At 50.0% G+C, this 142,331-nt stretch overlaps 1 protein-coding gene and 2 long non-coding RNA genes across 5 annotated transcripts in view; 1 reads left to right on the top strand and 2 right to left on the bottom strand.

Moving 5' to 3' along the window:
• Positions 1-46,501, top strand: part of LOC118155357 (uncharacterized) — a 55,613-nt gene extending 9,112 nt beyond the window's left edge. The window contains exons 3-5 of the long non-coding RNA XR_004745779.3: positions 6,664-6,797; positions 7,336-7,432; positions 45,762-46,501. This is a non-coding gene — a long non-coding RNA (uncharacterized LOC118155357). The remainder of the gene's footprint in view (positions 1-6,663; positions 6,798-7,335; positions 7,433-45,761) is intronic.
• Positions 14,771-16,911, bottom strand: LOC108592731 (uncharacterized). The gene is made up of 2 exons (XR_001912986.4): positions 16,001-16,911; positions 14,771-14,990 (listed from the first exon to the last, which is right to left on the bottom strand). It is a non-coding gene; the product is annotated as an uncharacterized LOC108592731 (long non-coding RNA).
• Positions 46,502-60,011: 13,510 nt separating the features above from the next.
• VWA5B1 (von Willebrand factor A domain containing 5B1) lies at positions 60,012-127,063 on the bottom strand. 3 transcript variants are annotated; one of them, XM_035307999.3, is made up of 22 exons: positions 126,849-127,063; positions 107,759-107,923; positions 105,270-105,422; positions 103,669-103,939; positions 100,854-100,999; positions 99,837-99,968; positions 99,058-99,182; positions 94,615-94,791; positions 90,216-90,326; positions 87,851-88,053; positions 87,253-87,367; positions 85,358-85,543; positions 81,828-82,011; positions 80,474-80,664; positions 75,338-75,539; positions 74,547-74,861; positions 72,449-72,595; positions 69,616-69,744; positions 67,207-67,278; positions 66,495-66,564; positions 65,586-65,703; positions 60,012-64,003 (listed from the first exon to the last, which is right to left on the bottom strand). In XM_035307999.3, exons 2-22 carry the CDS (start codon positions 107,895-107,897, stop codon positions 63,497-63,499), a joined length of 3,693 nt encoding a protein of 1,230 aa, XP_035163890.2. In that variant the 5' UTR covers positions 107,898-107,923; positions 126,849-127,063; the 3' UTR covers positions 60,012-63,496. The 3 variants fall into 3 exon arrangements, with proteins under 3 accessions (XP_035163890.2, XP_078186747.1, XP_035163888.2); XM_078330621.1 differs by having other exon boundaries at positions 126,854-127,063; XM_035307997.3 differs by lacking the exon at positions 126,849-127,063 and adding an exon at positions 115,443-115,572.
• Positions 127,064-142,331: the final 15,268 nt, after the last annotated feature.

Raw genomic sequence — 142,331 nt, 5'->3', positions numbered from 1 at the left:
CTTTCTTCTGATGTCTAGCAAACCTCAGTTATCCTGCATGTATTTTAAAATAGGAGAGTCTGGGCTGATCAGAAGCTCTGAGTACGTGAGTGCATCTTGTGGGCTGTGGGCTTCCTTGTAGGATGATGTGACTTGGCTGTTTAATTGGAAAACCTTCAGTGTTGACATCTCTAGCGTTTCTCATGGTCCCCAGAGAAGACTCTTCCAATGGTCTATGTGGAGGATATCAGTCTGGCTGCCAATGTTCCAAGAGCAGAGTGGTTTGTCATGGTTGGGGTCTTGGCATCCAGACTGCATGGAAACTGTGGCGTGAATAGAGTGCCACTGCATGCACTGGGCCTGGTATCCCCCAGTCTAGAGGAGCCTAGTCTGGGGCAATGACAGCTTCTTAAACAGCATTTCAAAGACTCCTCTTCATTTTAACTTCTCCTTCACCTCAGCTTCCAGAGGTAATTGGTGTTGCCAAGCCCTGAGCCTTTGGGGACTTTTCTTTCTGATGCATTTTGCTCAATCATTCGTTTTCAAGCTCCTGAAATTTTGATGTTATTGTCCCCTCTCCTCTTCTCCCATCCTGTGGGCTCGTTCCTTCAGATATTTAAAGAAATCTCATTACCGCTATTTGAGCACCCAAGGGATGATGTCAGCATGGCCGTGGCTGTGCATGCTCAAGCTGCCATCTTTATGTGGACACCCTCTCTTCTCACTGACTTCCCCATCCCGGCCCAGCAGCTCCATGCTTCCAGTTGCTCGGGTCAAAACTCTGGTGCCATCCTTGACTCATCTCTTTCTTTTATACCTCACATTCAATCCCTCAGCAAATGTAGTGAACTCTACGTTCGAAATATATTCAGAATTCGTCACCTCCACCCAGGACCAAGCCTCCATTGTCTCTCACCTGGATGTCACAATAGCCTCCTCACCGGCCTCCCTCTTTCTGTCTTTGTATTTAGCGCGGTAGCGTGTTCTGTCATACTGTCACTCCTCTTCCTAAAGCTCCCCTGTGGCTCCTGTTTTACTCTGAATGAGAGCCCAAATCCCAGTGAAGGCCAAGGCCCTGTGTGATCCTGCTTTACACACCTTCCCAGGCACCCTGGCTTCCTGGCCACCTCGCTGCACATAGGCAAGGTCCCCCACTCTTCCCTTTACCTGGAACACTCTTCCTCCAGATATCTGTGGGGCTCACTTCCTCATCTCCTTCAGGACACTTGTGATGCATCCTTGACCCTTCCATCTAAAGGTAAAACCCCCCTCACTCTGGGCCTCCCTGCCTTCCTTATCCTACTTCATCTTTCTCTACAGCAACTCTGGGCATTAGACATATTTATGCTTCCTTTTAAAGTTATTTATAGTTGATCTCCCCTCTTGAGGGCATGGATTTTAGCTTATTTTGTTCTCTGTGGTGTCCCCAGCACCTAGAACATTGCTTGGCATGCCCATAGTAGGTGTTCAACAAATGTGTGTTGCCTGCTGGCATGAATGAATGAGTGCTTGGCCTTCGTCCAGGTTCTGGAACTGACGTGGTTCCAGCCAGGAGCTCTGGGTCTGCAGCCCTCCCCTTAATTAACTAATTAATCCATGTTTCCATCCATGCATTATTACTATTGTTTTGAGGATTAAAATCACACAGCTAGAAAGTGGAAGATGAGGGATTTGGCTAAAGCCCAGGCCGCTGCCCAGGGTGTTGAAAGCAGGCCCTTTGCAAGGCCCAAGGAATAAGACTCAGTTCTCTGACTTGGGGTCAGAAATTAGAACAGAACCAGGCAGCCCTTGCTCCTAAGCTTCCCCTTGCTGGAAGGGCAGTCCCTTGAGAAAACCCTGCAAGGTCCCGCTCCAGGATACTACCTCAGGGAAGTCCCCCAGGACCAGGGCACAGTCAGCTGTTGCTTGCATGCTGTGTCAGAGCCATGAGTGTCCTTCCAGCAGGGACAATCAATCAGGTTTCTTGCAAATGGCCTCTGCTCTCTGTCCACCCTTAACTGTGAACTACTCCAGGACAGGGATGGTGTCTTGTTCAGCTCAATGTCCCAAGAGCCCATGCACAGCTTACAGCCCAGGAGGCTCTAGAGGAGCAGATGATACAGACCAGGGGAGTGGCTTATGTATGGGCTTGAATGGGGAATCAAGCTCTGCCACCCGCCAGCTGTGGGACCTGTGGAAGCTCCTCCATGCTGCAGGTCTCAATTTGCTTATCTAAATAATGGAGGAAAAAGACAGTCCCTTTTTCCATGAGGATCCAAAGAGATACTGAGTGTGATCATTTGCACAGTGCCCGGTGCAGAGTAGGCATGCAACAAAAATGGCTGTGACTCCGAGCCAGCCCTCCCGGCCCTGGCTCATTCCTTTGGGCTCCCCAGCAGTGGGTGCTTCCGCCTGACTTCCTCCTGGTGCCCTGGGCAGCTGGCTGAGCTCCTGGTCCAGCAGCTTGGTCCTCTGCCACTTAGGGATTGGTCTAGCTGCGCTCAGCGTTAGTCTCTAAACAGCCTGGCTCTGACACATCGTGTCCTTGCCTGCTGGCCAAGCTGGGGACAGTCATCACTGGGGGAACTGAGGCCTCCTTGGTGCAGCCATGGGGCAGTGGGCATCAGGTGAAGAACAGCACTTGGGGTACCTGCAAGAAAGAGATATGGCAGGAGGTAAAGGCTGGCGGGGTGACAGGGCAAGGCTGTCAAGGGGAAGATGAGGGCTAATTGGGGGCCTGCCCTGAGGATTTGGGGGAAGTCTGTCTTTTTGTTGCATCTTTACAAAGTCAGAAAGAGTTTTTTTGTAATCAAGGCACACTGATTTCCAACGCTAGGTCCTCTTTGGCAGATTGCCAGCTCCAGCTAAAGTCAGGGTGGGAGGAGCCCCTCCAGTTCTTTCCTTGAAGTCTTGAGATTTGGGGCTGGAGGCCTGGCGTGGTGTTCTGGCCTGATAGACACCCCAATAGTACTTATCTCCTGCATTGTCGTTAATTGCTCAACCCCTGACTTCCCTCCAAGAGGCCGCCGGAGTTGGATTTGTTCAGCTTTGCGCCCTGCTTGCATCCAGCACAGTGCCTGCTGCATGAGTATAATGATAATACTCATAGTCATCTTTTAATGAGCACTTACACCAACCCTGAGGTAGGTGCTATCATTAGTCCAGTTTTTGAATGAAGAAACAGGCTGAGAGAGGTAAAGGGCTGTGGTCATGGTCACACCATTAGAGGTGGCACAGCTGAGATGTGACCTCTCCAAGCTTGCTTGTGTTCTGAACTCTGTGACCTTCTGCCATACTGAGCGAGAGTTTGCTGAATGACTGACAGTGATGACCTGTGGTGATGTGTGGTTGGGTCAACAGTAAAATATTTGAGCAGCTCACTTCTGCCAGCCACAGCTTTTGTCAGAGACAGGAAGGGAGAGTGTGACCTGGGCCAACCCATGGTGGTTGGGCTCAGACTTGGAGACCTTTCAAAGACTCAATGAGAAGGTGGGGACTAGAATGCCCAGGGTCTTCTGCAGCCTCCTTTTTTGAATGCTAGAGTGTGGTCTTCAAGGCAAAGTGTTCTGACATCTGTTTGAGCTCTTCCCATAGTGGAGAAGCCATCCTTTTCAGGGATAGATAACATTATTAGAAAACTCCTCCTCGGCGGGCGTGGTGGCGCATGCCTGTAATACCAGCATTTTGGCAGGTCGAGGCCGGAGGATCACCTGAGGTTGGGAATTTGAGACCAGTCTGGCCAACATGGTGAAACCCTGTCTCTACTGAAAATACAAAATTAGCTGGGTATGGTGGTGGACACCTGTAGTCCCAGCTACTCGGGAGACTGAGGCAGGAGAATGGATTGAACCCCGGGGGGTGGAGGTTGCAGTGAGCCGAGATCACACCACTGCGTTCTAGCCCAGGTGACAGAGCAAGACTCCATCTCAGAAAAAAAAGAAAAAAAGAAAACTCATCCTCCTTTCCAGTCCTTATGTTCTTGCTTGGTTCTTGTTTCTCCCTTGGGGTCCTGTAGATTGAGTGGGGTTTACATATTTGTTGAATGAATAATATAAAGATACCATTTTGAACCTTGGGGGCGTTTAATACAAATGAATATCCTATCCTCGCCCCCTGCCACCGAGTTTTCCCTATTGTTAACCTCGTACATGACCACAGTACATTTGTTCAGACTCAGAAACCAGCGTTGGCACCTCACCGTTAACTAAATTCCATTATTTGGATATTTCCAGTCTTTCCACGAATGTTTTCTGCTCCAAGATTCAATCCAAGGTCCCACCTCACATTTAGTCTTCATGTCTCCTTAGCATCCCCTGGTCTGTGACAGTTTTTCAGTCTTTCCTTGGTTTTCCTGAACTTGACAGTTTTGAGGAGGATGGGCCAGGTGTGTTGTAGAGTGTCCCTCAGTTAGGGTTTGTCTGATGTTTTCTCCTGACTAGACTGGGCTTATGGGCTGTTGGAAAGTGCATCACAGGGGTGGAGCACAGTCTCCTATTGTACTGGAGGTGCGTGGTATCACACGACATCACCAGTGATGTCAACCTTGACTGCTTGATTAATGAAGGTGGTGTTGGCCAATTCTCTCCACTGTCAAGTTAAAGTTCTAACATTGAAGTATATAACATGTACCAAATCCTATTATCGGCCTTAGCTCATATAACCCTGACAACCACCTCGGGAAGAAGACACTCTTACCATGTCCATTTCATGGTTGCGGAAACTGAGGAATGAAAAGTCAAAGTCACTTGTCCAAGTTGATATAGCTGGTCAATCTTCATCCCAGCAACCTGGCTGTAGGGCCCGTGTTTAGCCACTGTTCTGTATGTCTGCCCTGGTGAAAGCACGCTCATTGGCCACCTGGATTCCTGCAAGAGTCCCCTCTTTGTCTCCCCTGTGTCCTCATTTCCTGCCCATCTCCCCTTGATCACTCTGCCCCAGGCACACCGGCTGATCACAGCAAACTATTTGTGCCTAATTACACCAAATTGCATTATATTTTTACTGCTTTCCCCAAGGGCATCTGATTTCTCTCTGTTTATTTCTTTTGGGTCAATCAGGCCACTAAGATACTTGAATGTAAAAAGATGCTGTTTACATACATGCCTCCAGGCCAGGTGCACTGCCGCCCAGGGCCTTTGCACATGCTTCCACTTTGTTCAGAATGCTCTATATCATCTAGGTGGTTTGCTTGGTTCGTTTCTCCTCCCTTGGGCCTTTGCTGAAATGTTATCTTCTCAGCAAAGCCTTCCTTGATCATTTTCTTTAAAATCTCCACCCCTGTCTCCCAGTACTCTCCAGCCCCCCACCCCTTATTTTTTTCATAGCACTTACCAACCCCTGAACATTTTCTCTCTTTAACTTATTTCTTGACTGTCTGTCTTCCTTAACTAGAATGTAAACCCCATGAGGACAGAGATTTTGGTCTTCTTCACAGCTGTGTCCCCAGTGCCTGGAATAGTGTCTGGCACAGAGTAGGTGTCCTGTAACATTTTGGGTTAATGCCCTGAACTTGCTTGTCTCCAGGATTCCTCAACTGTTGTGCACTTGATGAGAAATCCCGAAGACAGAATCCCATGGCATGCCATGAGAGACCTCCTCAGGCTGGCCCGGGCTCATTTATCAGCACCCTTTGAACTGGGTCATTTGACAGATTACAGGTCTTCTTCATTATCTAGTCCCACAGTCCTGACACGTAAGCTCCAGCAGGAAAGGAAGTGGGGCTGCTTTGTTCACTTTTGTGAACAAAATACATTTAATCAATACATTGCCTTGTACACATGAAGTGCTCAAAAGATGTTTGTTGGAAAAACCATTGAAAAGGGCCAGCAGTGAATGACATGATCTTCTCTAAAGAAATCTACAAACCATCTCATTTCCTTAGGGTTTTTACCAATTGCCATAGATCCTTTCTCGAGGGCAGCACAGATAGGAACGTAACCTTGGCTTTGGGAACATAACAAAATTTCTCTGTGCATGCACACACACACATGCACACATACATACATACACACACACAAGCGCACACACACTCAAGCACACACAAGTACACACATACATGCACGCACAAAAGCACACACACAAGCACACACAAGCATACACACACAAGCACACAAATGCACACACACACGCACAAAGGAATGAACAGAGAGAAATCAGCTGATGCTCCTGGGGAATGCAGTGAAAATATTATGCAATTTAATGTAATTAGACACAAATCGTTTGCTCTGATCAGAGACTCTAGGGAAACGGTGGTGAGTCTGGTGGAGTGTCGGCGGGAGTTAAGAACCACAGATCCTCCTCCCACCCCAGTGGAGGTCACGTGGAAAACTGGGGCTCCAGATGCCTCTGAAACCAATACTTGTCGGTGCCCTCTACATGCCAGGAGCTTTACACCAAAACACCTCATTTCATCCTCACCATGGGCATTTCTTTTGCAGCAGAGGAAACTGAGGCTCATGAAGGTACAATGAGTTGCCAATATTGTAGAGCTGGCCCATGGGAGAGCTGGACCGTGGACATGGCCTGTCTGACTTCTCCCTGTCCACCCCTCTAGCTCCTTCTCTGGCCTTAGCCTGAGCTTCCCTCTCCTGGGCTGGGGCCTGTGCTCATATGTGGAAGAAGTTAGCAAGTTCAGATCATGCCTGGGGACAGGGGGATGGACTCCATGACCTCTCAGGCACTTCTCATGTTTTCCTCTTTCCCCAGAATCCCTTCTGGGTCTTTTATTCCTCCGTCAGATGCCTCAAGATGGCCACATGGGAGGCCCTGTGCCATGGTGTGAGCTGTGACCACAGCCAGAGTGGCTGCATCAGATAGAGGCCAGGGAAGCAGGAGGACAGGTGGGTGAGAAGCCATGGAGAAACACATTCTGGATTTGTGCATGTCAGCCTTGGTTCTGGGAATGAAATGCCTTTTAATTTCATCATCTGCTTTTCTTTTTTCCCTCTGTGATGCTGTCTGGTGCCAGGAGGCCCTTGGCCACAGGATGCGTGTTTAACTAATCCAATAAAGCCTTTTATTTGTCTCTTGCTTGCTCCCTGGAGCTCCGCTGGCCTGGGAGACATTATCTCATTCACACTTCTCGCTTATGTGCAGGGTAGGGTGTGGTTGTCCCAGTGGCTGGGAAAGGCAAAGGCCAGGGAGGCCTGCCCTGGGTGACCTGCTCAAAGGAGTGACAGATGGTGCCTGGGGCAGCATCCTGAGACCTAGGCACTGGTCCCAGCTCTGCCACCAGCTTTTAGTTGGACCTTGGGCAATCCTTGGACGTGTTGGATCTTCTGTGTTCACAGTTTTTCTTCTGTAAAGTGGCATGATTAGACTAGGTCAATGGGTTATATCTATACATCTATCTATTTTTTTTTTTTTTTTTTTTTTCAGAAAAATCCAATTTCTTTAAGTGGATATTGGCTACAGAAGTCTCATCTTGGACAGCTCTGCCACTGCTTTCTGCCCTCTGTGATTTTAAAGATGACAGGTTTGTTTCTGCCTCGGGGCCTCTGCACTGGTCTTTTCTTTTTCATGATTATTCTTTCCCTAGAATTCTCTGTGCATCACTGGCTCTCATCTTGCCATTCAGGGGTCAGCTCAGATGGTGCTTTTTCAGGGAGGCTTCCCCAGCCAGACCATCTAATGGTAACTGAGCACTCCACCGAATTCTGTTTCTTATCCCATCCAATTGTGTCCTCAGCACTCAACACTTTTTGAGATTTTCTTGCGTCATTATTTATTAATATGTTTCTTGTCTGTTTTCCCCAATAGCTTGCAAGTTTCATGAGCCTAGAGGTTTAGCTTCTTTGTTCACTCTCTTATTGATAGAAGCTGATACAGTAAAGGTGCTCAGTAAACAGCTAATGAATAGATGCGTGCATGAATGAATGAATGACCATCTAAGACAGATCAAGGTGAGCCTGCTTTGAGTTGGAGCAGGTATAGAGGGCTGTGACCCTGCTGGCTGGACCACCTCTCAGGATCACCCTCCTCCTACAGTCTTTAAGGCCCCCCTCCCACCAGGGTGTCACAAAGCCAAGTTTGAAAACCACTGCATTGAAAAACTACCTTTTGGGTACCATGCTCACTACCTGGGTGATGGGATCAATCATACCCAAACCTCAGCATCACACAACATACTCATAACAAACCCACACAGGTACAACTTGAATCTAAAATAAAAATTGAAATTTAAAAAAAACCCCACAAAACCACTATTGGGAGGCCGGGCATTAGGATCACCTGAGGTTGGGAGTTCAAGACCAGCTTGGCCAACTTGGAGAAACCCTGTCTCTACTAAAAATACAAAATTAGCTGGGTGTGGTGGCACATGCCTGTAATCCCAGCTACTCGGGATTACAGAATCGCTTGAACCTGGGAGGCAGAGGTTGTCGTGAGCTGAGATCACACCACTGCACTCCATCCTAGGCTGGGCAACAAGAGCAAAACTCGTCTCATACAAAATAAAACAAAACAAAAACCACTGGACTTCATTACTTTAGACTCCTCGCAGCTCTGACAACCCATAGCTAATTCTAAAAACAGTGGTACAGCCAGGAAGCTCCAGGGTTTCAGAGAAGGGCAAGTTCAATAATGATTCCAGTAGTCTCCGAGGAGGTAGGTGGCCTTTAAACTGGTTTGGAGATTTAGAGATGGTGCAAAGAGCCCTCGAGGAGGAAGAGAGGAGAAGCAAAGTTTTGGGAGGGCAGGAATTTGGGGCTATTTCAGACAACCATTAGGAGTCAGGGGAAATTGAGTGTTGGAAAAGGCCAGATATCTGGGGGCCTTGGATGCCCAGGTGAGACCACGTGCCTGATGGGCAGCACATGGGAGCAGGCATTGATGCTTTGGGCAGAGCGGTGAAGTCACCAGGGTCTTGCATTTGGGCAATGAGGTGGAGAGGGCAGGAGTGGAGGCTGAGTGATAACGAGGGCTGAATCAAGGCAGTGGGGATGGCATCAAGGATGGGATCCAGGCGAGAAAGAAACGAAGAATGGAGCTGATTGAGCAGCGAATTAATGTGGAGGGGAAGGAAGAGAAAGAGTCTGAGGTAGCACTGAGGTTTCCTACCCAGCTTGGGGGACGGTGTCCTTGTTCAGGAGTTTTGAGTGACTGTCATCAGGGATGGTCGGGGAGGGGTGGGCTTGCAGACAGGAAGCTCCCCCAGCCCCAGGCAGGGAGGGTGAGTCTTCCCAACTCAGCCACGTCCCACTTCAGGCTGCCTGGGTAAAGAGGAGCTTTCACAGGCCAGGTGTGGTGGCTCATACCTGTAATCCCAGCACTTTGGGAGGCCGAGGTGGGTGGATCACCTGAGTTCGAGACCAGCCTGACTGACATGGAGAAACCCTGTCTCTACTGAAAGTGCAAAAATTAGCCAGACATGATGGTGCATGTCTGTAATCCCAGCTATTTGGGAGGCTGAGGCAGGAGAACTGCTTGAACCCGGGAGGTGGAGGTTGCAGTAAGCCAAGGTCATGCCATTGCACTCCATTTTGGGCAACAAGAGCAAAACTCTGTTTCAAAAGAGAGAGAGAGGAGCTTTCGCTAAGGGCCAGGAGGTCCTCCAATTTCACCCCCTCCTAAGGGCCCCTAGATTTATGTGCTAATGGTCACACAGGAGCCTTGGCAGAGAGCAGGGATGTGTCAGGGACGAATCATCCTCACTGCAGAGAACAAGGCACAGTGTCATGAACTGCACCAGGGATGCCTGGGCCAGTGGAGCTACCCCTGACTCTGAGGCCTGGCATGTGCTGGGGCACATCTGTGATGTTCTGTGTTTCCAAGGAATCAGGATGAGGCTTTCATCTGCTCACTCCGCAGGTTACCCCCACTGGCCGTGTTCCAACACAGGCCCCGAGTGCTCCTTCATACTTGCAGTTCAGATAGAAAACCAGTTCCCAGGAAGAATCAATACAAGAGGGAGAGAAGAATTTAAGGGCCTGCTCTAGCTCTCCAGGGGCATGTTTCAGGATTTGGAGGTTCACGCTTGGAGAGACTGACAGAAATGGAGGGTAGCCTTTGGATATCTGGGGTGTGTTCTGGACCTTGGGGAAAGATTCTGGAATCTGGTGACAGATTTTGGAATTCCAGGCTTCTTCCAGTGCTCTGGGTTCTGTTTCAGAATTCTCAAGGATACAACACCAGAGTGTATTCTAGCTTTCTGAGACATATTTTAGAACTCTTGGGGGCCTGCTGGAGTCCTGGGCTGGCTCCCCATTATTCACCTCCTTGGGCTTGTCTTGTCAGCTGTGATCTGCTGGTACACACAGTTACAGGGAGGCAGTTGCTATGGCAACAGTAACCATGAGGTGTATCAACTCCCAGAATTTACCCTGAGCCTGTGACATTTTAGCTGGTGAAGAATCGCAATTAGCTCCCTAGAGTCTGATGAACAGGGATTCCTGCCAACCCTTACCCCCAACCTTAAATAACCTCCTTTAGACCCACAGATTCTGGCTGTCCAATTCTCCCTTGGGCAAATGAATATTCAAAAGCAGCCAAAAAGCATATTCAAATCTTATAAACTTCCACCTGCCTCACTCCATTTAAATGCAACTGCGTCTTCGGTTTTGCCCCATTTATCTGCCAGGAAAGTGAAGGGTAATTCCAGGAGTTGAGAATAAATGCTTTTCCCAAGTTGCTTTAACATCCTAAGTGGGGTAAGGGAGGGGTGAGGCTGGGCTCCTCTCTCCTATAAATCAGGCCCCTCAGACAAGTCTCATAGAACCCTGAAATGCTGGAGTGAATCTGCTGGAACTGTGGACCAGGGAGGGGAAGTGACAACAGGTACGTTCAGAGTCAGGTCTGGGCTCTCCTCCTCTTCTCCCCAGTGGTGGTTTTCTTAGCAGGAGGGCAGGGTCCCTGCTGCCAGCTTCCCCTGGGGCTGCTTATTAGAGTAGACTTTTTTGCCTGAGCCCCTGCTTCTTCTACAAAGAAGTGTGATAAACTCTCAAGAATCACCAGGGCTTTACAGATGAGGAAACTGAGGCCCAGAGGTGTCCCTCTGGTGGTTGGTTAGTGGCAGGGTAGGGACCTGAGCTTTAGACTCCAAGTTCCCAGCCTACAGCCCCTGTTACCACACTCACTTTTCCCACCACGTACTATTTATGTATTCATATATGAATAGATCTGTCCTTCCATCCATCCATCCGTCCATCCATCCTTCTATCCATCCATCCCTCCTTCCTTCCATCCATCCTTCATTCCTTCTATCCATGCATCCTTCATTCCTTCCATCCATCTATCCATCCTTCATTCCTTCCATCCAGCCATCCGTCCATCCGTCCATCCATCCATCCATCCATCCTTCTATCTATCCATCCCTCCTTCCTTCCATCCATCCTTCATTCCTTCTATCCATCCATCCTTCATTCCTTCCATCCAGCCATCCATCCATCCGTCCATCCATCCATCCATCCATCCATCCTTCTATCTATCCATCCCTCCTTCCTTCCATCCATCCTTCATTCCTTCTATCCATCCATCCTTCATTCCTTCCATACATCCATCCTTCATTCCTTCCATCCATCCATCCTTCCTTCCTTCCATCCATCCTTCCTTCCATCCATCCATCCCTCCATCCATCTACCCATCCAACCATCCATCCATCCATCCCTCCATCCATTCATCCATCCAGAAAGATGTTAACTACTTACTGAATGGCCTGCATTACCTTTGGCCTGGGTGTGGTAAGAAGCTCACAGTTGTCTCTCCTGGGCCTCCTATTTATGACCCATGCCATCTGGTCCACCCAACCTCATCATTTCCCTTTCTGCTAAACAGACAGTCTCCCATCCAGGCCACTCATGTCCATCTCCCTACCCCACTCCCACCACGTCAAGTTCCTTCTGGTCTTTGCCCTTTTCCTCATAATGTCTCCCTGCATAGAATGCCCCTGGGCACCACAACTTCTCCAAACCCTGCTTATCCTCCAAGGCTCCCAGAAAAAGCTCCCCATCCTCTGGGAGCACTCCTGCGCACCCAGGCCCTGGGAGCACTCCTTTTCGGTGACTCTTTGTCTAGGAACTGCACAAAGCAGCCCCTGTTTCTGACTGACTGGTTTTGTGCCAATACACTCCCTGAGAGCAGGCCTCATGCTATTTTATTATGAGCATCGCTGTTGGTATATTTTGTAGGAGATTTTCTTCAACCCTCATAGGTTCTTGGAAAGCACTGCTGTTACAAAAGACAGATTAACAAGAGAAAACAAACCAAAGTTTATTAACATGGATATTTCATATCCATATGGGAGACAGCCAGGGAATGAGTAGTTCTCAAAGAGCTGCTTTGAATTCCAGCTCATAGAACGTCTTCGATAAAGAACAGTCAATTTCTAGAGCAGTGACAAGACACAGGAAAATAACGTTGAGTTTCCCGGGTGGCAACTTGGGGGAAGGTAATAACTGGCAGCTCAAGGTTAGTAAAGCTGGTGAGTGTCCATCTCTCTGCTGTCTCCTCTAGATGGTGGGCATCTACAGTTGTCTCCAACAGTTAACCTTTGTTCTTCCTGGTAGAAGAGGGTCACGATGCCTTTTGTCTTTGTAAATCTATGTTCTGCTTTTAGGCCAATGGAGGGAGGGTTGAGAGTTTTCCTGTATCTGATTATTTTTTAATTTTTTATTTTTAGGCAGGGTCTCACTCACTCTGTTGCTCAGGCTAGAGTGAAGTGGCACCATCACAGCTCACTGCAGCCTCCACCTTCTGGGCTTAAGCAAACCTCCCATCTCAGCCTCTCAAATCATAGGTACCCACCATCATGCCTGGCTTATTTATTTCTTTCTCCTTTAACTTTTTAATTTTTGAGATGGAGTCTCACTCTGTCGCCCAGGCTGGAGTGCAGTGGTGCGATCTCAGCTCACCACAACCTCTGCCACCTGGGTTCAAGAGATTCTCCTGTCTCAGCCTTCCAAGTAGCTGGGACTATAGGCATGTGCCACCATGTCTGGCTAATTTTTTTATTTTTAGTAGAAATGAGGTTTCACTATGTTGGTCAGGCTTATCTTGAACTCCTGACCTTGTGATCCACCTGCTTTGGCCTCCCAAAGTGCTGGATTACAGGTGTGAGCCACCATGCTCGGCCTTTTCCTTTAACTTTTAAGTTCAGGGGTACAGGAGCAGGATGTGCAGGTTTGTTACACAGGTAAATGTGTGCCATGATGGTTTGCTGCACAGATCATCCCGTTACCTAGGTTTTAAGCCCAGCATCCATGAGCTATTCTTCCTGATGCTCTCCCTCTCCCCAAACCCCACTCTCCGACAGGCCCCAGTGTGTGGTGTTCCCCTCCTTGTGTCCATATTGTTCAGCTCCCACATATAAGTGAGAACATGTGGTGTTTGGTTTTCTGTCCCTGCATTAGTTTGCTGAGGATAATGGCTTCCAACCAACTCCATCCATGTCCCTGCAAAGGAAATGATCTCACTCCTTTTTATGGCTGCATAGTATTCCATGGTGTATATGTACCACATTTTCTTTACCCAGTCTATCACTGATGGACGTTTAGGTTGATTCCATGTCTTTGCTATTGTGAATAGTGCTGCAGTGAACATACAAGTGCATGTATCTTTATAATAGAATGATTTATGTTCTTTTGGGTTTATACCCAGTAATAGGATTACTGAGTCAAATGGTATTTCTGCCTCCAGGTCTATCAGGAATTGCCATGCTGTCTTCCACAACTGTTGAACTAATTTATACTCCCACCGACAGTGTAAAAATATTCCTTTTTCTCTGCAACTCTCCAGCATCTGTTGTTTTTTGACTTTTGAATAATAGCCATTCTGACTGGCAGGAGATAGTTTCTCATTGCGGTTTTTATTTGCATTCTCTAATGATCAGTGATGTTGAGCTTTTTTTAGGTTTGTTGGCTGCATGATTGCCTTCTTTTAAGAAGTGTCTGTTCGTGACCTTTGCCCACTTTTTAATGAGGTTGCTTTTTTCTTGTAAATTTGTTTAAGTTCTTTGTAGACTCTGGATATTACACCTCTGTCAGAAGGATAGATTGCACAAATTTTCTCCCATTCTATGGGGTGTATGTTCACTCTGATGATACTTTCTTTTACTGTGCAGAAGCTGTTTAGTTTAATTAGATCTCATCAGTCAGTTTTTGTTTTTGTTGCAATTGCTGTTGGTGTTTTTGTCATGAAATCTTTGCCTGTGCCTATGTCCTGAATGGTATTGCCTAGACTTACTTCTAGGGTTTTTATAGTTTTGGGTTTTACCTGTTAGCCTTTAATCCATCTTGAGTTAATGTTTGTATATGGTGTAACAAAGGGGTCCAGTTTCAGTTTTTGTATAGGGCTAGTTAGTTCTGCCAGCATCATTTATTAAATACGGAATATTTTCCCCATTGCTTGTTTTTGTCAGATTTGTTAAAGATCAGATGGTTGTAGGTGTGTGGTTGTATTTCTGAGTTCTCAATTCTGTTCCACTGGTCTATGTGTCTGTTCTTATACTGGTACCATGCTGTTTTGGTTACCATAGCTTTGTAGTATAGTTTGAAGTCAGGTAATGAGATGCCTCCAGCTTTGTTCTTTTTGCTTAGGATTGTCTTGCATGCCCGGCTAATTAATTTTTTTTTTTTGGTAGAGATAGGGTTTCCCTATGTTGCTCAGACTGGTCTCAAACTCCTGGACTCAGTTGATCCCCTGCCTCAGCCTCCGAAAGTGCTGGGATTATAGGTTTGAGCCTTTGTGCCTGGCCTCCTGCTTCTTATTGCCTTCAGCTCAACAATCCTTCATATTTTGGGGTGGCATGTACGGGTCCCCACAATGACATTTGGTCAGTGCTGTGATGTAAAGAAAATTAAACCAGAAGTGGAGTCAGACAAGGGATTGAGTGTTAGCTTTATTGATAAAAAATTGTGTGATCTCAAGCAAGGAACTGAGTCTCGCTGCGCGCGCCGCAGATTTGCCAGGTGATGTCTTCGAAAACTCTCAAGCGGTAAATGAGCAGGAGGGGGCTTCTCATTCCAAGGTCTATTTTCCTCCTTGCTACTTGGACTTGCGGTCTTGTATAACTGCTGATAGCTCCAGGCACTGATGCCCTCCTGGGGAGGAGGAGGGGAGGTCTTATTTCAGGGCAATCTCCCAAGCAGTCTTTCCTTTCTAGTCCCCCCTCCCCGCCGGAGTAAGATCCAAGGTAATGGTGGGGAAAGCAGAGTTTGTTTTTCCCCTAAGAAGACTCATCTTCTCAATTGGCTGGGGAAGGCTGGGGCCCAGACAGGCTTTTGAGTGTTTTCCAAGGGGTCATGGCTTCCTCCGGGAAGCCTCCTTTCTGGGAAAACACGAAGGGCCTTGACTGGCTTGACCCCCCGCTCTGTGGACTCCTGACTTCAATCTTAATCATGTTTCTCTTTCCTGAACTGTGGCTTTAACACTCCCTGGGGGCCTGTGGTAGGAGGTTTAAGCCTTAAGCACTTTTTTTTTCCCCTGCTGATTGATCTTTGTTTTGCAGAGCTGAGATTTCTTTACATCACAGCGGTTCAAGGAGAAAAACACACCCAGATCCTTCCTCATCGCAACATAAATTAAAGCACATGTCTGTGGTGCTTCAACCTCAAACCACATATCCTCACCCCCCCACCGCCCAACCCCCACCAATATCCAGGCCCAGGTGCACACACAGGAAGGCACATACTCGCTGGGGATGGGCGTGCCCACACCCTCCCTCCCTGCAGACACCTGTGGGTGCTTGTGTTTAGTGGCACCTCCACGCTAACTCCCCCACAGCTAGTGTCCATTCAAGCCCACTTGAGGAAGTAGCTTTACACATATACTGGCGAGACACGAAGGTGCTATTATGGGTGTGCACTCACAGTGTGCATAGGCTTGTACACCCGCACGCACGTAACTGTAAAAATGCAGATCCGTGTGCATCCACGTGCCACAGAGATAATTACAGGCTCACAGTTATGCACCCTCTGTGCCAAGCACTGTGAACTCTGCAGGTGTCGGCTCATCTAGCCCTTTTGACAATATGATCTACACAGGACTGATTATTCTCTGCATTCTCAGAGGCATCAGCGTCACAATCCACATGCATAACTGTTACACTCACCTGGGAACAAAAGTCTTTTTGTGCAGGTACTGCAAGGACTAAGCCCGGCCGTGTTCTGAGTCTCTCCTCCTCACAGGTGTGTAGGAACAGGGTGCTGTTGCCCAAGGGTGTGAAGATGAGCAGGCGGCGGAGTGTGTGTGCACCTGTCCCAAACTGCTCCCTTGGAAGCCACTAGAGGCGTTTCAGTCTTTTCAGGGGGCCCGTGCCTTGTAGCTGCTCTGCTCCTCTTCAGCACTGACCACCTGGATTGCATCTTCTTTTCCCAGGTCATGTGTCCCAAGACCTAACTGAGTCTCACCAAGCAAGGAGGGGAGGACCAGGCCACTCACCCCAATACTGAGTGGTCAGCATCTCAGAACCCCACTCTACCATGCTCCTGTCTCTACCCTCATCTCCTCCTTCAGAGGACAGATACCTTCCCTGGGAAACCCTCCTGTACCACCCTGATGGAGTCAGGGCCCTTCACTGAACACTCAGAATCTCCCTGGCTCCAGGTTCTGGCTTTGCTGCTTCTCAGCTGTGTGACCTAGGGCAAGCTTCTCAACCTCTCTGAGCCCTTAGTTTCCTCATCTGTCCTATGGGGATACTATTGATACCTACCCCAAAAGTTAATGGGAGGAGCAGATGAGTGAATCCATGGGAAGGGCTCAGAACTGCCCCCAGCTCTGAGTTGCTGGCGTCATTGCTGTGGTCCTCGGCCTCACAGGCAGGCTCATACCTGGTTTTCTGGTGGGTTCCCTGTGAGTCAGCGTGCTTTGCAAGGGCAGGGATTGTGACTTATGTTTCCTCTTGTCCCCGGACATTGTTGGTGCTGCTAAACATTGATTGAATATCTGAATGAGGGAGGCCAGTTCTTTTTCCAGTGGGACCAGTTCTTGCAGCGAGTTGGATAAATCCCATCTCTCTGTCTCAGGGGTGTGGGGTGAAGCTGCCCGCCCTATGCCAGGGACGCAAAGTAGGGCAGGCCTCCCTAGGGGGGTTGCCGTGGCAACAGGAAAGTTCTAATCAGCAGCCGACACACAGGGTTGGTTGGGAAGCATCAGCGGTGTCGCCTGCCCATGTGTGTGAGGACACAGGCTGTGGAAATGGCATTCGGAGCCTCAGTGACTCATCTGTAAAATGGGGGCTAAGCTCCCAGCTCGTGATTCACAGCAGATTTAGAGAGATCGCCCCTGGGGAGAGCTGTTGGGAGCTGTGGAAGGCTGTGCTACTCCTGGCTGTTTACTGACTATTTTCCACACCATTACAGAAACAGCAGAAAAGCAAAGGCATTGTATTCACCACTGCACCCGGCACCTACAACAGTGCCTGGCACATAGTGGGGGCTGATAAACATCTGCTAAATGAAGAGCGGTGGTCTGCAACAGAGACCCCTCTATGCCATCTCTGACCGACCCCAGAGCCCCACAGGCCCCTGAGTCCCCTCCCATTCTAGCTGTGAACTCTGCAAAGGCAGGCAGGGGACTGGGTTCCATCTGGCTGTCAGCTTTCCTGTGAGTCAGCGTGCTTCTCGAGGGCAGGGACCACGACTTATGTTTCCTCTTATCCCAGGGCCTGGCTCCATCTCTGGGACATTGCTGGTGCTGCTAAACATTGATTGGATATCTGAATGAGGGAGGCCAATTCTTTTTCCAGTGGGACCTGTTCTTGCAGTGAGGGGGGTAAATCTCATCTGTCTCAGGGGTGTGGGGTGAAGCTGCCTGCCCTATGCCAGGGACGCAAAGTAGGGAAAATTGTCCTAGATTGGGAATCTTGACTTGGCTGATCACAGAAGCTTGGGGTAGGGGGCTGCGAACTGCTGTCATGATGGATAAACAGAATGCAGGTTTTGAGGCCCCTCCTGGTTCTACCAAATCAGAATTCTGGGGGTGCAGCCCAGGATTGGGGTTTTAAGCATGTTCCCAGGGAATTCTGGTGATTAGCCTGGCTTGGGGATTTCTGCTCAGGCCACAACCTCCTGGAATTGGAGGGGCTTTAAGGGGTCTGCTTGACCAAGCCAGGGTCCAGCACTTCTTATATACCTGGAGACTGAGGTCCAGAGAGGGAACATAGCTTTGCCCAGTTCTCATGCTGACACTCTTTGCCCTAGGACTTGGGCAAACTCCTAGGTCTCGCTGGCTTTAGTTTCTCCATCAACAATGATGGTGTCCACCAGCCTGGCTTTTCTGCAGTGGGGAGGGGGTACTTGATGTCACGGGTCTCATCTGTGCATCCAGGTCAAGACATCTAGCTGCAGGAGAGGAACACGAGCATTGTACCAGGCAGCTGCTCTGAGTGGGCAGCCTGGCCCTTCCTCTTCCTGGCTTTTTGGGCAAAGTGACTTCAGCTTCCTGAGTATCAGTCTCTTATTCTGCAAAATGGGCACAAGGCCCATTTCCTGAGAAGTGGGTTAGTGAGGCCATTAAGGGCATGGAGTTCTAGTTTGAATTCTGGCTCCACTGGGTTGAGAGCTGTGTGACTCCAGGCCAGTGACTTCACCTCTCTGAGCTGTAGCTTCTAATGTGTGAAATGGGGGAGATGAAGCCCAGCTTCATGCAGGTGATCATGAGGATTAGGTGTGAGGGTGCCCATGAAGCACACAGCAGGGGCCCAGCTAAAATAAGTGCCCTGTTGAGGGAAGGCAGGGAGGCTGTGACTCAAGTGTCCAGCCTGGTTTTCCCAGCGCCAGAGGGAAGGCTGGGAGCTTTGCCTCTGTATCCAAAAGGCAGCGCACGGCAGGGGCAGTGAGGGGAGAGGTGTTTGTTTGAATAGCCAGAGGTGCTGAGAGGCCTCTGGTGTCCATTAGCGGGTTCCTGCTGAGTCGGAGGGAGTTGGAGGCCAGGGAAGTGATGAGCCATTGTAGCTGTGTGATACTTTCTCAGCTGAAAAGCAGTTTACAGCTCGTTATCTTAATGTGTCCTTACAATAACGCTGGTAAATTGTTAGCCTAGGGATCAGCCTCCTTGTTTCAGATGGGGTGATGAGAGCCCAGAGAGGTTAACTGGCGCAGCCCAGGTCACACAGCACAGCAGCAGCCAGAGAGACGGCAGGTGGAGGGTGACTGGGATTCTGAAGAATGGTGGCAAGCCGCGGGGGCATGCTTCCTTACATCTAGCTTAACTCCTGCTTACTGCCATCTCAATCTGTTGGTCCTGGTTATTTTGTAAGGGTGGCAAAGAGCTTAGACTCTGAAGCCAGATGCCTGGGTTCAAATCCTGGCTCTGCCCCTTCCCAAGTGTGTGCCTTAAGGAAGTCACTTAGACCCTTTAAGATGAGTTCTTCATGGGTCAGATAAGGATAATTATAGTACCTCCCCATAGGGCTGTTCTGGGGAGTAGCTCAGTCCACATGTGTGTAGCATGTGCCCAGCGCATGGTGAGTTTTCTGTCTTCTGCATAGCTTTGCTGCTGTTACATGATGCATACCCCTAAAGTCACATCACCTGTATGAGCCTCAGTATTTTCATCTGCTAAATGGGGGTGGTGACTACTGAGCCCTTATTTTAGGCCAGGTACCTGCCAGTCAGAATTTCATTTAATATTCCCAGCAACCAATGAGGTTGGTCCTCATTTAGTCCCATTCCCCAGATAAGGAAATGAAGATGCAAAGTGAACTGACGTGTCTATAGTTACTTGGGCAGAGATCAGGATGCTCCAACTCCCATTCAACCCTGAGAGTCCATGGCCTCCCCACCCTGTCTGCCTGCAGGCCTCTCTCCAGGGAGCTCTCTTAGGGCTGATACGCTTGCCTGGATCTTTGGAGTCTGGGGGCTGCTCCCTGCCTTGGACGCCACAGCAGTAGAGAATCCATCCCCATCCCAAGATGGGGATCTCTGTGCCCTGCCCTGGCGTGGGGTGCCAGTCCTACCTGAGCCTCTCCTCTTTCCCCGGGTTTGGAGGGGGGCTGGCGGGCCCCAGGCCATGAGGGAAGGCCATTCGCTGGCACTGGAGCCTGAGTGCTGGTAATGACCCTATTTTCATAGGGAGGCAGCTCATGTCTCCCTGCGCTCCAATCTGCTCCTGGAGCTCCCACTCCAGAAGGAAGCAGCAGTGGGTTATGAAAGCAGGAGCGGGTTATGTAAGGAGGCAGCAGGCTCCAGTGGGATTGGGGGAGCAGAGCAGCCCCCAGGCCCAGCAGAACAGGGCTAGGCTCCTGCTCCTGCCTTGCCCAGCTGCCTGCCCTGGGACTGAGCTCTACAGCGAGGGCCGGGGCAGGAATGAGCAGGGGGAGGTGGTGGTACGGAATGAGAGAGCCCTGGTCAGGGAGCCGGGAATTCTGGCTTGGCTCCTCACTCTCTCATGACTTGGACAAATCCTTTTCCCTCTCTGGGCCTCAGTTTCCCTTTCTGGAAAAGGAGGGGTGTCCTGGGAAATCTTTAGGGGCCCTCCCAGTTCCAGGGGTGCTATGTTTTTCTCACCTTGGAGAGGGAGGTAGCAATGTCTAGCTTCCGACTCTTACCTGTGGCCAGCTTGCTTGCACAGGTCACAGTCCCTCTCTGGGCCCCAATTTGCCATTTGTCTAACCAAGAGAAGGAACCCCATTGTCGGCTTCATGGGTGCCAGATGTGTCTGGACTTTAGGGGTCTGGAGGTGACAAGAGAGTGGAACAAGGACATCCCATTTCCGACTCTCTCCTTTACTCCTTGGTCGAGATCTAACGAAGACCTTGAGCAATGCCACACCATATCATGAAAACCGAAACAGCGAAGACAACTACCCCTGATCGAGTCCTTACTACGGGTCAGGCCCCATGCTAAGTCCCTTCGCAGGCACTGTCTCATCAAATTATCCTAAGAGCCCTATGAAGTAGGTACTTTTATTATCTCTATTTTACAGATAGAGGCTGAGGCTCAGAGAGGGCAAGTGACCTGCCCAAACTCACACAGCCGGTAAGTGGCCAACTCAGGACTTGATTCCAGCCTCGTTAGACTCTACTTCCTATGACACTGTGAGTCTGAACAGAATTGGCTTGGTTATTTCCAGAGACCAAAGAAGTGGGTATGACCAGATGGTGTAAACAGCCCTGTTCTGTGGTCTAGGCTCTGAGGAATGTCCGTCCCCCTCACTAGCCACCCCCGGGCCTCTCTGGACTCACCACCCCCCCACCACATTCCCTTTGTGCCACCCACAGTGGCCACGACGACATCTGGGAGTGGGCAGCACAGCCTGCAGGCTGTGTGGGCAGTTGGCACTCAGGGTACTTGGGCGCTCATATTTTTAAACCCAGCTCTGGCTACCTCTGCAGTTGGCTCAGACAGAGCTGAGGGGTTTTCCTTTGGGTCCCGCTGACTCTGAGTGGGAGGGCCGGGCATCACTGTGTCAGAACGCACTGTGCCCATGGCAGCCAGGGGGATGCTCACAGCTGGGGTGGGATCTGTGTCCCTGGAACCCCGGGAGCCCCAGGCAGCTTGAGCAAAGCTTCTGGGAGCCATGAGTAGGGCTGAGGCTGTGGCTTGGAAGGAGACACCCGGGGAGGGCCCAGAAAGGGCTTGGGAGAAGAGAGGAGGGAGGAATCCAACAGAGGCAGAAGAAGCTGCAGGACATACGTGGGCGGCCCCTAGAGAGTGTCGGATCCATCCCACTCCATTTGAGATGGGGAAGCTGAGGTCCTGAGAAGGAAAATATCCAGATCCCATTGCGAGCTAATGGCAGAGCTGGGACTTGAACCCAGAGCTCCTGATACACAAGCAAGAGCGATTTGGGGGCTCACTGTTCATCCTGGTCCCCAGGAAGTCCTGTTTGTGGGGACTCTGCTCCTGGGTAGGGGAGTTTTATCTGCCCTGTAGGAAGGCAGAGGAGGACAAGCCGTTTGTGCCCGTGAATGGCTCCGTGGTAAAGGAGCTAGAGGAGAGTTCCGTAGCCAGGGGAGGTTGGGTGATGGCAGAGGAGACATAGGAGTTTGAAGGTGTGTCTGGGGGGTGAAGGAGAATTCACTAAGCTCCTGCGGCTGCCATTGCTTCTCCCTTCTGACACTCCACATATCTGTCAACTTCCCTGCCCTGGAACCTGGCTCCAGGAAGGTCCTAATGCATTGTGCAGAGCAGGAAAGTGAGGGACTAGGAGGCCATTTACAGAAGAAACATGATGAAGGTGAAGGGCAGAGAGTGGGAGGAGCTGCCCTCCATAGCTTTGTCACAGCCTCTGTCTGGGGCCTTCGTTTCTCCATGTATCAAATGGGGATAATCATTACCATTTGCCAAGTACTGATTTGATGCCAGCCCTGGACTAATCCCTTTTATTTGTGATTGTATGCAATTTTACGATGACTCATAGCTCAGGTGAGGAAACAGGCTCAGAGAGGCTCTGTGGCATGTCCAAGGTCACTCCGCTGGTAAGTGGCAGAATCTGGGTCTGTCTTCAGGGCCCAGGTGCTTAGCTAGTGTCTGCGTCCTCCACCCCAGGGTGTCAGGTTGCTCAAAGGGCTGACCAGGGTTTGAATTGGCTTCCACTGCTTACCAGCTGTGGTATGATCTTAGCAAGTTACTTCACTGCTCAGGGACTCTATTCATCAATCTGTAAAATGGGGATCATTGCAGCAATCCATATGGTGAATGAGAGGATTTTCTTTAGGAAGAAAGTGTGTGTTTTTATTTTGAAGCAAGAACGAAATGGCACAATGAAAGGAGAAAACACAGCCCAGTTTCTGGCACATGGCTGTTACCTCAGACATACAGAATCTTCAGCAGAAGGGCGTGTATCTGGGAAAGAAAAAGAGATTTTATCATTTTGAAAATATTATATAAGTGAAATAATACAGTGTGTGGCCTTTTGATATGTTTTCCCCCCACTTGGCATGATGTCCTTGAGGTTCACCCAAGTTGTTATATATGCCAGTAGCCACTTTTTATTGCTGTGTGGTATTTGGTGGTATGGATGTACCACAGTGTGTTTAACCATTTGCCTGTTGAAAGACATTGTGATTGTTTCCAGTTTTTGGTAATTACAAATAAAGCTGCTATGCTTTTTCTGATATTATTGTGACCATTCCTGCTTTCTTTTGATCATTGTTTGCATGATATAACATTTTCTAATCTTTTCTTTCATCTTATCTGTATCATTATACTTGAAGTAAGTTTTTTATAGATAGTTTATAGTTAGATCACGTTTTTTAAAATCCACTCTGCCGGTCTCTTTTAATTGATAAAATTAGATCATTTACATTTAATGCAACTAATATGTTCGAGCTTAAGTCTGCCATTGTACTTTTTGCTGTTTGTTACTTTTGTGTTTATTTCTGTTTTATTTTTATTGCCTTCCTATGGTTTATCTGAGCATTGTTTAAAGAATTCTATTTTGATTCATCTAGAGTATATTTGAGTGTATCTCTTTGTATGTAGATCTTTTAAAGTGGTTTTAGTAGATATTGCATTCTACTTACATAATTTCTCCCAGTCTACTGATGTTAATAGTTTGCCAGTTTCAGTGAAATATAGAAACCTCACCCCCTTTAAATTTCCCTTTCCTCCTAATTTAAGCTATCACTGTCTTAATTATTTTCTTTACATATTTTGAGAACCACTTCAGACAATTTATTATGTTTGCTTTAATGATCAAATACAACTTAGAGCAGGCTGGGCAGCATGGTGAAACCCCACCTCTACAAAACAAAAACAAAAGATACAAAAATTAGCAGAGTGTGGTGGCATGCACCTGCAGTCCCATCTATGTGGGAGGCTGAGGCAGGAGAATTGATTGAGCCTGCAAGGTTGCAGCTGCATAAATACATTATATATATATATATATGTATATAACTTAGAAAACTCTATAAGAGAAGGTAAATCTATTATATATACACACATATGTAATATGAATATATTATACATATGAACCTATGTAGAGAACATATTATATATATGAACATATATAAACATATACATATGAACATATTACATATGTGTGTGTATATATATTTCTGTATTTCTGCTCTTTCTGTTATTTCTTCTTTTCTGATGTTCCAAGATTACTTTCCTTACTATTAATATTTCAAGGACTTCCTTTAGCTATTATTTTAGGGTATGTCTGCTGGTGACAAAGTCTCTCTCTCTTTTTTTTTTTTTTGTCTCATATTGTCTTGACTTTACCTTGATTCTTGAAGGATAGTCTCACCAGATACAGAATTCTGGGTTGACAGTTGTTTTTTTTTTTAATACTTGAAAAGTTTTGTGTTGCTTTCTTCTGGCCTCCATGATTTCTGAAAAACCATTGTTGCCTAAGCTATTTCTTAGGCACCCCCCACAGATAACGTGTCCTTTGTGTCACTGCTCTCAATATTTTTTCATTTTTAGCTTACTGAAGTTTGGTTGTGATGTGTCTTAATGGGGTTTCTTTAGGTTTATCCTATTTGAGTTTCACTTGGCTTCTTTAATCTATGTTTATGACTTCGGCCAAAATTGGGAATTTTTCAGTCATTATTTCTTTGAATACTTCTTCAGCTCCATTCTCTTTCTGCTTTTGTAGGATTCTGATTACTTGAATGTTTGGATCTTATGGTATAGTCCCATAGGTCCATGAGGCTCATTTGTTTTCAGTCTATCTTCTCTCTTGTTCAGATTGGGCAATTTCTACTGTTCCACCTTCAAATTCATTGCTGATTTCTTCTTTATTCTCCATATTGCTGCTGAGCCCATTGGTTGTATTTTAAAAAAAAAATTGTTTATTATATTTTTCAATTCTAAAATTTTCCATTTGACTCTTCTTTATATCTTTTGTTTCTTGAGACTTTCCATTTTTTCATTTGTCTCAAATGTTTTTGAAATTGCTTGTTCAATGATTTTTTTAAAAAATGATGGCTGCTTTAAAATGTGTCAGATAATTTCAACATCTGTGTCTTCTCAGTGTTGGCATCTGTTGATTGTTTTTTTTTTTTTTTTCATTCAAATTGAGATCTTCCTGGCTTTTTTGTATGATGAATGATTTTCAGTTACATCTTCAACATTTTGGGTGTTATGAGATTCTAAATCCTGTTTAAATCTGACACTGTGCCCATGGGGGAAGGGGAATGACTTCCCATTAGTGCCAGGAGAAGGAGAGCTCAGGTTCCCCACTCATCCTCATTTGACACCCCAGGAAGAGACATGGCTACTGTTGGGAAAAGATGGGATTTCAGCCTCTTCACTAGATCTCCACTGACACAACCCTGCTTAGGAGGAGATGGGTACTTCATGATGGCTCCCCACATAGTCTCCACTGATACTGGAGCTGGAGAAGGCTTCGTGACTGTGGGATGGTAGGGAAGGTTATGGTTTCCACTCAGTCTCCTCTAACACCACACCAGTAGGGTGGGTAGGGGGGTGCCTCATTACCAACGGGCAAGGATGGAAGTCCACAATCCTAATGTGGTCCCCACTGACACCATGATTCTGATGAGAGAGGGGGTTCTACTGCCTGGCAGGCAGGAAAGTGCTGGCTCTCCACTGAGTCTTCAGTGATACCACTTTGTTGAAGATGGAGGTGGGGGAGAGACCTAGGCTCTCTACTTGGCCTCTGCTGAAGGGGTTTTAGATTGGGCCACATTTCTTCCTTTGGATGTTTGCCTAGAGTGGAGTGGAAATCATCTAGAATTTCTCTATGTATTACATTCTTGTTCTTTCTGGTCCTTTGACTAGAGAGAAAAAAATTTCCTTGGGGCTTTAAATCTGCTCCCAGTGGCATTTTTGGGTTACTGTCTTCTCCGGCATTCAGTCTGAGATCTATGAAACAATCAGAAAACTCAAGGAACTCACCACTGTGTCATCCCTTAGCTTCAGAGTTTCCCAGACAGCCTTCCTTCTTTTCTCCACCTTTCAGAGTCTACTTATGCCTGTTTTAGATATAATGTTTAAGATGTTTAGCTGTACTTAGCATGAGGAATAGGGAGACGTGCATCTACTCCATCTTGGTTCAGAACCAGATGGTTCTGGAACGTCTCTTGGTTCAGAACCAAGAGAACCTTGTTCTCTAAAGTGTTTATCGAAGTAAGTAGAGCTAAGCCAAGAGAAACGAGCCTTGGTTAGAAAGTAAAAAGAGATAGATCAGTTGAATATAGTTTGGCATCTGTAGGATGAAACGGAAAGGAAGTGTTTGATTGTTTGCAAGGTTTTGATCAGAGAAGCATACTATGGTTGGCACGCCCTTGGTATTAGGGTTGTTACCATAAGAGCAAAGCAGCTCAGTACAGCACATCCACCACTGCACATGTGATAATGATGTAGTAACAGGAGGCAGTAAGTGGCAAGCTTAATTTCGGCCTAGAAGAAGACTGTCCTGTGGTACCACCTAGAGAGAGTATAGACAACCCCAAGGAAGATACCATCCCTGGGGCTGGGTTGTGGGAAGGTCTAAGAGGGATGGGAAAAGGGGAAGGGGGGTTAGGCATTTGGACAAATGTAGAAATCCAAACCTGTATATATGAGAATGTGGAGAAATGCAAGTCTTCTTTTGTTTTTTTTCTACTGATCTTGTTCAGGTTCCTGAAGCCACTAAGTGGTTGGTTATTCACTGGTTATGAACAGAGTGCCTGGTTCATAGTAAGTGCTCAATAAATATTTGTTGAAAGAAAGAATAAATGAGTGAATTGGTGTTTTTCTGTGTTACATCACTTATTTCACTAGATGTTATGGACTGGAGGTTCCCCATGAATGGGAAAATGTTGGAGGCTTACCCTTCTGGGGCTCTGGATAAGTAACCTGTAGAGAGCCCTCAAGGCAGTGGTGCCTAGGTTTTCATGCTCAAAGGGGTAGGAGAAGGAGGAAGAGATCTGGTAGTCAACAGTTCATCCATTGACCCATCAACACATCTATCCACCCACTCACCACCCCCATCCACCTACCCAGCCATCCATCTACCCATCTGCCCATCCATACAGGGATGGGGCCAGATTGTGCAGGTTTTCATGCCCAGAGGGGCTGGCCCACTGAGAGGGGAGAGGCAGAGATACAGTCAACAGTTCATTTGTCCATCCATTCATCTAACTATCCACTCATCCATCCATCCATCCATCCACCCATCCATCCATCCGTCCGTCCATCGATCCGTCCATCCATCCATCCATCCATCCATCCATCCATCCGTCCGTCCGTCCATCCATCCATCCATCCATCCATCCATCCATCCGTCCATCTATCCATCCATCCGTCCGTCCGTCCGTCCGTCCGTCCGTCCGTCCGTCCGTCCATCCATCCATCCATCCACCCATCCATCCATGTGGGGTTGGAGCCAGATTGTACATGGTTATTGCATGGCAGCCTCAGGATGTTGGACTGAAAACTATCTTTCGTGACAGCTGCCAAGGAGAGGAAGTTAACTTGTATGAACAGCCCAAGTACCTGCTGGAAGCTCACTACAACTTAAGCAGGTCAAGTAAGTGGGGCCTGGGCACTTCAAGAAGTCAACTCTCAGTGCCATCATGCCAGTTTTGGAGAGAGCTGAGGACCAGATGGGACGCAGCTACGCTCATGAGCAAAACACCTAGGTTGGGTACTTATTAACCCAGTTTATGCTAACTCTAGGGTGCAGAGAGCAGATGGAATGATCTGAATGAGCTGTTCCCAAAAGCCAGAAGTTCTCAAAGAAGAGGGTACCCAGTTAGGCTCTCTGGCATTCTTGTTGGTTTAGGGCTGGGCGACAAAAACTTTTTGAATGACTACATAATGTGGGAGGCAGTGACTTTCAAATGTTCCTTCTTTTGAGTAGAGATTCCAAAGAGCTGTTTGGGGTTAAAGCCAAGCCTGGGTCAGTGAGGGGCCAGGCCTCCTGGAGAAGTCACCACCTTTCATCTTGGCCTTGCCTCTGGCACCTCCCTCCCACGGCCATGCTTGATTTCTCTCTGTGTTCACAGTGCCTGGATCATAGGAAATGCTCAATAACATTTACAGAATGAATGAGTGGGTAAATATCTCTCTTAGTTGACAAATATTTATTGAGTGCCTACTATGTGCCAGGCATTGTTCTAGAAGCTAAGGTACAATGGTAGATGAGACAAATGCTCTGTCACCGTGGATCTCAGTTTAGTGCTCAGTGTGTTTTAAAAACACAAATGTGAGTCATACCTCTCATAGTTTATACACTGCTGCTGTTGTTTCCTGAGGTCTGTGCCAAGTGAAGCTTGCAGGTGCCAATGCGTGATGGTGCCTTGGGGCCAAGACGTGGTGATTGTTTCTGGGAAGAAGGGGTGAAGAGAGGGCAGTTCCCACTGAGGAGCCAAGATTGGTGGGGATCCTAGCTACTGTTTCCTGAGCCCTTGTATACGCCCGTGCAGATACAGTGTGTGTTCATCTCTGTGTTCTCCAAGTCACCCTATGAGGCAGGTTCTTGTATTTGCTCTGCTTCCCCAAGGATGCACTGAGGACCCAGGAACTGATGTGACTCACCCAAGGCCATGTGGGGAGGAGGTCGTGGAGCCAGGATTTGAATTCTGGTTTGGTTCCAAAGCCTGGGTTCTTAACCACTTGGCTCAAGTGCCAGGGAGGGTGAACAGGGGTGACAGGAGGGGTCTGCAGGAGCTGGAGCCTGGCTTTAGGAGGGCTTTGGAGAGCTGTCCAGCATGCCACATGGGCCCTAACACCTACTTGTCCTTGACTGTGGAGCTGTCATTGATGACTTCAGGCAAACCTACCAAGCCAGGCTCTGTTTCCTGCCCATAAAAAAGGCCGTCTGGCAATGCAAATCATGTCTGCCCACACCCACTATGGATCCTATACGTTTACACAAATCACTGAATAAAAATTACATATGGCTGTAATTTACAAACACCACCCCACCATTCACAGCTGCAGAGGGAAAACAGTGAGTGCTTGTGGAAAGCTGTCAACAGCCATCAGGCCTGCTGTGCATGCTGCAGCTCTGGTACAGTGGCCGTCACTCAGTGCTGCTGTGGCTTCCATCACTTTGGTGGTAGGTGGGGACCTGGGTCTGTGGTAGCTTTGAGGGTCGACCTAGTCCTGTCCATTTTCCAAACGTGCATTGATTCCTGCCCGCATCTGGAGGCCACTCCAGAAACCAGAAATGATTGCCATAATGAAACAATAGTCACAGCTAACTCTTGCTGAACACTTTCTACAGCCCCACTGCACAAAGGAATTTATGAATTCTCACAACCACAAGGAGTGGGTACTTCGTTATCCTCATTTTCTGAAGGTGGAAGCAGGCTCAGAGAGGTTAAGCAACTCACTGAAACAACCAGCTTGTAATTGCTAGAAACAATCCTAAACCCAACTCTGTCTGATTTAAACATCTGACTCTTAGGGAGGACGCTGCCCTGCTCCAGCCCTGCCTCCCCCTCCTGACATTCATCAAAGAGACCTTATTCGGGGGAGCAGACAGTGGCAGTGGACTCAGAGGATATGGGAGAACAAACTCAGGCCAGCTTGCCGAGTGTTCCAAGGCTTTTGAGCGTGTAACGCTTCGTGTGTTCACAGGTGGGTCCTTATTTGTGTTTGAGATGTTGCACATGCCCACATGCCTTGACTTGTGTTGTGTGTGTCCTGCTGTGTGTTTGCATTCTCATATGTGTGTTTGCAAGTGAGTGGCTGGGTGCCTCTGTGTTCTTGTGTGTACATTAAGTGTGTAAACAATTTTTATTGGGTACTTACTATGTTCTGGGGACAACTGTAAGTGCTTCACAAGTATCAGCTAATTTCATCCTTGCAATAATCCTATGAGGAAGTACTATTAATATCCTCATATCATAGATAATCACAGCACAGCGAGGGGACCACGTTGCTTGAGCATCGCTTCTTCTGATTACAGAATGTGGTTTCTTCCTTTACATCCATCCTCCCTCATTTTTGGACCATATAGCTTAGGTATTGATTCCCTACTTCCCCCACACCTGAGTTGGCCATGGGACCCAGGTGTGGCAAATCAGAGTCACTGTGATCGGCTCAAGCAGCTGAACCAACTTCATGAGAAACACCTGAGGATAGTTCCGTGTTACTAAAAGCATGGTCTGCCGATAGCATCGAGTTCCGAGCTCCCACCCCAGAGCTCCAGAATCAGAAGCTATGGAGCTGGGACCCAGGAGTCTGCACTTTCACAAGCCCTCCAGGTGACCCTTATGTACTTGAGAGCCTGGATCCTGAAGCCACACCGTCTGGGTTGAGTTGGAATTCTAGCTCCACCACTCTTTAGCTATGGACAAGTTATATAAGCTTTCTGTGCTTCGTCTCTTCATCCATGAAATGGAAATAACAGTAGTCCTGACCTTTTTGAGGATTAAGTGGGTTAAGACATACAAGTGCCTAGAGCAGTCCCTGGCATGTGACTTGTTGCAGGAGGGCTCACTGTCACTGTCACTCTGCAGGGGTGAGTGTGAGACCCATAGCTGCCCAATGAGCATGAGTCCTGAGCCTTTTGCTGCACCATGACACCCTACCGCAGTAGAAAGTGGCTCCTTCTACCGGGGTAGGGTATAAGCCTGGAGCTGCTGGTAACCGCATGCCTCCTCAGGGGGAGCGCTCACCTGAGAATAAAATGACCAAGAAGGAAGTAGAGGGGCAAAGGGTCCCTGAGGACATTTTTGGAGCTCCTGGATCCATGCCTGGAATCACTGGACTTATCAATTTCATGAGCAAATTCTTTTCTCTTTGGCTTCAGCCACTCTGAGTCAGGCTCCTGGCAGGTGCCTCATCTGACTTAACAAAGGAGTGGCTGCAAGTGAGTCCAAGGCCATCAGTGAGTTGAAGCAGTCCTAGAATTCCTAATCCCCAATCTGTCCCCTCTTATTGGCCGTCTTTCCCCAAGAAAGCAACCCCAAACCGCATCTCCCAGCCCTCAACAGTCAGTTATCTGGGCGGGCACCTGTAGGCTGACCCTGCACATGGGAGGTGCCACTGCGTTTCTTTGTCAGCATCACCATTTGCCTGGGAGGGGCCGCAGAGCTTCCTCCTGGAGTCCAGGCTCTGCATTGTTCAGTCTCATGATTGGAGGCACCTTAGCCAGGTAGGGGCTTTTGGATGAGGCTCCTTGGCTTTTAGAATTTCAGACAGATAGTCCTCTGCCAGGCTGTATCAGGGTGATGCTAAGGACCAACCCTGGAGATGGGCTGAGATTGGAGGCTTCGTGGGCAGTGATTCTGTCCACCTCCATTCCTGATTCATGTGTCGTGTGCGGCAGGGTCAGAGGCCATTTTCTGCCTTAGTTTTCCCAGCTTGCAGGCCTCTGGCTTCCTGCACCCATCTCAGCCTGACCAGGCTCTCTCCACCTTCTGCCCTCATCCTCCTTGGTCTTGGTCTGCCCTGCCTCTTGCCCAGTTTCCCGTGGCTCTCTAGACCCCTCCCTCCACTCCCATCCTCCCCATATTGCCACATGTCAAGTTCCCACCTTCTCCCTCTCTCCCAGGCTCCCAGGCTTCTCCATCTGACCTCTCTCCATCTCTCCCAGGCCTGGAGTTCCCCCACTCTTGTCAGTGTCCCCATAACTCCTGTTCTATCCCCAGGGTTCTCCGAGTTTCTGTGTCCTCTCTGTCTCTCCCTTCCTCCTCTCCCTCAGCCCTGCCTCAGGCAGCCACCCCATACCTGTCTGCCCCTCCTCCGCCCCTCTCCTCCAGGTGGCCCGCTGCCAGTCGGGTACCAGCCGGGTTGCCATGGGAACCATTGAGCAGCTTAGGAAGCTGCCACAGATCTAATCACGGGCTGTGAGGTTTCAAGGAACAGCTCTTTTCGGTGGTGCTGACAGCCGATTAGGCTGATGCTGGGAGGTGGGGAGCAAGGGGAACAGGAGCCAGGGAAGATGTCCGCCAAGGTAGGGCTGGCCCTTGAGGTACCTGGGAGCAGGAGCCCAGATCTGCCCAGCCCATGCTGTCTGTGCCTCACTGGCACTCTCAGACCCTCTGGGATTTTCCTGAAGAGATCACTGATGCTACATGTATTCGCTCCTTGCTTTCCTTTCACTCACATTCATTCATTGGTTTGTTGATTCATTCATTCACTCATATGGGTCATGTGCCTCCGAGGTCTTCCTAGTGCAGTGGGAGAAACAAACCCTTACACAAACTCCTGCCCACAGTGGGCCCAGGGTTCTGATTGGGGGCATCAAGGTCTCTGGGAGCCCCAAGGAGGGCAGAAGGCCCAGGCTACTTGGAGAGAGTGAGGGGGCCTGGGGATGCGCTTCGCAGGGCATTTAGATCTGCATCTAAAGGAAGGAGGAACAGGAATTTGTCAGCCAAGAAGGGGAAGGCTTTCCTGGACCTGCAAGTTCCATCTCCAAAGTGACCATGGAATATGTTTTTGAGTGTGCATCCCAGGCGATTCAGACACAGACCAAAGAGTGAGTCACGCGAAGTCACTACGGATGGAGACATTTCTGTGGGGGCTGCAGGGTGGCTCCCTGAGCAGACCCTTTTACAGCTGCGCTGAGGATGGCCTGAGGAGTAACCCCACTTCAGGAAAAATAGCGCAAGGTTCACAGCAGCCAAGTCCCCTGGGGTTGATGGCCCGTGTTTCCAGAGGGCAGAAGGGCAGGGATTCTCTGGGGGTGTTCCCGCCTGCTCACACCTCCACATTTTAGCTGTGTAGCCAGCAGGACTGCGTCAGAGCTTTGTGGGCCAGAAGGGCCTGCCAGCTTGGTCTAGTCTTAGATGGCTCCCCTGGTACCAGGTTTTTGGTTTTTCTCATCTAAGCCAGAGACTGTGTTTGCACATAATTTGCATATATTTGCATATGGTGTCGGTGGGGCCCAGCATAACATGCAGAAAACACATTTTTCTCGCCAGGGTGCTTTGCAGCCTGGATTAGAGAGCAGGTGTGCAGAAATCAGGAGCTATAGAAGTCTTTGCTCCTTTGGCCCTTGTCCCTCCAATGCACTCTCCGTCCTGCACTCCTCCCCACTGTGGAGCTTAGACCCCAAGTCAGCAGATCTGGGGAAGCCATTCCAGTAAGGAAGCCTGGATTGTTCTGGGTCTGGTTCAATTATACTTGCTGTGTGACTTGGGCAGGTTGCTTTTAGTGTCTCTGCCTGCCTTTGTGTGAGTCTAAGTTTTAAAGATTGGGAAAGGAGGGTGCAGAAGCTCACTTCATTCATTCCTTCCCTTCTTTCTTCATTAATCTGATTCTATTCATTGTGTGCTTACAACATACCAGGCCCTTGATTTTAGAAGGAGCAAAACTAGGCATGTTCCCTGCCCTCTGGGGGTTTCAGGGAGACTGGCTTTAATCAAATGGCCACACCAATCAATGTACAATTGCAGTTTTAATCAGTGCTACACAGACACGTATGTGGTGCTACATGGAAGCTCAGAATTGTTCTGGTAGGTCATGGAAGACTTCCTAGAGAAAGCATCCTTACACTGAGATGTTATATAGATAAATAAGGCCAAAAGAGCTTTCCACTTAGAAGGAACAGCATGTGCAAAGGCCCTGGGATGGGAAGGAACAGGATGAGTGGGCAGAGGGAGAGGAAGGCATTGTGACTGAGTAAAGAGGGGTGTGATGTGAGAATATGCAGGAAGGTGGAGCTGACTTCTCAGGGCTTTTCTGGCCCATTACAGAAGGTTGTCTTTAAGAAAGTGGTGCCTTTATTCTGAGAGCAGTGGGAGCCACAAGGCGAGGAAGTAACATTAACAGTGTGTTGAGAAGGGGTGGAGCGGAAATGAGACACCAATTGGGAGGCTGTGGGGGTTGTCTAGGTGTCTCAAGGCAAGGGCTTGAGTTAGGGTCATGAAGATGGAGATGCAGAGGAGGGGAAAAAGTCCGGAGATCATCAGACAGTAACATAAACAAGGCTTGGTGGGAGGTGGAGGACAGGGGTGTGAGGAGGTATTGACAATGACCTCTAGACTTCTGAACAGACTTCTGGATGGGAAGATGAGCCATTGACTGAAGTGAATGTGGGGCTGGGGGAACCCAGGTTTGGGGGTGAAGAAAGGAATTGAACATGGTTGTGTTAAGTTTGCATTCCCTTTCAAGCATCCTAGTGGTAGTTGGGTAGAAGGGAAGAGGCAGATAGGGGTGCTATGTCCTTCCACCCCAAGTCCCCCAGCCACGGGAAGGGGGGTTCCCTGCATCCTACAACTTCCAGAAGAACCTGGCCTCATCTGTCTATAGATTAGTGTTTTAGACCTATTTCTAATCTAAGAGCAAACAGAACATCGGGAAATGCAATGAGCACCTTCCTTTACTATGTGTATTCAACTTGCGTCCTCCCTACGTGGGAATTGTATTTTCTGAATTCCAAGAGAGCACCCACAGAGGATTCTCAGGCTTGTTCCGGGAGTGATGTGCATTATGTCTGTGTGCTGTATAGCAACTGGGAAAACCGGAAGAGAAGGGAAAGGAAAAGGGACCCATTTTTAATGAACTGGGTGCCAGACCTTAGGCGAGCATTTTCTCTTTTACTAGCATTACACTGTTTGATTCTCACAAAAGTAAAGTAGGTATTATTGAGCCCATTTTACAGATGAGAACTCTGAGCCTCAGAGAGGTCAGATAAACTGTCCCAGTTGCACAGGTAATATGGGTTGGGGGTGGAATTTTAACCCAGGCCTGCCTATGTCTAAAGCTCAGGCTTTTTTTTACCACACCAGTCCTATCTGAAAGTGGAGTTCTAATCTGGGCCCCGGAAGGATTTGGCTTTCTTCAGGGCTGGGAGCTGGAGGGCAGAGTTTACTTGGTTTATGCACTGCCCATCTGGCGGGAGCCCAGAGCTGAGCTCTCTCAGTCTCATCGTCTGCATCTGGCTCCCGCCCCAAATTTAGCAGCTCCAACTCCCGCTTCACCTTTCCACTGCAGACACTCTGCTCTTCTCACTGTCCCGTGGGAGTGCCAAGGGCTTTCTCACCTCTGCACCATTGCTCCTGCTGCAGCTCCTCTTAGAATGCCTTGTTCTTCCCACGCCCTGCCCAGCCTCCACATCCCAGCTCCCAGCATACCCTTTCTTGCCCTCTGTGATCAGCTCAGGGGTCTTCTCTGAGAACCCTCTCCCGATTCTCTGGGCAGAGTCGAGCCTTCCCTCTCCTGGACCAGCAAGGTGCCTAAGAGTCTCCCAAGGCCAGGTTCAAATCCTGACTCCTCCACTTAGGAGCTCAGTGATCTGCAGCAAATTACTTAACCTCTCTGGGTCTCAGTTTGCTGCTCTGTAAAGTGGGGATCGTAATGGCACTGACTTTACAGGCTCATGGAGAGACTAACGTAATGAATGAGCGAGATGATGCCTGGCATACTGTGAGCCCTGGATGGGTGATGGATCCAGGTGGCATGCTGCCCACTGTTAGGCGTGTATTTATTTACCCATCCATCTTCCCCTCCAGGCTGGGAACTCCTTGAGGACAGAGGCTCTCTTTTATTTCAGTATTCCCGGTACCTACCACAGGCCCAATACAGACTTGCATTTATTGAATGAGTGGACAGATGCCAGAGTTTTTATTCTATGTGTTTTCCTTCACTTCCCTGTGTTTCGCTTTTCAGAGGTTACAGATGGATTTCATGCTCAGCTACGCCCTTCACAGAACCGAGCCTGAACACATAGTTTCCCAATAAAGGTTTGTGGTTTATTTCTGCAGGCAGTCCCTTCCCAAACAAACAGCATCCAGCCTGTGATCCGCAGGAGCAGCCGCCACCCTCCCGGGTGTAATGGATACATATTTATTATTGCCCACGTGTCTTTCCTCCCCTGCAGAGCACTGTATTAAATGGCTGTTCCACAACTCAAGTGCACAAATATTCCTTTCAAAATTATTACATTCACCTTTTGTTGGCAGAACATGCCATATGAAACATCCCAACCTCTTATTGAGTGTGGGTGTCTGCTTTCTGCTTCCACCTCAATAGCAGTACTGAGGCCAGAAGGCCTTGTCAGGTTCCAAGTGCCTGCTTGGCCAAATATTGGCTGGACCCAGGGGGCCAATGTGGGAACTGATTCTGGGTTAACCCGAGCTGACCTAGTCAAGGCTATCATCATCACATCATTGTCTTCGTCACTGATACATTACCAGCATTACCGCCTTCACATGGCCATGGCCGCCATCACCACTACCACTATCATCACCACCATCACTGCCATCATGACTGTAACCACCGCCATCACCACCATCCTCACCACTAAAGCCACCACCACCACAATCATTACCACTAGTACCACCATCACTACACCACCACCACCACCACAATCATTCCCATCATCACTAACTCCACCACCACTACCACAACTGTCACCACTATCATTACCACTATTACCACCATCACTACGTCCACCACCACCACCACCACCATCACCACTATCATCTCCACAACCACCATCGCCACAATCGTTACCACCATCACTATCCCCCACCACCACCATCACCAACACTATTACCACCATCATCACCACCATCACCACCATTACCACCATCACTATCTCTACCACCACCATCACCATCAGTCACCACCATCATCACCACCACCACCACCACCATCACCATCACCAGTACTGTCATCACCACAATCGTTACCACCATCACTGCCTCCACCATCACCACCATCACTACCTCCCACCACCACCATCACCATCATTGTCACCACCATCACCACCACCACCATAACCACCATTACCACCATCACTACCTCCATCACCACCATCACCATCATTGTCACCACCACCATCACCACCATCACCACTACCATTACCACCATTACCAACATCACTACCTCCACCACCACCATTACCATCATTGTCACCACCACCATCACCACCACTACCATCACCACCAGCACTACCAACTTTGCTGCCATGGTTACCACTACCATCTGCACAGCCACCATCGTTACTTCCATTATCAACATTGCCACATCATCATAACTGTCACTTTCACCATCACCACATTCATTACTACCACAATTAATACTATTAATTACTAACATTTATTGAGAGCTTTATCTATGATAGGTGTAGAACCTAGCCCCTGATGTATGTGACTTTACCTAATCCTCCAAATGAACTTAGAGGCAGGTACATCTTAAATTATGGTTTTACAGATGACAAAACTGAAGCTCAGAGAGGTTAAGAAACTTTCTCAACATCACACAGTCAGCAAGTGGTGAAGTTTTTTTTTAAAACTCAAGCCAGCAGACAATTAATGAGTATTCATTAGCATGTAGGATACAGTACCTCCCATTATCCGGGACACAAAAATGAGTGTATTTCCTAATGACAGGGATCTTTATAGCTTTCTCAAGGAGATTAGACATATAATTAATACAACACAGCCTACAGGTGTGTCTTTGAGAGAGAAGGTAAACTACTATGAGGGCCATGAGAGGGAAGATCATTTCTGGTTAAGAACTATATACCTGGGGGCATCCTCATAATACAAACATTTTGATAAAATCTGTCCTACGCTTTTTGGTCATGTAAGAGGCCCGATGGCTCACCCCTATAATGTCAGCACTTTGGGAGGCCGAAGTGGGCGGATTGCCTGAGGTCAGGAGTTTGAGACCAGCCTGGCCAACATAGTGAAACTCTGTCTCTACTAAAAATACAAAAATTAGCCAGTCATGGTGATGAGCACCTGTAATTTCAGGTACTTGGGAGGCTGAGGCAGGAGAGTTGCTTGAACCCGGAAGGCGGAGGTTGCAGTGAGCCGAAGTCACGCCACTGCACTCCAGCCTGGGTGACAGTGAAACTCTGTCTCAAAAAAAGAAAAAAAAAGAGAGAGAGAGAAAAGAAAAAAGCCATTTTGTCTCTCTGACCGACTCAAGGGAGGACTTGGCTGTCTCTCCATTCTCCTGCCTACGCCCTAGGCCAATTTTTCTTGCAGTGCCAGGTTTGCCGAGACTGCCATCTTGGTTTCCAGCTGGAAGGGAGTTTAGCAGCCCTTTTACAGATGGAGAAAGCTGAGGCCCAGAGAAGGAAAGAAACTGATTGAAGGCAGAGTAAACGCTTCTTTTTCAGTTCCCTGACAGTGCAGTCATTCCCTGAGGGCTGTTTGGACTCTGAGATTATCAAGACTGGAAGGGGAAGGACCTATATTGGGACCTTCTGTCCTCATCGGCTGGTTTATGTGACATAGGGTGGTGGGGGGCCTAGAGGTCTCTGACCCCCTGTTGCTGCTCCTCCCTTGGTATCTCTTCCAAGGGGACCTCAGGGCAGCTGGGTGGGCCTGGGGGAGGGGGCTGAGAGATCTTTGTCCATCTTCAGAAGTTCATATTCCCCATGGCTGGCCAGGGAATCCTTCCCTCACTGAGGGAATGTTGTGGATCACGACAGGGAGCGGTGGATCACGCCTGTAATCCCAGCACTTTGGGAGGCCAAGGCAGGTAAATCACAAGGTCAAGAGATCGAGACCATCCTGATCAACATAGTGAAACCCCAACTCTACTAAAAATACAAAAAATTAGCTGGGCATGGTGGCACGTGCCTGTAATCCCAGCTGCTCAGGAAGCTGAGGCAGGAGAATGGCCTGAACCTAGGAGGCGGAGGTTGCAGTGAGCCAAGATCGCACCATTGCACTCCAGCATGGGTTACAAGAGCGAAACTCCGTCTCAAAAAAAAACAAAAACAAAAACAAAAAACCACCTCATCGGAACACCACATGGGCAGCACTTGAGTCTGCGTGTTCTCTTGGAGTAGCAGACTGGCCCTTTTCCAGAGAGGCTGGAGCAGGCAAGAGCGAGAGTGGAAGGATTTTGAGATGTTTCCTCTGAGCAATGAATGCAACCCCACCTTTTGGCATTCTCTCAAGAGACTGCAGAAAAGCCTTCAGCTGGTCTTTTGATGATCTCTGGGTATGAGACGAAAGTTTCTGTGAATGTGACTCATGCTGAGGTTAACTTCAAGGAGGAGGCAAAATGGCCTGGCTCTAAGAGGGCTACATTGGATTCCTTCATTTATTTGCTCTTTCAACAAATAGTTTTTGGCCTCCCACGAAGTGTCAGGCATTGTGCTGGGAAGAGGGGGAGCCAGTGGTGAGGACAGAGTAGCTGTGGTTTCTGCCCTTATGGGGAAGAAGGGAAGACAGACGTGACTCCAATAGTTACCCGAATGGAAACAATTACACACAGTTTTAAGCTCTATCTCCAAAGAAGCAAGGGCTGCAGAGAGATTGTGAACAGGGACTGGCCAGTGGTTTAGGGCGTCACGATGATAACACTTACGCGATGCTGAAAGGTGCTGGGTGGGCAGGACTGCCGCACTGGCTATTAACTTGGTTAGCTGGCTGTCTCCGTGTTGCATCAGCTCTTCAATAGTCTCTCATCCGCAGGGCCACGTGCTGTTCCTAGTGCTTCACTCGTACATATTTACTCATTTAATCCTTACCCCTGTGAGAGATAAGAACTCTTGTTATTTTACTAATTGGGAAACTGAGGCACCAAAAGATTTAGTACATTTTCCAATAATATACTGCTAAAGTAGCAGGATGAGGGTTTGTGCTCAGGCCCTCTGGTTTCAGAATCCAGCCTTTCTCCATTCGACTCCTAATGCTTCTGGTGGGTGAGTTTAACAGGGTAAAGATGGGGCAGGTGTGGTGTTGGGGTGGGTTTCAAGCACATGGAACAGAGCTGCATGGAAAATGCCTGGTAGTAGGAAGGGTACAGGGCACTCAAGGAAGTAGATGAGGCTGGCGCAGCTGGCAATAGAGGCCAAGGGGATGGGGGGTGGGGAAAGAGGGCAGGTGGTGGGGAGGGAAAGCAGACAGAGCAGGATTACATGGAGCCTAGGATTGTTATGGTTCCAGCCAGGATTCCAGCAGAATGAGCTCCACAGGAGTGGGCACACTGCCTGTTTTCTTCATTCATGTATACCCAGCTCTGATCACACTGCCTGGCACATAGGAGATGCCCAATAGTGATCTGGTGAATGACAAAGGGGGGAGCCAACCCCTTCTCACCAGCCCTCACCCAGCTTCGGCTTCCCCAGTTCCCGCTGTCTATCAAAATTCCTGGGGAGACTATCAGGGGGGTGACCACCTCTCTTAGCACCTGCAAATTACAATTGCTGGGGCTCCAGCCCTGGAAAATGCAGTTTAGTAATTCTTGGTAGGCCTGGGGAACCTGTATTTTCAATAAGCTCTGAAGATGATTCTGACTTTGCCTGGTTGCCCCTGGACACTCCTGGAAGCTGGTGGTTCTGCTTGTAAGGGACAGCATGGGTGTGGGGTACTGCCCTGCAGACATGTGCTGGGGGACACACCTTGGGCTCGCTGCCCCCCATCTCAGTGTTTATCCACAGCACTGTGGAAAGAAACACTGTTGGTGGGCTTTCCAATGATGGTTTCCTGGCAGCCCTCTCCTCTTCTGGGGTTGTGGAACCCTGGCCACCAAAGAACCTGGACTGGATCGTAGTTAATATGGTTGATATGGCTGTGTCCCCACTCAAATCTCATCTTGAATTGTAGCTTCCATAATTCTCACATATTGTGGGAGGGACCTGGTGAGAGCTAACTGAATCATGGGGGCGGTTTCCGCTATACTGTTCTCATGGTAGAGAATAAGTCTTAAGGGATCTGAGGGTCTTATAAGGGGAAACCCCATTTTCTTGTCTCTCATTTCTCTCCTGCCTGCCGCCATGTAAGACGTGTCTTTTGCCCTCCGCAGTGATTGTGCGGTTTCCCCAGCCATGTGGAACTGTGAATCCATTAAACTTCTTTTTCTTTATAAATTACCCAGTCTCGAATAGTCTTATCAGCAGTGTGAAAATGGACTAGTACAATAGTTGACCTTGAGTTTTAGGCATTCTGTAAAAGACCTAGAAATCTTTCGGGAACTGAGAGAGAGAACATTCAGTCAATCATCCAATAAACAAATTAGTCAATCTAGAGAGGAGAGGGGGAAGAGAAGAGGGATGGAGACAAGGGGAGAAGGTGAAATAGAAGAGATGGAGGAGACATTGAGGATGGAGATGAGGCATGAGAGGAGGAAGAGGGCAAGAACAGACAGTGAGAGATGCTGAAAGTGGGATGCAGTGGTTCTAGGGGGATGGCCCTGAGCGACAGCATTGTAGGAATCTGACAGAAAGGCTCTAGTTGCCCCCTATTCTTGGAGAACACCTGAGGGGTCGCACAGGAGCGCAGCTCACAGGTGGTGCAGGTGCTAAGACAGGTGGTCACCCCCCTGTTAGCCTCATCTTATAGTTTGTTGTTGTTGTTTAACATGGGGTCTCAATATGTCACCCAGGCTGGAGTGCAGTGATGCCATCATAGCTCACTGCAGCCTTGAACACCCAGGATCGAGTGATCCTCCCACGTCAGCCTCCCAAGTAGCTGGGACTACAGATGAGCACCAACCACACTTGGCTAATTTTTGTATTTTTTGTTAAGATGGGGTTTTGCTGTATTGCCCAGGCTGGTCTCAAACTCCTGGCCTCAAGCGATCCTCTTGCCTCAACCTCCTAAAATGTTGAGATGACAGGTGTGAGGCGCCACACCCAGCCATCTTACAGTTTTGAAGTGAGTGAAGCCTGCAGGACTGGAAGTGGCTGGGAAAGGCAGGCAGCTGTGTCGGGCCTAGTGGAGGCTGGGGCTCCACTTATCTCGTTCAGAACTGAAGACCTGAGCTGTGATGGTGCAGGGGCCCTCTGCATCTGGGCCATTAGCAGAGGGACTGGAAGTTGCACGGGTCAGAAAGGAGCCCGTCTGTAAGAAAAAGGTAAGTCTGGTTGGCCAGCCTCACTTTCCCCAGCTAGAAAATGAGGGCATGGGACCAGAAGATCACACTCATAGCTACTAACATTAAGCTCCTGCTATATGTCACACTCCTTTCTTGGGCCTTCTGGGGACCTGTCCTGAGCTGGCTGGACTCACCATTCCAACCTCAGCCCTTGCCACTCTCCCCACACCCTCCCGCCATCTTTCAACCTCACCATGGCCATGTATGCTAAGACTGTTCCTGCCTCAGGGCCTTTGTACATGCTGTTCCCTCTGCAGAAGGTCTTCCCGTGGTCTTTGCCTGACTGGCTCCTTGCCATCCACCTCTTCAGAGAAGCCCTCCATCATTACCCTGTCTCAAGTAGCTTCCCAGTCACTTGCCTTTGCATTACTGAGTTTTATTCTTTTCCACACCACTCCTGTTTCAGCATGCATGCTCCATGAAAGCAGGAACTTGTTCCTTCTGGTCTCTGGGGTGTCCCACCCCCACCCCCATGTCAGTGCCACATATAGACACTTGATACCTGCTTGCTGAATAAGTGAATGAATAAATGCAACTTGATAAGTTGGTGCTTAATTTGTGTTATTTCAAGTAGGTGTCATAAATATTTACTTTCATTAGCTATTGAGGGAGATGTTATCCTCAGGGTCCTACACACAAGGAAACTGAGGTCCCCTGAGGTGAGGTCACACAGCTGGGACCTGGACTCAAGACTCTGCCTCCAAAGTCCTCTCCCCCAAAGTGCCCCACCTTTTGTCGAGCAAAGAGGAGACACCAGCCATGAGAAGCTGGGGGTATTCTTTGTGCTTTAGAGATGCAGAGGTGATGGCTGCCGGTGAAGTCACTCAGCACTGCCACCCTCAGGCCTGTGGTGGTAATGCCCATTCCCAGTGCATACTGTCTGCAACTCGGATTCTCAGAGGTCCAGGGCAGGGCTGGGAGCAAGTGGCTGCTGTGTGGTCCACCCACCACCTCCAGCAGCTGGCTCCTGGAGGTGCCCAGTCAGAACAATACACAGGGATTTCCGGAGAGAGTGCTGTCCTTCAAACCACTCAGGCTCATTTCCCAGACAGACCCAGTACAATGCCACAGAGATTTCCCCAGTGGCATAGGGTGCTGCAAAGCCTCCTACTCACAGGACAGGGGCCCCTTGCCTCTGTGGGCAGCAGAGAAGTGCTTTGTGTGTCCAAAGGCTGCGGGAGTCTGCTTCATTGGTCCCTGTCTGTCGGCAGTGTCTACACCTCTTCAAACCCCTGAGCTAAGGTTTATCGTGGTCAAGGGGCAAGATCATGGCTATTAGAGGCACCTTGGCCTGGATTCAAGTCCCAGATATGTGACTTACTGGCTAGATGATGTTAGGCGAGTGACATAACTCTCCAAGCCTCAGTTTTCCCACCTGTAAAAGGGAGATGCTTACGAAAGTGCCTGGTCCCGAGTAAGTCAGCAGGCGGCCTATCAGCCCCTTGCCACCTGGCCACACTTTCACCTCCGACTGCTCCTGCCCAGTTCCTCTGCCATGCTTTGCACACATTTTTCTCTGCCTGGACACTTACCCTGCCTTGCATGCTGGGCCAAGGTCTCTTCCTTCTCCATGACAGGCACCTCCTCCAGGAAGCCTTCCCAGAAACCCTCAGAGCATTGGTCTATCCTGGGTTCTCTGACCCTCCATAGTGCTAGAGTGATGAGGTCTGTAATGGTCAGTAGGTGTAGACCAGGGCTGTGCTGTTTTCGTCCCAATGCACAGGACTAGACCAGGGCTGTGCTGTTTTCGTCCCAATGCACAGGACTCAGCACAAAAGCAGGAGGAATATCAGTTGAATACATAGATGAAAGAAGGAATTAAAAATAGGAATGAATTAATGAGTAGAGAAAGGAATGAGGAAAGCATGGAGGAAGGAAAAAGACAAAATGAAGGGAAGAAGAAAGTAAGGGAGGGGGAGAAAACAGAAGGTGAAAAGAAAAACGAGAAAGAAAAGACAGAGAAGGAAGTGAGTCCTCCTAGGGCTCCTTCCTGCTATGCTGATGTCTCGGGTCCCAGCTATGCACCTTCCTTACCCCCCTGTCCTGCCTGCTCCTGTCTTCCTGTCATTCCGCAGAGGTCCTCAGTTGCCTCAGTTGCCTCCGGCTCCCACAAAATATTCATTGTTCTCTTGCCTGCTCTGCTCCTCCTCTCTCTGCTTGTTAGGTGCCAAAATGGTGGAATGATCAGAGGTAAAGCACGTCTGTCACCAGCCATGGAGGGGCTGATTCATCGAAAGACGCTCTTCTCCCCTGGCTCCACTGCAGAGGCTGACTCAGCCCTGGCTGCTTCTCTCCTGAGGTCGCAGCTGTGTCTCCCCCAGAGGCTCCAGGAAATGTAGCATAGGCTTCGAAAAGGGCACAGTCCCTGGAGCTAGAGAATTTCTTTTGGAGCAATTGGGATCAGAGACCCCTTGGCTTGAATGCGGTGGGGCAGACCTTAAGGATGCTGAAAGGGGCTGGGAGGTGCGTCAGCCTGTGCCAGAGCTAGGGGAGCCCCAGTTCCACTTGGCATTCTGGAAAACCTCGTGGGCAATTCCTTGAGCACAATCCAGGGGGCTGTTGTCTGGGGATGGGCTTGGGCTGATAGGGGAGCGGGCAGGCTTTCCAGATGAGACTGGGGACAGGGCTGAGAGAAAACAAGGGAGTGAACACTCCGTGGGCTGAGAGGCAGAGGCTCAGAAAGGCTGCCAAAGCCCAGCCAGCTCCAGTCTGAGATGACAGCCATGGAGAACTCAGCTAACAGCTGCTTTTTCTGTGCACCTACTATGTGCCAGGTCTCTACCATGTGTTTGGGGCTCCAGGGCCCTTGTTTCATTCCATCCTTACACCAGCCTTCTGGCATAGTCATCTCCATGTGAGGAATGTCATTGTCATCTCCATGTGAGGAAACCAAAGCTTGGAGAGGTCAGAAATCCTCCAACCCATGGCCAGAGAGTGTCAGAGTCCCGATCTGAACCAAGAACAGACAAGCCCTGTTGCCTTCCTGTCAAAGCTTACCTTTTAGAAACGGTATTACTTTGTCTAGAATGTAATAAACATGCTAGCTGTAGAAATGCAGGAAAGTAGAGTTCAAAAAAGAAAAGAGAATTTACCCTGAACCAAGCATTTTCCCCGCTATGCTCTTAAAAAACCACAGCACGAACCACATGGCTTCTTGTTATTCCTCCTTAACGTTAGAGAAGAAGCATTTTCCTAGGAGAATGCAATGTTTGGCAAGTATAATTTTTACTGGCCGTGATAGTATTCTGGTTGGGTTGCACTCTAATTTCCTTAGCCGTTCCCCTATACTTGGACATTTGGATGGACTCCAAGCTTTCACTGCTATAGACAAGAGTGCTCTGTGTTCATGCTCAAGCTTTTTCTATGTCTCAGGAGATTTCCTGAGCATTCAGGAGATTCCTGGAAGGGGATGATTGGGTCAAAGGCAGGGATGTTTGGGGAGTGGGGGGACTGGAAGAGGACCAAGGAATCCTGGCAGTCACCCCCAAGGAGGGTGCTTTTTTATTCTAAGAGGGACCAGCTCTTTGAGAGCCTGCCTTCCTTTGGACTAACTGGTCTAAGTTAGACTGACATCAGAACTTTTGGTGATACCTTTTTGACCTTGAGAATGTTTCTTCGCTCTCTCATGAATGCTGTGGGTGTGCATTGAGGGGCTCTTCCTACATTCACCTTACTGCTGGGTTCCTGGAGACATTCGTGGATTCAGAAAGCTTGGGGATCATCTTCCTCAACCCTCCCCCTCTGCACACAGGGGTGCCATTTGACAAGTGCAGCGACTGGGCCCCAGCAGGGGTAGATAACTTGTTCAATCTGCCTGAGAGTAACTTTGCTGAGCCCAGATGGAGGCTCCCTGATTCCACGGCTCCCTCCACCACGTTAGCTGCCTTGCATTTTTTGATTCCAGGTCATATAATTCTATCCCCGAGCATAATGAAGAACGATCCTGGTATCATGGTTGCCATGGCAACACTGTCTCCAAATTTCCTGCTAGAGGTGCTGGGAGTGAGGGCTTGGGCTATGAGGGGCCTGAGGCTGGGGTGGGAGTGCTGACCAGAATGGGACTGGAGTCCACTAAGCTCATGCCAGGGCGATGATATCACTCTGATGCCCTCAAAGAAGCCCCAGGGCTGGGCCCAGAGCATGGACTGTCACCAACAATGCTCCTATTTGGTGCTGATGTTCCCCATGCAAAGAGAAGCAGGATCCACGTTTCACTTCTTTTTTTTAAAGACTGGAAGATGAGAGGCGCAGCTGAGTCCTGGAGCAGACTGAGCCACCTAAGAGGGGAAGAACCGCTGCAGAGAAACCGTGTCAGGCTTTTTTGAAGTTCCATGGGGAGAACAAGAGAGCAGAGGCTCCTGTTGGCTGGTGACAGGTGCTGATTTGTTCCGGGGAAACAGCACAGAAAAGTGCCTGGAGAGGAGGCTGGGCCAGAATGGGATGCAGGCAATGGGAGGGACTCTCAAGACACAGTCCTGGGCTCGCAGGCAGGACCAGCCCCCAAAACTGTCCCCCCAGGAGCCTGGAGAACCACTGCCCTGACAGGGGACACCTTGCTTCCTCTCCTCGAGCTGCTCTTGGCTGGGAGAGCAGAGAACAGGGGACAGGAGAGAAGACCCCAGAGTGCCCATGCTGAGGCTGAGCGGTCTTCACTTCCCTCTTTCCTTGGTCCTTTCCCTGTTCTCTTGTCTTTCCTCTCTTTCTCTACTTCTCTTCTCCCTAGCCGAGTCTCTCACCTCTCTTGGTCCTCTGGGCCTTTTCTTCTTCTTCTCTTGCCCTCATTCTTCCTCCTCTGTCCCTCCGGTCTTCTCTTTCACCTCCTCTCTTCTTCCCTCCTTCCTGCAGCTATGCCCTCTTCCCTCCCTTTCTTCTGTTCCCCACCAGGGGATTAGAAATGCATCCTGGTTACCCTGATCTGATCACTGCACATTGTATGCATGCATCAAAATATCACATGTACCCCAGACATATGTGAATAAAACATTAACAAAGAAGAAATGTAGCGGTTCTCTGCCTCATGTACAGAAAAGCCAATCCCAAGTATAAATAAATAAACAAGCAAATAAATAAAACACACATCAAACTGGGTCCCCGCTGCCTCCCAGCTATCATCTGGGCCTGCCACTATTTGCTCAGGGAATCTAAACAGCCAAGATCAAAGAGAAGGTTTAAAAGAGCTGTTGTTAAAAATTCCCAAAGATAAATAGACATGCATGTACAACAGCATTTCCCAAACTGTGACCTATGAACTCCAGGCCTTCAAGTTGGGAGAGGTAGTTCACTGATACCATTAAAGCACAGGCTCAAGCCCATTTGCCTGGGTTTAAATCCTTGCTCTGCAGCACGTTAGTTATGTGACCTTGGGTGAGGCCTTAAGTCCCTCTGTGCCTCAGCTTCCCTCTCTGTAAATAGTAATAATAACAATACCTGCTTCATAGGTTGTTGTGAAGATTAGATGCCTTAAAATGGAAAGATTTTAGGACAGTGCCTGACGCTTAATACGTGTTCCGTAAGTGTTACCAATTCCTAGAACTGTTGCCTAAAAGGACGTTTGAGACACACTGAATACTTCTGGGCTGCCATCTTGGAAGTAACACAATAGCACATTAGAGGGTCCAGAAGTCCCACAGCAGAAAGACCTGCTTGACTCTGTTTACCTTAGTCATTCTCAAACTCATTTTACCATAGTACAACTCATCTCTCCTTTGTATGCACAAAACACATGTCTCTGAGGACACTCTCACTTTTTGAGTGGGTCACAGTTTGAGAAATGCTGATTTGGGATTATTCACTGCTTGGAGACCATGTTGAGTGAGAAAGAATGAGAAAGCATTAGCTGAGTCATCAGAAAGACATAGGGCCAAATGCCAGCTTTACCCTCCTCAGCCACAGGGTCTAGGAAGCATTGCAGGCAAGCCCCGAGAGGAGAAAAGGCTTGCCCCAGGCCACACAGCCAGTTAGGGTGAGACTCAAGATTATTACACAGGATTTCCAAGCCTAGATCTTTCCATCTCCCTCCTCTTCCTGATTGTCAAATAAAGGCAGGAGGTCTTTGTGTTGTTGCTGCTGGGTGATGGTCCCTCCTCTTCTGCTCCCTCCTTGGTTGGCTTTTCATCCCCTTCAGGACCTGAGCTGCGGCGCTCACTCCAGAGCACATGCTTTTCTCCCAATCAGGGAGAGGAGGAGGGGGGATGGCCTCAGTTTTTCCCACCCACACACACAAAGTAAAAGAGCTGAGGCATTTTTTTTAAAGAAAAGCTCCCCACATATAGCGACCAAGTGTAATACCTTTGAGAGATGACATGTGTCCCCTGTCCCTGGTGCTGAAACATGGCAAGGCACCTGGGCGGTGGTCTCCAACCCCACTCTGGCTGGAAGGGCTGCTGCAGAATCTCCTGGGGGTGTGGACGGGAGGGTTCCACTGAATTTTCTGATTCCAAGGTCTTGCATCTCACCTGTTGGATCAGAATCCCCTGGGGTGGGCACCTGCCTTCCATATGTTTGAAAACCTCCAGGGGCATGCTTTGGGACTCCGCTAACTTCAGGGAGTATTTCTGCAGCCCAACCCTGGCCCACCTCTCTCCTGAATCATTGTTTGGCAGTAATATTATTTTCTGATTTTCTGAAAAAATTTGTAATTTTGATAATCTTGCAGGAAAAAAAAAAACCTCCATGATATATTTTTCCTATTAATGGAGCAGATTTTATGGCCCGTTGGCAGTTCTATTATTTTTATGGCAGTAGCAATTTTTTTCTACTCTGGGGGTTTTAGGATGCATATTCCTAGTGAATCCATATCTGTGGTCCTCTGGAGTCCACAGGAGCTGAGTGACGCTATTCCCACTCCATTCCTTCTTTTGGCCTGCAGGCCTTGTGGTTTCAGAGCTGGAATGGTGTTAATTATGTTCTCCTGTTCTCTGTTCCCATGTTGCACTGCTCCAGGCAGAGATGAGAAGCTTCTGCGGTTATATTTGTTCTTTTAGGCACTTGTCTTTCCCCCTGGGATCCTCAGGAAAATCCTCCTTGGTGGAGAAACAGTTGCATTGGGCGTCCTGCCAAGAAAGATGCCTGTGATATGGGGCCAGAGAGATTCATTAGCCTGTGACGAGGCCCCTGGGCTCTAAAGCCAGAGAGGAGGGTGGATTCTACCATTGCATCCTGTCTCATTCTCATAGCTGATGTCCCAGATGCTAGCGCAGGTAAGTTATAAGGCCATAAAGAAGTATAGAGTCATGGTTACAAGCACAGAATTTGGAACCAGACCTGGGTTTAAATTCTGGCTCTGCTTTTTGCTAGCCATGTGACTCTGGACAAGTTGGTTTTTTCCCCCCAGTTACTGGACCACAGTTGCGTAATGTGTAAAATACAGACAGCACTACACGTGCCTCAACAGGGTTGAGTATAGATCAAGTAAGGAAGAGATCAAGTAAGAAAAGTGATATAAAGTATCATCCTATACACCACCGTAGCTTATTATAATAATACAAATGGATCTCTACCCAAGTGACAATGGCAAACTTAAGAAAGCGTTTACATTCTGTTATGATACTCTTGGAGTCCTGTGAACTTCCAGTCCTCAGATGGAGTGGAAATTGAGTTCTAAGAATGAAGTTGAAGGCAGACGTTTGAGGTCATGGAATGGCAGGGTTGTAAGTCCAGATAGGAGTGTTGATCACTGCTCTTTCTCAGGCATCTTCCCGAAGTAACTCTAAAGGGCAGCCCAGTGAGGAAGAACGGAAACGGTTCCAGGGTTGGAGAAGGTCACTGAGTTTCCCCCAGCCCGTAGCATGGGAGCCCTGGGCCAGTGTACCCGGGGCTGCTTGGGTCTTAGGGTTGGCCTGTGGAACAAGGCTGCGGTGCTCCTGCCCGCTTTGCACAGACAGGAAAATGGAGGCCCAAAGCGGTCAAGTGACTTTGCCCAAGGCTGCAGGATTGGTTGGCAGCAGGACAGGGGCATCCTTTTCACTGCACCACAAGGCCTCCTTGGCAGGGTGCAAGATGTCGAGCCACTGGCTTCTGTCTAAAGAAAGAAAGGTTCGAGGAGACATGGATTCGTTTCTGGAAAAGTGGGTTGGACTGGTTCTGTGGGGCCCCCAAGGACTAGCAGGACAGCTAAAGAGTTAGGCACGTGGACTTCAGCATCAGGCAGACTGCAATGTGAGTTTCAACTCTGCTGTCCTCCACACTTGTGAGCTTGGGCCCCAAGAGCCTCAGTTTCTTCACTGTGCAGTGGGACTCATGAGAAACACTACCTCAGTGTTGTGGTGAGTCAAGACACAATCGATGGTGATACCTGCGATGATGCACTTTGCTTCTTTTATGAATAATACTGCAGGTCTGTGTTTATTCACACACTAAGATGTTGAGTAAGAAAGTGAAGAGGTTGCACTATGGTCAGGAATAGCAATAGCCTAAATCGTATGCAAAATTGTATACGCAGACTTCCAACGATGCCTGCGCTACAGTGAGCTCCTCATCACTGGAGGTGAGCAAGCCCCTGGTGGGGGTGCAGCAGGGAGGATTCAGGCATCTGCCAGAGAAATGGGCCAGCACCTCGATGGCCATAATGCCCACTCTTCCCCTTCTCAATTATCTGGCTCCTGCTCACTGGGGGCCCCTGTTTTCCAAAGCAGCAGGCAGCCTGCGTGGTAATTACTTTTGGACTTATTAAGCATAATTATCCCCTAATCGCATACAACCAGTAATTACTGTGGCTGTTACCAGGGGCCTACCCATGCAGTGCCACCCTCAGCACTTGCATCCAACACGCAGCTGGGGCCTGAGGTGGAGCTGGTGCTCCCTGCCACGGGGTTGGGGGTGGGGGTGTCAGCTGGGGTGGGGCTGCTGCATCTGAGATCTCCAACTTGGTGCCCCTTCAGCCTGAGCACCAGGCTGGTGAAGGAGTTGCTCACAAATGCCAGCCCTGGGGCCACCCCATGCTCCAAGCAGGCAGAGTCCTTCCAAGTACTCCCTTCCCGGTGATGTTTGCCCAGGCTGCCCTGCCTTTGCTCAAGCTTCCTCCTCCCAGGCCTCTCTTTCTCTCCTTCTTTCCCTCTTCCTTCCAGCCTCCTATCCACCCTCTCTCCTTCCTTCAAATATTTACTGAGCCTCTTTTATGCTCCTGGCACTATTTCTAGGTACTTGGGATACAATGGAGGGGGAAAAAGGCTAATATTTGTGCTTTCATGGAGCTTACTGTCTATTTGGGAAAGAGAGAGAAAGAACAAAATCAGTAAGTGATGTAGGGTATTAGAAAGGGTTAAGTTCTATGAAGGACTAGAAAGCAGAATATCAACGAGGAGGTTTTCTTGGGCTGGAGGAGAAATTCACAGTTTTAATAGGATGGCCAAGTGGAGAATGGATCATTGGAACAAAGACTTGGAAGGAGATGGGCTAAACTAGGATGACATCTGGGGAATGTTCCAGGAAGATGGGCCAGCCTGTGCCAAAACCCGAAGGTGGGAGCAGGTCTGGCGCATTTGAGGAGCAGGGAGGGTGTCCTGGGGGCTGGAGCAGAGAAGCAAGGGGAGAGGGATGGGTGAGGAAGTCTGAGCTGCCAGGAGGGGGTGGAGCGCATATGGTAGAGCCTGGAGGGGCATATTAAGGAGTTTGGCTTTTTCTCTGAAGCACACTTTTGAGCAGAGAGGTGAGCACTTTCCCTCCCCTCTCCCCCCTCCCCCTTCCCCTTCCTCCCTCTCCTCTCCTACCTCCCCCCCTCCTCCCCTCTCCCCTTCCTCCTTCCCTCCCTTCCTTGCTTCCTTCCTTCCTTCTCGGCTCACTGCAACCTTCGCCTCCCAGGTTCCAGCGATTCTCCTCGGTTGGGTGAGGTGGCTCACGCCTGTAATCCCAGCACTTTGGGAGGCCGAGGTGGGCAGATCACGAGGTCAGGAGATCGAGACCATCTTGGCTAACGTGGTGAAACCCCGTCTTTACTAAAAAATACAAAAAATTATCCAGGCGTGGTGGTGTCCTCTGTAGTCCCAGTTATTCGGGAAATTCGTACTATAGCCTCCACTCTGTCCACAGCGATGGTGGGGTCTAAGGAGGGGCAGGAACCCAGGGAGGAGGAGCTGTAGCCGCAATCCCGGTGAGGGAGGGTGGGGGCTTGGGCTAAGGGGCAGCGCAGAGCAGGTGGCAGTGGGAGGAATCTGGAAACATGCTCAAGGTGGACATGGCAGTACTCTCTGAGGGGCTACATATGAGGCGTCAGAGAGAGGTGTCAAGAATGACACCGAGGTTCTCGGCATCCACAGGTGGAAAGCTAGAGTTGTTTCCTGAGCTGGGACACAGCATTGGTGAAACAGGTTCTAGAGGGGAGGGCAGGCGTTTAGCGTCCGGCCAGTTGAGGTCCCACGTCCAAGGGAGCTGTCAGCCTGTGGGTCAGAGGAGACGGCTCTGGCCGGAGGTTTGCAGGTGGGAGCCCCTGACTGGCGGATGACTGAGGAGCATCTAGGCGGGCTGTGCTCCTCGAGTGAACGTATGAGGGTAGGAGCCACTAGATTCAAGGTCTGAGCCCGGCGCCCCCAGCGGTGAGAATGGGGAGATAGATGGGGGGCCAGCGAAGGAGAGTGGGAAGGGGCAGTTAGAAAGGCAGAGGAGAAGCAGAGCACGGCCGAGGAAAGCCTGGCCAGGAGGAGGGAGGAATCTCCCAGAGCCTTAGGGGACCAAATTCTGCCTCTTCCACTTCCGGCTGCGTCCTCGAAACCTCCATCTCTTTCTCTCTTTCTCCCCCAACCCCCTCCCTCTCGCTTTCTCTGCCCCCTCCCCTTTCCCTATTTCTTTCTGGTGGCTTTCTCTGTCTCTCTGGGGATCCTTCCCCGGGCCTCTCCCTCCACCCCTGCCTGCGGGGCTCCTGGCAGCTGGTCGCAGGCCTCCGGGGCGCGGGGATCTCGGCCCCCCAGCACGTGCCAATCCCCAGCAGCGGCGGCGTCTAGCCACCAACTCGCTGCCCCGTGCCGCGCTTCCTGCCGGCGTAATGCGCTCTAATATTTATTTACATGCCTTTCAGACTATTATTTATTAAGGTATCGCCGCCAAGTGTGCGCGGGCTGATTGCTGTTAATGTGCCCCCTCCCGGTTCCCACGGCGACACCTTCGTGGAGGCAGAGCCAGCGACGCCCGGAGCGGGGAAACCGAGGACCTAGCGCAAGGAGGCTGCCGGGAGGGCGGGGGAGCCAGCGGGGTCGCGGCGCGGCGGCTACGGGGCGTGAGCGCTCGGGGCACAGAGCTGGTAGGGGGTCGCGGAGCCGCAGGGCGAGAGGCAGAGCCTGGGCGCATTTGCAGACTTGGCGCGGGGCGGAAGACCCCGAGCGCGGGGGCGGAGCTGGGAGCCCAGGCGGGGTCTTGGCGCAGGTTGGGGACCTCAGGACCAAAGGAAGATGCGGGGAGCCTAGGCCGCATCTTCGCCCAAGTTGGGGACCTCAAGACCTAGGGCTGGTGCAGGAAGCCTGGGCCAGGTCTTGGCAGAAGGTGAGGGACCTGGAATGCGAGGCCGAGCGGGAGTGAGGACGGACCGGCGGCGCTAGGGTCTGTCTAGTGTGGGCTCTTGTAGCCGCGGGCTGACCGACCGACGGCCGCGGGGCCTGGGGAGGGGGCCGTTGCCTCCCTCAACCCCACCCGCGTAGGCGGCAGCCTCGCCTGATATCCCGACGTCAGCAGCCGCAGCCAGAGCCGGAGGGAGCGGTTTAATTGGCAGGATTTTGGGTTAAGGACAGCTGTGGCTTTACGGGGTTTGGAGGAGGAGTGTGCCCGCAAGGGTTAGGGAGGATGCTGTTGGAGGAAGGAGGGGGCAGGGGAGGGGGAACACAGACTGAGAGACCCTGGAGGAGCCTGGAGAGACAGGACCAAGCCAGAGGTGGGAGACCTACTGGGACAGAGAAGCAGATGAAGAAGGACAGAAAATATAGCTCAGCAAAACCAGAAGGGAGCTAGAGGCTGGAGAAACCCAGAAGGGAGAAGGATCCTGCCCTTGCCTGGTGGAGGCCCTCACCCCTCACCTCTCACCCCTCACCCCTCACCCCTCACTCCTCACCCCTGTGGCCTGGGAACATTTGTGCTCCCTGCATTAGCACTGCCCCATTCTAGGCAGCAGTTGTGGTTAGAAGGGGTTAACTTGAGAACACTGATTCATTGAATTTTATTACTGGTACTGTGGGTAGTGTCTGCCAACCCCTAGGCCTTGCTGGTGTCACCCTGAAAGTTGTCTCTGGGCTGGAAATCACAGCTTAATAAAATCCAGAGGGTCGGGTTTACGCCTGTAATCCCAGCACTTTGGGAGGCTGAGGTGGGTAGATCACCTGAGGTCAGGAGTTTGAGACCAGCCTGCCCAACATGGAGAAACCCCATCTCTACTAAAAATACAAAATTAGCTGGGCATGGTGGCGCATGCCTGTAATCCCAGCTACTTGGGAGGCTGAGGCAGGAGAATCGCTTGAACCCAGGAGGTGGAGGTTGCAGTGAGCCAACATGGTGCCATTGCACTCCAGTACCGGCAACAAGAGCAAAACTCTGTCTAAAAAAAAAAAAAAAAAAATCCAGGGAATTGTGCCCTGCCCCTCCCACCCCACTCAATGAAGATGGATTCAAAGCCAGCTGTGCAGGGGCCTCCTGGGTCCCTCTGCTGAGCCACACTGGGGCCAAGCACATTTCTTCACATGAACATGAGTAGGGTAGGTATGGTGATTTTCTGGATGGGCAAACCAAGGCACAGAGTGGTAGAGTCACTTGTCCAGCTAGTGAGAAGCAGATGCTGGCTGGCCAGAGAGGTCGGTCCAGAAGCGCATGCAGTTTTCGCTCCCCAAGGCCAAACCTCTGATTGATGGTGGTTGTAATTTCTTCCACGTCCCTAAGCCTGGAGAGGTGTGGTTCTGGTGGCTGTGGAACCTTCTGGCACTGAGGCCAGGTGCTCTGTGCTCTGAATCCGGGGCGGTGGTTATTGGAGGTTCAAGGTGGCTGTGTGCTCTACACATTCCCTGGGTTCCTGGAGCTTGTTTCTCCATCCCTGGACCAGGTGCACCCATGCTGGACTCTGCCACCTGAAAGCTGGGCTTTTTGGCCTGAGGAAGAGTCTGTGTCACCAGGAAAGCAGACACAACCTCACAGTGACCAAGGGTGGCATGGAGGCGGTTGCCTTCACCCTCTCATCCTTGAATGTTCTCAGTTCTGGAAGCAAGATATTTAACTTACAGCCTCAGAGCTGGAGGGAGCCTTGGGAGTTATCCAGTTCACCTTCCTCTTTTAACAGACAGGGAAACAGGCCTAGAGAGGTGTAGGGGCGCATAGTCTGTGCACCTACAGTGACCTGTGCCTTCAATGAATGATTATTGGGAGCTGTGGACAGCCCCTCCCCCCATCTTATTGCAGCATCCGGGGATCTGGGTTTTACCACCAAATAGGGAGGGCAGCAGGATTTGTCTTCCGTGGGCCCCACCTGTTCTTCCAGCCCGTTTCCAGATCTGGCCCCCCTTCCATCTAGGGTTCCCTGCTGCTCGAGGGCCCCGCCTCCACCATCCAAAGTATCTAGCTTGAGCTCATGGCCCCTCTGCCGCCACTTACCTCCAGCCTTCCCCTCCATGTGCAACACATGCATTTTCATGGTGGCTCTTTTGAAGACATTATCTGTATTAGTCAATTTTCTGTTGCTTTTAACAGAGTATCTGAAGCTAGGTAATTTATAAAGAAAAAGAATTTTTTTCAGTTATGGAGGCTGGGAAATCCAAGGTCAAGGGGGTTCATGTGGGGAGAGCCTTCTTGCTGGTGGGGACTCTGTGGTGTCCCGAGGTAGGGCAGGGCATCACATGGTGAGGGTGCTGAGTGTGCATATGTGCTAGCACAGGTCTCTTCTTCTTCTTCTTCTTTTTTTTTTTTTTTTTTTTGAGATGGAGTTTTGCTCTTGTTGTCCAGGTTGAAGTGTAGTGGCATGATCTCGGCTCACTGCAACCTCTGCTTCCCAGGTTCATGCTATTCCCCTGCCTCAGCCTCCTGAGTAGCTGGGATTACAGGCTTCTGACACCATTCCCAGCTAATTTTTTGTATTTTTAGTAGAGTTGGGGTTTCTCCATATTGGCCAGGCTGGTCTCGAACTCCTGACCTCAGGTAATCCTCCCACCTTGGCCTCCCAAAGTGCTGGGATTACAGGCATGAGCCACCATGCCCAGCCCTCTTCCTCTTCTTATAAAGTCACTAGTTCCTTTCCCATGGTCACCCCTTAATGGATTAATCCATTCATGAAGGCAGACTGCTCATGATCCAATCACGTCTTCAAGGCCTCACCTCTCAATACTACCACATTGGGGGTTAAATTTCAACATGTGTTTCGAAGAGGATGAATATTCAAACCATAGCATTATCCATCTCTCTAATGAGAGCGCTTTAGACCCAGTGAGGACAGGTGTTTGGGGACCTGAGTGATTCTGGCCCAGGGCCTATCCCTCCCAGGGCCTCAGTACTCCATCTGTAAAATGGGGATGGGGCTGAGTGTTTGGAGGTTTTTAAGCTCTGGCATTGTGGGACTGCCCACAGTAGGAGCAGCTGGGACCTGGGTCCCACAAACCAGAGCCCATCTGCTGCTTCTCCTGCTGGCCCAGTGAGCAGTGTGTGATGCGCTGGGGAAAGGCAGGAAGATTGTCACTGATTCTCCTCTTGTGTCTTGAGCCTCCTGATTCCCAGCTGCCTCCTTAGAGAGGGACAAGAAGAGTCAGGCTTCATTTGCCTTCTGGAGATGGTGTGGGGAGAGGGACCTGGTGGGCAAGAGGAGAGGGAACCTACAGTCCCATCAGTGAAGCAGGGAAGAACAGTTCTTCCATTAACTTCGGAGAAAATGAAAAGCTTAGTAAAAAATGTTGCCTGTCTTCCCCCTACTTGGCTATGTTAGCCCAGCCTAGTAGTACCTGGCACTCAGTAGGTGTGGGGTGAATTCACATGGGGAATGAATGAATGCATGCATGCATGAATGCCTTTAAGGAAAGAGACTTGACTCCAGGGTTGAGCAGACCTGGGTTTGAATCCTGCCCCCACTGGTTTCTAGCTGGGTGACCTTGGGAAAATTAGTTGATGCATCTGAATTTCAGTTTCCTCATTCATAACACCAAAATGATGATCTGTAGAGTTGTGAGGAGCAAGTGAGATGAATCAATGGAAAGACCTCGGAATCGTGTTGTCTGACATTCAAGACTCTCCAAATGGAACGTTTGATGCTTCTCCCTAAAGTTGGAATGATAGGGTCAGACTTTAACCTTGCACTTGAGCACACATTTACTGAGCAGCTAGGATATTCCAGACCCTGCAGAGGGCCTAGCGATGACTGAGGCCAGGTCTCTTCTTTCAAGTTGCTCATAGTTTGATGGGAGAGACACGTGGTCACCCAGCTCTGAAATACCATTAAGAAGTGCTCGTAGTAGCCATTACCTAGAGTATGGACAGAGAGTTGTGGGAGCAGAGGTTGGAGAGGTCCAGCCTGCCCTGGGGGTGCCGGTCACGGAAGGCTTCCTGGAAGAGGTGGGCTCTGCATTGAACTTGGAAGGATGACAGGAGTGGAGTGTGCCCTTGGGAAATGTCCCTCATAGGCAGAGTGAACATGCAAGGACTTGACTGGCTTGTCTGAGGGATCCTGAGAATCTGGTCTCTATCCTGTGTTGCTTTGTCTGGAGATCTTTCACCTAATAGCATCCTGCCCTGGAGGAGACTTACAAGCATGATTGGAACTCCCAGTCCGATGGGGGAGACAGGACACACATACCTGTAATAAGAAAGTATCCCAGGTGAGGCTGCTGCTGAGAGGAGCTCTGGGAAGTCTTCCTGGAAGTGGCTTCCCGTGGAGTTTGGAGGAGGAGGGGGTGCCAATAGGCGGAGACGGGGAGGAGTAGGCCAAGCAGGGAAGGACCAAGAGGTCAGCTTCTCCTTTCCAGCCCCAGGTGAGCTAGTCTCACATTTTTAGCAGAGAAGAAAGACTGTTGACAGGGGACGGGAATAGCTTCCGAAGCCTCCCTTCACGCCCTCCGCTCCTCTTTCCACGGATGCCTTTGGTTTGAGCTGGCTCCGGCCTGGAAGGCAGTGAATGCCCACAGCGCCCTCTGCTGAACGATATCAGAACAGCAGGCTCAGAGGGCGAAGGCAATTTCTACAAAGGATCCCCCGTTTCCTATCTAGGGGGAGCCCCATATTCTGAAGCCGGGAATGAAAGGTAGATAGCAACTGGATCAGCACTCAGGAGGGCCCATCTATTCAACTTGGAGGATCTTGGAGCTTGGGAGTAGCGTAGGGCATGGTTAGTTCAGTTAGGGATGGCTGAGGAAGCCGTTTTAAACAATTTTCCCCCAGATTTTACTGAGGGCTCAGGAGCTAGGGATGGCCACATCCTGGGTGTCCAGGGCCCCTTCTTCCCCTAGGCTAGGAGAGGAGCCCTTCTCTGCAGATGCTGTCCCAGATTACCCTGTCTCACTTATCATAGAGGCCAGGTGCCCCCCTCCTCCTCCCAGGACCTGGATCTGGGGTTGCTGGACTTTGTGCATGGGGGGGTCTGGATGCTTCTAGGATGAATTCATAATTGGGAGATTCTAGGTGATGCTCAGATGGAAATGATGGCAACTGCCACTTGATGGCAGAACAAAAGAGCTTGGCAGAGCTAGGCTGGACTCAACTTGGCATTTTCTCTCCTTTTCAGACCAGGATACAGATTAATTGAGCCCAGGGGAGCTCAGCTTTCCCAGGGGGGACAAGCAGTGCCTTGGAGGGAGCTGGCTACTGTAGGATGGAGGATCCAGGAGACCCAGAATCCTGAACTGTCAGGCTGACTTCATTGTCTCCTCCAGAGTTCTTGAACCCAGGCGCCTGAGCACCCATTTTCCTCAATGTGTTCTTCATCTGTGGGGGACTAGGAGGCCCTAATTGCCATCCCAGCAGGACACGCACGCGCGCGTGCACACACACACACACACACACATACAAACTGGCCTTTACGGGATGCACAGTGGAGGAAAAGAACAAAGAAGCACATGTCTTACAAAGGGAGAGGCAGTGCCAGCCTCAGAGAAGTCAGTGAGGTGCAGAGGGGACGTCAGGTCCCCCCAGCTGCCTAGAACCATGCTGAGTGCCAATGAGAGGGCTTTTCTGTCACAGCCACAGTTCATTATCCAGCTGAGCCTCACCCGGGAGGTCCATGCCTGTCAACAGGGTTTCTGTTCACCATGTTAGCTTCAGCCTGTTGGTTCCTCTAGTTTTACCCATTAGGAGCCCTGCGCACCCCACTGCAATGTTTCTGGCCTACTGGGAATTCCTATTTTAGTCCCTCGTCCTCCCTCACATCTGAAAGGAGAGGATTGATTTTGAGGAAACAAGGCAAGTTGCTAAAGGATTTTCAAATGAGCCTTATGTTTGATTTTGGGGTCAGTCTGTGTGGGTTTCAAGACAACATGGTGGCTGGTAATGATTTTCAGATAAATATATTTCACGATCACGAATTGCTTCCGGGAGAAATCTGAAACATGGCAAGCGGCTCGGGAGAGACACCGCAGCAGGTACCGTCAGTGCCTTGCTGCAGCCCCCTGGCGGGATTCAGGTCAGTGCACTTGGCCTGACTCCTATCTGCCAGCACCTGCATCGCTTTCTTTTTTAAAAAAACAACCAGAAAATCAATTTCACGGTTCATCTTCCTAATTTCGAACAAAATGTACTAAAAAAAATATGGGTTACCCTTCGTAATTTAGACTGTCTCTATCCAGTAATGATACGTTCTGGTCATGTATTGTTACAGAGGTCTTGGAATCACAGATAGCATATCTGGAATTTTAAACTCTGCAAAGATATGGTATACATGTGTCAATCATTTGTGCAGGGGAGGCGCCAGGCTGAAGGGAATGCATGGTAGACATTGCATCATGTTCTCCTTTTGTTAGTTCGAGAGCCTACCTTTCCTTGCCTGGTGGCTTTCTCTGGCTGCAGGAGCCTGCTCAGCTGGTGCACCTGTGCTAGACCGGAAGCACCAAGAAATGAATCCTCCAGAGTGGCCCTCAAGGGGTGAGTGGAACCCTGTTCCTTCACTGTGAGCTTTGAGGTGTGCACCTACTCTGACTCCCAGAGTTACCAGTGGGGTGAGGGTCCCCACCTGTAGCAGTAACTGCTTAGTAACCTTCCCTTTGTTGGTGTTCTTTGCATTCCTGTTTCACTTCCACATTTCCTCAAGGGTGTTTCCTGGAATCACCCACATAAACTATTTGCACCAAATCCTTGTCTCAGGCTCTGCTTTGGAGGAACTGCTGTGACCAACTTGTTCCAGGTTGACTGGAACTGAGCCTTTTAAAACTGAAAGTCTTACATCCTGGCAACCCTCCTCAGTCCCCAGCACACTGTGACGATAGGTCACCTTATGGGAACCCACACGAAGACAGATGTGACACATGAAGTGAGGCAAACGGATCACTGAACTGCTAGTTTGACAGCCAAGTATCCTTGGCTTTGAGAACAACAGATAAGACACAAGTGTAATTTTGTCATATTATCAGGTTCAACAATTTTTATCAGCTCAAAGCCTAGAAGAGAACAGTAGCCACCATGTACAAAGAAGCCATTTCTTTGAGAACAGACACACACACACACAACCCCAGGGTAGGATCTGCTGAATATTGGTGGACACTAGACGGCTGACACCCAGGACTTCCATGACATCTATGTAATTGGCTACCAGGCAAGCAGGCGATGTGTATTCCTAGAAGAAAGTGTCACCGGCACTGTGGGGACATTATAGGTGAGCAGGCAAGGGCATGGGTAGCATGTTGTAGGCACTTGAGGCTCTCACGGGGACAAGCACCAGCCATGCCACTTGAGCCAAAGCCACCTAGGCAGATAGTGAAACTATACCACGTGTCACCACAGTCAGCTGCATTGAGATGAGGCGCTTTGCGTTGGGACGCGGCTGTATGCTCAAGACGGCTGGCTCTGAGCCAAGGAGATTTGCAGCATGAACAGGAGAAATCCCACCTCGTTGAGTAACCCTGGGAGGCAGTGCTGTTGAGAGGCTAAAGTCAACAGGCTGGGAGCAGGATTGGACACATGGGGCAGAGAGGTCCACGGTTGGGGGCTGTAGGTGTGGCCAGAAGCTGCTGCCAAGCTCCTGACCTTGGACAGATCTCTGCAGATCAGATTACCCAGCTGCAAAATGCCACACGCACCCTTGCCCCAGTTATTTTTACACTGGCATTACAGAGCATGCTATGTTACAGCTGAAAAATGTGTCCATCTTTTTTCTGTTGACTTCTATATTCTCCGCTAGACTGGTAAGAAAAAAAAATCTTCCAGGTGCCATGGCAATGAGCACGTGCCCCATTCCTGGGGTGGCAGTACCCTTATCCCTCATTTCCCAGGGCACTAAAAGTACAGAATGCATTTGAATCTGGGGCCCACCTGGAGATGTTACAATATTCACATAGAGAGATGTGCATTTGGGCATTTGGACTCCTGAATGACAGGTGCTGGGGTGTCACGGACATTCCAGCCAGGCAGGTCAACGGGGCAGCCAATCTCAGGGTGGTGGGGGCAGGCTGTACCCAGATGGAGGAGACCCCTTTCCTCCTTCCCTCTCATGGGGAGTCCCTGCCAAGGAAGAGAGAAGGGGAACAGTAGCGTGGCCCTCAAATAAGGGTAGGGATTGACAGAGGGCAAGTCAAGATCTAGAGGAAACTTCCAGAAACCTTTTTTGACAGCTGTTCCTGGTGAACCAGGGAGAAGAAGGACCCCTTGCTTTTCATGTCTCTGAAGAGCAGATGAAAGCCCACCAGAATCTAGGCTTGGAAGCAGCTAGTCCCTTCATCAGCTACAGTGAGTGGCAGCCCAGGTCAGTGAAGGCCAGGGGATGCCATTCATTTTGTGCAGAGAGGGGACTGGCTGGGAAACAGGGGTGCCGGCTGGAAACTGAGGCTGCTTATGGACAAGTCCAGTGTAAGTCTGTCAAAGTATAGTGCCAGTTTTCCTGGCACCTGGAAGTAGTCTTGAGCCTGAGGGGCCTCAGAGACAGGGCTGGGTCTGCATGTGGCAGGAGGTTGGGCCCTCAGGGCGCTCTGTTGCAGGGACACCTCTGCTTCACCGGGGCAAGGAGGCCCCCAGCACGAGCATCCTTCTGGCTGTGCGATACCATGCGCTATTGTGGTCATCTGTACCCATATCATAAACGAGTGTCTGAAAGTTCAGGGGGCTCGCCATTAGCACAGAGGGGGCCTAGTTAGTGCTAATCCGAGGCCACACCCACAGATGGCAGGACCAAAGCCTCTCCTCTGGAGGCCTTTGGCCATAACTCCTCATCCCGTGAGTCTTGGCTTAGCCTTGACCTTCTGCAGGAAGTCATGCTTGGTTCTGCTCCTCCCATCTCAAGCGGGGGCTAGATGTCCACCCCCTGTACACCACTTCCCAGCCAGACCAGACCTCTCCCATTCCCACTCCCAGGGGTTAGAATTGCCTGGATCCAATGACTCCAGTGTCTCTTAGACTAAGTCTAAGCCCCCTCCCCAGCTCCAGCCTCTGCTGGAGGTTGCACACTCCTGAGTCTTCCTGAGGCCGGGGCTTGTGCTGGAGCCCACACGACCCCATAGGTTGGTTTGATAAGCTAAGCACTCAAGGTCTTCCCGAAGTCTGTGGAGCTTCACGCCAAGGTTGGAACAGGAATTTGATGAGGGATTAAGGCCTTGAAGGAGGGGCCTTTCAGGGTGGAGAGATTCAGCCTGAGATCCCAAGCTGGTGGGATCCCTTGGTAAGGTCTAGACCCACCTCCAGGGGAGTCTGTGGGGCAGAGGAGACTGGGCAGCTCAATGGCAGCCATTAGGGACTCTGAGGCCACAGCACTCCAGTCCCCACATGGGCACCACACCATGGCCTTGAGGGCGAGAAGCTGCCAAGGGAACCTGTCTGAACTGTCAATTCATTCATTTCATCAAACAAATCTGGCCTCCCGCTGACCAGAGCTGCCATTCCCAAAGGCAATGCAGCCAAGCCTGGTTCTTTGTTGCAAAAAGATGCCTCTCTCCCACAGCTTGGCATGGCCCACAAGGGCCCCCGATCCCATGGCGTGACCTACACGGAGATGCCTCCTTAGTGCCTCAGTACAAGTGATGCAGTTCGCATTACCCAATTCCTAACAGTGTGTAAATTGGGTAAGGTGTTGTCTGGTAGGCATCTTCACTGACTTCTAGGTGACCATGTCTATTCTTTTAGGACTATTTTTGCACAGACTGCCACTTAAATCTAACACTTCGACTCACAAGGTGTCTTCCATGGTCCTGCCACCACCTCTTCTTATTTAGGGAGCCACTAATGATCGGATCGGCAGGCCAGTACTAGTATGTACTAAGGAAGGAAGCTTCCTAGCCAAAACGAAAGTCCCACGAGCAACTCTTCTGTAAAGCATTGAGAAGGATGGTTCTCCAATTGGCTTTTAAGTAGGAAGCAGGGGGTCCTGGGCTGTTACCATGGAGGCAAGAGCCTGTCCTCCAAGCACCAGACTTGCTAGTCTCTATGTGCCTGTGCAAGCCTGCAGGCCTGGTTACTTGTGGTCACGGGGTTCTCTCATCCACCCTTTTATTTGAGTGGGCATTGCTGTGTCCTCTCATGCCCACTCTGGTCTACCTCCAGGGAGAGCTCAGGCCTCCACTGTGCCTTCTCTCCCCAACCCCAGCAGCAGTGGGCCCAGGACTGCCTGAATGGGCAGAAAGGAACCACTGAACCATTTGAGAGCAACTCCACCACCCTCATCTCACCCTCTTATTTCATAGATGAGGAAACTGAGGCCCAGACGGGGGACAGGGACTGGCCTAAAGTTGCATGGCTGGGTGGTGGTAAAGTTGGGATTGAACTCAGGCCTCCTGATTGCCAGGCCAGGGCTTTTTCTAGTAACTGATATATTGGCTACAGCTCCAAAAGCTCCCCAGACCAGGCCGACATGGCTCCGCCCATCCCTTCCCTCCGTCCAGCCTCCCCTCACCCAACTACACATAATTCGGGTTATAGCAGAGCACATTGAACTCTAGATTCTCATCCCAGTGCCGCAGAAGCACAAACAGCTGGCGGGCAGCCGCCTTGAGTGTGCCCTGCGTGCAGCCCTCAGGTACTTCCTGCTGCTCCAGCCATGAGTTGGCTTTGGCAGCCACCAGCTCCCACTCAGTGAAGTAGGAGGCCGAGCTGTGCTCCAGCCATGCCAGCCCCACCACTGTGGCCCACAGTTTCCCAGCGTGCTCCACCACTGCCCTCGGCTCTAGGCCCAGCTTGCCCTCGGCCGGAGGCTCCAGGGAGAAGCTGTCACAGGAGGGGTGCCGAGGTGAGGGGCTGGTGCACAACTGGGGACTCGGGGTCTTGGACTCAGACGGGCGGGTGGTGAGGGTCACTCGGTGGCAGGTGAAGGGAGAGGTCCACTTGAGCTTCTCCATGGGGATGCGTGTGGCCTCGCAGAAGGCTTGGTTGAGTAGGAAGGCTCCGGAGGCCAGCTGCAGAGACACCTGTGTGTGGGGAAGCCCCTCAGTGGGCCTCATATGTTTTAGCCCAGGAGCCCCAGGCCATGCAAAAGTCTGGTTTCATGTTGCCCACCCCACCCTGCCTGCCTGGGGGATTTTCAAGATACCCTGGTCAATTGAGCATCTCTAGCCTTTATCCTGCAGACACTTCACGAAGATCACTCTTCAAGCCCGTCAACATCTTCAGTCCATATTTACCTCTTGTCCTAGGTGGGTGGGCCCAGCTCGGCCATTGGGAATGTCCCCACCATGCAGTGAACTCTGGCAGCTCACCTTCCTCTTTCTCCCTGTGTACCCATCAGCTTCCAACTCCCAACAGGTCTGCTTTCTAAATCACTCTGCAATCCATCACGTGCTTCCTCACGTTATTCCTGCCTGCCCTTTCCTCCTCTCTCCCCACACCCAATCCATCTGTCCTACCTACAGAGGGATCTCTACCAGGCACGGATCACACACGTTTTGGAGGCTCAGTTCGATGACTTCAGTGTCTCTTAGACTAAGTCCAAAATATGATTAGCAAAGCTCTGCACCATCTAACCCTGGTTTGTCCTTGACCCTCACCCTCTCAAACTCCATTCCCCAGCTGCCATCTCTCTCTCTCCTCTGGAGGCCTTTGGCCATAACTCCTCATCCTGCAAGTCTTGGCTTAGCCTTGACCTTCTCCAGGAAGTCATGCTTGGTTCTGCTCCTCCCATCTCAAGCCTGGGCTAGATGTCCAGCTCCTGTACTCCCCAGACAGACCAGACCTCTCCCATCACCACTCCCAAGAGTTAGAATTGCCTGGTTCCTTGCCTGGATCCTATTAGACACTTAGCACCACGAGTGCAGAAACTATGCTTGTCTAGTTCAACGTTGTCTCTCCACGGTCTAGTACTGGGCCCGACTCAATAAATACTCTGTTGAGTGAAAACATGCATAGTGCTCCGTTGCCCTGGATATTTGGGAATTCTGAATATTATGCACTTGGGTCTGCAGGGACAGGAGAGATGTGCAGTGATGCTCAAACTGTGCCCCTCCTTCAAGCATCTTCTGTTTCCCAAGCCCCGAGGGGCCTCAGATGGAGCAGGGGCAGTCTCCCTTGCTCCTTAATTCAGAGAAGCCCGCTCCAGACCTGAGCCTCTCACCCTGCCACAGCATGCTGGGGTGTCTGCAGACCCAGTTGCTAAACATGGTCCATGTCCCTGGGATGTTAATTTTACTCACTTATGAGTCATTTCAAAGCTTATTTTTATGTACTGAAAAACAGATACACATAGATGCATGGAGTAGAATGCAAAATTCCCACGAATTTTTAAGGTAAAGATAGCAGACTGCAAAGAATTTTCGTGATGCTGGTGCTGGCTTCTAGCAATATCCCTAGGCCTCTGGGCAGGAGAGATTCATGCAAACTCCCTCCATCCTGCTGAGTACTTGGGTGGGAAGCTCTAGGAAGCTTAGAACTCAGGGGATCTGAGCTCTAAGACCAAGGCCTTCTCTTTAAGAAAATGGAGAGGAAGGGAGGGGATCATAGGAAGGCCTGGCTGCTGAGTGGAGCGGAGGGAGATGGACACTGGGTCAGGGCACTCACCAGCGGTACGTAGTCGAAGCTCTGGCTCCCGGAGGTCGACTCCATAGCTTTGATTGGTGTCTTGCTCAGGAACCCCTTGGCTGCTCGCACCAGTAGCCTGGACTTGTTGAGATTTAGCCTGTGCAGGTGAAGTCAAGTGGCCCTGGGCATCCCAACCTCCAGTGCCCACCCAGAAGCCCCTGAAAGTCAGGGTCAGAAGGGATGCCACAGATGCCTCCATCCAGCATCCTTATCTGAGACAGTTAAGGAGGCAGAGGCCTGGAAAGGTGGGTAAAAGCAACTGCCCCAAGTCAGTCAATGAGTTAGCAGCAGCCGGGCCTCGGAAGAGGTTAGCGTTCTTCTGTTGACCCTCTTTTTTTGTTTCCAAGACAGGGTCTCACTCTGTCCCCTAGGCTGGAGTGACATGATTGTAGCTTACTGCAGTGTCAACCTCCTGGGCTCAAGCAATCCTCCAACCTCAGCCTCCTGGACTACAGGCACACACCCACGTCTGGCTAATTTTAAAATTTTTTGTAGAGACAGGGTCTCACTGTGTTGCCCAGGCTGGTCTTGAACTCCTGGCTTCCAGTGATCCTCCCACCTCGGCCTCCTAAAGTTCTGGGATTACCGGTGTGAGCTACTGCACCTGGATCATGACCCTCTTTTACTATCACATTCTTGTCCAGCCCAGTGGTCAGAAGAGCTTTATGCCAGCCCTCCCATGGGTACAAATCCCCCCTCAAAGTGGGGGATTTGAAGTAGGGGGAGACCTGGGAGACAGTCATCTCTCTGGGCAGGAATGCCTTTTTCACACCTGGCTAAATGTCCGGCTGAACCTGCCTTTGGCCTTCCAAGTCAGGGAAAACCCCAGGGACCACCCCAGGAAAATGGGTGGCCGGAGAGTGTATCTTTATTGGAAATCCCACCTACCTGGATCCAAAGAGATTCTCTGGGGCCTTCATGGAAGAAAGAGTATTTGAGGCCAGGCTGTGCAGGGGACCTGGAGAGCCACAGAATGACAGAGTTGAGACCTGAAGATGACCCTTCCAACTGCTCACTGACCAACTGCTCACTGACCAACTGGGGAAACAGAGGCCCAGAGAGGGGCAGAGGCGTAGCTAAGCTCTTAGGGCCTGGAGCTAACCATTATGCGGTGGAGCTCCTTCTGCTCCAGCTGGTGTAGGGTGGGGTGAGATTACGTCTGCATGTAAAAAGCTGGCCTCCAAGTTTCCTTGGCCGGCAGCCCCTGGGATCTCCTGGAAAGTTACTTGTGGGGACAGTGACAGCTTCACTCAGCCCTGCTCCTTCCCAAATGAGGACACTGAGTTGACCTCCTTGGCACGTTGCTAGAGGACTCTAGGCAGAGTGGAGTGGCAAAACGGTCCCTCAGCAGGGAACTGGGAGGCCTGATCCAGGCCCAGCTCTGTCACCGATGTGCTCTGTGACCTTGGGCAAGTCACCTCACCTCTTTGCACCTGTTCCTCATCTTTCAATTAGGGATAATCCTATTCCTCAGGCAGAGGGCTGTTTTGAGAACTCTGTGAAGCCCTGAAGACTCTGTCGATGCTAAGACACTCTCCTGACCCCAGAACCAGTCCCTGTCACCGTCCTGATGGAGAGGCAGCACCGCCTGCCCACTCACCTTCAGAAGCGTGATTCTTATGGCCGGGGAATATGGCCTCGCTGACAGGAGCGGTGGGACCTGCCTCCGTGTCTAGGACAGAGAAGCCAGTGAGGCCAGACCTCTCTCCTCCCTTCCCCCCAGGAGAGTGGGACCTGCCTCCGTGTCTAGGACAGAGAAGCCAGTGAGGCCAGACCTCTCTCCTCCCGTCCCCCCAGGAGGGTGATGGTCTAATTCACGGTGCCTGCTTGGATGAGCCTTCATCTTCCACAGATATAACCGTTGTCCCACCATAAGATCGGATAGGCCTGTGTTCAAATCCTGACCCCTGCCACCACCACCACCGCTGATCAGCTGTGGGGATTTGGCAAAATTACTTTATAAATTTTGGTTGCAAATTGGGGATAATGTCATCTATCTCAGAGTGTTGTAAAGATTAAATGAGATAATACGCAGATAGTGCTGAGTCCATTGCTAAGTGCTCAGTAGAGCCCTGCACTATGGACCCTGTCTCAAAAAAAAAAAAAAAGTCAGGAATGTGGGCATGAATCAGAGAACAATTTCAAGGAAGTGATTTGTGGCCAGTGCGGTGACTCACGCCTGTGATCCCAGCACTTTGGGAGGTCGAGGTGATGAATGAATTGAGGTCAGGAGTTCACGAGCAGCCTGGCTAATATGGTGAAACCCCATCTCTACCAAAAATACAAAATTAGCTGGGCGTGGTGGCAGGTGCCTGTAGTCCCAGCTACTTGAGAGGCGAAGGCAGGAGAATGACTTGAATGCAGGAGGCAGAGGTTGCAGTGAGCCAAGACTGTGCCATTGCACACCAGCCTGGGTGACAGAGTAAGACTCCATCTAAAAGAGGAAGGAAGGAAGGAAGGAAGGAAGGAAGGAAGGAAGGAAGGAAGGAAGGAAGGAAAGAAGGAAGGAAAGAAGGAAGGAGAGGAGGGAGGGAAGGGAGGGAGGGAGGGAGGGAGGAAGGGAGGAAGGAAGGAAGGAGGAAAGCAGGGAGGTACGGAGAGGAGGGAGGGAAGGGAGGGAGGGAGGGAGAGGAGGGAGGGAGGGAAGGAAGGAAGGAAGGAGGAAAGGAAGGAAGGAGGAAAGGAGGAGGGAGGGAGAGGAGGGAGGGAAGGAAGGAAGGGAGGGAGGGAGGGAGGGAGGAAGGGAGAGAGGGAGGGAGAGAAGGGAGGGAAGGAAGGAAGGAAGGAGGAAAGGAAGGAAGGAGGAAAGGAGGAGGGAGGGAGAGGAGGGAGGGAAGGAAGGAAGGGAGGGAGGGAGGGAGGGAGGGAGGGAGGAAGGGAGAGAGGGAGGGAGAGAAGGGAGGGAAGGAGGGAGAGAGGAAAGGAAGGAAGGGAAGGAAGGAAGAAAGAAAGGGAGGGAAGGAGGGAAGGGAGGGAAGGAAGGGAGGGAGGGAAGGAAGGAAGGGAGGGAAGGAAGGAAGGGAAGGAAGGAAGGGAGGGAGGAAGGAAAGAAGGAAGGAAGAAAATGGAGGATTTATGATTTTGATGGAAGCCCTGGGCCACGAAAGCTAAGCTTTGGAGAAAGGAAGGTATAGATCGGCAATTTCCTGAAGATTGGAAGCTCAGCTTGGCTCTGGGGTGCAACTGGTTCTCCTGGGATTTGGAGGCCAAAGAGACCAAGAAGTTGGCAGAACGCTTTGATTCTGAAGAGTTCCTCACACCGTGTTCTGTTTTTGTTTTAAAACCCATCAGTGTCTGTGAGCACTTTCTAGGACCTGGAATAAAAGCTTCTTATGGTCTGGGTGGCTGGGCTCATGGCCAGGTGGGACCTCTGATGTCTTCCCCCTGCACAGCAAAAGGCAGGAGATCCTCCCTGTGCACGTGAAGGTACCTAGAAAGGGGTTAGGATGAGTGCAACAGTTAGGCTGTCTTTAGAGAGACAGAAAGACACACATCCATGCAGGACACAGAGGGTTAAAGCCATCCTGGGAACTAGTGCAAGGTCAAGAAAGGTCAAATCCTGGCTCTTCAAGGAGCAAGCTGCAGGCACAATGAAACCAGGTGACGGCTCAAAGGAGGCTGCTGGGAATCCTGAAAGAAACAGATGGTGGGACCCAAACAGATGGGACTGCCTCTTTGTTCTTCGCTTTTTCCCTTGTTTATTAAGTTTCCTGGCAGTTGGTGCCTCGGAGGACTCAGAGGCTGGAGGCAGGGTCAGCAGACCTTGGAAGGGGAGGGGAGGCAGTGCCGCTCCCTGGCAAAGAGAGAGCTGTGTCAGTGGTGGTGTGCTGGGGTCATACTGACCCCCTCTGTGCCTCTTAGGCCTCAGAGAGCCTGGGAGGCCTGGCTCACCCCAGGGCCTGTCTAAGCCCGAAAGTGCAGACTCAGAGAGAGGCCCTGGGGCCTTGGACATGAGGATGCAGTAACCTCAGGGGCCCAGGCTTCCAAAAGTGCCCAAGGTGGTTCTTACTTAGGGTCTGAAATTTGCCATCTCCTGCGGCTGAATCTTTTCCAAGCGTGGTCTGCGACTGTCTGAAGCCAGAAGAGGTGCCCCTCCACTGCTGGATCAGGGTCTGAGAGCTCACCATCCACCGATCTCCTTCACGGAAGACAAGGGGAAGCAGGTGGTTGAGTACAGATGTGCCAGTCCTTGGCCTCTCCCCCAAGGCTGGCAGGAATGATTCTGTCTTCAATCTTTCAATCATCCAAAGGCAGGAAGGCATTGTGCAAGGTAAGACCAGAAACTTAAGAGTCAGAAAGACCCAGTATGAGGCCCAGCCCCATCTCTTTCCAGCTGGATGGGTGCAGACCCCACTGAGCCACAGTCTGCTTATCTGGAAAATGGGGATAATGATATCTAGCTTGCCGGGCTGATACTACAAGAGAATGTTCAAGAAGCCACAATGTTTTCCAGGAAGTTAAAAGCCCAGTTTTCTCAGGAACACTCTGTTCTTCTCTTTGTTTACTGTCTCAGAGACCCATGTCCCAAGTCATTGCAATCCCAATTTTAAGAATGAATTAACCCTGAGGAGATAACCAGACAGATGCACAAAGATCTTACCCCTCCCACAGGGTAGGCCCCTTAAATCCCAGGGCATCACCAAGAGGGGTGGATGGAAAAGAGATGACATGACCGCACCTTGGGCTGGGCGGGGTGGCTCATGTCTGTAATGTCAGCACTTGAGGAGGCTGAGATGGGAGGATCACGTGAGCCCAGGAGTTCAAGATCAGACTGGATAACATATCGAGACCCTATCTCTACAAAAAAAATTAAAAAACTAGCTGGGTGTGGTAGCGTGTGCCTGTAGTCCCAGCTACTTAGGAGGCTGAGGTGGGAGGATCACTTGAGCCCAAGAATTCAAGATTGCAGTGAGCTGTGATTGTGCCACTGCACTCTAAGCTGGGCAACAGAGCAAAACTCTCTCAAGAAAGGAAAAAGAAGTTACAGTATCCTAAAGTAAGTTTTAGGAAACCCCCCCACTCTCAGAGAACGCTAGTCTGTAAGTTTTCCCTTAACAATTAGAGTTGTTTTGGGAAATAAGTTTTGGAGAAGCTGCATACTATAGCCCATTCTCTGAGCCTCTTGATGTATGTTAACATAGGAAAGGCTCTGAGAAGTTCTGCAGTAAAAGAAAGCTTTTGAGCTTTAACTAATCCAGTGGTTCTTAACTGTATTTCCTAATCTGGTATTCTCTATTTTTATTCTGGATGGCTATTCATAGGACTTGAAACTAGAGTTCTAGTTTCTTGGAACACAGTTGGGGAAGTGCTGATCCAGCTCTTAAGGGGCTCTGGGACTTTGGTTAAGATACGGGCCAGGTCCTTGACTTCCCAGGCTGTGGCTACAGATGCTAACAGGCTGGTCAGAGATGGGTGGGAGGAATGGTCGTCCTCGCAACATGAATAAGGCAACAGCCTGATTAAATGGCCACTCCATTGCTTGAAATGACAGCAGTTGAGGAGGGTGGGATGGATAGTTGATCATTTTGGTACCACAGATAAGAAAAGGGGAACAGGTATAATTAGGGAGGTCATATTTTATTTCCAAACACAATGCTTTCTGGAGGTCTGCTTAAAAAAAAAGGAAAAGAGGGCAGGGGATGGGTGACCACAAAGGAGGGGGAAATGTAATCTAAAACAAAAAAAGCACAAATAATTTATAAACACAAAAAGTATCTCAATAAAGAAAATGAGAAAAGAGAGCTTCTCTTCTCACCTATCAGACTGGCGGCATTTAGAAAGATAAACAATATTCAGTGTTGGAGAGGATGGACATTGGAATAACCTTTGGGGTGGTGAGGGGGCAGTTTGGTAACATACGTGGAAATTTTAAATGGGCATCCTCTTGACATTGCAGTCCTACTTCTAACAATTAATTAACCCTGAAGAGATAACCAGACAGGTGCACAAAGATGTTCTCTACAGTATCATTTACAATAACCAAATGGGGAATAAACTTTAGTTTTTCTAAATCTATTTAGGTCTAAATAGATTTTAAAAGGTTGCAATAAATTTTCAGAGGCAGTAGAAAGGAGTGGGAGAGAATGCATAATCCAGAGCCAGGGCAAGGAATGCAAAGCCAGGCTCCAGCCCATCGCACCTGTGAGACCTTAGGAAAGTGACTTAGCCCCTTCTGCATCTGTTTTCCATCACTAAAATGGGGATGATAAGTGTCTAGTTTGTAGAGCTGTTTAGAGGATTAAAGAATTGAAAATATATACAAAGTGCTTTGGAACACTAATTGGTTATTCTGAGGACGGCAGCTCCCTGTAGGGGAATATGCTACAGCTATTAAAATAATATAGATTCAGTTCATGGAGTGACACTTTCTGCACTCATATTTTGTAAAATATAGCACATATTAGAATAATCCAATTCACTGTCTTTTGATTTCTCTACATGTCGGTATCCATAGAGAGAAGTCTGGAAGGATGGTCACACCAAGTGAGTAACTAATATACACTCCTGGATGACTGTCCATCTTAGTTATTTTTAAAATTTTATATCTTTCGATAGTTTGAAATTTTCTATAATGAGCACATATTGTCCCAATTGAAGAAATGCGATAAAAATCATTTTCATGTGGTGGAGCAAAGGGAGTGGGGTGATTTCACAGCTTCTGCAGAGCAGAGGGATGAGGCCTCGGGGCTCCCACTCCCCGGCAGCCAAATCATCCACTGGGAGTCTTTCTGCTTCTAGGCTCTGTCTCACACCCCTCCCTGTTGGTTTGCGGTCCTTTGTATCTCAGCCCCATCTCCCGGTCCACAGGGGCTGCTTGGCTCCCAGGAGTGCCTGCCGCTCACCTGCCTTACCAGAGTTGGGGCACTCCACCACGGTGGGCAGGTACCTGCTCTTGCTCACATCCACAGGCACGAAGGCTGTGTATTTGCTGATGATGTTGCAGGCTTTGCTGGTGTGCACAGCGTTCACCTGGTAGCGGCGGTTGGACCCTGTGGAGGGAGAAACTGAGGTCACTGTTTGGACCCGGAAAGTCTTCCCTGACACTGAAGCGTTGGAAGCTAAAAGGGGGCTCAACGAGTGGTCCCCATCTTTGGGGTTAAATAAGCCTTTACAATCAAGGGTTTGCCAACTTGCTAACTAGAGATACTTTAAAAAAAAAAAAAACCACCACCATTTCACATCATTATTTCACAAAATAAAGGATATTTTAATGTAAAAATGTAAGACATTGTCTCAGAATAAAAGACAGATACTTCCTTTAAATAACCATAGTTTTATTTTTAAAAAAACTCAACCCAGTATGTTGTCTGTATTTTGTACTTTAATTTTGCAGATGTCTAATGGGCACGTTGCCGTAAAACTTCATAGGTCCGCTGGCTGGGGAGTGGGGACTACTGATCTGACCCATTTAACTGCTGAGGACATTGCAAATCAGAGGAGACTGATGAGCTTAGGGTCACATAGCAAGTTAGGAATGGATCTGAGATCTGGACTCAGGGTGGTCTGACCCCAAAGCCCAATCCCTTCCCTTTGAACAGGTAAGCAGTCTTGGTGGCTTGCTGCCTCCAGAAGCCTGAGTGAGGAGCCAAGGAGATGAAGGGTAGACAAGTGCTTTGTAAACTGCAAGGTGGAAGAAAGTAACACATACAATACGAAAATGCAGGTAAAACATAAACAAAATGATATTATTATAGAAACAAAGCAGAAACCCACAACAAAGAAATGATATAACCGTTCTCTTTTTATGTTTCTATTCTCCAAGTGTGTTCCATCAAGATCCCACCAGTCACTTCTCAGTAAAGTCTGCCCCAATTCCTGGACTAAATTAGCTCCCCTACATCCCTGTTATACAATCTCTTGGATCCGTGTCTTTTTCTTAATAGCACTTAGGATAAATGCACTCAATTAATTATTTGTGTAATGATTTGATTAATGCTGGCTTCCCTGCTAGTTTGTCAAGCACTCATGGGTAAGAAAGAGATAGAGATTGCTTTTTCACTAGGCTGTTCAGCTGCCTTTACCGGGCCCAGTGGGAAGCTGGCCCCCAGCAGATCCACAGTAAATAAAAGCATGATGAGTGAGTGTGTGGAGCCCCTGGATTGGGGGGGTTGGGGAAAGGTGTGGGCTGTGGCCATTGTTCTGTGTCTGGAGCCCAACAGGGGCTGCTGCAGGAGACAAGAACTAGGAAATGCGGGGCCCAAAGGAGAGAGGAATGAGGCGGGAGAGAAGAGGAGGGATCACTGCATGGGGGTGGAAGAGCCCAGGGATGGAGAGAGGGCCACTTACTCGGAGGCAGGGGGAAGAGGGTGGATCTTGGAGGGAATGGAATGGAGCCCTGGGCTGAGAGTGTGTGGGTGGGTAGGCGGGTGTGAGGGGAAGGGCGAATGTGAGTGAGGGAAGGCACCTGGGGGAACAGTGGACTGTGGGGAGATGAAGGGGGCTAGAGCCAGAGAATAAGGGCTGATCCTGGGGCGGGGGTAGGGAATGAGCCCAGGCACTGAGCATTAAGGGGAGGGGGCGGAGCCTGGAGGCCCGATAGGAGAGTGGGCGGGGAAGTGGGAGGGGCCCTCCTTCCTCCTTTTGGGGAAGTGGGCGGGCACAGGGCGGAGGCCGGGACAGGGAAGGAGGTGGGACTACCATTAGAGGCGGGGACGGGCCATGGCGCGGGGTAAGGGGTGGGCGGGCCACAGGGGATGGGCAGGGCACTGGGCACGGCTGTTAAGAGGGGATGGGGCAAGACTGGGGCCCGGCGCGGAGGAGGTGGGAGGGGCATAGGGAGAGTAGGCGGAGCACTGGGCGGGGCTGTAAGGAGAGGGTGGGGCAGACCCAAGAAGGAGGTGGGCGGACTACCGGGGGACTGGAAGGATCACTAGGGGTGAGTGGGGAAGATGGAGCGGCTGTGGGGTGTCGGGTCTTCTGGAGGCGGCCCGCGGCGCTCACCAAGTTCTATCTCGCCCTCCCGTTCCGCCAGCTGCTCGAAGTCGCGGATGATGGAGCGGGCCGCCAGGTGGTGGAAGGTCTCGCCCCATAGGTCGGCATCGCGCCCGCGGTTCCGCTCCGGGCCTGGGGGCCCCAGCTCGAAGCTCACCTCCCACTGCAGGCATTGGCTGTCGCGCAGGCCTTTGACCAGAGCCTTGCCCAGGACCGGGCCCGGGGTGGCGGGCCTGCTGGGGCTGGCTCGCTCCTGGGACTCAGCTGGGGGCTCCCAGTCCGAGGACGTCTCTCTCTCGAAGACAGAGGGGTGATGGGATGGCTCTGCGGGCAGAGAGACAAGAGGGCCAGGCGCTGACCTGGGGGACAGACGGCCAACTCCCAGGGAACAGCATCCCTCCCCAGGGAGCAGATACCCCTAAGCAAGCACAACCCCCTCCATCTCCCCAGGGAACAGACAACTCCGACTCCTTTCCGAGGACAGCTGGAGGCGGGGATAGCATGGGCTTGTCCCCAGGGAGGACAGATCCACCTCCCAGGAGGCCAATGGCTGAGGGGGCCAGACAGGATGGGGTGGGACAGAGGCACAGAGAATGGAGCTGCAGCCTCACAGCCCACCCAAGAACCAGGGTGACTGGGGAAGCGTGGGATTGGTGAGGTCCTCAGAAAGGGGTGAGCCGCAGCAGACCCCAAGGGGACAGACCCAGGCATCTGCCCTCTGGGCCTGCCATCTGAAGTTGAACCACAGCCAAGGATTCTTCCCTGTCCCCACTCAGGTCCTGAACTCTGTGGTCACTTACCCAGATCTCCGGGGCTTCGGCTGTTAGAGGCAGACTTCAGGCTGGACCCAGGATCCCGCTCCCTCACGGGGCTCCGGGCCTGGGTCTCCTGGCCCCAGGGCAGGAAGGGCTGGCAGCCTTGGGGCAGCAGAGAGGGTCTTCGGGCCCCTGGGCCATGGAGTTTGGGGCCCTGGTTCAGGTCCTGACCACTGTTCAGTAAGGGCTAGGGATGGAAGAGGAGAAAGGAGGAGGAGGAGGAGGAGGAGGAAGAGGAGGAGGAGGAGGCAGCAGAGCTCCTGGTGGCTGGACACTCCTTCCTTGTGCCTCCCACCCCCCATCAGCTCTTTCCTGGGGCATAGCAGCTCCTCCTGGGCATGACAGCTCCTCCTGAGCACTGCCCCTGCAGTACTCAGGGACACATGACCTAGTGTCCATTACCCATGAGAAACATCAACAGTAATAATCCTAAGCAGTGGATAAACTACAAACCATGGAAAGCCATGGAAAATCACACACCATGGATAATTCTAAACCCACTTTTTTTTTCTTGCCATAAAGTTTAAACTTTTTTTGTGTATAGTTAAAATTATCAACCTTTTTTCCTTATGTCTTCCCATATGCCATACTTAAAAGGTCTTTCTCACTCAAAAAATATTCTAGAATTTTTGGGATTTCATTTTGTTTGTTTTGTGTGTTTAAATCTTTGATTTACATGAAATTTGTTTTGGACTAAGGAGCAAGGAATCCGCTTTTTCTTGATTTTCCAAATGGTACCAATCTCACCATTTATTGAATGTGTTTTTTCCGTTTGAATCCCTGCAGTTTAGTCAATTTCCTACCTCTATCCCAACAAAGCTTTCATGCACAGTTGGTTTTATTTATGGACTTTCTGTTCTGTTTTGCTGATTTAATCTATCTATTCTTGTGCTGGTACAAACAGACATGAAAAGGCAAGGGATAAATGGAGAAATACATTTGTCACAGACATAACAAAGATCATTTTCAAGAAGCTTTTATAAATCACTGGGGGAAAAGACAAACTTTCTTTTCTTTCTTTCTTTTTTTTTTTTTTTGAGCTGGAGTCTCACTCTGTCGCCAGGCTGAAGTTCAGTGGCACAATCTCGGCTCACTGCAACCTCTGCTTCCCAGGTTCAAGCGATTCTCCTGCCTCAGCCTCCTGAGTAGCTGGGACTACAGAAACGCACCACTGTGCCCAGCTAATTTTTGTATTTTTAGTAGAGATGGGGTTTCACCATGTTGGCCAGGATGACCTCAATCTGTTGACCTTATGATCTGCCCGCCTCAGACTCCCAAAGTGCTGGGATTACAGGCATGAGCCACCATGCCTGGCCAAAAAGACAAACTTAATAGAATAATGTGTTAAGGGTATTTGCAGGCAGTTTATAGCAAAGTATCCAATAAACTCATGAAAAAATGCTCAGTGTCATGAAACTTTAAGCAGTGTAAATTAAAACAAGTTTGTGACTGTTTTCCATCTTTTTTCCGTTTGAATTGTCAAATATTTAAATGTTTGATGGCACACCTGTGGTCAATGGAAAGACAGAGTCTTTCATGGACTGTCAGTGCTAACGTAAGTGGGTACACAGTCGTAGGAGAACAATTTAGCAATGTGCTCTCAATTGAAATGCACAAGCCCTTTTGATCTGACAATTCCACTTTCAGGAATTCGATCTTGTGAAAATATATAAGAGTGCAACAATTGATATGCAAGTACTGTATATTTGTTGCAGTATTGTTTGTAAAAGTAAAAATCTGGAAACTATCGAAATCAGTTGGGGTTGGCATCAGTCGAAGTCGGCAAATAAGTTCTGGTATATCCCATGCAATGGAAGGTCACACAGAATTGAACATAAAGAAGTAGCTTTCTTCATGCCAAAGTGAAAAGATGTCCAAGATAAAACTTATTTTAAGAAAAGCAAATTGTGATTGTTCTGTATCTTCGTTGTGGCAATGATTACATGACCATATACGTCTGTCAAATCTCAGAACTGTTCACCAAAAAGGGTAATTAAATTCACTTTTAAAATAAATACAGTGCACTGTTACTTATTTTTAAAAAATGAATTTAAAAGACCTTAGAAAAGTAAGCTGGGGAGCAGATTGTATATGTGATTAACAAAAGTACACACATGTACTGTGTATGTATGTGTTTGTATGTGTCATATTAATATTTCTAGAAGGAAACACTCAAAACCAAGTAGGTCTGGGAATAGGGAAGGGAGGCTTTTATTTGTACTTTATACCTGACTGAATTGTTTGAGGGTTTTTATTGCAAACACTGAGTATATACCACTTTTGTAATTGAAGAATATTAAATTAATTAAAAATGAATTTCAAGTCTCTGGGACCATATACATCCCCTGGTAGGGGGAGGGGCTGAGGACATAAAGTCACTTTCAGGTGTAACAGAATTTTTTTGGCCAATGAACAGTTAACCATGGGGGCTTTTCCATCCCTATCAAGTATTTATTAGGAGGTGGACTGTGCCTCCCCGTTAAATGGGGGCTGCCTTTCTGTCTTTCTGAGCCAGAGGTCCTAGAAATGGTACAAGGATGTGGGAGAAGGAGGGGACTGGTCACTCCCAGGATGACCCCAGCCAGGGCTGCTAAGCCCCAGGTATCCCTACCTTCCACTCCTTGCCCAATCAAACACCAGGATTCCCCTAGTCTTGCTTCACCATCAACACCACACTGGGTCACAGAGAGCAACTGAAGCTGGTAAGGTTTCCATAGCAACAGATGTGTCTAAGATCCAGGCTTTCACCCAGCCAGAGGGTGCAGGGAGTGAGTGTGTGTGTGTGTGTGTGTATGTGTGCATATATAAGTGTGTTGTGTGTGCATGCATAAGAGAGAATCAGGTTGGGGAAGAAGCCAGGCAGGAGGAGGGGTGAGAGATAAGCAGAGATGGGTCTCAATATCTAAGGAGCATGCAGGAAAGAAGTAAAGGGGAACCACCTGTCCAGAGCTCTCACCAAGTAGCGCTGCCAGCAAAGGATGGCTGCTGTGTGCCAGGTGCTGGGCCAGGCACTGCTTCTTTTATCAGCCAATGCCTGGAAGAGTCCTCCACTTAGAGTTGGCTCTCAATACATATCTTTTGATGGACGGCAACTCAATCATGTGCCTGAGCTATTCTCCCTATTTGGTAGATGAGGCAGCTGGGGCTAGGAGAGTTGAGTGACATGTTTGAGGAACAGAGGCAGCCAGACGGCTGGGCCAGTTGCCTTCCGATTGCATCAAGTGGTCCCTCACTAAGGACAGAGAAGGGCCCCCAGGGATAAGAAGGCAGTGTCCCTACCCTTAGAGAATGGGCTTATGTGTAAGTGGAGGCAGGGAGGGATGGGGGTGGTGGTTAGAAGTGGGAGGGTCATTCAGGGAGAGTGAAAGGCTGCTTTTATGGAACCAGAGCCTTACAATGACATATCTACATAAAGCCCATTCTTTTGTTTGTTTGTTTTGTTTGGGACAGGGTCTCTTTCTGTCACCCAGACTGGAGTGCAGTGGTGCCATCTCAGCTCATTGCAACCTCTGCCTCCTGGGCTCAAGTGATCTTCCTGCCTCAGCCTCCAGAGTAGCTGGGATTGCAGGCATGTGTCACCATGCCCGGCTAATTTTTGTATTTTTTGTAGAGACAGGATTTTGCCATGTTGCCCAGACTGGTCTGGAACTCTTGGCTCAAGCAATCTGCCTGCCTTAGCCTCCTAAAGTGCTAAGATTACAGGCATGAGGCACCGTGCCTGGCCAAGCCCATTCTTCTTAAAATGGATTAAACCACAATTTGGTTTAGGACAATGGTGCTCATCCAGGCGATTGTGCTCCCCAGTGGACATTTGGCAATGTCTGCAAACATTTTTGGTTATCATGATTGGGGATGGTGGTGTTCCTGGCCTCTAGTGGGAAGAGGTCAGGGATGCCGCCAAATGTTCCACAGTGCACAGAATTGCCCCTATAATATAAAATTATCATGCCCATGGTGCTGAGGCTGAGAAACCCTGGCCTGGCAGGACAGTGGGTGATCACTCCTGCTGTGGCTTTCTAACTCTCAAATTCTCTCTGCTGCCAGGCATGGTTGCAATCCCAGCACTTCAGGAGGCTGAGGCAGGCAGGTCACTTGAACCTGGGAGTTCAAGATCAGCCTGGGCAATATGGCAAAACCTTGTCTTTAAGAAAAATACAAAAATTAGGCCGGGCATGGTGGCTCACACCTGTAATCCCAGCACTTTGGGAGGTTGAAGCGGACAGGTCACCTGAGGCCAGGAGTTAGAAATCAGCCTGGCCAACATGGTGAAACCTTGTCTCTACTAAAAATAGAAAAAATAGCTGGGCATGGTGGCATGTGCCTGTAATCTCAGCTACTCAGGAGACTGAGGCAGGGCAATAGCTTGAACCCAGGAGGCGGAGGTTGCAGTGAGCTGAGATTGTGCCATTGCACTCCAGCCTGGGCAAAAAGAGTGAAACTCCATCTCAAAAACAAAACACAAAAAAAAAAAACAAAAATTAGCCAGATGTGGTGGTGCATGCCCATAATCCCAGCTACTTGGGAGACTGAGGCATGAGAATTGCTTGAACCCGGGAGGTGGAGGTTGCAGTGAGCAGAGATGGCACCACTGCACTCCAACCTGGGCAACAGAGCAAGGCTCTGTCTCAATAAACAAACAAAAAAAAAAACCTCTCTGCCCCTGAGATTTGTAGGAGGTCCAGTTTAATAGAGGAGGAGTAAAAGGCTTTGAAGGTAGGGGTCTTTCAAAGGTTAGGCAGGTTGCAATCCTCTGACCTGTGTGACCCTGGATAACTGCCCTACCTCTCTGGCCCTCAATTTCCACATCTGTACTGAGCCAAGGTGGGCCCCTAAACTCTCTCCTTCCCCAGGGGTGCTATAAAATCAAATGAAAGAGCACATGGAAATGTTCCTTGCCAACTGGGCAGTGTGTGTACAGGGAATGAGTGAGCTTGTTGACTGGTGGGTGTCCTGATTTGGAAGATGTACTCAGAGGTAAGGCAGATGAAGGGCTAAGAAAGGAGAAAGGGACTTGGCAGTGTAAGTTGTGGATAGCTCTGTCCTGTGGTTAAAGCAGGGGACACAGCTCTCCCCTGTCTGTCACCTTCCCCAGCTCCTCCCTACACTGTCCTGCTTGGGTACCTGCAAATCAATCTGCCACCGCTGGACATCCAGGCTGGTCTGGTTGGTGAGGTCCTGCAGCCTGGCTTTCCGCAGTGGGTATCTCCTGGCAGCTGGCATGGGGTCGCTCGCCGTGGTGGCCCTTGGGTGGGGCTTGGGATTGGTGATCTGGTTGGTGCTGTATGCCCTCCGTCGCTGGGAGAGGTTCAGATCTGGACAGGGATAGTGATGGGGAACTATCAGAGTGGGACAGCAGGGAGAGGGGCTTGCATCCCCCTTTCCTGTTTGGAAGCCTCTCATGTTCTCCATCACTTGCCTACTGAAACATGTGCAGGTGCCTCTGCTGGCATCCGAAGCCTTGCCAGATCTGGCCCTAGCCTAGCTTCCCAGCTTCTCTACCTGCTGCTTATTTTAAAAGGTACAAAATGGCTGGGTGTGATGGCTTACATCTCTGTAATCCCAGCTCTGTGGAAAGACAAGGTGGGTGGATCATTTGAGGCCAGGAGTTCCAAACCAGCCTGGACAATATGGTGAAACCCTGTCGCTACAAAAAATACAAAAATTAGCCAGGCATGGTGGTGTGCGCCTGTAGTCCCAGCTGTTAGGGAGGCTGAGGCATGAGAACTGCTGGAACCCAAAAGGCAGAGGTTGTAGTGAACCAAGATCATGCCACCGCACTCCAGCCTGGGTGACAGGCCGAGACTCTGTCTCAAAAATAATAAAATAAAATAAAAGGTACAAAGTGGGCCAAACACACTAGATCAGAAGCCAATTGTGTGTGTGCGTTCTAAGTGTCACACTCTCCGCACTGCTGCTCAGGCAGTTTCTGCTGCCTGGAACCTCCTCTCCCTTCCTGCCTCTAGGAAGCAGTCCCCTTGTGAAGTCTTTGTTGATATCCTCTAGCAGATGGGCTCATTTTTCCTGGGATTCCCATAGTTTGTTAAATTTTCTAGGGGTCCCTGGCACCCTAGTCATTCTGCTTTCTATGAGAGTTAGTGCCAGACGTGTCTCTCACTACATGGGAAGCTCTGGAAGGGCAGGGGACTTGCCCAGTCATCTTTGCTTCCCATGTTGCCCTCAGTCCCTAACCTTAGTAGGGAATTGGGTAAGTACCCTTTAAATGGAAACTAACACCGTAATGAGGCTTCAGGTCAGAGAGATCTAGACTCTCTGTCTGTACTCTAGCTGTTTTGAGCTCTATGAGCTTAGCTAAGTTGCTTAAATTTTCCAAGTCTCGATTTCCTCATCTGTGAAATGATTATAACAGTGTCCACCTCTGCAGCTGCTAACTATTCAACAAGGTGGTTTTTACCAAGTGCTTAGCACATAGTAAGTGCTCGACGTAGGGTAACAATCATTAGAGCAGTAGACCAACCGCACTTGGCCGTAGAGTCTCTGCTGACCAGCCGGGCATCCTTGGCCTGCTCCAGGATGAAGTGTGCCCCCAAGTTCTTGGCACAGTCTCCACCTTCTGGTCCGGGTCCCTCATCCTGAGAGTGGTAGAAGACAGAGCTGCCAAATTCCTGAGAGTGTAGCATGCTGTACCGCTGCCTCTTGTCCTGGAGGGAGGAAGAGAAAAGAGGGCTAGAAATGAGGCTAGATGTTAGGAAGGGCTTCCACAGGGAGCAACGGGTGTGAGCACAGATGGTGGGGTCTTCAGCTCTGAAGAACCAGCTCAATAGGAAAGCTTTTTGTTTGTTTAGGGTATTGAGATACACCTCTGTTCAAGAGATGGTGAATGGAATTATCTTTTCATAACATTTAGGTGATGTTTTTAATCATTGACTTCATTAAAAAATTGTGAATGTAATTCTAAATGCCACTCCTGTTTCCAAATAGGTAACAAAAATTCACAAAATAAACCACCTGTTCCTCTCATTCTGTTGTCCCTGATATAAACATACAGTTGACTTTAGATCAACCTAAGTTTTAACTGTGTGGGTCCATTTATAGGTGGATTTTTTTCAATAAAAGGTACACTGAATGTCAGCTTCTCTTGCTCCCCTTCCTCCTCCTCCACTTCTTCCCTCTGTCACCTCTGAGACAACAAGACCAACCCCTCCTCCTCCACTACTCAGTGTGAAGACAATGACAATGAAGACCTTGATGATGCACTTCCACTTAATGAATAGTAAATGTATTTTCTCTTCCTTATGATTTTCTCAAAAACATTTTATTTTCTCTAGCATATATTATCGTATGAATACAGCACACAATACATATAACCCACAAAATACGTGTTAATAGACTGTTTCTGTCATCAGTGAAGCATCCCGTCAACAGTAGGCTATTAGTAGTTCGGTTTTTAATGAGTCAAAAGTTGTATGTGAATTTCTGACCGCATGAGGGGGGTGGTGTCCCTAACTTCCGCATTGTTCAAGGGTCACCGACCCCCCCCATGTATAAATAACACATCAGCTTTTGGGGGTCATGTTTTGTTTTATAAAAACTTTGCCATATTACTTACACTTAGAAGTATCTTGAATTTTGCACTGAAAACATTTTGGAAATTCTGCATTTCAACTATTCTTTTGTTTGTTTGCTTGTTTAAAGATAGGCTCTCCACACTGCACCTAGGCTGGAGTGCAGTGGCACAGTCATAGCTCACTGCAGCCTCTACCTCCTGGTCTCAGGCAGTCCTCCTGCCTTAGCTTCCAGAAAAGTTGGGACTACAAGCATGTGCCACTACCTCTGGCTAATTTTTTACATTTTTAGGTTTTGTAGAGAAGTGGTCTCAGTAGGTTGCCCAGGCTGGTCTTGAACTCCTGGCCTCAAGCCATCCTACCACTTCGGCCTCCCAAAGTGCTGGGGTTACAGGTGTGACCCACTATGCCTGGCCCCAACCATTCTTTTTAGCATCTGACTACACAGTATTTTACCACCCCTTATTGTTAAGCATTCATTTTGTGGCCATTTATTTTTGTCACCATAAAAAAATGCTAGAGTAAATCCTGGGATATAAATCCATTACATCGCTTTTATTTTTATGAGATAGACTCCTAAGGGTGGGATTTCTGGGTTGAAAAGTTTGTATATCTCTAATTTTTCTTTTTTTCTTGGAGGCAGAATCTTGTCCTATCCCCTAGGCTGGAGTGCAGTGGTGTGATCTTGGCTCACTGTAATCTCTGCCTCCCAGGTTCAAGCGATTCTCATGCCTCGGCCTCCAGAGTGGCTGGGATTACAGGTGTCTGATGCCACATCCAGCTAGTTTTTTTTTTTTTTTTTTTAGTTTTCACCATGTTGGCCAGGCTGGTCTCAAACTCCTGACCTCAGGCGATCCCTGCCTCAGCCTCCCAAAGTGCTGGGATTACAGGCTTTGCCCGGCCTATCTTTAATTTTATTAGTTATTTCTAGAGTGCTTTTCAGGAAGGCTGTGGCAAGTAATATTTACACCAACAATACGTGAAGGTCCTCTTTATTCAATATCCCTACTGGTAGCAGGGCAAACTTTGCCAGTATTGAGTAAGAAAAGGAGGATGGATTTGATGACTGCATCCAGTCCCTTCTAGTGGGAGGGTCTGTTGATGAACTGGTGCCTTCTAGATCTCCCAGGAAGGCCTGGACTGTGCAAGGACTCGACCAGCATTTTGTTTGGCATTTTCTCCCTGCTGCTGAACACTCCATTCTCCATTACACATGAACCATCACCTTGATCACAGTTCTTAAAACATTTTATAACATTCTAAAATCTGGAGCTTTCACATAATGTTCCAATTTCTCCTAAAAAATTAGACACACATTTAACATAGGGCTCACATTTCTGCATGACAACACTTTGCTGGGGCTGTGTAGGGGCTGCCCGGCTTAGACAGTTTGCCAGTGTGCTAACCAGTTTGCCACATTCCTCACCACTCCTTATTGCCTCTCCACTGTGAGCTCAGTGGTAACTGCTATCCATCACAGCATTGGCCCCTTTTATTTTTATACCAAGTCCATTTCATTCATTCCACACCTGCCCAATGTCCCTAGGCATTGAGTTTGCGACTTCTTTTTTTAAAAAAAACAAGATGAGAAATACTTTAAAGTGGACAGACTCATGAAAGAGGAAAGTTAAGTGAGGAAACAGCTTCTTTGGCAATCTCTCACATTTTAGCATGAGTTTCACCTCCCTTTCGGAAGTTCTCAGCTTTTATCCCACTTCTACCACAAAGGACAAGCGAATCATCCAGGTAAAGAAATAAAAGACAAACTCATCTAAGGAGATATGAGCTGACTAGTGTGTGTGGAGAAGGAGATCGAAGTGCATTTGTTCTTGAACTGAAGTGTGCATCATATCACTTAGGGGAGATGATGTAAAATGAAGTTGCCTGGGTTTTATCCTAGGGAATTCTTATTCAACAGACCTGGGTGGAAGCTAGGGATATGCATTTTTTTTTTTTTTTTAAGACAGTCTCACTGTGTCGCCTGGGCTGGACTGCAATGGCACGATCTTGGCTTACTGCAAACTCTGCCTCCCAGATTCAAGTGATTGTCATGCCTCAGACTCCTGAGTAGTTGGGATTCTAGGTGCCTGCCATCATGCCTGGCTAATTTTGTTGTATTTTTAGTAGAGAATGGGGTTTTACCCTGTTCACCAGGCTGGTCTCAAGTTCCTGACCTCAAGTGGTCTTCCTGTCTCAGCCTCCCACAGCTCTGCATTTTAAACAAGTTCTCCAAGTGGTTCTCCTGCAGGGGCTCTTAAGAACCACATTTTTGAGATGGTGGCATCTACCTTAGCCATGTCACTGCGAGTGAATGCCTGTGGTCTGGCAACTGTAACCCTCAACTGGGTGAACTGTAAACCTGTAACTGTAAACCCAGTTCCAATGAGTTTCTAGCTGCCACAAATAGTCTTTCCAGCTAAGGATGATTTGTAGGCATGGGTTCTGGACCCCCATGGACCCCTGGAGTTTCTAGGATACTTACAGATCTGGGATTGGAGATGTGTGAGGAAGCATCACATACAATGCCATACCCCACCAGCCGTTCTCCAGGGAAGAGGGAGCTGGCACTGATGGGTGAGACCAGGACCTCAGTGGTCTTGGGGAAGACCCACTCCACAGTCACATCACTCAGGACTGGGGCCATGGCCTTCTTCAAGGACTTGACCATCTGTAGGGCAGGGTCAGAACACAGGTTGGGGGATGTGTGAGAAGAGATGTGTACAGAAGCCCATGTAAGTATGAGCTTAGTGGGGAGTGGGAGCAGGGAAGAAGGGACAGTAGGGCTTGGCTGTCCCTTGCCCAGCAGTGAGCACACCTCTGAGCTTCTTAGTCCCTAGAATGCCAGAATTGGAGAGGATTTTTGCTGTCATCTTTTCTAAGCTTAGCGTTTTTATTTTATTTTATTTTTATTTTGAGACAGAGTCTGGTTGTGTTGCCTAGGCCGGAATGTAGTGGCATGATAGCCCCCTGCAACCTCCACCTCTCAGGTTCAAGTGATTCTCTGGCCTCAGCCTCCTCAGTAGTAAGGACTACTGGTACCTGCTACAACGCCTGGCTCATTTTTGTATTTTTAGTAGAGATGAGGTTTCACCAAATTGGCCAGGCTGGTCTCAAACTCCTGGCCTCAGGTCATCTACCTGCCTAGACCTCTCAAAGTACTGGGATTACAGGTGTGAGCCACTGTGTGCCTGGCCAGTTTAGCATTTTATAAATGAGAAAATCTGAGGCTCAAAGTAGGGCAGTGACTAGGCCAAGGACACACAGGTTTGTGTCAGAGCATGGACTGAGTAATGATCTTGAGCAAGTGTATTTGCCTCTCTGGGCCTTTATCCCCTTCTGTTAAAGTGGGAGGGTGTAGCTGAAGGATTATTCGCCATACTGAATTTGAAGTATCTGCCATGTGGTAGGTGTTCAGTAAATGACAGCTATGGTCATCATCCAGACTGATTTCCTTGGATGTCCCATACTGCAAACCTGGAGAAAATGACTTTAGGGTTGTGGCAATTATAGAGGTGAGCTTTCAAATCTCCCTCCAAGAAAGACCATGCCTTCTTGCAAGAAATGCAGTTAAGTGACAGCTTCTAGATGCAGCACCCCAGCTTTTGAGCCAAGACCATATCTCTCCTTGGAAGCCCCCAGCCAATGATTCATCATGGCAGGGACACTACAGCCCAGTCATTTCAGCATGTTGCAGACTCTGATGGGCAACCTTTGCTCCAGAGCTCCCCGCTGGATGGCTGAGACCTTGCCAGGGCATCACAGTCTGAGGCCCTCTTGTCCAATTCTGCTCCCACTTTGCTTTCACAGCTGTTGGATCGTCCTCTTGGCTTGAAGAGCTTTCTTCCTGCTTCCTCCTCTTCCACCTTTCATAGACACCATCCCCAATAAGCCCCTTCACTCTTTACCCCAGCTCTGTCTCTGTTTACTGGACTGACAAGGGGATTTTCTAAGGGTTAGGTTATTTGTGTCAAATATGCAGGACATGGAAGGAAGACTAAGCTTCCTTTACTTCTGGCTTCTTTAGATTCTTCTGAGCCACCATTTGTCATCTTCAGGAATGTGGCCAGATATGGACCTCAAACACAACTCCAATCCATATAGGTGGCAGCTTTGTCAAGAGCCTCATCCTGTCCAGCAGTGGATGGAGTGTGTGTGTCCAGTGGCTGGAGACCAGGGGATCTACATCCTGGCATTGCTTCAAGAGTTGCCTGGTCTGTGGCTTGCAAGTCTCTTTGGTTCTCATTGGGGTGCAATGTGGCCCAGTGGAGAGTTCAGATTTGGGGTCACATCCCAGTTTCACCACTGAGTTGCCATATGACTGGTATGGGCCTTTGAGGTTCCGGCATCAGAAGGGACGGTGGGGGTTCCGTTGCCTACCTTGGTTTGCAGCCGCTCTCCCTCCATCAGGAACTCAGCACTGCCCTTGGACACAGATGCCAGCCCTTTCACCAGTCTGTGGCAGACGTTGGGTCCGATTCCAAAGCTATAGCACCTGAGGGAAGGTGAAAAGAGAGGCTATTACGTCTCATCTTCTCTGCATCGTTGTCTCCTGATGGGGAAAGAAACACAGCATGACCCAGCACGATCTTGGGGCTGGCCCTATCTTCAGGCAGAGGAAGAGGGAGAAGGCAGAGGGGCCATGAGGGGGCACCCACATTCACACCCATCGATTCACCCACAGACAGCCCATCAAGTCCCACCCAGCACAGAGTGGGAGTAGCTCCCTTGGCTGTGGGACCTCTCACTGGGCTGCTCTTAGGAGTCATGTGCAGAGGCATGGGTAGTTCACCCTTTCTGAACTTGAGAGGGAAAAAGGTGAACTTGAAATCAGCCCACACTATCTTGGAAGCAAAGCCCTATGGGAATTGTGGGGCCCGTCCTCTCCCTCTGGCATTTTCCACATTTCCCTTGGGCTCTGGTGCCCCAGCCCTGGCAGCCTGGAGTCACGGAACCTAGACCCGCAGCCTAGGCTGACCTGGTGGAGGAGGCGTGATTTCGCACCAGCTCCAGCACCTTCCCCGTGTTGCTGACAGCGCCGTCTGTGATCAGGAAGAGGAGCCGAGGGTGGCCTTGGTGCACTGGCTGCCTGATGACCCACTTGAGAGGGGAAAGGATGTTGGTGCCACCCATGTCGGCCTTCATTCTCTGGATGTTATCACAGGCCATGGCCAAGCTCTCCTGCAGAGAAGCAGACAGTCCCCAGGGTCACCGTATGGCACAGAGACTAGACCACCCTGGGAAGAGGCCTTTGTTTCCCTGGATCTTCTTTAAACCTCACCAGAGTTGACCCATGCTCCCAATTTCATCCCCGCCCACTTATAGGAAGAATGGGTAGCCACTCATTTGGTGTCATCCTGCTCAACAGCACCCACTACCTGTGCCTGAAATGCCAACCTGTTGTCCTTTCTGGGTTCCCCCTTACAAATAGAAGCACTCCAGGAAGAGGTAGCACATGAAACCTCTGATTCTTCAGCATACATGAGGTTTCTTTTTCTGATGAGGGAGGTCGGTGGTGTAGTGGAAAGAACACTGGACTAGGAATCTTAAGATCTGAGTCCAGAGACTGACTCTGGCCCCAGCCCCCTATGACATTTTGAGAAAATCAGTTCTCTAATCCGGCTTCAGATTTCCTTGCTCCTGGACTAACTATGTGGGTCCCAACTGGCCAAGGATGGATGTCATTTGCAGCAAGAGTAGATTCCCACTGGACACGTTCACTTCCTCCTCCTGGTTCAGGGGGATGCTATTTCAACATCCACTCTTGGACGGGACTTAGAAGCAACAGCTTGTTTGGGAGGCCAAGGTGGGTGGATAACTTGAGGTCAGGAGTTCGAGACCAGCCAGGCCAAAATGGTGAAACCCTGTTTCTACTAAAAATACGAATATTAGCTAGGTGTGGTGGGCATGCCTGTAATCCTAGCTACCTGGGAGGCTGAGGCAGGAGAATCGCTTGAACCCAGGAGGCAAAGCTTGCAGTGAGCTGAGATCAAGATCGCACCACTGCACTCCAGCCTGGGCAACAGAGTGATAGAGATTCCATCTCAAAAAAAAAAAAAAAACAAAAAAAACAAAAACAAAAACAAACCAGCAACAGCATGTATCAAAAGTCTTAAGATGTATGTATAGCTTTTGAGCCAGCGAGGCTAGGAATTAATCCTAAGGGAATAATTAAGGATGCATGCAAAAATCTACGATACAGAGAAGACTAAATAAAATGGGAAGAACTTTAATGCCCGACTGCAGGAGTTTTGTTATATAAGTCCCCATCAATCTGTGCAGTGAAGTACTAGGAAGCCATTACAATTACGTTACCGATTAATACTTACTGACATGAAAATACATGCATGATAGACTGCTGCGTTAGAAAAGTGGGTTACAGAACAGTGTGGAAGGCCTAATCGTATCTTTATTGAAAGTGTGTAAATGCACAGAACAAGGGCTGGAAGGATTTATACTGAGCTCTTAGCAGTGTCTTTTCTTCCTTTTTTCCTGACTGACATAATCACAGGAGATTTTTTTTAAATGTTGTTTTTCATATCTACATTTAAAAATTGCGAAAGGATCAATACCTATTATTCTTTTGTCATTGTTGTTCTTAAAAGTGAGGTCTCACTGTGCTGCCCAGGCTGGACTCAAAACTCCTAGGCTCAAGCCACCCTCGCACCTCAGCCTCCCGAGTAGCTGAGACTACAAGCGCCTGCACCATATATTATTCTCGTATTTTTAAAACTCATAACATTATTTTTAGTTGAAAAGTGTCCCATTTGTCTTTCCTTCCTCCCTCCTTTCCTTCCTTCCTCCCTCCCTCTCTTCCTCTTCTTAGATCTGGGTAGGATGCTCCAATTTTGAACATGCTGCTGGGGCCACAGCCTTCTTGTTTCACACTGTATCTTGAGCCTTGTGAGTTCCATTCTTAGCCCACTGCCATGCCCACTCACCCACCTATTCACTCCCCTACTTCTTATCATCCACTTCCTTAGTTCAACCTTGCATGAGTCCATCCTCCTTGTGAAACAGAGGCTTCAGTGAGTGGCAGGGCTGGGTTATGTCCTCTCTCTACCCACTTTCTGTACCTCAACTCTGCACACACACATTCTTTGCCCAAAATAGTTTGATTCTAAAGAGCGGGGGATGTTAGAAAGCTGAGATGTCAGAAAAATGTCCAAACAGAGATAGCTTCTCTTTAGTTCTCTTCCCCCCGGTGTGATCTGGGTTCTCCGTGGGTAGGCAGCTTCTGAGGCCAGCCCTAGGATTTTACCTACTTTTTTTCCCCCTTCCTTCCTTTCCTCTTCTCCCCACCATGCACCACCCTCCTGGTCCCAACCTTGCCCCCTCCTTACCTCATTGTAGGTCTGGCTGGAAGGAAAAAGGCTCTTAAATGTGGATCCAAACCCAATGATATTGAAGAGACAGGCTGGCATGAGGCTCTTCAGGGCCACCAATATGGCATCCTGGCAGGAGCAAAAGGAGTTTTCAAGATTCAAGAAGGAGCTCTTGCCACTCAGCCACCACACCCCAGTATTCCCTTTCCTAGTGCAGGAACAGCCTCCAAACGGGCCTCTACCCTCCTCTGTCTGCACCCAGCAACTCCTTTTCCCCACATCAAGAAATTTGCTGACACTGACCAGAGGCTGGACCAAAGCCGTCACCACCACCAACACCAGCACTGTCATCATCATCACCAAATTTATCCATGTAGCAGATCTGACTTCTTAAAACCTTTCTATTATGGCTTGCCAATGTGTTTGAGTAATTTTCCTTTTGCGATTGCAATTACAGGGTTTTAACTCACTAAGTAGCTGCTTTTGTCGCAAGTACATAAGTGATGTGTTGGGGAAAGTGAGCTTCCAGGACTCCCCTCTGGACCACATTAGAGCGATGATCATAAATCCTCTCTAAAGGGAAAGTGGTTCTCAGACAAAGCAGCTTTGAGGGTGGGAGTGAACAGTGGGAGGAAGTGGACAAACATTTCATAAGCAATAGTTCTGCAAAACTAGATTATAATACTATGTAAGACTACAATATAATAACTGTATCGCCAGTTCCAGTTAACTTCTTGCTGATCCCGAGAGGTGGGGAGAGCCACTCCCTGCTATTAAAGCAGAATTGATGTCTAAGGGAGAAAAGTGGCCTGGTCCAGGTCACGCTGTTGATGGAATGGCTTCTGGCCCTCTGTGGGACCTTCTGCATCAGACTCAGCCTAACAGTCACCACCCAAGGACGCATGCTCAGGGGCAGTCTCTTTAGCTCATATTTGTCACATACATAGGACGTTCTTTGCATGCATCACCTCACTGATCTTCACCATAACCCTCAAGGCAGGTACACTACTATCCCATTTTATAGAAGAGAAGATTGAGGCACAGAGAGGTGTTCGTTAGCATCCAAAGGGTAAATAATGGAGTCAGGACTCAAAGCCACCTCACTTTCCCTCCAAAATCTATAAAGACTAAACATAACCCTTGTAACTATGCACCACCAGGAGACCTCGATGAAAAAGAAAACAGCACAACAAGGGAGGTGGAGGTGATGGTAGACGCCAACTTGATGATGATGATCATGATGGGGATGATGGTTATAATACAGTGAAATAATGATAAATACGAAGCTACTACTACGTGCTAAACATTCTAAGTCACGTCACCCCTCCGAGCCTCAGCCTGGTGCATAGTAAATATTCAGTAAATTGTTATCATTATCAACCCAATGGGATCTATATTAATATTAATAACCCTATTTTACAGATAAGGGAACTGAGGCTCAAGACAGCTAAGGAATTGCACTGGGTCACAAAACCTGAGACTAATGACTGAGGCTTTAAAAACACAGCTCTGAGATTTTTATTCATTTGGCTCTGCCTTGGCAGAGGAATGAAGGTCTGTGTTCCCCTGGCCCCCATGTCCTCCATCTTGTTTACCGATGGTACCCCAGGGATCTCAGCATGGCTTCAGGGAAGCTGTCATACTTCAGGATCTAGAAGGAGACAGCTGCAAGTGGATTCTGGCAACTTTTACACCACATAGATTTCCGGGCTCCACATATTCACACCCAATCCCATCCCCCTCCCCAAACATTAACATTAAACATTAACATCATTAACATTAACATTAACATTCTCTCTCTCTTCATTGCTTGCATCAATACATTTGGTTTCTCTACAAAAGAAGTCAATGTCTGCTTATTTTTTCATTAGTCATGAATGCATCTTCCTGCTAGGAGGAGATTCTGCTGATCCATACAGATTGTCTCTGCTCACACCTATTAGAATTTTTAAAGCCACGTTTTTGGCAGCAAGTGGTAGCTGAAGAATGAGACCAGCTGCAGGAAATTAAATTGGCTGGACTTTCCCCTTTGGCATAGGCTGTTTGGATTTCTATTTTCCCCCTCCTCCCTGAGCCTAGATTTTCCTAAAACGTCAACCCATGGGTCACAATTAATGACCCAAGCAAGCTTCACAGTGCCCTCATTGTCAGTGGGGAAAGGGATGTATAGCCTGAGTAATTTCTGTGCCTTTCTCTAAAAGGGTCGTGTTTAGCAGGATGGATGGCACCAGTGCAAAGCCATTTGTGAAGGAATGACCTTGAGCTCAGTGAGCTGAACTGGAGAAGGGCAGGAGAGATTCCAAGAAGAAAGATGACTAAAAGGACAGCCAGAGAAAGTTATTGTCAGAGAATTCTGGAATGCAAAGATTGGACAGGACTTGAGCCCAGGAAGTGGATTTCCATTTATGAACCAATTCCATTTAACTGGTAGTAACCACCTGGAACACTGAGATGAGAAGAATGTAGACTGAGTCTAGCCTCAGCAGAAAAAAAAGTCATGATCAATTACTCATGTCTACCTGGGCTCAGGAGAGGGGAGTGGAGGGACATGTGACGTATGTTCACTCTGCCTGAATTGATCCTTCCTTCTCACTTTATAGAACGGATAAATGAAGCCCAGAGTTGAGAATCAACTCGTCCACAGCCACGGAGCCAATCAGTGGCAGAATTGATCCTGGAACCCAGGTGTCGCTCTTGGCACGATGCCATGCAGCAGAAATGACATCATCAGAGAAGAGAATTTTTTAGTGGAAGAGTATCCATCATTCTCCATAAGCAATGTAAGGAAAATGAGCTGTGAAGCAAGAGCTCCCTCACTAGCCCTGTGGTGCTGGGAAAAGCACTTAGCCTCTTGGGGACTCAGTTTCTTTACCTGGAAAATGGAGGGAAAATGGACTAAATGTTCCCTATGCCATGTTTTAGGTTTATGCTTCTGTGATGCTCTAGGGTAACTGAGACATCTTATGAACTGATGTAGCTGTGGAATGGGATACAGATGGCCACAGAGGCCTGAGGTGGGCTTCAGCACTCCAGCACTGAGGACAGCTTCTCATTCCAATGTTTGCCTTTGATGGTGGGCAGGCTGGGGAGGGAGGTGCAATCAGCCCTGCCCCCCTGTGTCATGTGGCCTCAAACAGGAACTTGGGTCCCGTGAATGACTTCTCTGTCATACTTCAGGACAATTGCAGCAAGCCTGCAGACATAGCTGGCCTCCCAGATCTCACCCAACCTTCCTCTCCTTGCTGAGCTTGTTGCCCTAGAAACAACAGCTTGGTCTGGGAAAGATGAAATTTCAGGTGATGACAGAGCCCTACTCTGCTCTTGTCCCTCCTTCCCTGATCTCCTGAACTCAGTTATCCTTTACCTGGGTCAGTAAAGAGATGGAAGGCTTTTTTATGCATAAACACAGAGCTAGGCCCCATGGAAAGAGAGAGGTGAGATGATAGATGGCCCTTGCCCTAAATGCGTTCCTAACTCCAGAGAGAGAGAGACATCCGCCCAACCAAAAATACAAGGGGGTGTTGGATAACGCCACGATCGAGATGAATAATCTCCTGGGTGTGGGGCGGGGGGCAGGTGAAAGTCATCTGGACTGTGAGGGCTACGGTTCTATCACTGTTTCTTCCACACTCCTGAGGAGCTCTCCTTAGCAGAGAGACCAAGCTCCCACGCATTCTGATTGGCTCGCAGGCCTGTGCTCCTCACTTGACTGTCAGCTCCTTGAGGACAGGCACGGTGTTTACATTCTCCTGTTTTTCCAGATGGCCAAGGGCAAGGCTTGGCACCTATTAGGCATTTAAAAAACAGATTCAGAAATCTTTTCCACTGAATTCTACACATTCCTTGATGGCAGGGGCCATGTCCACTGAAGCTCGATGTCAGGTGGTGGGAACAGTCAGGTAGACATGGGTTTAATCTCAGACCACACTGGCTAAGTGACCGTGAGCAGGTGACTGAAACTCTCAGGATCAGTTTTCCTAATTGGAAAATGGTAAAAATGGGATCAAACTCATAGGATTATTGTCTGGGTTAGATACCAAGCTGTGCATTAAGTGGCTAGTACCGTATCCAACACACAGCAGACCCTTAGCAAATGTTACTTCCCTTCCTCTCTTCGCTGTACCCTGCTCCACTCAGTATCTTCTGGGGTGTTTTAGCTAAAGTTTGTGGAGTGCAAAGGACAGCTATGGATGACTTCATCCCTTATAAATGGATGCCAGCTCTGCCTCCACTCACACCGCTTCATGTTTTTGGTTTTTTTTTTTGTGGAAGCAAATGGAGTTTGGGTGTCTCTGTTTAAACTGATTTTTTAAAGTTGTTTCTTGGAACAGACAGTGCTGAGGAAGATGGGCTAGGGGTGCACAGCTGATTTGCCCTGGAGCCCTGGGCCCTGGGGAGGGGTCCTCTCAGCAGGTACCTTGACGCGGTGCACGCTGATCCCGCTCATGCTGCTGCTCCTGTCAATGAGGAAGATGAACTCCCCCTGGGCCTTTCTCAGGCTCGGCTGGACTGACTGGAGGTCAGGACAGAAGTTGAGCATGATGACGGAGTGGTGGGGAATGTCTTTGTGGAGGCGTCTCCGAATGATTTCTGTCTGGAGGAGAAAGGAACACTCTGATTGGGCAATCAGGGGACCAAGAGGTGCTCCTGGGGGCTCACGCTGGTCCCCGTCACTCACCACACATCCATATCCAGCTCAGGGTCTGCATGGAAGACTTCCGGGCTGACCGTGCTCAGCTCCTCTGCTTGCTAAAACTTCACAGGTTACAACAGCAAGCATGGACTTTGCAGGCAGAAAGACCTAGATTTGAATCCCAGCTCTGTCACCATCCAACTGCGTGATATGGGGGTGAGTCCCTCCTCTGGGTCTATTTACCCATGTGCAAAATAATGTCCACTTCTCAGGGTGGTTGTGAGGATGAACCAAGTCAGCGCAGACATGGGAAGCCCCTTGGTTGAATACGGTCTCCCGTGTTTCCACTCGGTATGTAACCTGCTCCCTGGTTCCTCTTGGCTGTGACCTGGGTTTCCCTGATTTACTGATTCTCTCCCGTTGTTAAATTCCTACTCAGTCTTCAGATTCTGCCTGCTTGGAAAGCCTTCCCCAATTTCCAGGTGGACTTAATTACTTAGTTTCCTCATCCGTGAAATGAGGACAAGAAGACACACCTCACTGAGTTGCTACATGGGTTCAGGGCACTTGTGAAGCTGGCTGCTTGGCAGAGAGCACTTGTCTCTAAACAGCAGCCGTCATTGTCGCTGCCACTACTCTGCTGGTCCTGGAGGCCCATGCACTTCCCACACTGAATACAGGTTTGCTCTGATCTCTGCCTCCCGCCAAATTGTTTACTATTATACTTGAAGGCAGGTCATCCCTTAGCCTCTTTTACATCTCCGGAATGTAACAGAGGGCCTGGTCCAGAGACGGATAATTAATTAATTATTTATTTTAGAGATGGAGTCTCATTCTGCCGCCCAGGCTGGAGTGCAGTGGCATGATCTCGGCTCACTGCAACCTCTGGCTCCTGGGTTCTAGCATTCCTCCTGCCTCAGCCTCCTGAGTAGCTGGGACTACAGGTGCATGCCGCCATGCCTGTCTAATTCTTTGTATTTTAGTAGAGATGGGGTTTCACCATATTGCCCTGGTCTCAGGCAATCCACCCGCCTCAGTCTCCCAAAGTGCTAGGATTACAGGCATGAGCCACCTCACCTGGCCTGGCAGTTTATCTTTTTATATGGCCTCCTAGCTGGCCCTGAGGCCAGGGCCCTCCCCCTTGCTTCTCCCCCTCCACTCCAAAAAGAGTTTCATTTCCTTTGTTTTCATGCTGCTTTCACTCTTCACTCAGACTTTCTCTCTCTGTCCCCTTATCTGGCTGTCTCTGTGTATACGTGTCTCTGTATCTGTTTCTCAGTTTCTGTCTATTTGGGTTCCCTTCCCAACTCAATAGATGACATCACCACCCACCCAGTTGTTCAAACCAAACACCTAACAGTTGTCCTCTGTTCCCCTCTTTTCCTCACTCCGTGCATTCCATCCTGCAGCAAAGCATTGCCAGTCCTGCTGCTAAGACTCAGCCTGAACCCGTCCAAGTCTCTCTGTCTCCACTGCTACCACCCAAGTTCAGGAGAGGACCGTCTCTCTCTGGACTTTTGCAATAGTCTCTTCCTGTTCTTTGTCTCACTTTTATCTCCCTGGGGTCCATTCTGCAGAGCGACTCTTCTTGTCATTCTCTTGTTCAGGCAGTGCCCTCCCTGAACACTCTGAACCGTGGTTTAGGAAGCCCCCTGTGGCCTGACCCCTGCCTACCTGGCCACCTCCTCTTTACCAACTCTGCTTCCTACATTTCAGCCACACTGGCCTTCTTCCTGGTTTCCAAACAGGTCACATTGTTCTGCTTCCTGCTTTTCCCCCCTTGCGCCCTCTCCACCCATTCCTCCCATGGTGGGCTCTTCGCCATCTGCCAGGTCCTATCCTCAGACAGGCTTTTGCTGATGCCCAGCTGAAGAACACCCAGCACCTACCACTCATGATCACACCATCCCCCTCCAAACAGATCTGGTTCATTGATTTGCTCTTTTCTCTCTGTCTTTCCATCCCTTAGCCTCTTTTACATCTCTGGAATTTAACACAGGGTCTGGTCCAGAGATGGATCGGTAAAGAGGAAAGGAAGGGCAGCACCTTGGTGGTTTTTTTAAAATTAATTAATTAATTATTTTAGAGACGGAGTCTTGCACTGCCGCCCAGGCTGGAGGGCAGTGGTGTGATCTCGGCTCACTGCAACCCCGGCCTCCTGGGTTCTAGCAATTCTCCTGAATATGAGCTCCATGAAGATAAAGACTGTGTCATTCTCAGTGTTGTCCCCTAAGATTTATTTGTTGAATGAATAAGTGAGGGAATGAATCTGTGTGGGTCTTTCTGTCTGCCACTGACCTGTGTGTACATCTTTTTGTTTGTTTTTTTTTTTCAGCCTCTATTTCTCTTGGCGTCTCTGCATCTTGGGCGTGGTGTGTCTTTCTGTGTGATTTGCCCTCTCCTTGCTAAGCCAGGGTTTCTGACAGCTTGTCCCACCCAGTCTTCCTGATTGATATTCACCCTGTGGATACCCCCAATCCACTCTCGTCCCTGCCAAGGGATCTCTCTCTCTCTCTCCTACATGAAGCCCCTCCTCCAGAAGGCACAGCCAAGCCTGGCTCTTTCAATAACAGAGCCCAAGGCAGCAGCAGCCACACCTGCCAGTAAGAGAAACCGCCTCCAGAAACCTTGTCTGCCTCTCAGAGGGACAGGGTGGGTGCCCGGGCTCAGGATTCTCTAATGTCTCCTCAAGCTGCCATTATCCAATTATGATAAACTCATCACTTCTTAGCAGCTGCGGGTTGATCGCTGTCCTCTCCAGAGTTTGTGAGAATACAGGCTATTTGCATAACAAACCCAAGGTGGCAAACGAAAAATCATTTGCTTCGACAGTCCCTAAGCCAGTTGATTTAAGGCTTGGCAGGGAGTGCAGCCAGCCCCAGGCTTGGGAGGCCCTCGGGGCGGCAGTTCTGACCTCAGTGGGACCTCTGGCATTGCCATCCTCTACTCTGAGAACCTGCCTCCAGCTTCTTCTCCCACCTGACTTATCCAGCTGAGGGGCACCTCTGGGAGGGCAGGGGCTTCCAGCAGGGTCTCTGCCCACTTCCCCACCTTGCCACTGCCCTGTGCCCAATAGGCGAGCAGAGCAGGGCTGGTGGTGTGAAACCCAGCTCAACTGCCCCCGCAGAATCCAGTCTCATCCCTTAGCCTCCTGGTCACCAGTTCTAACTTCCGAGGTAAGCGTCTTTCCCTTTCTCCAGCTCACTGGTGATCTTTGGGTGCTAGATCTCAGTTTTCTGATCTGAAAATGGGGCTAATGCAGAGAGGCGAGCCATCATTCTGAAACCTCTCATGGCAGTCAGGACCTGGCTCAGTGTGCAGGACCATGAGCGGGAGGCAGAGCACTGGGTGTGACCTGTGGCTGGTGCTCAGCCTCCAACGTTCCCTTTCCCATCCTGCCCCTTGGCCAGGCCTCCTTGTCCTATAGCTTCATGGGTCGGGGGACAGAAGAAGGAAAGGATCTTTCTCAGGCTCTCCTTCTCTTTGTCCTTTGTGTCATGGCAAACAAGGACCCCAGAAGGAGGAAGAGCAAGAGGCTACTCAGTTGGTAGGAAAGGGAGGCCCGGAAGGTAAGGAGCTGAAGGGTCCCGGACACCCCTGGAAGTGCAGAGGCCCAGAGGAGGCCAAGGCCATTTCTGCCACCATATGTGAACCTGCCTGGCTTAGGCACCTGTGAGGTCCTGGGGAAAGGTGACCTGCAAGAGGCGGGAACAGAGCCAGGATGACGGGGCATCTGAAAGTGCCCTACAGTGCCCCAGGCTCCACAGAAGGAAATACTTTTTTTTTTTTTTTTTTTTTTTTGGGACAGAGTCTTGCTCTGTCACTCAGGCTGGAGGGCAGTGGCACGATCTCAGATCACCACAACCTCTGCCTCCCAGGTTCAAGCGATTCCCCTGCCTCAGCCTCCTGAGTAGCTGGGATTACAGGTGCATGCCACCATGCCCAGTTAATTTTCATATTTTTAATAGAGACAGGGTTTCACCATGTTGGCCAGGCTGGTCTTGAACTCCTGACCTCGTGATCCGCTGCCTTGGCCTCCCAAAGTGCTGGGATTATAGGCAGGAGCCACCGCTCCTGGCCAGGAAATGCTTCTTGCCTGGTGTCCACCTCCAGCTTTCTGGGTGACCTCGAGCAGGTCACCTCTTCACCTCACTGGTTCAGTGGAGACCAGGCCTCAGTGCCACCCCAACCCTGCCACCATCCGCTCCCCACCTCAGTTGCCCTCACCTTCCGCTCTGCTCTGCTGTCCTTCTTCATCCCTTTAATGAAATCTGTTCTTCCCTTCAAGTGCTGGTCAAATTCTCCCACCGTCATGTCCCCTTTCTCTATCAGGACATGGGGCATATGGGGCTCTGCAGAGAAGAGATTGACTCTCAGCACTTGGCCAGGTGTCATAGGAGAGGGATGCTGGGGGCTTTGGTTTAGGCGCAAGATTCTCACAGGGGTGGGATTCCCAGTTGGAAACGGGTGGAAACCCTGGCTGCCTGAAATAGTGTGGGGCTTGAGAAGACGCCTTAGCTGGGAGGCACGGGAGCCTAGTGGCCATGGGTGACCCACTGCCCCTCTCTGGGCTTCAGTGAAGCCATCTGTGAAATGGTAGTGGGATGGGGTAAAACGACTCTCTAATGTGCTTAGGTCCTGACATTCTGTGAATTCTTGAACAGACAAGAATTTCTCCTTGAGGGTACAGAATTTCCAGGGTCTCACTGAGCTTTGGGTTTCAAAGATCCTCTGCTCAGCTGGGCTGGGGGTGAAGTGCCCTGATGGGGGGATGAGACCCTGGGCCTCTGGAGCTTGAATCAGGGCAGGAGACATTCGATTCTGCCAGCTAGAGCCAACTTTCCTGGGAGGGACATAGTGGGCCTCCTCTCCTTGGCCACACCCACCCGACCCTCTCCCTGGATAGCTAGCTGCTGGGCAGCGGGTCACATGTTCTGTCCTCACAGGATCAGCACCTCTTCCTCCCTCCCACAGGCAGCCCAGGGGACCGTTGCAGGGCACCATACCGCTTGGGTGGATGAGGATCTCCACAGGCCGGTCGAAGGTGTGCTTGTTGGCCAAGGTGATGATGATGCTCTTGGCAGAGCGGGCAGATGGGGCAGCGTCGGCCCGAATCTCATGTGTGGGACTCTCCACCCCTGAGTGGCATAAAAAGGCAAGGGGGATATAGGCTCATGAGGTCAGGAGATACAGGAGTTGGCTGGAGCACACCAAGACCCAGGCCAGAGGAGAGTGACATGCCAGCCCCATTAGGGGTTCTTGACCTGCACTGTGAACATGGCCAGGCTGCCTCAATTTTCCCACCTGTAAAATGCAGGCTTAGATAGATTGTGTCTGATGGCTCTTCCTGCTCTGAACTCAGGGTGTAGTGGCGGTCCTTATAGGGCACGCACAGCCCCCAGCATGCTGCCAAGCAGATGGTGCCCAGCGCTCTGTTGGAGGGTGTTGTTTTGATGGGTGCTCCATAAATGCACCTCGCACGGAATGCAGCATTGCTCTAGGAAAGCACGCACTGACAAGAAACCACATCCTAGTGTGCTTTGAAAGCTCAGAGTGGTTGGGGGAGAACCTCAGAGCAGTGGTTCTCAACCTACTTAAACATTAGAACTTCCTGGGGAGCTTTTAAATGTTTTCATGCCTGGAACACACCCCAGAATCTCTGGGTGTGGGATCTAGGCAGCAGGATGTCTCTGGGTGCTTCTGACATGCAGACAAGGTGAGAACCAGGAAGCAGCTTTATAGCTGTGGCCTCTAGGAGAGGACCAAGGGCCACCATTCCCCGTGGACATTTCCCAAGGAAGCCATTGGGGTGGAAGTCAGTGGCCTTAAAATCCATCCTGGGAGGGGACTCATTTTTGGACTGCTTGCTGGGGCCATGGGAAATGGGGTCCAAGGGCTTTGTGTGCTTCAGCTGGTCTGCCATCTGGACCAGTTGGCTTCCCTGCCCATCCCTGTCCCATCCCTGGCAGCTTTTGGCTTTTGGCCTGCAGCCCTCCTACCCCATCTGGACAGCTCCTTCTCACCTGCAAGCAGACATGGCCCACGGATCTCCAGCTGGAAGCTGAACTCATACTCCATGGGGTTGGACACATCGGTGTTTAGGAGAGTCGCCAGGCACAACTTATTCCAGGAGTCCGGGGCCCAGGCACCAAAGCAGTGCCTATCTTTGCTAGAAAAGGGCCGGCAGAAGGAAAGGAGACCAGCCAGGCAGAGACAGGGACCCAGCACGAAAAGACAAGGAGAGGACGATGAGTCCCAGGCAGCCCAGCCCACCAAGGGCCCCAACCTGCACTCTCCCACTTAGCCTGACCCCAGGGAGAGCCTGGATTCTGACGTAAGGCACAGCCACCTCCAAGGAGCACCTTCGCTGGGCCAAGCACCGGGCACGGCGCTCCTGAGGGGTAGCTCACATTCATTCTCACCACAACTCTGGGAGGAAGATGTCAGGGTCTCCACTTTCCATGTGGGGAAACTGAAGCTCAGTGAGGCGAGATGACTGGCCTGAGTTCCCACAATTAAGACTCGGCAGAGTCCCGGCCCAAACCTCCTAGCCTACGTCTGTCTGGCTCCATGATGAAACGGTTTGTACTGCGTTGCACCGCGTCTGGAATCTCTGCTCTGTCTCTGAGCTGCAAACCCTTGCAAGTCATTTCTCCCCTAAGCGTTTGTTTTCCCATCCTTTAAATGGGGACAATACTTTGCAGTTGCTTTGAGGACTCCAGGAGCAACTGCTTAGCCAAGTGACTGTCACCTGCCAAATGCTCACATTTCGGGGCCCTCTTTCTTTGTGATCTCCACCCCATCCCCTTCTGCTCTGCTCCCCTCCCCTCCACAGGCACACCCCCTGAGGTCTTTAATCTACGTCTTCCATATGCACACATCCTTGTAAAATACGCGGCAGCATTTGGCTGTGATTGTGCTTTAAGCTGACAAGATTGCCTTATATTATGAATCTCATTCAAGCTCTTACTTTTTTTGGCACAATGATATGTTTTAAAACTCTGCCCCAGTGGTTGCAAACCCAAGTCCTTGCTGCTAACTTGATGTCACCTGGGGACCTCTATTATATTCTATTTGTTGTTCCCGGCTGCGCCTCCCTGGATCCACAAATAATGCCACCATGAATATCACTATCCACGTTTCCGTGAGACCATGAATATCCCTATCCATGTTTCCTTTGGACTTGTGAAAGAATTTCTCCATGATCCCTGGGTGAAAGGACATGCCGAGGATTGCCAGACTGCTTTCCAGGGTGGCTGTCCCGTTCCTACTTCCATTAGCAGTGAACGAGCATCATCCTCTCTCCTCACCAACACTTGGGATCATCTGTGTTTTGAATTTTGTCTGTGTCACTCTATCTGAGCTTCTTCAAGGTTCACAGGGGTTTGACACAGGATTTTCCCAAGAATGTCACTCTTAACTCTGCCTGCTGGAATGGGCAGGAAGAAGCGTAGTGGCACCAGGACTTCCTGAGCCTTTTGTCCCCTGATCCACTGAGGTACCGAATGTCCTGGCTAGGCCTTGCCTCTCAAATGCACAAGGTGCATTTTCACTGGCAACACTTACAAAGACAACACACAGGCTGGAGCTCTTTGGTCTGAGACTGGCTGATGCCACCAGCTTCTCTGTTGTGCCAAGTGTCATCCTCCAAGGCGCTGCATGATCCCATCCTCACTACCCATCTGACTTCTCTCCTTTCCTCTCTCACTCTGCTATAGCCACACTAGCCTTTCTGCTGCTGCCTTGATACTTGGTACCTGCTGCTGCCCCAGGGCCTTTGCACTTGGGACTCTCCTTGAACAAAATATTCTCTCTCGAATATGTCCATGGCTTACCCTCTTTATTCAGGTCAGGCTACAAATCCTTGTTCATTGGAGCTAAAATAGCATTTGTCCACTCTGTCTCCTTCTGTCCCCTATAGCACTTACTTTCATAGAAAATGATCTCAGCCATAAGTACCTTAGACTGTGACCCACCTCCTTTTCCCTCCTATACCACCAGGGAAGAACAGAGAAACTGTCCAGGTACTGGGCTAGTCATGTTCCCCTCCTCACCATGTTGAAAACCCTGTTAATGGCTCCTTGTTGCTTTTGGGAGAAACCCAGTCTTAGCAAGAGCCGAAGGGTGTCCGATGCCTCTGCAGTCTCATTGCGTGCCACCTGTGCTTCTGTTCCTCTCTGGAGCCCTGTCCTTGCTACCCCAGGGCCTTTGTCCCTGCTGCTGTCACCCACAGGAACACTCCTCTCTGTGCCTACATCCTCCTCATCATTCAGTTCCCAGCTGAAACATCACTCCTTGGAGAAGCCTGGCCTGGTCCCTGGGCCCCCAGGTTGGATCCCTGTTTTACACTCTTGGCTCAATGAACGTCTCTTCCTTGTACTTTTCAGTCAATTATGCATCTGTACATAAACAATTAGTCACACAATTAGATGTGTTATTCATTGGATAATGATCTTCCTTCAAGTTCCAAAATGTCAGGAAACATGTTGATTTCTTTTCCTTCTCTATCCCTAACAACCAGCCCAGTGTCTAGCACATTGTAGGTGCTCAGAAAGTACCACTTGAGTACGTTATGAAATTTGGACAGCTTGTAAATGTTGATTCCGAGCTGCACATTTCATCACTTTTGGCCAGTACCATTACAGAAGCATTTCAGGGATACTTTAAAGTGCTCTAAAAGTGAGCGGGGAGAAGCAAATGGTTGAGAGGGTAGCACTGTACAGCAGAACCTCCCCATCTCCTCCCTGTTGCCCCCCCCGCCACCCCCTACTAATGTCACCTGACACACTCTCTGCTGCCCAGCTGGGACTCTGATTGGTCTGGGCAGGGCTTCCTTACCCCTGTGCCTGTTGCTCGGTGGTGCCAGTGCTCTTGGTGCAGAACTGGGGCACAGTGGGGGCACAGACAGCAGGCAGAAGGACCCTCACAGCCCCGTTGGGCAGCGTCGGGAGCTCCGAGGAGGTGCTGATGAAGATGGTGACGTTCTCCATGGGGGCAATGGTCCCCAGGTTGACCACGAACAGGATCCGCTCCAAATCCTCGTCCAAAGTCACTTTTCCCGGTGTGCAGGAATGAGGGGTGATGGGAACCCTCTCTTGCAGAATGTTCCCTAAGTGCCAGGCTGGCATCAGGGACTGTACATATATCATCTCTGATCCCTTCTAAGATTGCTGTTGTGGTAGGTGTGAGTGGCCCCATTTTGCTGATGGGAAAACCAAGGCTCAGCTTGAGGGTGACTTGTGAATGGGTAACTCATTGAACCAGGATCTGAACCCCATGTGTCTGACTCTAGGCCTGTGAACTTTCCACTTTATCTTGCTGGAGTGGAAAACTTGGACTCATAAAACCCCAACAGAGGGTCACATTTCCAACCTACAAACTTTACTTCCCACCCCAAGAACCAAATCGAAGCATCCCCCACCTCGGGGATCCATACTTTTGCTCATGCTCTTTCCTTTTATCCAAAACACCCATTCCTTCATCTGTACTTAGCCCGTCTGCCCACCAAACCCAAGCCCTCCATGAACACCTCCCTGGTCCCTGATCTGGGCTGGCCTTTTCCTCTGACATCATCACAGCCTCTCTTGACACAGCCACTTTCCACCTCCTGCTCCTATCATGGTTACTCCTAGACAGTTCCTAGCTAGTCTTTCAGACAGCGATAAATCATCACAACTCGAGGACAACTTTGCACCTTACACTTGGTGAGTGCTCATTAAACATTTTAATAACCAGGCGAACAAACTTCACCTCGATCGCAGATCCAATAGTAAGAATCTCTTACATCATATGACAGCTGGTCTGTGTTCTAGCCCTGGTTCTGCCACTAATGCTGTGTGACCTGCTGCTTAAAAGGCACGAACAGCTGCCTTTTACTGGCCTTAGCCAGTGGCTCTCGCGCTCTGAGCCTCAGTTTCCTCAATAGCAGGGCTTGGTAGCTATGCTTTGAGTATTTACTGTGCTGCGAGTACTCTGCGTGCGTTGTCCTGACTGAGCATCAGGTGGGGACCATTATTTATTCCACTTTACAGAGGAGGTATATTTTTTCTCTAAGCTCACACCATTTGTGAGCAACAGGAAAGGGGGTCAAATCCTGGTGTGACTCACCCCACAGCCTCTGAGAGTAAAAGATGTTATTTTGTTCTCTGGACAGGTCTTTAAAATCTTTTTGTTGCCTCCCTTCCTTTGATCCTCACCCTTTTGAGGTGACAACAGCAAGTCAATTACCTCTGTCTTAACAGACAGTGAAGCTGAGATTCAGAGAAGTTAGTCATTGGCCCCAGGTGGCACAGGACTTCATCTGCGATGCCTGACTAGTTCAGGGGGCTCTTTCTCTCTCATATGCCCTTGTTGTCCTTGCAGTCTGCTTGAGGCTCCAGCCCCAGCTGCCTCTGGCTGGCCAAACCCAGGTCCCACTGCAGCCCTTCCGGCTTCCTTACCTGTGACTGTTGGGGATCGAACATGGGAGGCATCGAAGTGGCCGCTCTCCAGCTTGGCTTTGTCCTTGATCTGTACCGTCACGACGCGGTCTGCAATGACTGCCTCAAAGCCGATCACCGTGGTGCCCTCATCCAGGGGGTACACGAAGAGGCCTGCCAGAGCAGGGCCCAACATCGTGGGGTGCCCCAGGCCCACCCTGTACACCCCTTGCCTGGAAGGAACCTGAACCCTTGGCCAGCCTGGTGGGTGGTGCCCTCTGCCACTTAGCAGATGCTGGGAGGCCTGGGCAGAGAGCCAGGCTGGGACCTCCCAGCCTGGTGGGTAAGCATGGCGGCAGGGCTAGCTCTTACTTTGCAGGTGTGTGAGCCTGATGTGGTCAGAGCTTCTGATTTTCCAAGAGAGTGAAAACATGGGTGTTTATGGGACTTGTGTGGGCCTCATAAAGCACATCTGTATGGTCAGTTTGGTCCAGGGGTCAAACTTCCAGCTGTGGCATGGAAGACTGGGGCTTTGAAGGAAGACTACGGTTCTAATCCAGGCCCCGTCATATTTTCTAGCCAGGTGATCTTGGATAAGACACCTAGCTTCTCTAGGCCTCCTAGTACAATCTGTAAGATGGGGATAATGAAGCCTCCTCACAGGGTCATTGTGAGAGTTGAATAAATGGGCATCATTTATTAAGCCCATGTGCCACACTTTGTTTTTTGAGGCAGAGTCTTACTCTGTCGTCCAGGCTGGAGTGCAGTGGTGCAATCTTGGCTCAATGCAACCTCTGCTGCCCGGGTGCAAGCAATTCAGCCTCCTGAGTATTACAGGTGCCTGCCACTGTGCCCAGCTAATTTTTCTATTGTTAGTAGAGATGAGGTTTTACCATCTTGGCCAGGCTGGTCTTGAATTGCTGACCTCATGATCCACCCACCTCGGCCTCCCAAAGTGCTGGGATTACAGGCGTGAGCCACTGTGCCTGGCTGTGCCACACGTTTTTATATCTTAGTGCTTCTCAAACTAGAAGCTCATGAATGACCTGGGGGTTTTTGTTAAAACGTAGATTCAGATTCAGTAGCTCTGGGGGTGGGGCCAGAAATCCTGCAGTTCTAAGCAGCTTCTGAATAATGCTGGCAGCTAGAATCGTATGTAACCTACAGTGTCAAGGTCCCATTTTATCTACCCTCTTAACATCAGAACAACACAATACTGGGTCCAGGGTGAGGCCCCCACAAACCCTGACCTCCACTTCCCTGGGCCTCAGTTTCCTCATCTATAAAATGGAGGACTTGTTCCTTCTACATGTGAAAAGCCAAAAGGCTATTCGAAGTCATTTGGTTATTTAGTCCCCTGAGTCTGCAGGTGGGCCCTATTTTAAGTCGCCCTCTCTTGTTTCCTTGGACACAGGAACAAGGCCACCTACCCTGCCCAAGAGATTTCTAAGGGGAAGAAATGTTCCCTGCAGCTCCCTTTGGGTAGTGTTGGTCCCCGGGGCAGCCCTGCAGGGGTTTCAGACCTCAGGTTGGTGACCACAGACATAAAGTCTGGTGGTTAGCAGGCCCCATCACTGCGGATGAGAAGGGGATCCTGGCCGGTGTCTGCCTAGCGAGCTTTCCCACAACCCCCCTCTTGAAGTGGAAGGAGTTTGATTTACACATGACTCTGACAGTCCAGTGTGCCTCCCTCCACATCCCTGACTGTGGTTCGTATTCGCAGATGGTTTCTCAGTCCACAACATCCTGCTTTCTGTGTTACCTCATCTGCTCTGCCACTGCCTGGCACATCTGGACAGCAGAGAGGAGTGTGCTGATTTGGAGAGGGTGGCAGCCTCCCCAGGGTCATAGGAGCAAGAGCCATGGCTAGGAGTGGGGGGACTCTTGGCTTCGACTGAGTCTTGATGACTCTCCTCTTGTGAGGCTCTCTGGAGAAAGTGTGGGACTGACCAGTGGACAGTGTGCCTTGGGACTGTAAAAGTATGGGGACAGTCTGGCACCATGGCTCATGCCTATAATCCCAGCACTTTGGGAGGCCAAGACGGGTGGATTGCTTGAGCTCAGGAGTTCGAGACCAGACTGGGTGACATGGCAAAACCCCATTATGCAAAAATTAGTAGGGTGTGGTGGTACATGCCTGTAGTCCCAGAAACTTGGGAGGCTGAGGTGGGAAGATCTCTTGGGCCCAGGAGGTGGAGGCTGCAATGAGCCGTGATCATATCACTGAGTTCAAGCCTGGGCAACAGAGTGAGACCTTATGTCAAAGGAAAAGAAAAGTGCGGGGACAGTTGGCTGGGGCCGAACCCAAACCTCCTCAGCTCAAATCCTGACCCTCCTTGCTATTAGCTTTGAGGCTGCAGAGCAGAAATGGTCTTTCCATTTTACAGATGAGGAAATGGACTCGGAGGGGTGGCATGACTTGCCCAAGGTCAGTCAGCAAGTAAATGTCAAGACAAGGGTTCAGTGTGGAGGAGGGGTGGCTCTGGGGAGGCCTCAGCAGGTGTCCTTACCCTGGAAGGGCTGGGCTTCCAGGTTGCCATAGGTGAGGGAGGCGGTTAGGCCCAGGGCGTAACCACTGACGCAGGAGGTGACATCAGACGCCGTGAGGGGCAGGGCTGCCCCGGTGATCCAATTCAGCAAGCCGGGCATCCCGCCGGTTATTCCGCCTTCAGAACCTGTGAGACACAGGAAGGGCAGGAGGTGGGGAGAGGCTCCCCAAGGTCCCCACACCCTAGTTTCCCATTTCAGACACCTCTGAGCAGTCAGAGCATCATTCTTTTCATTTTCCCCAAGAACTTCCCGGTTAGCAACTGCTTGATAACCACCAGTCTTCCCTGAGAAGAGGAGAAGTGGCTATTCCCTTTCCATTTCACAAGTAGAGAAACTGAGGCCTGGCGGCATGTGACCTGCTGAGATTCACTCAAAGGGGTGGAGCACAGTCAAGGCTAGAGCCCAGGGAGCCTCACGTTCAGCCTGGAATTCTCCCCAACAGACTACGCGGGAAGCCGGGTTGAGGGGCTCAGGCTCTGACCTGATCCTTCGTGAGTCCAGTCATCCCTGAGCCTCAGATGTTGCCTCTACAGAATGAGGGCATTGGAATAGCTCACCACATCCCACCTTCTCTGACTGCACTGAGGCTGCACACTGCAGTGAACACCTGGCAGGTGAGGGCCACCCCCAATGGACGCCAAAGTAAGGGGAGCCACCTTCTTCCAGGTGTACAGGCCAAAACCTGGGAGTCATTCCTGCACCTGCTTCTCACCACCCCCCACAACCAATCCATCGCGAAGACCTGTGCTTCGTCTCTGGAAAAGCCCTTGTAACCATCCATGTCTTCCCTTTGTGGCCACCAGCACCCTGTGCCAGGCCACCACCACCTCTACCTGGACTGCAGCTCCTCATCTGCCTCTCGAATCCATTTTCCACCCACTGGACACACAAAGCGGACAGGTCTCTGCTACCCTCCCCACTCTCGGCTACCCACCAGGAGGTTCCCTTGCTCCTTGGACAGAGAGCTAAAGCTTAAGGTGGCCTGGAGCCTCATGGGGTCGGGCTTCTGCTGGCCTCCCCAGCCCAGCATCACCACAGTCCCCAGCACACCTTGTGGGTCTCAGCAGTTTCACTCCGCACACGAGTCCTGCTCTTTCCATCCCTGTGCTTGCTACTCCTCCCGGAAGGCCCACCCCATGCCCATTTTAGACTAGTAACCTCCTACTCATCCTTCAGGGTCAACTCAGGTCTGCTCCACAGGGAGGCCAGACCAGTGTGCTCAGTATCCTCTGTCATCCCTGCACAGACCCGCATTTCTCTCCCCAAGAGTATTTCTATCCGTTTTCTGTGCCGCGTTCTGTTTCTGAGCGATGTCTGTTACTCTGCTTCCTGTTAAGAGTGTAGGCACTACCTAGGTTGGCATGGCCCAGATGGACTCGGGCTTTGCATTGATTCGACTTTGGCCTCACAATCCCCTTTGCACTGATGGAATGAATGAGCGAATGCATGGCTTTCATCTTTGCAGCATGAAGTCCTCCGTGGCACTTCTCAGGACAGTGTCTCAATGATCTCGGGCCTCCAGAGACCCCCTGCCCAAGTAATCACACGCCTTGGAGAAGTGGGGTGGGGATGGAAAGCAAAGTCAAATGGGGTGTGGAATAGAAGTGTGAGGTCACATTCCCTCTGAGTTTTCCTGTCTGGGGGTAGGTGCCAGGCAAATCTTCCTTGGACTAGTAGTCTGCTGCCCTTTATTTGCAAGGTTGTTCAATGAGTGCTGATTACTCTGCTCTTTCTCAAAGAAGGGACTGTTTTTCCCTGGGTCCTCTCCATGTCCCCAGCTGAGATCCTCAGGTGCCCCCCCCGACACCCGGCACCCTGCCAGGCCAGCAGTGGCTTTTTAATTATGTTCTCCCTCTGGGCTCAGGCCCAGACAGCTCCAGGCTTATCTCCTGTCAGACTGACTGACAGCAGCAGGCAGATAAAGAGCAGGGAGGGAGCTGCTGTCTCCCCAAGTGGCCTTCTCTCAGAAGATCTCTGTCCTGGTGGCTGGAGCAAAGCCTGGCAACTTTGAGGGGGTGGCGGGGCAGGGGGCAAGGGTGAGGACAAGATGGCGGCCTTCATTTCCTGACAGAGCCACGTGTCCTCCTCTCCACCTTCCATCCGCTTCGTGTCCTGGTTCGCTCCTGTCTAGAATGCTGACTGGGGAATGCAGCCTTAGGGAGCCAGCACCTAAACAAGCAGCGAACCTGGAACTCAGCTCCAGGCCACCTTGGGGTGGAGTTCTGCAGAGGGCGTCTTATCCAACCCTGTCTACCCACACTGTCCCTGGCCCAGGGAGCAGGGCTTCGATCAGGGACATCTGATAACAGACGGCAGACTCCCTCAGCACTGACACTTTAGGAATGTCATGCAGCCATAAAAAAGAACGAAACCATGTCCTTTGCAGCAGCACGGAGGCCATTAGCCTAGGGGAATAAAGCAGGAACAGAAAACCAAATACTGCACGTTCTCACTGACAAGTGGGGGACCTTAACATTGTCTACTCATGGACATAAAGATGGCAATTATTGGTGGGGGAGGGAAGAAGTGGGGAAAGGGTTAAATAACTAACTGTTGGGTACTGTTAATTAACCACTTGGGTGACGGGATCATTCACACCCCAACACTCACCATCATGCAGCATATTCATGTAACAAATCTGTATATGTACCCCCTAAATCTGAAAGTTGAAATTATTTTTTAAAACCCAATATATATACACACAATTAAAAAACCAAAATCTATATTAAAAAAAAAAGAATGTTAGAAACTCTTGGAAAGAATAAACTTTAAATCCCACAGGGGCCTGGTTAATGCATATTTTTTATCAATGCATCCAGTTTTGATAAGCACCTACTGTATTCCAGCCCTGAATTAGCCACTGGCTATGCAAAGATGAAACAGCCCAAACTGCAAGGAGTTTATAATCCAGCAGCAGAGGAAATGTGGGAGTGGGGAAAGATCATAGGACTGACAGCTGGAATTTATTAAACACTAAAAAATGTGCCGGCACATATATTATCTCATTTAATCCTCACAAAACCTTCTAAGGTCTTCTTCTTCCACAGATGAGGACAGTGAGGCCCCAAGGGAGTGTGCCAGCTTCGGATACGGGTTTGGGGTGAATCAAAGGCACACAGTTAAGTGGGAGCACATGTAGGACTTTCTCCTGGGAGGGGCCCAGGGTCATCCCCATGAGAGATGGGGACCATGGGGACCTGAGCAGATTGTGCTGAGTGTCCTCCCTTCCAGTTCTGTCCCAACCTGGGCCTCAGGTGGGCGCAGGTCACAGGAAACACCCAGGGACAGGGACGAGGCCATGGCATCTCCAGATCAGAGGGTAGGAAGCCAGGGGTCGGCCTCAGGAATGGTGTCTGGTGTGAGTGGGGCTCGTCAAGTGTGTAAGAGTTGACATCTTGTTGACCTTCCCCAGCTCCTTCCCAGTGCACCACACAACATGTCTTTCCCCAGTTCCTTGACTTTTGGGACGCTGTGTCTGGAAAAGAGCTGGCGAGGTGAGAGAAACCAGGAAGGGATTGAGTGAAGCTGGCAGAAGGGACCAGGGGAGAAGAGGGAGGGAGGAATGGGGGGGGCACCTTAAAGAACAAGGGAGGGAGGACTGGGGATGGCAGGAAAAAAAGGTTTTTAAGAAGGGGTGCCTGGAGTTAGAAATTGGTTCCCTCTTATATTCTCTAAGAGGCACATAGAAACATTGGAACGATTTGGAGCTCTGGACTGTTTTCCTGATAAAATGCTGAACCTGAACACTTAAAGTTCAATATGGCTCAGAGGAGGTCCCTGGTGTGCCTGTTAAATACCAACACTTTGGGACAAGCATGGTGGCTCATGCCTGTAATCCTAGCACTTTGGGAGGCCAAGGCAGGAGGATCACAAGGCTAGGAGTTCGAGACCAGCCTGGCCAACATGGTGAAACCCTGTCTCTACTAAAGATACAAAAAGTTAGCTGGGGGTGGTGGAGCGAGCCTGTAATATCAGGTAGTTGGGAGGCTAAGGCAGGAGAATTGCTTGAACCCGGGAGGTGGAGGTTGCAGTGAGCCAAGATCGTGCCATTGCACTCCAGTCTGGGCAACAGGGCGAGACACTGCCTCAAATACAAACAAACAAATAAAAAATAAATAAACAAACAAAAAACTTTGGTGATGGCCTAGAGATGATAAATCCCAAAAGGTTGCTGTCCTTCTGAGCAGGACATTATTCATATTTGTGTCTGACACATAACAGGTGCTCAATAAATATTTCTAAGGTGATATGAATGAATGAGTGCCAGCAGCCTCCCAAGGACACTGAAGACACCAGGTGCTGGGATGCAGTGGGAACAGGCAGGGGTGAGTAGAGATATGAATGGAAGAGAGAGCCAGTAAATAAAGCTGGAAGTTCACAATGTGGCCTCTTTTTGTCATCCCCTCTGCAGCAGCCAAATTGTCCCCTTACAGTCTATTCCCAGTGGAGCAGTCAGAGTCGTCCTTTGAAGACAAGGATCCCTGATGGCTCCCATGTCCCTCAAGCTCCCATTGATCTGGGTCCCTGCTGGTTTCCCTTCTGATCACCCCCTTAATGGATTCCCTTCCACCTCTAGACATGCACGTGCTTGTTGCTCGCTGCCTCACCCCTTCACATCTGCTGAGATGGCACCTTCTCAGGAAGGCCCTGCACATCTACTTCAAACCTCCCCTCCTTTCCTTCAGATCCCTCATCCTGTTCTGTTTGGATTTTTTCCATAGCATGTTTCCAACGCGTTACATAGAAAACATTTATTGCGTTTATTGCTTTCTATCTGCCTCCTTCCGCAAGGGTGAGGATTGGGCCTGTTTTTCTCATTGATGCATCCTAAGTACCTTGAACTGTGTTTGCCCTTACAGAAAGGAGTGAAAAATATTTGTTGAATGAATGCATAGATTCATAGGTCATCACAATGCCAGGCTCGTTGTTTCTGGGTTTTGTGTGGATTCAGCTGGAGGAGAGAAATCCTCTGGCCGCCAGGTCAGGGGCAGCTCCACAGAGAAGCTACGGAGGTTCAGTCTGTTAGGCTCTCTTTCCAGTCTTTATGTACCATGGTCGAACCCCTCCCCCCTGCCCACCATAGGTGCCACCCATCTTGTAACAGGCCATCAACCCATGGGGGAAGCTCTGTAACTCTGTGCCCCTGAGCCAGCTCCTGGCCACTGCCCACCTCTCCAACCCTCCCACTGTGTCCTCTGCAGCTGTCCCTCCATGGCCAGCAAACTCCCCCAGATCCTGTGCCTCTCCTGAGACGCTCTGTGTCCTTGGTCCCAGTTGCTGCTCCAAGACTGTCACTCTTCTGTTCTCCCGTTGAAACCCTTCTCCTTGTGTCGGATGATGCATTTTGGCCATCCCATTCTTGTGGCCTGCCTTCTCTAAGGTCTCAATCACACTCCTTTAGTCAACACTTGGTGCTTGGCTCATGACTTTCTCTGTTCCTCAAGCCCTGCTATCATCTCAGGTGACTCGAGCATCCTTGGGAAAGTGCATCAATCCCCGGGCATTTACCCCTTGACTCCGCATGTCAGCAACCTTTGCTTCCTTCCTAGCTCAGCCTGCATTTCCACTCCCAAGCCTTGAACTTGACACACCATCTGTGATGGCTCCACCGTCAAGACCACTCACTCATTTCTAAAATTGCAACCTCCCAACACTTCCCAGCTTCCGTTCTTTGTTTTTCTCCTTAGCACTTATCACCATCTCACGTGATGTAGATCTTGCTTATTTATCTTGTTGAACATGTCTCTTAACCCTCCAGGGTGCATTCCTGTGAGGGCCAGGATTTTGTTTGAGTTTGTTCCCTGCCATATCCACTGCCCAGAGAGTAGATGCGCAATAAGCGTTTGCTGAGTGGATGAAATACCACTCCGAGGGCTTTACATGGATGATTTCCAGCATCCCTCGGAGGTGGGTACTCTTAGTATCCCTATTTGATAAATGAAAATATCAAGGGTCAGAGAGGTGAGGCAACTTGCCCACGGACACAGAGCCAGTAAACAATAGGGTTAAGAGTAAACCCAAGCAGAAGGACCACAGAGCCATGTGCTTAAACCTGAGGCTACACTATCCTCACATTGACTTTCTCCCGAGCCTCGACAGACACCTCTGCCGGAGTGACCCCTGCAATCCCCTCTTCTCCCTTCGTTGCTGCTGCTTCATCGATCTCCCCTAGACTGTCTCTATCATCTCCTACCTGGTCCTTCAACCTCCACGCTGTTTCCCTTGTGGTCCTCTCTGTCACCACACACACACACACACACACACACACACACCCTCCATTTTCCCTGAGCTTAATGGCTTCTCATTGCTTTTGTCCAAAAGGGTAAGTCAAACATCTAGTGTGGCACTCAAGACTCTCTCCATTAGGTCTCCATCTCTCTCAGTGCTAACACCTGCCACCTCCTACTGGCTCGCCTTCCTCCAGACACACTGATCCTCTCACCATGCCCTGAACATGTCAGGTTCTTTGCGACCCTTTGCCTCCTCTGCTTTCAAAGCCTTGTTCATCATTCAAGGCTTAGATCCACCTCCTCCAGGAAGCCTTCCCCTTCTCTGACACTCCAGTCCATCAGACATGCTCTCCTTGGGGCTTTCATAGCCTTTGGGCCCTTATCTATCACACCCCACATCCTGCGGCGCTATAGCCACTCATCTGCTTTGGCTCTGTCTTCCCACGGGGCTGTGAGTTCTGGAAGAGCAGTGACTGTACCTCCTCCTTTGCCTTGTTCCCGCTCCCTGTACTATGCTCAGTTTGGAGGAGGGGCTTTGAATGGGGGCACCCACCAGGTTCTAGTGCTTTATATGCATCGCTAATACTCACACCTACCCCTAGTTTCCAGGTTCAGAGGGAGGTCCAGAACCCAGTATTACACAGCCAGAGAGTGGCCGGGCTGAATGGAAGCCAAGCAGGACTCCAACGCTTGTTCTTTCTGGTGCTCAGGATGCTGCCCAGTTCATGCTGAGCACAGCCGGGAAGGATGGCCAGGGCAGGGGCAGGGAGAAGAGAGTGCTGGGGCTCTGCTGGCTTCAGCCATCACAAGGGAGGTGGAGGTGGGAGGCGCTGTGTCAGGGCTCCTAGGGCCAAGAAGGCCCTCATGCCCCGTGTGGGGGGTTATTTGCTTTTCAGAAAGAGACTGGGAAGGCAGGAACTTGCCTGGGGGGTAGTAGTAGTTAGGGGCGCCTAGGTCCCAGTCTCTGGGGAACTGCCTGAGGTTAGAGTCCCTGGGATGGCCACTTCCAGAGTAATTGGCCACTCTGCTGGGCTCTGCCACTCACATTTTACATGATCCTGAGCAAGCTGCTTAACCTCCCTGTGCCTCAGCTTCCTCCAGTTCTGAGCTGGGAAGGTTCCATGGGCTCTGCCTAGTATCTGCCCTAGTAACCCCTGACCTGACTCTGGTCTTATTGCTGACATCCACCCTTGCCCCTCACATGCCCAGCACCACATTGTTGTCCCAGAAACAACATGTTCCTTCCAACTGCAAAGCCATTCTGGACGCATCTCACCCTCACGTTGGCCCGATCCCTCCCAGATCCTGCTCCACAGAGTTGGGGTCCCCCAGCTGTGTGGACACAGCCAGGCCTGGGCTAGATGAAGACTGCGAGACCACCGAGCAATTCTGGGCTTGCCACCTGCCGTCTTACCTGGGGTTAGGGGCCCTCATTCCTTTTCTCATCTCCAGCCCCTCTAGGAAGTCCATGCTCTCATAGCCTCTTTAGGAGTCTGTGCTCCAAGACACTCAACCACAGATGGCACCAACACCCTTGTCAAAGTGGGACCAACTCCGTGGGTTCCCTGGATCTGGTCTGATTGTTCTAACCTTCTAGAATTCTGGGGTTCTCGTATTCTGGTCTCCTTCCTCTTAGCCTCCCCACACAGGCCTATATCCAGCCAATGTGGGTAACAAACCCATAATTGTGAGGCCCATCCTCACCCCATTTACCCTGTGCTCCAGCCAGTCAAGACCTCTTGCTATGCCTCCAAACAGGGCTGCCTTCTGCTGCTCTTATCTCTTCTGGCGCTGTGGGCTTTGCCAGAAATGCTGTCTCCACTCCTCCCTCCTTGCCTATCCTTCAAGGCCGGCTTCAATGTCACCACCTCCATGGAGCCTTCTCAGGGTCCTGCATTGCATAGGACCACCCCCCTGCCACCAGCACAGTCAGCACCACTCATGTATCTGTCTCATCACCCACGTGCCCTGTGTCCATTTAACAGACCTATATGGAGGACCTGCTCTGTGCCAGACACTGTGCTAGGCTGGGCCACCGCAGTGGCCAAGATGTACAGGCCCCTGCCCTCAGGCCTTGTGTCCTATCCCCCACCCACCCCAACCAGGAGCAGTTAGCCCCCAGAACTCGAGGCAGGATATTCTGTCTCTCCCCAGTGTCTGGCCCGTAGCTGGTGCTCAACAATGAATGGATGGCATGTGTTGTATTGGTTGAATGAATGAATGAATGAATGAATTAGTTGCCAAATAAATAGAATGAAGTGTGTTATGTGGTGGACATAGGCCTTGGCTATGGGCTCATCTAAGGAATCTAACAATGGGAAAATTTATTTCAGCCCAGAGCCCATGAGATTCTATCCTGGAGATAGCTGTAGTGTCCTTTGTGAGGGGGTTGTGGGTTGGGGAATAGCCAAGGCACAGAATGCCCGGGCTTCTCCGTGCTTGCTGTCCTCATACTGCCTGAGAGACCTGGAGTCCAGCCAGTGGGGACGTCCTGGACAGTCAGTCCGGAAAGGAGGCTGGGCCCAAGCCACCCACGGTGTCTGGGGCTTCCAGCTAGAGACTGTGTCTGGGCCTGCTGAAGAAGGGAGAAATAGGCACATCCACATCTGAAAAGATAAATGAGGGCCATCTATCTGGGCTAAGCATCTGAAAAGGTTCTTGTTGGATCAGATCAAGGAGGGGGTGGCTTAGCTTACAAAGATGGAAATGGTGCCACACCTGTTCAATGGGGGTCCGGGAAGATTCCTGCTTTGGAGCCTCTGCCCACTGAGTGTCACTCAGAGATGCACCCCCACATCGCTGGGAAAATTGGTTTTATTTAGGAATATTCAGTTTACGCCCACCTTTCCAGGGGCACGTTTGCAAGGTGAGCTCACCCAGCCTAGCTTCCAGCATCCCTGTGGCTCCCTGAAAAGAACTAAGTACGTTCTCTATGTGGCTTTGTGACTTGTCCCTGTCTCCAGCACACCACTCCCTGTGTGCTGAGGGGCTCACCAGCTGGTGCTGGGCGCAGAGGAAGGGCCGTTTTGGAATCCAACCATTGCCCCTCTAGAGCTACTGTGTTGCTGGGGGGCTCCGAGGGAGTTGAAGAGTAATCCTGGTGCTGTGCCTTCCCGCAAAACCTCGAAGTGGTAAAATGACAGGCTAGGAAGTGAATTTCTGCCCCTGGAACCTGCCTTTCCTCTTCCTTCTCCAGTGCTCTCTCCTTGGGTGCTTCTTTGAAATTTAGTTTCACCCTCTGTATAGCAGGCAGGTAAAAATGTCATTTCTTTCTTAGGGTTATTGGGGGCCTGCAAGAGAGATACTGTCCTATAAAACGCTCGCCCCAGGTTCTGGTCCCGGTAGATGTTGGCTGTTGCTTTAATTCCCTTTTCTCCTTGGGTTTTCTCCTGGCCTCACTCTCCCATTCACTATGACTGCATCTGGGCCCCTGAGCTTTTGGCATTTCCCCATGGTGGCTCTGGCCACCGACAGCCCTCAGACCTGCCACCCAGCCATCCCAGGGCCCCCTGCCTAGGTGTTGGCTAAAGAATACATTCATTGCCTTCACTTCTGTCTGAGGTCCCAGAGTCGTTTGGGCCAATCTGTGTGACTGCTTCCCCACACACACTGCCTCCCCTCCACAGAGAGGCTTTGTGGGGTGGCAGAGGGCACTGGATGGGGAGTCAAAGACCTCCTTGCCTGAGGACCAGCTGCCACCAACTGCATGTGAGACCCAGACTGAGACCCTGCCATCACACATACGGCCTGGCCACACCTCTTAGAGCTGCGCAGAGCACAGCTGGTGGGGCATAAAGATTTCTGGGGTCTTAAGACCCTGGGGTAGGTGCCAAAGCTATACTTCCTCCTTGTTATGGTTCTTAGCACATGGAACAGCACCTAAAACAGTTTTCAAAAAACACCAGCTAACCCATATTGAGCAATGAGTAGATGCCAGGTGGTGTTCTAAGTGCTTTTCATGAATTAGTTCTGGTGATCCTCGGGACAATCCTACAAAGTAGGCACGGCTATTATCCCCATTTTGCAGAAGAGGAAGCTGAGGCCCAGTGTGGTTACATTTCTTGGTCAAGGTAATACACTCGTAAGTGGTGGAGCTGGTGGTGGGATTTGGGCTCCACCTTCAGAGATCGACCTCCTAACCACAAAGCTTCATCACCCCTCAATACTTATTTGCTGAATGAACATATGAATGGCCCGGAGAAGGTCCTTCCCACGGGGTCCCTCTGGGCTTTGGGTCCTGGCACTTTTATCTAACAACAAGAGGAGGTGAACCTGGAGAATTCATCCCACTCACCTCTCCAAATTGACAGCCCAGGGTCCAATGGCATGTTCCCAGCTGCTCTGAGCGACAACCCACATGGGGACTGAAGATGTATACCCATTCCTCATGCGCCCTGCCCAGTTTAAGGGGTCTGCGCGTCTGACTGCTTAGTCTCTTCTCAGAGGTGGCACTGTTTCCTGAGTGCCAGGGGGATCTTCACACTGAATCCCCATAAAGACCCTGTGAGGAAGATCATCCTCACTTTCCAGCAGAGTAAACCAAGACCTAGAGAGATGAAGAAAATCTCAGGGTCACACAATGAGTGGGTGGTGGGCCAGGATTTGAATCTAAGCATCTGGCCTCAGAGCCTAGGTTAACGGTGCCCCCCTGCTGCCTGCTCCTTTCCAGCCAGGTGTAGGTGTCCAGGCCAAGTCAGTGCATCTGCCAGCCAGTTGCTCTTGTGCAGGGCCTACGACCCCTCCACACTGAGGGGCAAACCCCCAGGGTCCACCTCTCCCTGACTAGCAAACCCCCAGGGTCCACCTCTCCCTGGCTCCTGCCCTCTGCGGTGCTTTCTAGGAGTGGGGAGGGAGGGGTAGGAGTGGGGAAAGGAGACGGCATCTTCCCCACATTTTGAAGGGGGATGGTAGATCAATACCTTGGCTCTCTCTCCTACCAAGTCGGCATGCTAGAGATAACTCCCACGTCGAAGGCATTTCAACAAGATGCCACTGGAGACCAGGCGAGGTGGCCCACATCTGTAATTCCAGCACTTTGGGAGGCTGAGGTGCGAGGATCACTTAAGATCAGGAGTTTGAGATCAGCCTGGTCGGCATGGTGAAACCCCGTCTCTACTAAAAACACAAAAATTAGCTCAGTGTGGCGTCAGTCACCTGTAGTCCCAGCTACTTGGGAGGCTGAGGCACAAGAATCGCTTGAACCTGGGAGGCGGAACTTACAGTGAGCCAAGATCAGCACCACTGCATTCCAGGCTGGGCAACAGAGTGAGACTCTGTCTCAAAAAACAAAAACAAAACTCGAACACAGGGGACACACAAAGAGGCCTCAAAATGGATCTCACGGGAGTCTTACTTCAGGAAAACCTCGGGCGAAGTTGGTAGTGTTCCTCTTCTTGGGATCAGCTGGTGCAGAGCCAGCTGAAGGCTAAGAAGGAAGGGGGAGACAGTTGGAGAGGCTGCATTTAGGATGCCGAGTTCCCCACTGCCAACCAGGTTTAAAGAATCAGGGTTTTAGGGTTGAGAGGTTCCCAACACTTTGCACAAGCTCTGCCATTGGGTCACAGGCACTGTGCTGAGAAAGTTATGTGGATGATCACATGGATCTCTCATATCCCTGTAAGTGCAATTTTTCTTTCTTTCTACAGGTGATCTGAGTGAACATAAGGGAAGTCAGCAAACCTGCCCAAGGTCATACAGCTGGGAAGGGATGGTCTGGGAACTGAACCACAGCAGTTTCACTCCAGTGCCTCTGCAGTTACCACTATGCCACAGCAAAATCCATGGTGACAGTAGCCCACATCCACTCTGAGAGTCCCAGGTAAAACATGAGGTTGTCAGCAACAGAGATTAACCAGCCAGGGACAAGGAAGCAGAGAGAGGAGGCCAGCTGCAGAGTCCTCTGGTCAGGCAACCTGGGCACCAGGAGCTCCTCGGGCTCTAGGAATCAGGCTCAAAGCCAGGCTCTGACTTGTAGCACTGGGTGACACAGGCCAGCTACATCACTTCCCTGACCTCAGTTTTCTGATCCACAAAAGGGCACAGAAATAGAGCTTGCTTTACTGCATCAGGATGATGAGAAAGGACTGTGTGTAAAGCGCCAGGCACAAATGTCTGGCTGACTGGAAAGATGAGCGGGTGGTTTTGCCCTGTGTGGGGGAAGGTGGGATGTGGGGGTAAAGCTAATCAAGACCCGACTTCCTGGTAGGCTTGTAAGGAATCTTTTAGATAGGAGGTATCTTAGAAAAGTCTTCAAGAATTCAAAGGAAAGGATTAAAAATGATGGAATTGTAAGGAGTGAAGAGGTTCTAGCCCTTGACTAGCTTACCCTTTCAAATCCACCACTGAGGCTGGGCAGGGTGGCTTATGTCTGCAATCGCAGCGCTTTGGGAAGCTGACATGGAAGGATTGCTTGAGGCCAGGAGTACAAGACCAGGCTGGGTAACATAGGGACACCATCTCTATATACATGCACAAAAATTAGCTAGGTGTCAAGGCACACCTGTAATCCCAGCTTCTTGGGAGGCTGAGGTGGGAGAATTGCCTGAGCCCAGAACTTCCATGTTACAGTGAGATATGATCACACCACTGTGCTCCAGCCTGTGTGACAGAGCAAGACTCTGTCCCCCCCCAAAAAAATCCACGACTGAGTCATAAGAGTGATACTAATGAGCCTTCATGCCTCATAGAAAGCAGTTTATAGTTAAAGCACTTTCACATTCATGAATTAAATAGAGCTCTATGAATAGGAGCAAAATAAGGATTATAATCCCATTTTAAGGATCAGGAGACAGAGGCTCAGAGGGGAAATAACACAAGAGAATTGGAGCTCCCAGGGAAGAGCTTCCTCTGTGAATAAGGGACTTGCTGCTTTGCTGTGCTGGGGCTGGAGAGTGTCAGAAGCCAATCCTGCTGGCCACCAGGCAATCATATCTGCCGGTCAGCCCTGAATGTCAGTGGTCAGAGAAACGGGCTAAGACCCTTGAAGGGACTCAATCCAAGATGACCTGTCCTTTTCCCCCTATTTCTTGTAAGTATTCTGATAAAGGCTGTGATGCTGCTCTTGAATAAGGCTGCCTGTGATCTTCGTGCTGTTGTACAGGCCTTCTGGGTTCTGTCCTCTGGGTGCATGGTAGGCTGCAGGTGCTGGCTTCCTTGAAGGCCTCATTGTGCCTCTGGCTTCAGCCAATGAAATGTGCAGAAGTGACATATGTCACTTCTGGGTGGGAGCTCTCAAAGCCACTGTGTGCTTGCCCATGTCATGTTCTCTACCACAGTGATCATAAAGGACTGTGCCCCCTAGGAGCCTCCATGAAGGCATGACCCACTTTGGACATGCAGCAGGAGCAGGAATTAAAACGTTGCTGATTTTTTGCTGCAGTGTAGACTAATCTAACTTGGTTAGTACAGCCATGAACGTTTGAGTCTCTGAGCAAAGGTGATGGTCCCAGGAACAGAATCCATGGTATCGGAAGGGAGTAAGAGGTGGAGGAAGGTGAGATTGGCCAGTGGGTCCACTAGACTATAAGCTCTAGGAAGGCAGAGATCTTCATATGTTTTGCCAATAATTGTATTCCCAGTGCCTTAGAAGAGAATCTGACAATCAGGAGGCCCTCATTCAATGGCGAATAAACTAATGAATGACCTGAGGTGAGGCAGGCAATGCAGAAGCAAAGATCTGACAGGCAATAGTGCAGGTTCTGGAAAGGACTCCATAGTCACTCATCCGGAAACAACAAGCATTAAACACTGATCATGAGCGCTCCCCATGTTCACGCAAGAATTTGACCAGAAAAAGCCCGCTCTCAGTAGATCCACTTAAAACAGGGACCAACATTCATAGGAAACGGTGAATGAAGAAAAGATTTCAGTTGGGATTTCATTTTGAAAAATGAGACTAAAAATATGAAAAAAAATTTTTATATTGGACCAAAATAAGATTATAGTTGCGACCATGTGCCAAAACTTTCAGTGCTCAAAGGACAAATTAAATATTGATTAGTTTAGGGGGGCATGATTTTTCTGAACAAAATTATATGTTAGCATGATACATTTTTTTTTAAATGTCGTATTTCACTGTCACGGCATAATGATTAACGTTTCTTATCATGAACTCATTGTTGTCAACATTCTCTTCTGTCATTCTCTGGCCTCACTGCCAGGTTCTTATTTATCTATGGCCTTGGGTAGGACTAGGAGTCCTCCAACTACCAGCATTGAACACTGGTCATGAGAGCTCCCCATGTTCACGCAAGAATTTGATTGGCCTCTTTGATTGGCCTCGTTAACTCCCGCAACTTTCACATGATGTGAGTTTCACTGTGCAATCCTTTGGCTTTGTATGGTCAGCTGCATACCCCACCTGACAACCACGGAGAAACTGATGGACATAGGTATTGTGTGAAGGTCAGGGATCAACACTGGTTCTGAGCAAGAACAGACATTCATTCAGGGACTACTTTTGTAAGCGGTCAGTCCATTCATGTTTTTCTGTTAGGATGACCTTTTAAGAAACCTACAGCCTCACATCTGTGGGGTCTCAGATAATAATTAAGCAGGCCCCTCCATGGGGTCTGAACAAGGAAGGGGGGATACCATGGCGAACTAGGTAAACCCATCCCCTGCCCTCCTGCCACTCCCTCAATGGCCCCATTCTAGGCTGTGTTGGAACCATCACTCCAGCTGCTTGCCCTGGCCCTGGGTCCTGTCTTCTGTGTCCGCAATGGCACCCATGGAAGGAACCTCTTGCAGAGAGTCCTGCGCCCAGCAGTTTGCTCCTCAGTGTGGTCGCAGGAATAGAGAGAAGAGCCTTGTGCTGAGACACCCTGGGGCCCTTGCCCTAGGAAGATTCACAATGCACGATCTAGCAAAGGGACCACTCCAGACCCCAGTAAGGATTCAAGAGGTGAGATTTCAGTTTCTCAAGCTTGTTGATTTGTCTTCCTGAGACCTTGATCTGACCACGGTGCTTCCCTGCTCTGGGACTCTTTACTGTCCTAACTAAGCCTGACTTATTCGCATCAAATTCAGCTCCGCCCCACAATCCCCCTTTGCAGCCTGCTCCCATATTTGTCTTCCACTCTGACTCTGTGTTCCAGACTAGAAGATGTGCTCTTCCTCAGACCTCTGTGAGCCTCAACTTCATACCCTTGTTTATGTTCTTCCCTCAACCCAGAGCCCCGTGACCCCATCTATGTATTTTGAAACCTACTCATCCTGCTGGGTCCTTTCAAACCCACCTCCTCCATGAAGCCTTTCCCCACTCCTTTATTCAGGAGTGATTGCTCGCTCCTCTGGGCCCCTAGGATCCAGTTTCACTCAGCTAAATCCTGCTGTAACAATCTCCATCCATGGAGCGGTCTTAAGTGCTCTTCTAGAGGGTGGTGCCGCCATCGGCTCTTGCTAGCTCTTTGAGCTCTCCAAGACTCAGTTTTATCATCTGTAAAGTAGAGATTAATAAAACCCTATGGGTAAGGCACCAGGTAAGGGAATGATGAAGGCAGGGAAGAAACTAAGTACTACTCTTTGTCCTGCTTTCCCCGACCCCTGCATCTAACTGTTCCTTCTCTGCTATCTTTGCAGGCTCATCCTTGGGGTGGGGACTCTAGGCTGTCAAGTGACCAGACACTAGAGACAAAAATTCTTCCAGGTTCAAGCTTGCCCTCCTCTGCTTTAGTGCATAAGCAGTTGACTCAACAAAGATGTGCCTCTGACCCAGCCCTTGCCTCTGTGCCTCAAATCCTAGAGCTCTTCCGTGAGTGCTATTTTGCATAAGCTTGGGTAATTGATGACCATTGGTCTCCCCACTCGAGACTGCAAGCTTCTTGAGGACAGAGATCCAACACCCCGCCCAGAGCCTGGCATGAAGTGGGCACCCCGTGATCCAATGGTTTTCATTCCTTTCCCTATTTTCACCCTCTTTTATCTGTTCATTCAAACTGACACTGATCAACCAAGACCTTCTGCCCCTCCCAGCCCTGCCTGCACTCACACCCCTGGTCATGTGGGAAACACTTCCCTGCTCCTCTCTATCCATCTGTGTAGCTATATCCATCCATTGCTTCCTCCAAATTCCCACTCTAGCGTGACCTCCTTCAGGAAGCCTGCCTAGCCCCACATAGAACACCCCTGATCCCAATCCCCTCTCCCTAAGGAATCCAGGAACCCAGAGGGTTTCATGGGATGAGAAGACTTGTGCACCCCTAGAGACCTAGAGTCATACTCAGTCCAGTGACCCCACTGGGCTTTTCCCAGTCCCCCTAGAGGTGTCTGTCAGCTTCCTGTTTAAGTCACCTTCTTCTTGGCCTAGCTCAAGCCCCTTCCAGGCTGACCGGAGTGAAGGTGCCTGTGAGACCACGACAAACCTGTGTCCGCACAGCCTAGTCATTGGTTACTCAACGTCGTGTTGTAGAGAGAACCATCTGGGGTACCAAGAGAAACCCAGGTATTCTGCAGAGGGGACAACTGGTGCCCGAAAAGGAGCCCAGGCCAGCAGCCTGGAGGAGTGCTGCCCCTGAGCTCCTTGGTACCTCTTCCACTGCCCTCCTCTCCTTGGGCTGTCCCTTGTCCCTGTGGAGCTGGCCTCTCACAAGCCATAACCAGCATTTGCATCAATTGTCTGGTAACAAGAAGCCAGCCATCCAGTGAAGGTGCTGGCTCAGAGCAGAGCCTGGAGCAAAGCCGCAATGAGTGAGACAGAGGAAGCACAAAGGGGCTTCTTCCCTCCGGGCCCAGGAGCCGCCAGGTGATTGGGGGCAGTGGGGATGGCTGAGTGGGTGTCCTTGCCCTTTGGAACAGAACACCAGTGTCATCACCCTGGGTGAGGCTCCCTGTCTTCTACTTCCTCCCCTGGTCAGGACAGCTTTACTAACACTCAATGGCCAATGGCCAGAGCACCTTCTGAGAGCTGTGTCTGGCCTAGATCTGGAGCTGGTCTTCACCCCATTTTCTGTGAGATCACAGATCCCTGAATTTCCGAATCCCTGAAGCCAGGGCTGGGGAGGCTGTTCAGAGCCATTTCCAGGCCAGGAGCCTTGGCCCATCTCAGGCCAGCAAGGCAGTGGCATCTACAGGCCACCCACCCGGGCACGGTGACCACCAGCCCTGCTCCATCACCTGGACAGGGCTAGACTGGAAACAACCAAAGCACTATCCCTGGGGACGGATGCCAGCCAAGGCTGGTGATGAGGGCCCCGCAGCCACACATCAGGCCCCAGGGATCCTGCCCAGCAACCTCTGGGTCAAATTCAACTCACAATCCTCTGCATGTACACAAACATGTGCACATGGGCAAATGCATGTGCCTGCACTATGAAATCCTTGCACAGCAGCAAACACAGGGTGTTCTCCCACATGCACCCACAGACATATAAACACATTTATATACACACACGACAGACCCACGTACAAACTCATGTAGTTCACTCAATACATGTCACTACCGTCCAGGGAATCCCCTTACACACACATACCCTCACATGCCTCTCAAGAGCATATGCCTGTATGCATCACACGCACACACATGTACATGTGCTCAGCCCCCACCAGCCAACCCAGCTGACCACAGAGCCTTGTGCCCTCATGGCCTCTTCCCAGGAGCAGGAGGACTGGAGTTCATCTAGAACCTTTTGAGCCTTGTCCAGTCCTCATGACCTGGCTGGGTTTAGACAGGTGAACCTAGGGAATGGGCTGCACCTCAGCAGAGGACAAGAAGAGCACTCTACTTCCTAAGTCTAAAAAAAAAAAAGAAGGAAGGAGGAAAGGAAGGACAGGAGGGAAGGAGGAAAGAAAAAGAAACAGAGAGAGAAAGAAAGAGGGAAAGGAAAAAGAAAGAAAGAGAGAGGGAAAAAGAAAAAGAAAAAGCAAAAGAAGGAATGGGGGAGCAGTGGTAGAGGCAGGATGGTGTGGTGACTGCTGCTCTTCAGAAGGGAGGAGGGAACGGGTCTGGCCCCGCCCCCCAGGCCTCCTGCTGCTGCTGCGGTGCAGTGCAGGGGGTGCATGGGGTGGAACTGTTGGGGCTGCCGCAGATGTTATTATGGTGGGACTTCCAGCGGAGGCTTGACGCGTTAGCAGACGCCACACTGCGCCCGCTGCTGAGTTCCTCTCCCCTCGCCGCCTCCCTCTGCCTGAGGACCTTTTCTCCTTCTGGAGCCCCCTTACCTTGCAGGAGCGCAGGGACGCAGGGCTCAGAAAAGGGTGTGCGCTTTGCCAGCAGCTCTGGGGATGGTCACAAGCCACCGGGCATCCAGAGGGCAGCAGGCATGAGCCCAGCCGCTGAGGGTGGGCACCCTGCAGAGCTCCTGACTGCCCCAGAGCTCTGGAGGACAGACAGGGATGATGGGGGACTGACCAGGAGGTGGTAGAAACAGGTGGCAGGGATGGAAGGTTGAGAGAGGGAGGAAGGAGGCAGAGACAGAGAAGAGAGAGACAGAGACACAGAGAGAAGGAGATGCAGAGAGTCACACAGTAAAAAGAGAAATGAGAAACGGACACGGAGAGCAAAGGAGAAAGAGAAGAGGGAGCAGGAGAGCAGGACGAATGGGGAGGGAGGGAAACAGAGGGGAGAGAGAGAGAGAGAGAGAGAAAGAGAGAGAGAGCGCGCTCGCTGGACCTGCAGCAACATGTGGTCGTGTTTCCTTACTTATGCTGAAGCATCCTGGGCCCCTCCCGTGGTGCCTGCAGACAGTGTACACACCCTGACACACATGCCCACAAACACACAAACTCACCACACACACACACACACACACACACACACTCATGCTTGCCCAGGGCATCCCCCTGCCCGGCCTCTCCTCCTCACTCCAGCGGGGCCAGCCCTTACCTTACCCCAGGAGCAACACGTGTCTGCACACTCCCTCTCTCCCTCTCCACCGCCTCGGTGGCTGCTTCTGCACCCAGCACTGCTGGAGGTGGGGCCTGGGGCTGGGCTCCAGTGCCCAAGCCCAGCGCCTGCTGCCCTGGCAGCCTGCTTGATCAATGCCCACATTGCGATAGCTGTTTAGGTGGCCTGCAGGAAGCAAAGCCATTTGTTTTGTCAGCGCGTAACCATGACAATCACCCCTTGCGCACACACCGCTGGTGCTGCTTCCCCACCCCTCGCCCTGCCCTCCCCCTTTCTCCGGAGCACTGGAGAAAGCTGGAGGCCACTTAACCGCCTCAGCTAATTCCTGCTGGGGCTGAAGAAAGGGGCCTGGCCAGTGATAACAGTCCTTCGGGCAGCTCCTCCCTGGGGAGAGGGCTGCCTCCAGGGTACCCCAGCACTGCAGAGCCTGACTGGGCCAGGGGTACCTTCTCCCCAAGAGCTGACCCCTCTACACCTCCCTGCCCCCCAGCAAGTTTATTTTTGAGCACGTGTTACAAGCTGCCAATCCATTCTCCCTCATGAGGCCACAGGGCAGCGAACAGACGGCATTGGTGACTGTGGTCATGCTCAGGTCCTCTGCCGGGGTCTATGGCCATGCCTGTTCAGCCTTAGAGTCCCAAGCCATCTCTTGCTGCCCCTGGCCATGCCAAAGCCACACGAGAAATTGCTAGGATTATCGTGCAGCTCCTGGAGGCATCAGAGTGGAGATCTGGTCTCTGGAGATACAAAGTTGAGTAACCCAGAGAGCCAGGGACTTGTGGTCACGGAAGCCAAGTGGCCAGCTGGGTTAGAGCTGTGAAAGCTAAATTCAGAGCCAATTGTTAAAGAGTTCACTGTTGAGAGATTCTTCAGATGTACAGGATGGAGCAAATGATCACACATATGATTTAAACCTTATAAAAAGCCCTGAGAAGAAGGCCTTTCTTCCAGGTTTATGGAGAAACTGTGATTCGGAAAGGCAGAGTGACTTGCTGAAGGTACACAGCCAGGAAATCACAGAGCAGGGATTCAGACTCACAGTGATCCCAACACTGGAAACTGCACCATGTCTTACCTTTTACAGCTGTCACGGCATGCTGGGCACCGCACACGTGGCCTGGAAGAAGTGCATCTCACTCATTCTGTACCAAACACCGGGAGGTGAATACTATGCTATGTTCATTTCAAAAATGAGCTCAGAGAGGTGATGTGACTTTCCTAAGGCCACGCAGGACGTGGAAGAGCCAAAGCTGGAACCCAGGTCTGTCCGATGCCACCTCTGCACCCTACCTCCTTCTCCACACATGAGGCTTCATCTGAGACAGATGGTCAGCCCCTTTTCTGGACTCTCTGCCTAAGGAGAGTGGAGCCTGAGGAGGGGATGGGGTAGTGGGTGGATGCAATGGGAAAAGAGAGCAGAGATATCATGTGGGGCACAGGACCCCCTGCCGGGGTGACAGATGACATGTGATCTTAGCCAGAAGTCCACGAACCAGTGGTTCCCCTTTATGGAGTCACACCTTAGGGTTCCAGAATAGTCTTAAGTGCCCCCAGAACTTCACGAAACAGGCTACCTGAAGTCCCAGGACTTCCCCCTCTATGAAGGGGTCGGATAGCTGAAAGGGCAGCCCCAGCAAAAGAACCTTAGAGAACATTCTAGAGGGGGAATTGAGAGGGACTCCTGGGCAGAGGGAGAAGAAGGCAAACTAGACATGGGCAAAGGAACTTCTCAGGCTTGGCTTCTCAGTGCCTGGCTTACCCCTGAATGCTTGCTGGGGTGTTGGATCACCCCTAGAGAGAAGCAGAACCGCTGTCATAGGCTGAGGAGAAAATTCCAGGTTGCAATGGAAAGGTGGCTTTGTTATCCAAGGACTAACTAAGGATGAAACAGAGTTTACCTTCAGTTCGAAACTTATACTCGCTCACCTTGAGCCCAGCCTTGGAGCCAGTGGTTGGGGAAAGGGATGATGAGTAAGACACAGATTTCCAGGAACCAGGCACACAGCTTCCCAACCAGATTTTGTCCCACTCAACAGTTCCCTGAAGCCTTTCTCTGTGCCTTATTCGATTTAACCCTCATAATCACCCAGTGCAGCAGGTATCATCAGCCCTGCTCCAAGGCAGGTGGGGGTCTGAGCCTGAGCAGTGAAGTGACTGGCTTGTAGTTACAGCCAAGCAATGGCAGAGCTGGGATTCAAACTCACTAGATTCTCAAGTCTAGTGCTGTTGCAACGATGCCACATGACCTCATGCCTCTTAGAGTGGATATGAGCCACTTTTCAGCTCAGAGAGTTCTGGTTCCTTGGAGAGAGGGGACCAGGGCTTGGGGACACAGCCACTTAAAAGTCTAACCCCCACAACCCCCCAGCTCCCAAAGTCTAATTCTCAGTCCCGATGAAGTTCAAGATCCCTGTCTCCCAATGAATATGGGACCAGAAGTCTGTATCCACCGGTCATCCTTTTGAGTCAACCGTCTCAAGCCGGGAGTTTACATTTTAGAACCAAAAGCTCTGGAAGAACAATGTCAGCCTGGTTGAGCAGATACAAGAGGACATGAGAGGTGGCAGGAGACAGAGGACCTAGCTGTAAATGGGGTGGGTGGAGAAAGCTGTGAGCTGCCTCTTCTTGAAGGGTTCAAGATTTTCTTACCCCATTGTATCAGTTTCCTGGGGCTCCCAGAACAAATGACCGCAACCTGGGTGGATGAAGGCAACAGGCATTTATTCTCTCATATTTCTGGGGGCTAGAAGTCTGAAATCAAAGTGCCAGTGGGGCTGCGCCCCCTCTGAAAGCTTCTTGGAAGAACCGTTCCTTGAGTCCTCATAATCTCTGGCAGTTGCTGACAATCCTTGTCATCCTGTGGCTTGTGGCTACATCCCTCCAATTTCTGCCTACATTTTCACATGGCCATCTTCCCTGGGTGTGTCTCTGTGTCTGTCTCCAAATCTCCTTTCCTTTCTTTTATGAAGACACAGGATTAGGGCCCACCCTAACCCCATATGACTGCATTTCAGCTTGATTGCATCTGTAAAGATCCTACTTTCAAGTAAGGTCACATTCACAGGTACCTCGGTTAAGACTTGAACATGTCTTACACCATTAAATATTACACAGCCATAAAAAGGAATGAGACATGAGTGAAACTAGAAGCCGTCATCTTCAGCAAACTAACACAGGAAGAGAAAACCAAACATCGCATGTTCTCACTCATAAGTGGGAGTTGAACAATGAGAACACATGGACACAGGGAGGGAAACATCACACTCTGGGGCCTGTGGTGGGGGTGGGAGTGAGGGGAGGGAGAGCATCAGGACAAATAGCTAATGCATGCAGGTGCAGCAAACCACCGTGCAACAAACCTGCATGTTCTGCACATGTATCCCAGAATTTAAAGTAAAAAAAAAAAAAAAAAAAGACTTGAACATATCTTCTAGGGGAACACAATTCAATCCACAATCCCCATTCAGAGGAAAGAAAGGACACAGCACAGGCATGATTCCAAGAGGCCAGGCTGCTGAACTTCTAGAAATTTGGAAAGGCCAGGAAAGCAAGTAGCAGCACAATACAGACTCTGGTGCCAACCAGCTTAGGTTCCAACCCTGGCCCTATCACTTCCTAGCCGTGAGCCCTTGGGAAAATTACTTAACCTCTCTGTGCCTCAGTCTCCCCTCTGTAAAATAATGGTGGCTTGAAGCACTGTTATGATCATTGAGTTAATATTTGCAAAGGGCTTAGTAAGTACCATACAAATGTTTGTTAAAATAACATGTAATATTAACAAACATGCAATGTTCCCTAGGTGGATATTACTGTGTTATAGGGGTGAAACAGATCCAGAAAGGGCAGATGACTTCCCCCAGGTCTCCTGGTCAGGCTAGCCAGGGTACAGGCCATTTCTGCCTCCTTTCTCCAGGGTTGCCCTCTGGAGAGGTTAAATCTCCTTCCTGCTTGTTCTGCAGTTGGAGAATGCAAGGTGGCTGGTCCGGAATGGCAGCAAGAGAAGAGCGGTGGGTGCAGAGGGGGAGAAGGAATATGGAGGACAGAAGCAATAGATTCCTCCCGCCCGCAAACACATACCTCTTTTCCCACCCAGCCCTCTGTTTACAAGATTGGAAGCAATTGTGCGGCTGTTTCTGCCCACATGGAGGAAAACAAATCTCTGGAGTGTGTAATCAACACAGTCTGGATAAGAAAGAAAAGCTCGTCCTTCAGCAACGCAGCCTGCAGGGCCAGAGCAGGGATGTCAGAGAGACCAGGGAAAGTCTAGATGGGGCTGTCCTCTAGGTGGGGCCTAGAATGGTTCTTTCCCCAGAACATCCTAAGCAGGGTAGCCATGCTGCGTAGGCATTGCATCTGAGAGGACCCTGCCTCAGGCTTAATTCCTGAAGGGGTTGGACTCAGCCAGGCATGGCTCTGGGGTATGAAGAGGACCAGACTCAAGTTTTGGAGGCAGTTGGGCTGATGTCACATTCTTGACAAACAAACCCTCATGAACTCCCTTTGTCTCTACTCTCCTGTTCCAATCTCTTACCTGATCCAGGAAATTGCATGAATTGCCCTAGGTCTTCACCCCTCCCTGTCTCCATGCCCTTTGCTATGTGATTTGGCAGTGCTTCCTCTAAAAAGGTGGAATGTCGCTCCCATCCCTTCACCTTGGGTTCAGCCTCATAACTTAGCCAATGTAATATTGGTGGGAATTATATAATTAAAGAATGATAAAGGGCTTGCCTGATTGGGCTTGTTTTCTTGGGACTCTGCCCCAATGCCATAAGAAAAATATGCCCAGATTGGCCCACTGGTTCCAGGAGGAGGATAAGAGACACACAGAACAGGACCAAACCACCCCAATCAAGCTGGAATCAGCCAACTGCAGATGCATAAGTAAGTCCAGCACAGCTCAGCAGAGCCACCCAGCAGAGCCTAGCCAAGATCAACCCATTCTTAGCTAATCTAGAGATATGTAACCATAAACGATTGCTGTTTTAAGTCACTGAGTTTGGAGTGGTTTGGTATGCACCATTTTCTGGCTATAGCTAACTGTATTAGTCTGTTTTCATGCTGCTGATAAAGATACACCTAAGACTGGGAAATTTACACACCTAAGACTGGTGTAATTGGACTAACCATTCCACGTGGCTGGGAAAGCCTCATAATCATGGCAGAAGGCAAGAAGGAGCAAGTCACATCTCACATGGATGGCAGCAAGCAAAAAGAGCTTGTGCAGAAAAGCTCCCCCTTATCATAATCATCAGATCTCATGAGACTTACTATCTACGAAAACAGCACGGGAAAGACCTGCCCCCATGATTCAATTACCTCCCACTGGGTCCCTTCCACAACATGTGGGAATTCAAGATAGATTTGGGTGGGGACACAGCCAAGCCATATCAACCACTTCTTGTAGATTTCACCTTCCTGACGTCTTTTGGGTAGGTCCTTCTCTCCATTCCCCTGGCATCAGTTCCAGCCTCCTAACAGCTTCCTACCTGGTCTCCCTGTCTCTAGTCTCATAGATTCCAGTCCATTCCCCATGTTGTAGCCAGATCTTTGTAATATCTGATGACATTCGACCCATCTGTTAATCCCCTTTCTCAACCTGCCCTGAAGTCCTTCACTGACTCTCCCATGGCCTTCCATAAAAAGGTCCACTTGTTAGCATAACATTCAAGACCCGTTATGATCTGTCTTGATGACCGGCTCTGCTCCTATCCAGTTTCTTATGGACTTTTCACTCCAGCCACATGGAGCTGCTTATGGTTCCCTGCACCTGGAGTTGTCTCATACCTCTGAGATTTTAACCATGTCGATCCCTCCATCTAGAAGACACCCTGCCCCTTCCCCATCTGGCTCTCTTCTACTTGTCCTGGAAAAAAGAGCTGAAGCATCTCCTCCAGGAAGCAGAACCACCCTGTTAGATTACCTGACTTAGGAGCCACAATGTCCCATGCCCAGCACAGGCCCCCCCCCCATTAGTAAGTGCTCAACTAATATATTAGATGAAGAAGTGAATGAGACCTCAGAGGCAGCATCATGTCTCATATATACCTGTATTCATGACATCTATTGCTGATCTTGACACGTAGTGGGGCTTCGTAATTATTTGTTGAAGCAGTGAAAGAACATATGACCCTGTTATCTTAGTACCCCCAAAGAGTCATGGCAAGCTACCCTCTCCTCCCCAGAGAAGATGGCAGTGGCAGGGGGTGGGGAAGCCTTGGCACCTGACATAGCTGGGAAGAAGGTGAGAGAGAGATCGTGGCATGCCAGGGGGCAGGGTGGTGGGAGCCATCTGCTCTGAGTCCAGGCAATAAGAGGTGCATTTTCTGTAGGGAATGTAAACACAATTCAATTGACTAAAAGTCAGTTTTTATTTTATTATCACCTTGTGTTGTTATGTTAAAACAACGCACTGAGAAAATAATCCTCCTCACTGACCACACCCAGGGCCTATGCCTTGATGCCCCAGTACAGGGAGGATACACTCCCTTCTATCTCTGATGTTGAGTCTATCTCACTAGAGGATAGCCTTGGAAAGGCAGGACAGCTGAGAATCTGTAAAGGGTATGCCAACAATCTCAGCATACCCAGCCTAGGTTACAAAAGCTTGGTGTAATGCTATCTAGCTTGGTTTGGATGCCAGGAAGTCACAGGGAAGCTCACAGGGCATGTAGCCAGAAGGTGGCAGAGGCAGGATTTGTGCCCAGGTCTCTGTGCTACCAAAGCTTGCACCATGCATCTTCCAGGTCCTGTCCATAGCTGGCCTTCCAGCTTGGTCTCCTTCTGGCCTCTGCCAGCCCCTTTGGGCTTTGGTGAAAGCTCAGTATTTGCTGAGAAGGGAGGAGTCAGGCTGGAGCCTGCTCTCATCACCTTTGGTGGCAAGAGCCTTAGGAAAGAGGTCCTCCCTGGCCTGAGGGACCAGTCTTCACTAAGAGCTACCCAGCACTCACTTAAATGATGACACCCACCCCTGGAACCCCGGGGGGAGTCAAACATGAGTCCTTGTTCCATCACTGGCTATTTGTGGGGACCATTTGTCCTTTCTGAGGCTTGATTCTCCTGTCTCCCCCTTGATTAATGGCAGCCGTGGCCACCAGGATGCTTTCTCCAGCTCTGCTGCCACCACCTTTACCAAACTGCCCTCATTTCCCTCCGGGACAACTGCAACAGCCTCTTGCTCCCTGCTTCCCCTCAGGCACCCCCCCCCCCACAAATGTTCTCTATGCAACAGCCAGAGTGAGCCTTACAAAGCATCAAATTCAATCTTATGACACCCTGATTAAAGTGGTCAATGTCCTCCCATTGCTCTTGGATGAAGACACAATTCCTTTTCACCTCTGGTCCCTGCAGATGGCTCCCGTTTCATTTCCATCCACTCTGCACCCTTCAGAAACACTGGATCCCTTTCAGGGTCTCAACAGCTCTGGGCTATCTGGGTTTTGCCTAAGCTGTTCCCTTTACCCAGAATGTTCTTCCCTCCTCCCTTCAATGAAAGCCCTTAGTTCCTCAGGTGTCAGCTGAGAAGCCTCACTTCTCCAGGGGACCTTCAAGGTCAAATCCCTCAATCTTGGTTCTCACGCCCTGAATACCAGTCCTCTGTAGATTGTGTAGCACTTACCACAACTGCAATTTAGCATTTTTCTTATGGAACAACCTGATGAATGCCTTTCTCCTCTGCTACAATGCAAGCTCAATGAAGGCCAACACCTTCACTCTTTTGGCTACTTGGTGCCTGCACCAGGTAGGCACTCAGAAAATATTTGTTGAACAACTGAGTCAGTGAAATGAAATGAAATCATTGATGGAAAAGACCTTTATCAAGAATAAAAGGTACTCTTTTGGAGTTATCGTTATACCCACTTAGCGGGTGAGAAAACTGAAGATCAGAAAAGTTAAGGAACTTACCTGTCTCCTGGCTTAGTGACAGAGCCAGAGCTGGAACACAAACATATGTTCTGACACACAGAGGGGCTTGATACCTGCTGCCTGAGCTGAAGTGGGTTCTGCCTCCGACTTCAGCACCCTGCACCCTGCACCCTGCTGCGTCTCCCGGAGGCGGGCTGCCTGGAGTGTCCAGATGGCTGCTGGCAGGGGTCGGTGCTGGCTGGAGATGACTGCTCTGTCATCAGGTGCCTGTTTCTTATTCATGATTTGTTGCCACTTATAGTGCCTTGGTACAAACAAACAAGCAGCGACAGCTCCTGGCTTCAAAGCTGTCCTCGGGGCAGGAACACAGCCCAGCCTGGCCAGGGGCCCCAGCAGCTCACTGATGGCAGGGAGAGCCAGAGTCCGGGGCAGATGCAGGCGTCTCAGAACAGGTGGCTGATCAAGGCAAGGGAGGGCTAGCAGCACTGCTGCCCCCCACCCCCACCCGACAGCAGGGGGACAAAGAAGGGCTGAATCTCTGAAGCTATTGATCTTGTACCATGCTCTTCCAGCTCTTGAAAAATAGACACATGGCAAAAACAAATTTAAAAAAAGGAGGAAAACAAAGGTGAATAGATTCTCTCAAGTGCGATCAGGAGCACTCCCATATGTTTCCTGCCCCTCTGGTCACTCACGGTTTTTTTTTTTTTTCTTCTTCAGGAGAAAAGGATAGTGCATTTCTAGTGCCTGAAATCTTCAGGCCAGCTTGGGACATTGTGTGAGTATACTGAGGACCTACCAGGTACCTGTGGCTGTGTTTTTACACATGCTGATTCATCCTCATAACAGCCCGGGAAGTGTTTGGGTGTAGTCTGTTTTGTTTTAATTCAACTATTATTTGAGCATCTTCTCCGTGTAGACACTGGACCATGATGGTCAACCAGAGAGACATTGTCTTCACCATCTGAAGCCTACACTCCACAGCAATGAGACCCAAGTCTCAATAAGTTCTGCAAAGAGCCAGGTGCAGTGGCTCATGCCTGTAATCCCAGCACTTTGGGAAGCCAAGGTGGGCAGATCACGAGGTGAGGAAATCGAGACCATCCTGGCTAACACACTGAAACCCTGTCTCTACTAAAAATATAAAACAATTAGCTGGGCATGGTGGTGCACACCTGTAGTCCCAGCTACTAGGGAGGCTAAGGCAGGAGAATCACTTGAACCCAGGAGGTGGAGGTTGCAGTGAGCCAAGATCATGCCACTGCACTCCAGCCTGGCGACAGCAAGACTCCATCTAAAAAAAAGGTAAGTGCTGCAAAGGGAATAACCTGAGCCACATGCTACAGAATCACTAGGGTGGGGGACTGGGATTACTACGTTGTACTGGGAAGTCAGGGGGTGCTTCTCTGAGGAGGTGACACCCGAGCTGAAAAATGCAGGACGAGGAAGAACCCAACTCCCAGCTGTTCAAAGGGCGGGGCAGGGAAGGAGCATTCAGAGACAGTGGGAGCAGCAATTGCAAAGGGTAGGAAGGGGCTCCGTAGACCCAAGGAGGAGAAAGGAGACGAAACAGGCCACAGCAAAGTCAGAGTGGCCCACGCCAAGGAGAGGGGCAAGAAAGAGGTCGGAGAGACTAGTGGGTCACCATGAGAGCTGGAATATTACTCCGAGAGTCATTGACAGTCACTGGGGACTACATAAAGAGGGCAAATGTGTTTTGTTGCATTTTATGAGCTCATCCTGGCCACCGGGTAGAGAATGGGTTAGAGTAAGGGAAGCCGGGAGAGGGTCCATGGAGAAGCTACTGTGGTCATAGAGATAAAAGATGGTGGAGGGATTGGGTGTGGGTGAAAGGGAAAGGGAAGAATCAAGGGTGCCTCCCCAGTGATGGGTTTGTGAAATTACATGGGTGGTAGTGCCATTTGTAGAAATAGACAAGGCAGAGGGAGGACCAGTTGGGTGGTGGCATAGGTGGGAATCTAGAAATTTCTTTAGAATGTAATGAGTTTATGCCAAATCATGTATCCAGGTACTGATTGTCGTTGAATATAGTAGTTTGGAGTTCAGATGACACTGAGCTGGAGATGAAATTCAGGAGTCATAATGCTATACATGGTCATTAATACTCAACAATAGGCTCCTCTGTGGGCACCAAATGCAGGTTCCATGATAGCCGGGCCCACACCTGTCTTGTTCATTGCTCTCTGCCCAGCACCTACAATCTAGCACATGGTAGGCACTTGAGTCATTATTGAAGACTGAAGAAAGAATGTAAAAGGAAGCCACAGACATGATTTCTTCTTCCAAGGAACTTACACTGGATGAGGCCTCCCAGAAACAAACACGGCCTCAAATACATAGAAGTCACATGACCAATTTGCAATCAGGGACCATTTGCATGCATTGTTGACATTTTCCTTAGCCTCACAGAACCTGCTGTGGTGGGTGGTCTGAATGAATAGGCTAAGTACACTTGTGAGGAAACTGTTTATACAGAGCTTCAGAACAACTCCTTTCAAGCCACTAGAAGAACCTATTACAGGCTTTATATCAGAAACCTTTGATGGGTCCATGCACAGTTTGTTTTGCTTTCCTATAGCCTGTCAAGCCTGTCTTTGTCATAACACCTGTCCAGTCACATTGCAGCCCTTTGGTTCGGAAGCATCCTTACTCCTCCTCTCCCCACCCTTGCCGTACCCACTCGTCCACCAAACTTGGAGCTTTGCAAGGGTAGGAGGCCTTATCTGATTTATCTTTGTAACTCCAGAGGCTGGCTGGGTGCCAGATATTTGGTAGATAATAGATAACTCATGCCTGTAATAGATAAGAGAAACTTGATGAGTTTAGTGCATGAGTGAATTCCTAGCTATTCATTGAAACAGATTCTCCAACAATATCTCTTAGGTGATGCTTATTGGAATTACTATATATGATCCAATGGCAATAAAACTACATTTGTGGTTTTAAAACTCACTACATGGTAGCTGCGAAATGTGGAGTAAGTCTCTTGACCTCACTGGGCCTTGATCTCTTCTAAGCATAGCCTAAAAATGTCTGCAGTGCTTGCTTTCCTGAGGTCTACAGCATGTACCAATTTGCACGTGTTCATTTGTAGGGGGTGTGGTGCTCCTGGCTGAACTGAAGCCAGTACGGCCTGCAGAGGCAGTCACAACCTCTGTCTGGGGAAGGAAGACTGTGTAGAGGAAGCTTTGGGTGCCAATGCCCAGGGCCAGAGAGGGAGTAATCTGTGGAGTGCCTTGTCCTAAGCCCAGACACATGGGCCAGGTCTTGGCTCTATTGAGAAAGGCAATGATATGATGAGCACATGTTATTCTTATAATAAAAAATAACCAAGTTATCCAAGGTTAGTCCATAAGCAAGCATGGTTGATTCTCCCTCCAGAAAATCTCTCAAGCCCATGCATCACTCATTATCTGCTCTGCCTCCCTGCAGGACCAAGCCCCAGCCCCTTTCCTGGCTCACGTGGTGGTTGCTCCTTGCTCTCAGCTGCCCTTCATGCCTCACCCCACTGTGTATCCATTGCTTGGCAGCCATAAATTAAATCACATCCCTGCTCTACTTAAAATACTTTGTGGATGACATCACACTCAAAATAAAACCCTGACTTCTCATCACAGTCTTGAATGACAGGGCCCAGACTCCCCTGCAGTCTTTGCTTCCTACTTCCCTATCCCTAACCTGTGTTCTGGCCACTCAACCTCTTCTCAGTGCCTCAAACCCAACCTTCAGGACCTTCCGCTACTCTGTGCCCTCTGACCAGAGTGTTATGCCCCTTATTTTTTGCATGAATGACTCTTAGTCTTTAGCATAAATGTCACCTCCTCAGAGATCCTTTCTGATCACCTTATCCCAGTGCCTGGTACGTTGTAGATGCTCAATAAGTGGTTGTTGCATGAACAAATTCTTACCAACCTGCATGGACCCCAGAATGGCTCCCACGTGGGGAGGACAGAATGGGAAGAGAGGCTACTTTGACATCCTGAGGCTTCATCCTGGAGAACACTGAACTATAGCACCCTGTCCTAGACAACAGTTTGACTACCCATGAAAACTAGACCCAGCCCTGCGCAGGCAGCCACAAGGATGTGGTGCTGTCCAGCTAGCATGAACTTGTTTGGGGGTATGTGTAGGATAACCCCTTCCCCACTCTGGGACCTCAGGAAATACTCAAAGGGATTTTGTAGGCATCTGAGGCCTTACCCAGTTGGTGGGAGCCCCAGACCTGTGGGTTTTGTGTATTCATGTTAATGACACTTGCTAATCGTTGCTCAGATTCTGCTATAGTTTGGATATTTATCCCCTTCAAACCTCATGTTGAAATTTGATCCCCAATGTTGGAGGTGGGGCCTAATGGGAGGTGTTTGGGTCATGAGGGTGGATCCCTCATGAATAGATTAATGCCTTTTCTCAGTGGGGTGAGTGAGTTCTTGTTCTGTCAGTTCCCAAGAAAACTAGTTGTTGAAAAGAGCCTGACACCTCCCCCATCTCTCTCTTGCCTCCTCTTTTGAGATGTGATGTCTGCACACGCCAGCTCTCCTTCACCTTCTGCCACGAGTGGAAGCAGCCCCAGGCCCCCACCAGAGACAGATGTCCAATCATGAAGTTTCCAACCATCAGAATCATGAGCCAAATACACTTTATTTTCTTTATAAGTAACCCAGTCTCAGGTATTCCTTTATAGCAACACGAAATGGACGAAGACACCTTCATTATGGCCCTTTGCTCTCAGCAGTAAGTCGAAGTTGAATTTCAGTTTAGTAAGCATGTCTGGGTTTCTGCCAGCCTTGCATCTTCACACGGGAAGTCCCAGGCTCAGCGCACACTTGTAAAGTTGGCTCTGACAGAGGCAGATGACCTTCATGCAACCTCATTTCTGGAGAAAACGCATGAACAGAATCATCTCTCACAAGGGTTTCTGGAGAAAACTCATGGAAAGAATCGCCTCTCACGACTGCTTCTTCACTGCTTCCTTCTGCAGACATCCCAGTGGCATGCATGACATGGACAAAAGCATAACTGAAACTGGCTTCTGGCCTGTGTTGAGTCTTTTTCAAAGAGGAAAAGAAAGGGATAGTGCTTAGGAGCTGAGGGATGTCCCTTTTCCTCTTTAACACACAGACATACTTCAGGGGAGCACCTGTCTGCTCTGGGTCATGAATCTTGGCTATGGATTTGGAGGGAACCAGTACATGCTGGCAGAAGAGCCCAGGGTCCAGCCAGGACCATCGTCCAGGCAAACGCAATCATGCGACCCTCCTCCTTATCAAAAAGCATTTGTATTTCCGGTGAAGAGTCCAGGGAGAGACTGGGACTGGTGGCTTCCTGGCTAAAGATGGCCCATGGTGGTCTTCAAGGCATGTGGACTCGATATCCTCTATAAAGAAGGGATCATGATACCTGCCTCTCGGGGCTGTTGTGAAGACAGAAGAGATCAGGTAGGTTAAGGGCTCAGCACAGGGCCTGGCTGCCTCTTCCCCTCCCCACACAGAGTTGACATATAAATCTTCCTCCGTCTCCATTGTGCAAGACTTTAGAGATTTAGTTCGTGTCGGATAAACCATCCTCTCCCAGGCCAGGAAAGCCATACTTCCCAACATCCAGACAGGATGGTCTCAGCCCTACCAAAAGAACCAGGATATTGGCAGGTCATTTTTCCAAAGGTAGTAGCTCCAATTTAAGCATTTCCACAGAAGAACTAGCAACACCTCTCTACAGGGCCCTGTTTGCGGATTCTAATTAGCCAGTGACACTAATGAAGGCAGCTGTGATCTGTTGTACACTTTCGGTGCCCCGGGGAATTTCCACTTATTAACAGATCTGGTCCTCACAAGAGCCTTGGAAGATGAGTCTTTATGATGTTCCCTGTTTTGTCAATGAGGACACTGGATGCAGAGAGGTGAAGGGAAGTAGGAGGCAGAGCCAAGATTCAAACCTGGGACGCCTGTCTCTCTCCTCAGTACCGTACTGCCTCTCGCCTGCAGCATGGAGCTTTCCATGACCTGCTCTAAATATGACTTCTCTCTCTCCACCGAGGAGCCTCAGGTCCCCATGGTGACAGTCACTATGGACATGTGAGCAGACCTATGGGCTGGGCGGATTGATCTGTGGTTCCCCTGGGCTCTCAGAGGAAATTGATTGAAATGACATATTCCCAGTAAGTTTGAAGGTGGTTTTCCTCCCTCAGACGTTTGTTGTTATGAACTTGGATGCTGGGTGCAGTCCCCAGAGAATAGAGAAGCCTGATTTGATATCCCTAGGAGCAAGCCAGAGCCTCTGAGGAGCTAGGTCGTTGCCATGGCATCCGCCTTAGCTCTTCCGAGGCTGGACCCAGCCAGCATGGTCCAGATAAGCATCAAATCATGCCTGACTGGTGGCAATGTTGCCAAGGGGATGCTGGCCTCGTGAGATGCTCTGGCTCTGTGAACACTGGGGAGGAGCCAGTGGGAATGGGGACAGGGGTCAGAAGGACAGCTCTCTCCTAGGGGCTGGTCCTCTGCTCCTGAACGAGTCCCCACCTGTGAATGCCTCCCACCATGTCTAGTACAGTGCCTGGCATGCAGCGTGTGCTCATGCTTTCACTCATTTATGTTTATTGAGCATATCATCTATGTGACAAACTCTGGGGATATAAGGAGATAAGAAACGCAGTGCTGACTGTTGTGGAGCTTACATTTTAGTGGAAGAGGGAGCCATGGATTAGCACAAAAACGACTGGATGACAAATGCCATCAAGAGAGCTACAGGGTGCTTGCCTGCCCTAGGGGAATTTGAACTAATCAGGGAAGTCAAGACATCTACTTGAATTGAGCTTCCAATAAGTGAGTGTTAACCAGAGGAGGAGGAGAAGGAAGAGCCTCCCAGGAGAGGGAACAGCACGTGCAAAGGCCCTGTGCTGAGGGAACACGTGGGCTGTAGCAGTGAGAGCAAAGAGCAGTATGGGACAGGCTAAGGACTAGACCCTGTGGGGCCTTCAGACCATGCTAAGGAACGTGGCTTTCATCTCAAAGGAATTCAGAAGCCATCAGAGTGCTGGGAAATGTGATGAGATCCATTTTGAAACGATCACATGGCTGCAGAATGAAGCTTTGGAGGGAGGGGTTGGAGTGGATATGGAGTGATTAGAGGTGGGGAAAGTGCTCAATGAATATTTTTAAACCATTTTAAAAATCCATTCCCTAGTCACCCTTCCCCACTGCCACTGCCTTGGCTCAGGCCCCCTCATCTCCTCCACACTGGACGCATGGCCTCTGTTATTTTCCATCTGTTAGCTGCCTCGGACGTGGCCAGCAGAGTTTCCCAATCAAAGCTCTAGCTCTGATCATGTCCTCCCTGCTTACAAGCCATTCTCTGTTCTTCCTTTCCTCTGCCTGAAATGCAGAGCTCTGTCATTGCAGTTGCAACTTCCCCTCCTGTCTCTCCTTCCCTCCCCCTGCTTCCCCTCCTCCCCTCAGCTTCTGGAACATAGGGTTTATTTCCTGTTGCTGCTCTCTGCCCGGAATGCTCTGCCTCATCCTTTCAGGGCTGCCTGGGAGCCGAGTTTATTCTGATGGCCCTGGCCCTGGCTGACCATCTCTCTCC

This window comes from Callithrix jacchus, chromosome 7 (genome assembly GCF_049354715.1).
Source record: "Callithrix jacchus isolate 240 chromosome 7, calJac240_pri, whole genome shotgun sequence".
NCBI classification, from domain to species: Eukaryota; Metazoa; Chordata; class Mammalia; order Primates; family Cebidae; genus Callithrix; species Callithrix jacchus.
Note: the sequence above shows the minus strand (reverse complement) of the source record. Positions and strands in the feature narration are given on the sequence as shown.

What these genes read in the sequence shown, in the direction of transcription:
- VWA5B1 (XM_078330621.1), bottom strand. Translation starts at nt 127,013, where the DNA reads ATGTGGGCATTGATCAAGCAGGCTGCCAGGGCAGCAGGCGCTGGGCTT. An exon ending in GAGAGCGGCTGCAAACCAAG is followed by an intron (nt 85,544 to 87,252) that starts GTAGGCAACGGA and finishes CCTGCCCTACAG; the next exon opens with ATGGTCAAGTCCTTGAAGAA. An exon ending in AGACTCTACGGCCAAGTGCG is followed by an intron (nt 80,665 to 81,827) that starts GTTGGTCTACTG and finishes ATCCCTGTCCAG; the next exon opens with ATCTGAACCTCTCCCAGCGA.